This window comes from Nylanderia fulva, unplaced genomic scaffold, assembly GCF_048542155.1.
Source record: "Nylanderia fulva isolate GAGA-0341 unplaced genomic scaffold, ASM4854215v1 Scaffold52, whole genome shotgun sequence".
Lineage (NCBI taxonomy): Eukaryota > Metazoa > Arthropoda > Insecta > Hymenoptera > Formicidae > Nylanderia > Nylanderia fulva.
The window spans coordinates 1-144,179 of record NW_028190610.1 but is presented as its reverse complement, the minus strand read 5'-3'; the positions used below and the strand labels follow the sequence as shown (position 1 = coordinate 144,179).

Below are 144,179 nucleotides of genomic sequence, written 5' to 3'. Positions count from 1 at the left end.
CAGGAAAAACCATTAAGGTTTTTACATTATTCTAGGTGTATGAGACCTAAAGTAACTTAAATTAAATTTAAAATTAATTTAATTTTACTTTCCGCTCGAGATTAAAAAATCGCACTTTTTGGCCATCTTCCTTTGATTTTTTTATTTATATTTGGATTAGCTATACATATTGATAAAATCTTTTCCACAATTAAAGTATTAATATTAACAAACCACGTTAGCTTATCATTTCAGATAATAAACAATCCGTATAGCCAATAAAGAGATTTATAGTCGAATCTAACCTCACTTTTCGATCGATAAAACAGAACTAAACAGAACTAAAACGAATTCTTTTTAAATTTTAATATCTGATCTTACATAAATGAAGAGATATTCCTTCAGTATTTTATCGTTGTCTCTCGCGACACAATTTTGTCGGCGAGCTTCGCGAAAGCTTCAATCATCATATCGAGTCGCGACGTATGAAATTTATTACCGCGACGATTCGCCAAGTTCTTTGTGATGCGTGTCTGAAATTCCACCACCGCGTCAAAGGGAAGCTCTTAATGAGGATTTTCCAACTGTATTGTCCGCACCGGAGTTCCAATTACGTTTCCTACGCGGAAACGCGGCTTTCCACGTCGCGATATATATATATATATATATGTATATTCACGGAGCTCGACTTGTGACAGATGGAATTTTAATCCGAACCGAATGTATATATCTCCGCGGAGACAAAGAAAAATTGAATCCCAGAGGCAAGCGTTCGTTAGTATTTCGTCGGGCGGCGTGTTCGCTTTAAATGAGGAGAGAAACGCGTGTGCGTTCCATGAGAGAGAGAGAAAGAGAGATAGAAATTGCGCTTTTTATTATGCAACGCTACCCGAATGCATCGAGTATGTAATTGGCGTATCAGGTCTATTATTGTGTCATGAATTTAAATACAAGTATCTGGTTACATTTCCATTTCTCTCTTTTTTCATACAAGATATATATTTCCTAACATGTTATTCATACATGTTGGGCTATTTTTATGTCTTATCTTAAATATCTTTTTTTATGCCTTAAAAAATGTTTTCCCATAAAAATTGTTTGAGGGGGAGACAATGATATCAATTTTTTTTTTTTTTACAAATGGCATCACTATTGAGAAATTCACTAGTTATCCCCTTTTTTTACTTCAGGATTTTCTTGATTTTTCCATAAAAGTTTAGTTAATTTTGAAATTTTAGAATATTGTTCCGCGCAAACATGTCGAGAAATGTTTATAAAATAAATGTGAGGTCTTTCTAAAAGCACTTTCCTAGATGCACGAGCATATTCCCTTTCAGCAGTTCTAAAATTATTTTCATACAACTCCATTAATTTGACCATATCTACTATCTCTCGCGTGGGTAATCCATTTTGATCTCATTAAAGTGATTTAATACTATACAATTATTTTTAAATACCAAAAAATGCAAAATAAAATTCAGTTTGAGGAGAAAGTTTTCTCGACATGTTTTAGAAGCATTAATACTTCAAAATTAAAAAATTGTGTGATTGAAAAAATCAAGAAAAGTCTGAACTATAGATTTATTTCGACGAGATCTAAAACTTTTTTATTTTTAAAGATAGTTTTTATTTAAAAAAAAAGAAGGAATAATTAGTGAATTCTCGAAAGTGGTGCCATTTGTAAATAAATTGATATCGTTCTCTTGTCTCCCTTAAAAAGTTAAATAACTTTTGTGCAAATTATTTTCTGTAAAAGAAAAAAAAGATATATACACTTTGAAATTATATATATATACTTATTTGTTTTTTTCCAAATATTGTATATGTCAGATTCAATTAATTTTAAATCTGTTTTAAATTGTAACTACATTATTTTCTGCATTAATCTTTTCCGCTATCTTTTTTTACCATACTTAAGAATTATAATAATATGAATTAATAAATCTTTTTTCACAATTAAATTAATTATTAATATTAACAAACCGCGCTAGCTTATAATTTGAGGTAATAAACAGTCTGTATAGCCAATAAAAAGGTTTATAGTCAAATCTAACCTCACTTTTCGATCGATAAAACAGAGCTAATCCGGCATCCACTTAATTTATTATACTTAATTTTTTTGCGACGTAGAATACATTTTTCTTTTAATTTAAAGATATAAAAGAGGGAGGAAAATTCTCAAACTACATAGTATAAATTATTCTTAAAATAGGAAGCGCTCACTTTACTATAAGGACTATTTTAACGAAGTGCAGAGTGCATTGTGCCCCGTCTGGGCGGTCGTTACCAGAAAGGCGAAAGCTATATTTGTATCGCAAACGACGTAACAATAAAGTATGTACGTCCACATGGCAAATCATAAAGCATGGCACCATTATTGTCCTGCGGACAATAACGTCTCGTACAAATATAGTGATGCATATATGCGGACGGGGAAGTGCATCAATTGCATCAAGTACATCGTCGGGGAGTGCCCTGTCTCTTCGCTCACGTCTTAACTGCACGTCACGCACAATCGTTTGCGCTAACACGGTTGCTTTATTTTTTCGCGTGTAAAATGCGAAAAATAGTTGCAATTTACATATTATATTTTTTCTTACAAACAACTCTGTGGTTTTTTCACATTAATCGATTTCTTGCATTATTTTATGCATAAAGTGCATCACATAAAATTGTCGAAAAATGAGTATTTTACGAGATATTTCATAGTTTATGTCAAATTATGTTAAAAGCGAAGTATAAAATATCTCGTAGACTATTCATTTTTGGCAATTTTAGCCTGATAACCTTTTACGCTGAAAATTGCGTGAGAAAGCGATTTATATATTAAAAAAACAATTACTTTCAAATAACTTTGAAAAGCGTCCTTTAGAAAAAATCAACTTTTACCCCCTCGAAACTTTGATTTGAAACATTTTTCTCTGCAATGCAAAAATGCATTGTTCAAGAGATATTTTACTGTGTAAATTGAAGTGACACCCTATATATATATATAGATTTCATTAAAGTATAAAATATACACTCACACAGCAAAAATATAATTTTAATTGTTGATATTCAAATGGTATTATCGATGATATTTAAATGAATAATTAATGTTGATATTTAAATTGTATAATTGACGTTGATATTTAAATGTTATTTTATTAATACGATGTTGTTTTATATATGATGATATTTGAACGATGCAATTGATGTTGATATTTAAATGCTATTTTGCTACGCATGATTTTATTTCTAATAGAGAATTTGTGTAAACCTGTTCGCAAAATTTTTTGTCGCAATCCATCAGATATGTCGCGTGCAACAATGAGAAATTTCAATTGCGTGTAACGCAATTGCGTGCTAAATTGCGTCGAGAAATGGATTGTGCATAATATGCAACAATTTTGTTCTACCGTGAGAAAAAGGCGTACTTAAATCGTGGCAGTGCTTTCGATCAAGGTTTTGTGCATTGCTTGTTATGTCACATAGTTGCATGATCTCACTTTTTAACGGGTCGTGTAAAAAGGAAGCGAAAGTCACGAAAAAAATATCTCTTAAGAAATAATAATTAAAAAGAGAACAAATAAAATAAAATAATAATTAACAAAATATAAGAGGTATTAAGAAAATTATTGATAAAAATATCTTATAAAAGATAATAATTAAAGAAAAAAAAGGTATAATATATATAATAATTAATAATTTAAAACGAGTAAATATAGAAGAACAAATAGAAGTATAAATAAATATTATAATAAAATTAACTTTTGCGTGTGAAAAATAAATATTTCATTCTCAGAGCGCAAAATGCATTTAAGAGATTGCCACTCTTGCCCCATGCTTTTTTAATGGCAAGAGATTGTCCACATTAACGGAGTGCGCGAGGTCTCAAGCTCCGGGAGAGGACTGAACTCGCAAGATTCAAATGGAATTTTTTTGCAGGAAGAGAAGTCGCGCGAGAGACGCGGCATACATCATTTATTATCTTTCCGAGCGAATTACGGTCTCAGTTTTAATTCCGAGCGCGCAGCGTCGCGTCTCGTCGCGAGACAGGGACTCTTCTTCTTACAGCATCCCCTTGGATTTCCTCTTTTCTTTTCTTTCCGCCGCGGAGCTCACAGATTTGCATTCTTCCCCCATCTTATCGCACATTCTAGACCGCCATTTAATTTGCCCGCGGATTCTCCTTCTTCCAGGGAGATGTCACGAGAGTGCATTACCGCGCCGTGACGTATTCATCTCTCGACGACGACGACGACGAGATTCGAGAGTATCTCCCGGATTCGCGGGAAAAGTACACCTCGTTTCTCACGCTCCGTCGTCACCGAGATGCATCGCTCGGCGCGGCTCCCGATAATAGAATCGTTTGTTACACGACGCTGCCTCTCTCTCTCTTTCTGTTTCTCGCGCGAAAAAACACGCGAAACTTTTATCCGGGAATCATAACCGAAAGAACTGTATTTTGATTCAAATTTTTTAGAAAGAAAGGATATTCGTGATTTGATTTTCACGTAATCAAAATGGAAAATAATGACTTCTAATGTAAATTAGAGATAATATTATTTACAATAGAATATTATATATATATATAAAAAAGAGCGCCAAATCGGTGAAATATCTTGAAAATGATTTTATGTAACATAAATAATAAAAATATGTATTATCTATATCTGCATCTTAGATGAAAAAAGAATCTTTATTAAATTATCGAGAATAATTTTTAGATATTTTTGTTTTAGAACCATAGTGCATAAAAATACTTAAATAGTAGAATTTAAGCAATAAGCGATAAAAACTTATAAATAAAAGATGAATATATTTTTATATCCCTTTTATAATTTACATTTTTTTTAAACTGTTTACATAAGTAGTCTTAAAAATAATATTATCTGAAAATTATCTAGATGAATTGCCACATAATTTAATCTTTTATAGATATATTTAAAATAAAATCATCTTTATCTTATCTAAGATGAATTTATATATTTTTCTCATCTTTATCTAGCTAATTTTAAAATCACCTAAACACTGTCTTTAACATAATTTTACATAAAAATATGTTGAAATATCTTGAAAAATATAAGTTTTATAAAAAAAATGTTTCAGATGAAAACTGTAGGAATTAAAAAGTCTATTTATTAGTTTGATCTTAGATAACGTTGCCAAAGTCAGGACAAAGTCACTGAATTTTTTAAATAAAACTACCCTATTTTTTGCATAAATTGGTTCCTTAATATTCGGCATAAAAGGATATAAAGATAGAATGACCAAACAATAAATAGACGCAGATATTTTATATCCTTTAACATAATCTTACATAAAACTATATGAAATATCTCGTAAAATATTAATTTTTCTTAATTTTACGCACAAAATAATGAAAAAAAATCAGTTGATCTAAAGAAACCACAAAATTGTTTTTAAGAAAAAATATGCAGCTACTAGTTGTAAATTACCTACGTTTTTTTAACAACTGTGTTTTCTTTACCAATTAATTCCTTTCGTTATTTTAAGTATTGAAGTAAGATAATCGAAAAATGAATATTTTACGAAATATTATACAGTTTATGTAAGATTATGTCAAATTAAAGTACGAAATATTGCATAAACTATTCACTTTTTGATCATTCTACCCTTATTACTTCTTATGCTAAATATTGCGAGACATCGTATAAAAAATTGGGTGATTCCATTTAAAGTGACGTTGACGACGTCATCCAAAGTCGAACTAAGGTCAGTAGGTCTTGAAAAGGTAAAACTTTTTTAAAAACCCTACAACTTTTGTCTGAAACATTTTTTATGAAACTTACATTTTTCAAGATATTTTACAGCATTATTAATATTAATTAATATTAAAAAAAATAAAAATCGATTATTCTTTTGTACCTAAACATTTCGAATAAGGTATTTATATTATTTAAAGAAAAGGATTCAAGATGACGAATTTTTCTGAAAAACGGAATGGAACTCTTGTTATCTGCTTGCTGAATTGTCAAGAGTGGACTGTCATTTTTATCATCTTGCGCTATTTTCCGCTCGTTCGTCAGTAAGGAACAATATTTTCTCGAATCGCTCGTCCCAGCGTTTTCCCATCAATTTGAAGTACATCGCCTAAGTAAACCTTGATGTTGATAAGACTGCACGGACGCCAACAGAGTGAACAGGGTAAACCCATTACTGGGTATAGTGAATGAACTTACATTATCGTAAGAAACATGTCATCATCGAGTAAGGAAATACCTTGATAAGCACAGGAATTTCGATATCGATGTCGCAATAATCGCTGCGATTAAACGCAACGCGATTGCTTGAGAGATGTTGATCGTTAAATCTAATGAATAAATTAATTGTTAACATATATTTTAATATTAAGTACTACATTTGCATAATTTAAAATTATTCTGTAATATTTCTAATAAAATATCGTAGCATATATATTAAAATTTCTAAATATTTATATATCTTCTATAAACATATTAACAAATTTAACAATTATAACATTCATAATATATTTAAAATTATTCTGTAATATTTATGATAAAATCCCTGTAGCAATTATTTTATATTCTAACATATACATTATACAATTTCTAAATATTTATATATTTCCTCATAAACATTTTTAATTATAAATTACTTATACATAATTAAAAAATTCTAAATACTTATTTTCCATAAACATTTGATTTTAAATAATTTCTAAATTATAAAAAAATGACATGCCTACTTTATACGATGCGTACCTAATATATCTCGCATATGCTAATATATCTTGTATAGCCATTTTTCCAATTCTAAGTTCGATCAGTTTTCATTGAATGACATCTTTGCTATCCACTTCCGGCGTTATCGTGGCTCAAGCGAGGGGCGGGGCCTCGCTTGCGAGTTATCGTAACGGAACGCGGCATATTCAGAGATTTCCCCGAGGAGGGTGTGCTCGTAACACTATTACATCGTAAAATTTCAAGAGCCACCGATCCGAGGCGAGATGAAAGCGCGGTCGGTCGTGTGCGATTTCTTGAAGAACGATCTGATGCTGCTGCTATCCGTATAAAACGCTTAGCATTATTGCAACAGCGGCTTCGTTCACGAACGAGTGAAAAAAAAATAAACTACAAAAATTATTTCTTTTTATATACAGGGTGGTTCAAAAGTCCGGCAACGGCCAATTAAAACAGTGGTCTTATGAAAAAAATGGTAAATACAAAAGTTGTAGGGCTTAAAATAAGGCGTTCGATCTTGACTTTGATCTAGGGGTTAAATTTAGAAGTCATTTTAAGGTCAACTTAATTTTTTTAATAGAACAATGAGAGATTCCATTACAAAAAATTAAGTTGACCTTGAAATGACCTTTAAATTTGACCCTTAGATTCACAAAGTAAAAGTCAAATGCCTTATTTTAAGCCTTGCGACTTTTGTTTCCAAAAACGTTTTATTAGAGTAATAAAACATTTTTTCATTAAGTACTTTTTTAGTTATAAAGGTTTGAAGTTAAAAATTTTTTGACATAAAATGCTTTTAAAATAAGTATGTGGCAAATTACATACATCTTTTTTAAAGCAATTGTGTTTTCTTTACACCAATTGATTGGTCTCATTATTCTGTGCATAAAAGTATTAAGCTGTGATTATCAAAAACTGAATATTTTACATTTTATGTTAAAAAATTGTTAACTTTAAATCTTTATAATTCAAAAGGTACTTAATAAAAAAATGTTTTATTAGTGTTTTGGAAAGCTCTCGAGATAAGCTACAAGAATATGCAATGAAAATGGAGGATTTTATTTAAAGAAATTAAGTTGACTTTGAAGTAACCTCTAAATTTGACTTTTTGATCAAAGTCAAGATCACCATACAATATTTTTTGTATTACACGTACAGGCAAAGTGGCACTTTGTGTGCGTGTTTTCTGTGCGGAAAGCAGCCGATTTCCCACGCCGTCATCTAGCGGCGACGCGGTGAATGAATAAGCCGCGTTCAAAGCTATTGCCTACAGCTGAGCCGCGTTCAAAGTCATTGTCCACGGCTGAAGCCGTAGGCAATGTATTGAACATAATTATTCCCGCACCGTGCTGCCCCAAGATGGCGGCGTGCGATCGACCACCTCGCGCACAGAAAACGCGCACAAAGCCACTTTGCCTGCACTTGTAATACAAAATAGTATGTGTATCACGTGCGGATTGACAATTGTTGAATTGACCAATTGTCAACTTTCCGCACTTGATACACAATATACTATTTATAAGAGCACTATTTTTGGAGATATAATTTACCGTTGCCGGACTTTTGAACCACCCTGTACATTATTTTGAGGAGACTTCCGATGTCTTTCCGACATTAAAAAGAAAAAAAATGTTCTCCACCTCTGTAACATTTCTCTTTTATTTACCTCCTCGAAATATCCGTGTTTAAAAAGACACTCGGCGATTCCGAGATATCCTACGGTAAAGTGACGAATTTCCGCGACGGATGCGTAACGTGAGTAGTTTCCTCTCCTCGTCCGAGGAATCGAATCTCTTAAAGATTCGCTCAGAGCCGCCCTGCGCGTAAAAGCTTTTCGGTTTAGAGCAAGAACAAGAAGGAAGGGAAAGGGAGAGAGTGGCTTTGCCAGAGCTCTGTAAGAGATTAAAGAAGAGGTAAACTCGAAAGATTCACGGTCTCGACTTGCCATCCCTTTGGCGAAATAAATTTCTAAGCGGTTACAGGTTGCTCTCCGTGTATTTCCGCTCCTCCGGCGAATCGTTTCCCATCGTGTCATCCTTGCGCAGGACACTCAAAGTCTCCTTCTCTTGCTTTTATTCCATATTCTCCCCTCCCACTCTTTCTCTTTCTCTTTCTCTTTCTCTCTCTCTCTCTCTCTTCCGAGAGACCGAGAAGATTCCCAAGATTCCCGTGAAAGTTTATCGACCATCAGCTAGCCTCCGGGTGTTTCCATGAAGAAGAAGAAGAAGAAGAAGAAGGTGCATCTCGCCTCGCAAATCGAATCGATCGTATCGACTTGGAGCGAGTCCGAGTCTCAGCTCGGCGCTAGTAGTTAACAGCATGCCGATGTAATTCATTGATCGGCCATCGATACACATCGCGTTTCAGGCACACAAACATATAGTGTGTCCCGCCAGTACAGCGTCGCGATCTTCAATGATTTCTCGAGTTTACAAACCTTGTTCGAATAGGCAGACTCGATCAGAGCCAGAGCCAAACATTGCTTTATATATACATTATCGTTAATATAATGTCATTTAATATATATTATTTATATTAGATAATATTATCTATTATCTATTAGATAATATCTAATCTAATATTTGATAGATTATATCTAATATAAAATGAGAAATATTCGAGTTTTAGATTGAGTACATGCAGAATTCGAAATAATGTCTATAAATACTTTCTGTTGTAAAGAATTAGATTAGTTATTGTTAGGTTTGATTAGGTTAGATTTGATTCAGTAGATTAGGTTAAGTTAATTATTGTTATATTTGATTAGGTTAGGTTAGATTTGATCAAGTAGGTTAGATTATATTTACACATTCATCTCCCTCTTTACATATACATATATTAGGAAATAGCATAACATATCCGAAAGATATTTAGAGGGTATCCAGAGGACATTCGAACATTCTCAGGATGTTCTCTGAACGTTTAAAAATGTAGAAAATTGAAGAACCTAACCTAACCTATTTACAATATTGTCCAATCTATTATCTAATGCGAAATGTGAAATATAAAAGAATTTTAAAAATTAACTATTTCTAGAATAAATATATAGATAAAGAAAAAAATAGATGAAGGATACATATTTAAAGAATTTTTTTGTTTCAGGTATGTACCTATATTCACTTCAAATGATAACGGTTTATCAGCAAATGGGATGAAATTCACCGCGGCAATAATTCGCTGTTTATGCTTTCAACGACATTTTTTGTGGTAAGAATATCATAATCGCAATATTTTCTTCAGCGTTCACGTGATGTATCGAATGGAAACGGCGAAACACCCTGTATATATCGATGATTCTCAGCGGGTTGATGTAACATCCGATCAGAACTCTCGACTTATGAGCCGAGTATCGATCTCTCTCGCCGGTGTTTTCCCTTTTATTGACGCGTTAACCGGTTGTCGTGCACTCTCCAGGAAAGAGAAGGGAGACACACAACCTCGACATTCTGGATTCGTTCCCTTAATCGTTTCGGATAACTCTCTGTCTTTATCTCGTTATGTTAATCTCTCACCGGCAGATACATATCTCTCACTCCTTGTCCGCGAACGCCTTAAACTATCCACTTAAATTCTGTAAAGTTCAGCAATTTTATTGTCCCTGATTTCGGATTTACAATTCACTTCGAGAGTTTTTATCTAAATTGAGGAAATTTTCGATAAATATCCGGAAACTTGTTTTTCCAGTTGGTTCTACTTGCATCTCTTTTGTTTAAAAACAGATATCTCGTTACAGTTTTTCAATATTGGCAATCTGTTCTAAGTTTTAAACACAGTAAATGCCACGGAATCTTATGGATGATATAAAAAAAATTGTTATAAATAATGTAAAAAATATTTCGCACACATAAAGTGATATATGATTTTAATCATTCCGCTACAAATTCTCTATGATTTTAATAAATTTTTTTTCAAATACTATATTTATGCTGATATATTTATATTTTATAATATATTTAAATTTTATATACCTACATATATTTTTTATATAAATTTAATAAAATTAATAATTAAAAAATTATATTAAAATTTAAAATAAAATTTAATTTATCTTTTAATAAGAATATAAATACAAATTTTCAATCGATATTATTTAATTTACATATTTTCTATTATCATAATGAAATAAGTTTTTAATAAAATTGAAAAGTATCTGCTAAGAGAGTAGGGAATAAAATAATATAAAGACAATTGTAATTTGTAATTTATCTCGCCCAAACGTCTCATGCGTCTCACGTGAAGAGCCGGAATAAAAGTAGAATCCATCTATTCATCCACTCGTCGTAACTGCAGCGAATCGACAGGCTACTACATTTTTCAAAAGACTTCGGTCATTACGTAGCGTATCTTCGCGTGCTCGCTCGCTTCCGATATTCCTCGTTTATTGCTCGTGTCCACGGAAAATGTTCCACGAATGGTGAACGTTCTCTCTCTCTCTCTCTCTGTATGCATCGATCCCGCGGGGCATCGATATCCCTCCGGCAAAGCCCCGTTCATGGACACACGGCTGTACCAACACGTTACCAGCGCAACGATACCCTTACAATCAACACGGCCGGGTTGGTTCGCCCGAGACGAATGACAATCAAGCGCGCGCGTGCGATCGATTCCGGTATTCACGGGATCCGGATAATTCCTCTCTCTCTCTCTCTCTCTCTCTCGCCGCGACCCTCTTTTTCCCTCGCTCCCTCCTCCCGAGGATATCAAGTCACCGTGAATTGCGCCATGAATCTCCGCGGCAACGTTTATACGCGCGGCGGCGACTCGCGTAACTCTCGCAGATTTAGTGCGTTCGTTCTCGGACACACCTGACCGGAGCTGCCGCCGGACAGGGTATCGCGACCGGTTACCGACAACATGCCGTCCGGTTGGGCGATTCCGCTTTAGCCCTATCGGCGAGCGAGAAGAGCGAGACTAATTTGGATCTTATAGTAACTCTGGAGATGTATTCATAATTGCGGAAACTTGGTATTCGAGATAAAATGTTTGAGCGGGTCAGCAATTTTAAGTATTTGGGTTCGATTTTAAACCAAACTAATGAAATAAGAGAAGAGCTTAAGAAAAGAATTAATTTGGGGAATGCTTGCTTCTATTCGGTTAATAAATTACTCGGATCGCGAGTGTTGTCTAAGCGTTTAAAAATTAGAATTTACAGAACGATTATTTTACCGGTAGTCCTTTATGGCAGCGAAATCTGGTCACTTACGTTAAAAGACGAGAAAAGATTTTAGAGTATTCGAGAATAAAATACTTCGAAAAATCATGGGTGCGAAGCGCGATGAGGAGACGGGCGAATGGAGAAAACTGCATAACGTAGAATTACATCGATTATACAATAGTGCAGATATAATTAACGTCATAAAATCACGCCGATTAAGATGGGCAGGCCACGTGGCGCGTATGAGTGAGGATCGAACCGCATATAAAATACTAATTGGTAAACCTAATGGGAAAAGACCATTGGGTAGACCAAGACGTAGGTGGGAAGATAATATTAGAATGGATCTTAACGAAATGGGGTACGAGGGACGCGAATGGAAGGATCTTGCTCAGGGACGGGAACATTGGCGAGATTTGGTATTTGCGGCAATGAACTTTCGAGTTCCGAACGCCAGTTAATAATAATAATAGTAATTCTGGGGATGGCATTGAAATGTTCAATATGTACTTCGAAATCCGAATTGAATCTGACAATTAAGTTTCATTTTCTAGAATTCGAATAATACTCGTAATAAATAATATATTTTATGTATTGCGAAGTAATTGGATTTAGGATAGTTATATTGAAAGTTTAGATCTAGTAGATACCTGTGCAAGATTTTGAAATGGTGCTTATAAATATTTTATTTTATTATAAAGAATCAAATCTTTATACGTTAGGTTAGGTTAAATTAGGTTAGGTTAAGTTTGGTTAGCCGATAATACTCGTAATAAATAATATATATTTTATGTATTGCGAAGAAATTGGATTTAGGATAGTTATATTGGAAGTTTAGATTTAGTAGATGCCTGCAAGATTTTGAAATGGTGCTTATAAATATTTTATTTTATTATAAAGAATCAAATCTTTATACGTTAGGTTAGATTAAATTAGGTTAGGTTAAGTTTGGTTAGCCGATAATACTCGTAATAAATAATATATATTTTATGTATTGCGAAGAAATTGGATTTAGGATAGTTATATTGGAAGTTTAGATTTAGTAGATGCCTGCAAGATTTTGAAATGGTGCTTATAAATATTTTATTTTATTATAAAGAATCAAATCTTTATACGTTAGGTTATATTAAATTAGGTTAGGTTAGGTTTGGTTAGCCTTTTCGGCGAGCAAGAAGAGCGAGACTAATTCGAGTCTTACAGTAACTGGGGATGGGATCGAAACGTTCAATATGTACTTCAAAATTAGAATTGAATCTAATGATCGAGTTTTATTTTCTAGGATTCTCGAATAATACTCGTAAGAAAGAATATATTTTATACAGGGTGTCCTAAAATTAATAGCCTGTTAATAACAAATTTCTAGAATCATTTGGAGACGATTTTTTTTCAACGAAAATGTTGAAACATAAATAATTTTTGAGTTATAAACGATTGAAAATAAGGGATTTTTCGCAAACTGAGCCTTGTGGAAATAAAATATTAACAAAATCACATTTTTTTAATAATTTTATGTAAAGTTTACTTTAAGGGGTAAGGTCACCTTGACACCTCAAATTTATTAAAAATACACTGTGCAAGTAAAAAACTTTTTTGGGCGTTTATTAATACTACATCCAAGAATATAAAAAATATTTTTTAAAGTTTTTAATATAAATATTAACCGCGTGATGGCCATTTTTTGTACATGGTTTTTGCTCGTCATGCAAAACGACGTGCACAATTACTCCGCAGTGGTGAGGCCTGGAACAAAAAACCAAAAATATTTATGTTTTACATGATGAAAACTAGTAGCGTACGTAGCCGTTTTGAGAAATATATATTTTTATTAAAAAGGCTACAATTTGAAAAAAAAATTATTTTTTGCTTAAAAAACTGGAATAAAAAATTTGAAAAAAAGCGATAGCGGCGAAAATTTTTAAAATATCGCAAAAATCCTACGTACGCTACTAGTTTTCATCATGTAGAAAATAAATATTTTTAGTTTTTTGTTCTAGGCCTCATCACTGCGGAGTAATCGTGCACGCCGTTTTATGTACAAAAAATGGCCGTCACGCACTCAATATTTATATTAAAAACTTTAAAAAATATTTTTTTTATTCTTGAATGTAGTATTAATAAATGCCCAAAAAAATTTTTTACTTGCACAGTGTATTTTTAATAGAAAAAATTTTCAATAAAATTTGAGGTGTCAAGGTGACCTCACCCCTTAATACAATATAATTTTAATTTGAAGTTTATTTACGAAGATACATGATGAAAAACATTAGAACATGCAAAAAATGATGGTCTCTATTGACATTTTTGCTTAGAAAAAAGGGTCTCCAAATGATACCAAGAAACTGCCATTAACAGATTTGCTATTAATTTTGAAACACCCTGTATATTGCAAAATAATTAGATTTAGGATAATTACATTAGAAGTTTAGATCTAGTAGATATCTGCAAGATTCGAAATAGTACTTATAAATGTTTTTTATCATAAGAATCAAATATTTACTTACAAGTAAGTTTGGTTAAATAAAATTAGGTTAGGTTAGGTTAAATTAGATTAGGGTCAAAAATAATATTTCATATATCGTGCACTTGAGAAGTAATCGAATCTACAATTATATTGGAGGTTTAGATTTAGTATCTGCAGAATTTGAAATAGTAGGTACTTATAAATACTTTCTCTCATGATGAATTAAATCGTTATGTACAAGTTAAATTAGATTAAATTAGATTAGATTAGATTAGATTAAGTTAGGTTACTCGGTCTCCAAGATACAAGAAAATCTATAATACTTGTTCAACAAAATATCCATTTATTTATTCTCTTCCCTCTTTCTATGTGTGTAAACACATACATATTTATAGGTATACATATTAAATACAGTATTTAAAGAATTCTAAAATCTTGATTCAGGTTTGGGAGTCTATTTGAAAATAATATATTTTTCTTAGATATAAAATGCAAATAAGAGTCAGACACAGATATATTAGGCACAGCAAATATATGCTTTTAAATTGTGCAATTATTTTGATTAATTATATATTTATTTCTCTTTAGATATATTCCAAATAATTATAATAATTTATATTTAAATTTATATCTGTATCATATTTTTCCAATTTATTATTTTATTATTTTCTTGTGAAGTAATTATAGAAATCATGCAAAGCAAATTCGAACCTACTTGTAAAATACTTAATTTCATCGCCAAAAATAACGGTAAAATAGATGCAGGCAACTAATCGCACAGTGAAACATTTTTGTCCAATAAAATTACTTTACAGAACGAAAATATTCGTACAAATCCTTTTTAACATTTTTACTCGTCGAATTTCATTCATCCTTCTAAAATGACATTTATACAAATTATAAAAACACTCCTCTGTATAAAAAAAAGCAAAAATGACCAGGTGACTTTTTTTACGATAAACTTATCCCCTCAAAACTTTGCCAACTTTTCGGCAATAAAAAAAACTCGATTTCGAACCTTTCATTTAAACATAGCGTCGCCCACATTTCAGCTAAAATCGTGCAACTTTTAACATAATAATCCTTTTTTGATGTTCTCTCTCGCTATACGCAGCTCGCAGAGTCTCTCGCGACTATCGATCGCGTTCGACTAGCAACGTCGAAGTCTAATTAAAAGTACGTCACGGATGCCGGCCCGTTTTTGCTAATTACACGGGCGTAAGAGCATTATCGGTCGTACAATGAGCAACGCGAATAATACGTCGCGTCGCTCCGTAGAGCGCTCGTAACTCGATTCTTCGCCGAGGCGGGGCATTGTTAACGGTTTTAATCAGCATCTCGTCTCTCGCGAAGAGAACGGAAGTAGCGGCGCGTCGTATTAAGGGGGAAACGTGACGATAAAGCAGAAGGGGACCGTAAAGAGGCGGTCGGCGAAAGTGCTTAAAAGAGGATAACGAGCTTAACGCTTAATTTGTTGGCGGCACAATAACTCCTTGAGAGGAAGAAAAAAAAAGGGAAGAGATATATTGCTTCACTTGAACGCGAGGCGACGACAACAGGATGACGTAAAAGTAGCGATCGACGGCTCAAATTGTTATTGTTTATTTCGCTTTCGCGATTAGCTGCGCTCTTATGTCACCCGGAAACGTGATCTACAATTACGGTCCGCTCACCTTTCATTTAATTATTTCGAAAAATGGATATATTGAAAACTAGAACTTGTTCAATTTTAAAATTATATATTAAATTAATTAATTATATGTTAATTATTTAATTACATATTGAATTAATTTAAAATATAGATTTTTGGGTGCCGCAAACTAAATTTTACTAGTGCATCAGATTTTAAAAATAATTGAGGTTTGTGTAAAAATGTGTAAAAAATGTTTTTTGCGATATTTGAGATTTTTTGTTAAAAAAAAGTATGTATTAAACCTCAATTATTTCGGAAATCTAATAAAAATTGACTCGCATTGTTTTCAGCATTTAAAAAATCTATAAGAAACTCCTTCTTTTCAAATAATGAGAAAAAATATTTTTTGTAAATTAATGTAATGTATTAAAAATTTATAAAGTGATATATTTTATTTGTAATACATTTAGAGAATTACAGTCGTGTACTTTGCTTAATACGCGAATTTTTAATAGATTAAAATCACATGATGTATATACAGGTATGTACACATATAATTTGCTACCGCAATGAGGACGTGGTAATATCGGGAATTAAATATGGAAGATTAAAGCTCAAGAGGGAGAGAAAAAAGCGTTCATGCGATCTTTTTGGTTTGAAGTATTGTAAAGAGAAAGAAAAAAAAATCAAGAGAAAGAGAGAAGGAAAAGAAAAACGTAAAGAAAAAAAGAAAGACGAGAAAGCCGAGCTTGCCCGGCGGCTCGTTATTACTCTCCACCTTTCGTTTTCCTTTCCCGCAAACTTTGTAAAGGAAATATGTACATCACAGGATATACCACTGCTTTTTCTTTTTTTCCTATAATTTTTCATATCCATCGGCTTTTTAGATATAATTCGCGTATAGTGCTTCTCACGAAAGTCAGTAATATAGAAACTTTCTTATTATTATCTTTATCTCGGTCTAAAAGAAAGAGAGAGAGAAGGGGGGAAAAGAGAAAGGGAAGGGGAATAAGAGAAAGAAAGAGAGGGGAGAAAGGAAGTTTAGTTTACACTTTTTCTCTTCCTTCTAAATTTCTTGTCGACTTGGTCTGACCAAAGCAATGACTATCCACTTCGGCAATATTGTCGCGCTTTTTCGCACTTCTTTCCCTTCGAACGACTCGTTCGCGTTTCTTCCATCTTTCTCTCCCTTTCCTTTTTTTCCTCCTCTCTCGATATATATTCAATATTTTTTATTATAAAACATTTTTTAAAATAAAAATTATAATATATTAAATTAAAAAATGACACTAATTTACAGCCAAAATTATTTTCAATCAATGTTTCTTATAAATTTTTGGGTGTTGAAAACGATGCCGGAAATTAAATTTTACTACTAGCATGTCAGATATCTAAAATAATTGAGATTTAATGTGTAATTATTTTTAATAAGTTTTTTTATTAATATATGTAAATTTTTTTAATAAAAATGTTTTTATTAGCATTTTTTATATTATAAAAAAATTTTTTTAAATAAAAATTATAATATATTAAATTAAAATATAATGCCAGTTTGCAGCCAAAAATTATTTTCAAATAAACAGTGTTTCTTATAAATTGTTGGATATTGAAAATGATGTCGGAAATTTAATTTTATTACTAGCGTATCAGATTTTCAAAATAATTAGAGGTTCAATATATAATTTTTTCAAATAATTGTTTTTATTATTAATATATGTAAATTTTTTTTATAACAAAAATAAATATTTTTATTAAATTTTTATTTTTATAAAAGTTTGTTTTATATTAAAATTATCAATGTGAAATTAAATAAAAGAGGACCACTATATTGTAATTTTTACCGCGCATTTACTATATATATATATATATATATATATATATATATATATATAATATTTTGTATTACACGTGCAGGCAAAGTGGCACTTTGTATGCGTATTTTCTGTGCGGAAAGCGGCCGATTTCCCACGCCGCTATCTAGCAGCGACGCGGTGAGTGAATAAGCCGCATTCAAAGCCATTGCCTACAGCTGAGCCGCGTTCAAAGTCATTGCCCACGGCTAAAGCCGTGGACAATAACTTTGAACGCGGATATTCCCGCACCGTGCCGTTGCAAGATAGCGGCGTGCGATCAGCCACCTCGCGCACAGAAAACGCGCACAAAGCCATTTTGCCTGCAATTGTAATACAAAATAGTATGTGTATCACGTGCGGATTGACAATTTTTCACTCGTGTGGGGTGGTCGCACAAGCCGAAGGCGAGTAAAACAATTTATTAAAAATAATTACACATTAAATCTTAATTATTTTAGAAATCTGACATGCTAGTAGTAAAATTTAGTTTCCGGCATCGTTTTCAACACTCAAAAATTTATAAGAAACATTGATTGAAAATAATTTTGGCTGTAAATTAGTGTCATTTTTTAATTTAATCCATCCCCCGCACTCGTGACCAATTGTCAACTTTCCGCACTTAATACACAATATACTATACTATATACTTACAAATAATTCGTTAACAAACGAGTTTAGTCGCTTCTCTCGCGATCCATTAGCCGTGTGAAGAGAAAGCAAACTGCGAACACGTCTGTTTTCGCGAAACTACGGGCATTAATTTTCCGACTAATTTCTCAGAATAGTTCCGGCCATCGGCGGCGGAGATCCCCAAAGGAACGAAGGAGGAGTAAGTCAGCCTTCTATTCTACACACTGCCCCTTTTACGTGCGGGAACTTCGGGAAACAGTTTCCCTAAGTACGTATAAAGTCGTCTCGGTTATCGCCAGATATTTTCCCCTCGCAACTCTCCACTCGACAACGCGAAATTGTCACCCCACAGACAAACCGCCGGCATTTAATTAATCGACGTGTAACGTGGACTTGGTCTCGACTTTTGGTGTATTCGCGGTATTTAAGGAATTCAGCGCCGACACAATTATGCGACTTTAATTTATGGGATATATTTGTACAGTTTGAGTTAGCATCTCAATCGAATTGCATCGTTAAATTGGAATTTAAATTATATTATCTTTTATATAATTCAGATAATATACAAGGCATAATTATTTTTTTTTTATTTTTGTTCTTTCTCAACTTTTTTAAATTTATTTTTTTGCTATTTTGTTTTATTTTATTTTTTTATATTAAATGTACAAATAAAATTTAGTGTTCGTTTTAAAGGAGAGCAAATGCTTATAAAAATTGATAAAAATTCAGTAAAAATCGGTAAAAATTAAGTTTTCATTTTTTTTTTCAAATGTCAGATTAGTTAAAAAAATGTAACTTAGGGGATATTTTCCGTTTCATTTTTTAAAAATTTTTCTGAAATTTGAAAAAAAATAACTTAATTTTTAACTCTCTCTTTAGAAAAGTGTAACTCCTTAAAAAGGGATATAAGAGTATCTATACGTTTATATAAGAAACCCCTCTTAATTTTTGACAAAGAATTATCTCCTAAAATTTTTCGCACTTATTTACATCTTGTATAATAAAATAATTAATACTTTATTTCTGATTAATAAAAAAAATTTAATTAACAATAAAGTTTTTATTTTATATAATACTTCCGTATCAGATTTTATACACTGAATATATTATTATTACGTTGAAATTTTTATTTTCGAAATTTTGTAATATATAAAAAACGCGGTAACAAAAAAATTGCATGATATCTAAGGTACTTTTTGGCGAGGAAAAAGAAATTGATGATTTCGAGAAACCTAATTATTATTGTATCCCGAGAAAGAGAAATTGTATTAGTCTTTGTTGTTAATCCGTTTTCGATAAGTGAAACTTTAGTTTCTTCCTTTTTACAGCCGGGAAAATAATTGCCTCCGCGCAACGGGGGATTAATATTGATATCCACGCGAATCGATTCCCTTAAGGAGCGAGCGTCGGGCGAGCTCGTGGTCGTCTATAACGCACCATGGGAAAGCAAGGAGTTAGCAAGGGGCTGCGGGTAGGATGGAGGGTGTGTATACGTTGCGACTAATTCATTACGGTTTGCCGTCGTGACTTATTGCTCCGACCATCGTGTGTGTACATTCACGATGCACACAATCACACACCGTTCACATGACTGCCCTTTTACATTGTATACATATACAGGGTGGTTTAAAACCGGCAACGGTCAATTATCTCCAAAAGTAATGGAAAAAATGTTAAATACAAAAATTGTAGGGCAACAAAATAAGGTACTTGATGGTGACCCTGACTTTGACCTAAGGATCAAATTTAGAGGTTATTTCAAGGTCAACTTAATTTTTTTAAATCGAATCCTCCATTTTTTATTGCATGTTCTTGGAGCTTATCCCGAGAGCTTTCCAAAATACTATAATAAAACATTTTTTTATTAAGTACTTTTTGAATTATAAAAGTTTGAAGTTAACAATTTTTTGACAAAATGTCTTGTAAAATACTCAGTTTTTGGTAATCATACCTTAATATTTTTTATCGATCGAATTTTTAAAAATATCGGATTTAATGTTGTTCATAATATTCCTAAAAAACCGAATCATTTTTTTTTTAATTACACTCGGCAAGGATAGACTGCCTACAGATAAAAAGACTGAAGTAGTTTACGAAATTAATTGTAATGATTGCAACGTGTCATACATTGGACAAACAAAGAGACATCTATGTACACGTGTAAAGGAACATTTCAGCAACATCAAAATGCATTCGAGTAATTTATCAGTTATCAGCAAACATAAAATTGAATTCGATCACGATTTTGACTGAAAAATTCTGCAGTTTATTTGTGCACAAAATATGGCGCTCCCTATAGAGATGTCATGAAAGAATAATACAGAAGTAATAAAAATGAGATTCAAAGTCTGTATCAAAAGATTCGTAATTGAATTAATTATGTATGTATATTTGCATGCGGAATCGATGGCATAAAACAGCAAAAATTAGTTACAGGACAGCGCTCCCCATTTATTATTATCAGTACTTTCATTGTAATAGTATATTGTATATCAAGTGCGGAAAGTTGACAATTGGTCACGAGTGCGAGGGATAGACGCACGAGCCGAAGGCGAGAAATTCGGTGAATTAAAATTATGTATATATAAAAATTTAGTTAATTTAGATTATTTACATATGTCCATTATATAAGATATAATATCGAATTTAAAATCAATATTTACTAATATTACAGATGTATTATCTATGTTAAATATAACAACAAAGGAAATCGATAACTGTAATACTGATAACAAGATTTTGAAGATGATTGAAAATTTAAATAATAATATAAAAATAATGAATGGTACAAACACAAAATCGCTATGTACGATTAGCAATAATATTAATACTGAAGACAGTTATATTCCAAAAGAAGTTTATAAAACGCTTAATACTAATTTAACGAAACTTGTAGAAAAAGATGGAAAGTACAATTCTGGAATTCAGTCATCATGCTAAATCGATCTTTCTTTCGAGAATAATAAGGAAAATGATAGCTTCGTGAATTTAGAAAACAAGTTGGATATCACTAGATTTCATATTATATGCAAATTGCATATTTGTTATTTTTGCATATTCTACAAGAACATTAATAATGTGAATAAATTATAATTTTTTTAATTAATAAACATTAATTAGCTGAAACTATTATGATTTTTTTCACATTATTAATGCTGTTATAGAATGTGCAAAAAGTAACAAATATGCAATTTGCATATAATCCGAAGTCTAGATATCACTAATATAAAGTCTAGAACAAAAAATTTTTATTATGTTGAGACATAATAAAAATTCAATGAATTAAAATTATGTTGAGACATATCTAATAAAAATTCGACGAATTAATAATTAAAATAATTTAAAAAATTATTTTTTAAATAATAATATATAAATAATTTATATATCTTCGAAATAATAGCAAATTGATGTCATAGACGTCAAAATAACATCATTTTGATTAAAATGAAATCATTTTGATGTTATTTTGACGTCTAATGCCGTCATGACGTCAAAATGACGTGCGCTTGTTATTTGTGAAGTTTCTGTAAAATTTACAAAAAAAATAGAATTAATTTTGTGTAGAACGTGTTGTTATCGAGATGCTGAAAAAGAGCAAAATTTTTTAAAATTTTTGGCAAAAAAGATAGTCAAACTTCGCTTCCTCAGTCGTTCATTAAATGACAAACAAGCTATACCCGGCCCGATCTTTATTTTTGTTTATAGTGGTTTTCAACTCACAATCAATGTGAGCACGGGCCGCATATATGCGTTCGTAGTTTTCTCTGGGAAGCATCGGACTATCCGTAAGTAGTATCGGCGATTCTCCCTTATATACGAAATGCATCGGACAAGAGCGCTATCGGGAAACACCGTAGTAAGGCGTGCATATTATTAGACTACGGAGTCTGAGATTTTGATACGCAGTGTTCTAATAAATTTAATAAATATTCGGAAATTTTTTGCAACGATTATTTGGACTCGTCGAGGAACTTTTTATACAATTTTGCAATTATTTTGTTAAATGAATCGCAGCGAGGTATAAGCTTACATGCGCCTAGCGGTCGAACTGTTTAACTAAAGTGCAACGCGCAACATGCATGGCGTTGCAGTTCTCTTCTTCGTGGCGCGGTTATTCAAAGTGGCCGCTCGACGGAATCCCTCTTCGAGGATTAAAATTGTAATACAATTACAATAATGCTTTATTCATTCCGCAATAATTACAATATACCTTTTTCTTCGCGTAAAAAAAAGAATATTCTTTTAGTTTAATTTACAATATATTTCTTTTTTCCTTCATGTTTGTGTTGATCTCGTTTTAATTATTTTGCAAAATTTATAAAAAATGGTAAAAATGGTCTCTTAATTAAATTACAATACAATTATAATATATTTTTTCTCTGTATAAAAATATTCTTTTAATTTAGTTTACAATACATATTTTTTCTCATGTATCGGTGTTGATCTCTTATTTTTCTTGCAAATTGCAAAATTTATTTTAAAAATTGTAAGAAACTGAACAAAATTTCATTGTAAAACAGAGAAAGTTAAAGCGAAATTAATACATACATACGGAAAAAAGAATATATTGCAAACTAAAAGAATATTCTTATACATCTTTTTTTATTCTCGTAGCATTATGTAAATTGCATTATGTGATAGAAATTGAAATAGTTTTCTCCCCCTCTCTCTCTCCTTTGTGATAAAAATATGCATTTATCTGCAATGCATCCGCATGTGAAGATGTACCCTCATAGTTATAATGACTATTATAGTTATATAGTCATAGTTATAATATTAATTATAATAAATATAAACATATTACGTTGTTGCGTATTATTCGTCTTATTTATTATAGCAAAAATAGTATAACTATTGTAATTATAAGTGTGCATCTTGACATTAAATTTAAATATATGAGCATATATTAAATACATTACAAACATTTTTTATCCTGCAAAAAATTGATATTATTGCTTTTAATAATGTAAAAATATAAAATACAATTTGGAGATACGATAAAAACATGTTTTCTTTCTTTTTTTTATTTAATTTAATAAGGGGAGCATAAATCGAATATTCTATAAAATATATATTTTTGGAAGAATGGAAAAGAGAGCTATTTTTATGAAAATTTACAACACGTGGATTCACTGAATACCTTGTACCTGTTTCCTAAAGAAGATCCTCCTACTGTTGCTTCTTCATATCGCTGTGTGGCGAATTGAGATTTTCTTTTCTCGTATTTAAAATTCAGGCAAATAATTATAAAGCTTGCAAACACTGACAGAATCTTCGCGTTCTAAACGACACTTTTGGGTACGTGTGTATACGCTACTGTTTATTCCGCAAGAAGACAGTCATATAAAATATGCTCGTGTTTTCTTTGCCTATGTATACATACGAACCCTACGAATGAATTCAAACACAAGTATTGCAAACTAGGATATAGATAGAATAGTATCGTTAGACTTATTTTGGATTTTATCTTGAGCTCCAAAATATATATTCTCATAACGAAAGTACTATCAACAGGGTGAATTTTTATTTTTCTTACCAACTAAATTTCAATATGATAAATTTTAGATTACACAAAATTTCGCTAATATTTATTTTATTTACAATGTATTTTATTTTACAATGTCAAGATGTACACTTATAGTTACATCTTGACATTGTTACACACACACACACACACACACACACACGTAATATATACACGATATATTACACGTATCTCTCCTCCATTCAATGCAGTAACAGCTGCAGCTATGCATTCGCTGAATCCGCCAATTATTTCGCTCGATCTCTAATCGCGCGCGATGTCATCAGCTGATCCGATAGGTATTGATTCCATTTTGCTTCATCGCTTGTAAACAAGCAAGCAAACGGTAACCGAAAATGAGAGGCACGTGTTTCCTCGCAAAATCGTTTCATCGATATCCAAAGACCGTAGTACTTTTTTATCTTTTTTTATTTTTATTTATTTATTTTTTTATTTTATATACTATTTATTACTTATTATATATTATTATTTATTATATTATATTATATATATTATTTATTATTTATTATTTTTTTTAATACAAAATTAAGTATTGAAAAGATTAATAAGAAGGTGCAGATATTATAGGCGCAATAAACTTGTTTTTGAACTCTTCTTTAATTATTCTATTTCTAATTTCTCTCAAAATAATTTATATGTCATAGTTTTTCAATTTATTATTTTTATTTTAAATTAATTAAACTGTATTTAAATTATAAAATACGACTGTAAATTGAAGAAACAAAGCTACGCAGTAGTAGATGTTTTAAAACGTACGTAATATTTATATTTCTCGGAAGAGGAGTAATACATTTTCGAATTAATAATTACTCCGTTATTCACTTATTATTATCATCAGGTACTGAAAATTGATTCTGTTATCGTATGCTTGTTTTATAAAGCTCGCGTTATATATGTTGAATTATCACAGCGCTTTTGTATTTAATGAATGCTCGACATTCGCGCTATAATCGCGTTCGACATTGGCTGTTCGTTACATATATACGTATATCACAATGCAACAACGCGCCACCCGGCGCAATATACAATTTTCGCAAGTTTGCGAGTTGTTCGGGTGTACGGTTCCGCAAAATAATAGTTTAAATTGCTTTTGGCAGCGCGGCGCAAATAGTAACGAAAACATAATAGCGTTCCGTGTCGGACGGTCTGCGCGCCATCACCGCCGCATGGTTAATGAAATCGTGGTTAATGAAATATGTTGACGCGCCGGAGAAAAATGGGGCTCGGAAAAGTCGTTACGCGCCGGGCAAAAGGCAGCTGAATGCGGCCCGAAACGGCGAGATAATTAGTCAGCTATTGCCTCGTAGCGATAATTAAACTTATGGAAATTACGCTTGCTCGTGAAGAAAAAGAAAAGTTCGGAAAAAATAACGCGATCGTCTGCGAAACGCCTGCGTATGCATGCGTATAATAGAAAAATGTGGAGAAAGTTGTAAAATAATTATACTTGCGTGTGGGAAATTTTTTCCCATTTACGAAATTTTTATATTTGACTCGTGATTGTTGCTTAGAAAATGTTTATAAGGGCTTTTTATAAAACAGAGTGCCTATTCTCTGGTAAAACTGAAAATTCTTAAGGATTTGTTTTAAATGAAAAATTCAGGGTTTTTTGTAGAGAATTTTTTCAAAAATTGTGCCTTTAATAATTTTAGTTTTATTGAGCACTTAAGAAACATATATCTTTGCAATATGAGTTTTTTTTTTAATCTCGTAATTTTTTATTGGCAATCTCTTTTTAGTATGAAGATGTTATGTAAGTTTTATAGAAAATTGTTCAATTTTTTAATAATATATATAAGAAATATGTTCTTCTTAAATTGTTTATAATAAATTATTTTTTGCTCTTAATATTATTATTTTATATTTTACATATGTTTTAAGTGTTTATATATAGGATGTTTCTCTAAATAAATGAAAAACTTTAAAAAATGAGTCTTTGTCGAAAATTAAGTGGGTTTTCATATAAACTCTATATATACTTCTCCCTATATCCTGAAGACTTTTTCAAAAGGAGAAGTGAAAATTAGGTTTTCAATTTTTTTCTCAAATTTTGGACAAATTAAAAAAAAATGTTTAATAAATATTTTCCACTAGTACAAAGGATATTTATTAATATTTTTAAAAAATTTCCTATATTGTTATATAAATAAGGGAGTGAAACGAACAACCCCTATTCAATTTTTTATTAGAACTTAACTTAACCGGAATGTCATCATCTAAAAATATGCGTTAAAAAGCTTGATTACTAGAAACTTTTTCATTTCTTTTATATTTTTTGTAAAATTAATAATTTTTAAGAAAAAAATCAAATTTAATTTTTACCTTTTCCTTAAAGAAGTGTAACTTTTCAAAGAGAGATATATATAAGAGTATATGATATACGAAAAACTCTCCTTCATTTTTGACTAAGAATCATCCCTTAAAATTTTGTGTATTTATTTTGAAACATCCTGGATATTGCACTTTGTTTTAATATTGCTTAAATTAATTTTACGATTAAGAAATCAATATTAAATGCTAGAAAAACCGCAATTCTTGATAAAATTTATTTCGCAATTGTATGAATAGAAAAAGCATGTGATAAAGAAAACTTACTTAAAAAAATACCATATTTACAAATGTTTTTTTTGTACTGATACTTTAAACAAAAATACCTGGAAGATTCGAAAAAATTCTCAGGGAATTTTTTACAAAATTTGACTAGACATCATTCGGAATTCAACATCTCGTGTATTTCGATCGTTTTTACTTTATTTGCGCTTGCATATTGCATTACTGCGCCTGGCATATGCGTTGCCAAGAGCAACGTTCGAATTGTCCTAATTTTGTCTCGAAATAACAGATTGATTCTTCTCTCTCTCTCTCTCTCTCATCTTTCCCACATACCGTTCCGTTGCCTGGAGACGCAGAATTAACGCGGCTGCGGAAACCAAATCGTTGCGGGTCAGGCCGATGCCTACGTAACGCGCTGCATCATACTTACACACAAACCGGACACTAACGAGCATCCCTCGAAGGCCAGTCGCACACGCTTGGCTGGCCAGCTTGGTTTGTCGGCCGTCTGATCGGTCGGCCTTTGGTTAAGTCCATCGTTTCGGAATTCACTGTGCCTGCTAAGACGCACGCCCAAGAGAGAGGGAGAGAGAAAGAGCTAGCTGATGCCGCCAGCGGCTTGATTAAGCGTTCGCGATCCGCCTTTTCACTGCCCAGATGCCTCTATATAGAAGCGTTGCGAAAGGGCCGCGGATATTGCCATCAGGATAGAGGAGATTTTGCGGAGGCGTATATTTGCCGGCTGACCTGTCTTCAGCGAATCGTATACTTTCCGGATAATGATTGTGATTTTTTTTGCAGGAATTCGCGTAAATGCAAAGTCCAAGTGGTAATATTGTAGGTGGATAGTGTAAAAATAACGTTACAATTAGCATTATACTCGACGTTCTGATACTATAATTTTAGAAAAATATTTATCGGTGGATAAATATTGATTGAGATTACTTCGGAAAAAAATACTTTCAAAAATATTTAAATTTGAATCTAAACGAGATAGATTCAGGTCTCTTTAAGACAATCAAGGACTATCAGGGATTTTTTCTCCTTAAAACATTCATAGAAGTTCTCATAATTTTTATTGAGACTCAGGAACTTTTTTTTGTTATATTTATTGCCCAAATTAATTTTACGACTAATAAATTAATATTGAATGCCAGAAAAACTGCATTCTTGATCATTTTATTTGCAAGCATATCAATAGGAAACATTAAAAATAAGCTTATATAATGATACTTATTTTAAAAAGCACTTCAAAATTTTCTTATTTTACTTGGAATTTTAAATCACAAATACTTAAAATCAGGAAATTCTCAGGAAACTTTTTTTAGAAGGTTTAAGTCTTTGTATATTGTATACATTTGGGAAGAGATGGGATAAGTAATCTAACCTAATCTAAACTAACCTAACCTAATCTAACCAAATCTATAATTAAATATAATCTCATAAAAGATGAATCTTTTATTTTATTTTATACTTTACTCTTTACAGCAAAAAATACTTATAAGTATTATTTCGATTCTTGCTGGTAATTCGAATTAAACTAAAGTGTAAAAATTCGAATATAACTATAGTGTTTCAAATTCGATATATCATTTCTTAATACACGAGTACGTATTATTCGAATCCTAAAAAATAAAATTTGATTTTTAAATTCGATTCGGATTTTTAAGTATACAAGATGTTTCAGAACTGGAGGAAAAGCTTCAATGTCAGATTCCTGGTATCATTTGGATTTTTCCTTAGTGAAAATGTTGAGGAAGGCCATCATTTTTAGCATGTTCCCAATTTTTGCTATTACATCTTTATAACTAAGCCTTATATTAAAATTCTATTAAAGCAAACTCTACTTAAAATTAGCTAAAGAATGTAGTTCTGTTAATATTTTCTTTCCACAAGGCTTAGTTTCCAAAAAAGCCTTTATTTAAAAACTTCTCCGTCAGTTCTAAACCACCCTGTATTGAACTCAATCTCGCCTCAGGTTTTAAAATCATCTGAGGCAGTTTTTGGGATAGATACAGAGCATTCCATTAGATTCCACGCAGCTAGTCGACAATACTCACGATGTCGTAATTTACTGAACGTTCTTCGAAAGCTCGGTAAATTACGACGTCTTCCAAAGGAAAAAAACCCGATGACGCGAGTCATCGGGGATGATCATTAGCGACAAACCGCACCGATACCAGGAGTAATAAAAGAACAAGATCGCAACCGCGTGTGTCTTATACCAGGGGGATGGTGCACCAGCGCGGCGCGCGTCTTTTTTCCTTTTATTTCTCCGAGAGATAGGAGCTGTATCTCGATATTTCATCTCGGGCCGACTTTAATTAGCCCGCGTATGGCATATCGCCGCTCAGATAGCCTGCAACAGCACTCTTTCTCTCTCTTTCTCTTTCACTCGGGCACTTTTTCGATGAGATTAGATCGCGATTACTGGGGATATAGTCAGGGATGGAAAAAAGGAGCGAAGAGAGGAGAACCTTGTGCGAGCGCGCAACGCGGCGTGTTTTTTTTTTTCCAGAGCCACGGCTTTTGCGGGACACGCGTTTCTTGCGCGCCAGAGAACTCTCTATATACGTGTGCGAGGAATGCGTCGGTGAAAAAGGAACCAACCGGCACCGGAGGAAGGCACTCTCCGGCGAAACGAGATATCAAGTTTTGCTCGTGGATACAGTTTAGGATATATATATATATATATATATATATATATATATATATATATATATATACAGGGTTTGTCCGGAAAGTAATGCGTCGCATTTTTTTGTGACGCGACTATACATCGCAGAGCGATGGGACCGGTTGGGGAGGAAGGGGGGGTACCCTTAGCTTTCCAACGGTAGGTCGCTCAATTGTTTCCATGCGCTTGGAGGGTTAGGACGGCTTATTCTGTGAACCTCTGCTTAGTGGTCGCGTCGAACTTGTGATGGAGAGAACGATAGAGCAACGCTATGCGATAAAGTTTTGCGTGAAGCTGGACAAGACGCCGCTGGAAACTTTTGAAATGCTCAAGAAAGTTTTCGGGGACGATTGCCTTTCCAAATCGCAGTCAAACAGATGGCACAAGATGTTTAGAGAAGGTCGGAAGGAGGTCGCCGACGAGGCCCGCGCAGGACGCCCGTCAACATCGCGAACGGACGACAATGTGACTCGTGTGCGCCAATTATTGAATTCAGACCGTCGAATGAATGTTCGCTTAATGTCGGAATTATTGAACTTGCCGAAAACGATTGTTCACGAGATTGTATCGGAAGACTTGGCCATGCGGAAGATTTGCGCAAAACTTGTGCCCAGAGTGTTGACCGATGCGCAAAAGCAACACCGAGTGGAAGTTTGTGAAGAACTCAAGCAGCCGCCCTACAGTCCCGACTTGGCCCCGGCGGACTTTTTTTTATTTCCTCGGCTGAAAAGGGAGCTCAAAGGACAACAGCTCGAGTCGGTTGACAACGTACAAGCTACTTCGACGGCCTCCCTGAACAGCATCCCAGTCAAGGAGTTCCAGAAATCTTATGACGCATGGAAATCGCGTTGGCAAAAATGTATTGACGCAGAAGGGTCATACTTCGAACAATTTTAAGTTGTTTTACCTATGCGATCAATAAATTCTTTTTTAAAAAAATGCGACGCATTACTTTCCGGACAAACCCTGTATATATACAGGGATACAGGTGTAACGTTTATGTGAAACTGCAAGAGCGTGTCATCAATTTTTTCGAAAACTAGGAAAGATATATGTATACGTTTTTCGCGTGTAAAAAGCTTTCAGGAGTTATTGAATTTTAGAAAAAATTCCATCTTTCCTCTCTCTTTCAAGATTTTTACGCCCCTTTTAAATTATTATATTTTTAATGTCACGTATTATTTATACATGATTGACAGTTGATAAAAATAATTATGTTTAGAGAATAATTAAAATTCTTGTATATATCTAATTTAAAACAAGACTTTAAGTTATCAAAGAAGAAATTATTCAAAAATGATATGGAAAAATAATAAATAATAATAATAGTAAATATTCTTAATTAGTGTACGAGTTTAAAATTGTAGATAGAACAAAATTAAGAACAGATTTATTTCCAATTTTATTTAATTTTAAGTTTGTTTAAAATAAGTAAATTATTTATTTTTAATATTATTTAATATTATTTAATATTTATTTTTAATATTTTTTTTAATATTATTTAATATTATTCCATTGATTTGTTTTATTTTTACATATACTATTCTATCAGGAGGTTGACTTAAATTTAAATCAAATCAAAAATGTTTTCTCTCTATAGGTTATCAATTATATCATTTATTATTATTATTATTATTATTCAATAAATTATTATCTAAATATTTAATTTATTAAATTAATTGTTTATTATTATTTAATATTAATTATATCAGCTTATTTCCTTGTATATATGCCATTTTTATTAAAATTATGCATACATAACAAAGCCGGTACACTTGCTTTTATGAAACGAAATTTAATCACTCGTATAAAACAAGCAAACTTTGTAAATAATACATATCTAACATTTATGCACCGCGAGATTATTCCGCGTCGATTCATTATCTTCCGTCAAACTTATTCCTACTGGCAAGTGCGCGCGCGCGTTTCCGTCGTATGCAAACATATTAGCATGTATGTAAATACGCAGCGGTGTGTAAACAACGGAGGTGGCGTTCGCTTTGCGCGATGCATGCAACACGCTGGATTAATCGCGGATTTTGCGTGCCTCTCACTTGGCCCGGGCGAATCGTTACGCGAAATATGCGCGCACGAGCGTTTAGAAAAGTATGTTTTAGAGAAAGAAAAAAAAAGGGAAAGAGAAAGACGACTTTGCGAAATAATTGCGCGCGTTTCGCGTTAAAGTTTTATCTTGCGAGTATTTACGATCGCGCGCGTGTGCGCGCTGCGGAATGACTGCGGAGATTAGACATGCGCGTGTATTGCCCGAAAGTATGTTACCCCGTTTGTAGCATTGCTATCTCTCTTTGCAACGATAAAACTTACAACGACCGTCCAAATATGCTAATGCACTGTACAGCTAAAAATAAAAAATGGATAGCGCCACGTGGAAATTTTAGCTGTATATTACATGTCGTGGAATGCATTAATTAAAAATTCAGTAACTTTAATTATTGAGAGATCTGTCATATTAAACTCGAAAATTTTGATGGATGAATTAAAAAAAGCATTTTTTTTAATGCGTGACATATTAGCTTTTTTTCTTTATCAGCATTTTTTTATAAATACAAAATTCTTAATACATTTTTTTTTTGAACATTAAAATAAAAATGAATCTGTATATGTATATTGAGGCTGATTTATAAATAAGTTTTGTTTTATTGAGCAAACTGAATTTTTATATTTAAAATTATTTATAATAAATTTTAATTTGTTAATTCTTTTCTTAAAGAATTTTCATGTAAAAAAAGTTTTTTTATAGTAATATAATATGAGGCTCTGATATTAACTATAATGTACGAAAATGGGCTAATTAAGAGCCGAACGAGGGGATTGATAGGCAAAATAATGTGAAGTCCAGTAAAGAAATTTATTAGTACGTTTCGGTCCTCAAATTCGGACCGAAATTATTAATATTATTAATATAAAAGGCAAAATTAAATTAACGAAATCACAAAGAACTAATACATACGTGTTAATCAATTATCAAATCTAGGTCATCTAACAGATCTAAAAACGATATGAACAAATGTTCTGCTCCGATAATTGCCGTGATAGGAAATTAAAACATTCGTCGAACAAAGTACGTGTGACAATAATTAAGAGACAAAAATCAGATAGCATCCTTAGTTTGATAAGAAGTGTCGAAGTCAGTTAAAAAAGGAACAGTCATTGTAAAAATAAACATTGAGACGCAAAATGATTGTACCCTAGTCATAAATATTATTGCTATTGTCATGTTACTTTTGAAGAACATTATTATTATAATATGTAGTTAAACGCTATTAAAATTAAGTAAAAGAATTTATATATAGAATCTATATTTTGGATTTTTTAATCTATATTTAGGCTCTCCACCAAGTTATGATACGCCTGATGTAAATTCTCAGTGTCGCTTTGCATGTTCAGCCCATTGATCTACCTCTTTATATAGATCATCTCAGACAAAAGCCGCTTTCCATATACTCACTTCTCATCCAAAATTTCGACCATATCCCATGCGAATTCACGGTTTAAAAGTCTGTGGTCAGTGATCACGGAATGTTGATTGGTATTTTTATTACGATGATTGCGATGTTCTGATATTCTTGTTTTTAATAAACTGCGTGTTTGTCCCACGTGTGAAGCATCGCAGTCTTTACACGAGATTTTATAAACAATGTGGTTGCGCATTTCATTCTGTAATTGGTCCTTCAAAATATGTATAAATTTCTTCATTTTATTTAAGCCGGTGTAAGACATTCTAAAATTTAACTCATAAGCAATCAGTACAAATTGTTCAGAAAATGATGGAACATACGGAATATTAAAAAAGAAATTAGAGAGTATGCTATTTGTATTACTGACAGTATTTGTTTCTTTGCTGCTAGAATATATGAATTTTTTAATCCTTTTTAATAATGTAGAAAATATGAATTACATTGGATAACTGTTTTTTAATAAGATACTGACCACAAATTCCAAGTTTTTCTGGTGGAAACGCAGATGAAAGAGACGGAAAGCTCTGTCGATGAGACCGATGACTGTACCCTATTTATGACAGAGTGGATGCCGAGACTCAAAATTAAGAAATCTGCCTGAATACGTTGGTTTCTGATACCAGACATAATTGTATTGTTCTCTAATATGATGGTAGTATCGAGAAAGTTAATACTGTCGGCCAAACCCACCTCCATAGTGAACTGCAATCTCTTGTGAAAAGAGTTGAAAGTTCTTAATATATAATATCGAACAGTTTTTTATAAATTTATCTTAAATTATTATAAATTTATTCATGTAATGAATTTTAGACATTCCAAACAAAAGGAAATATAATGGACCAAGGTTCAAAAAATAAAAGAATGAGGTAGAACTGATCTCGAAAGTTCTAGAATTTTTTTCTGGATTATTTTATTTTTATATGATAGGATATGTTGTCATGTAGCAAAATCACATTTTACGATTGTAGAGGATTGGTCGCTTTTTTTGCAATTTTTCTTGTACTCGTCGTAGTTGCTGCACGTATAAATTTGCTGATTATTTTATTTTGACTGAAAAATTCATAGTTTTTCGGAAAAAGTGATTCAGTAATCTGTAGTGGAACTTATTTATGTATTAACCCAATATTACAGGTTTTTTCTTGTCTTGAAATTACATACTATATAAGAAATCCCGTTGTTCCAAAATGAACACACGATGTCTGAATCTTGCCAAATTGCTCGCTGTTTACGATGCCATCAGCTTTAATCTCGCTACACGGGCAACTAACAGTGGCGAAGGAAGGAGATGTTAAACTCTTATATACGTGGAGGCAGTAAACACAAATTTGCCCCTATTAACAGCGAGCGCGTGTGCTGCGAGAAGGAAGCGTTATCACGATCGTCCCTTCTCCCATACATTCTGCTTTTCCGGTTGACCAAAATCAGCCAGGAATTGCCGTATTATTTGCGTAACTTTCCATTTACGGTCAATTTACTAGAAACCACGATCTTTCGCGCCACTCGACTCGCTGAAAATTGCGCGAGCGAAAAAATACGTGAATCGATGTAGTGCGGCATGTTAATTAGAATGTATTTTAATCGGGAGTAATTGTGGGGAAAAATTTAGAAACCCTATATTTGTTTGTGTTAAAAGATCGCGTGGAAAAATTTATTTACCTTTTTGTGAGCATAAATTTACGTTAACTCTTCTGTCAGTGCATAATTTGCCATACTTTTATCAATATATGGGTATCAACTCGAGTAAAAAGGATACCAACTGTTTTCGACACTTGTGCAACTGCGATTAGGGGTTTGTTTTCTATTCTTGCACTGACTTAACTGTATACTATGATGCAATAAGTTAGAGTGAAATGAAATATACTTGTCTCATTCTAACTTATTGCACCAATGTGCACTAATTTATCAGTGCAGGAATAGAAAACAAGTCTAGTGTTTTTACAGCAGTTGCTTGACATCAAACATTCTTTCCCATTATAATTTAGGAGGTTTACCCTTTGCATTCTATTTCGGACGGAGACCAGTTCCGACACATTTTGAACATTTAAAGTTGTTTTCAGTATCCGCGTACCTGTTTGCTAACCGAAGGATTAGGACTTATCCGATCAAAATTAATTGACAAGCTCGATAGTTAAAAGTATAAAATTTAATAGGCCTTTTTCGAGCATGAAATTAGAATAAATTAAAAATACATAAATATCAGATGTAACATTTATTAGAAGCGGAACGTTTCGTACTTTTACTTAAGACTTCTTCAGCCGCAATATATAACGTTATAAATATAACATAAAAATTAACTTTAACAATTTATATCCGATCAATTTCGAGTAAAAAGGGTACCAATTGTTTTTGACACTTGTGCAACTGTGATTAGGGGCTTGTTTTCTATTCCTGTACTGACTAAACTGTGCACTATAGTGAAATAAGTTAAAATGAGACAAGTATATTTCAATATATATATATTAGACAAAATATATTTGTCTCATTCTAACTTATTGCACCAGTGTGCACTAATTCGTTAGTGCAGGAATAGAAAACAAACCTAATGTTTTTATAGCAGTTGCTTGGCATCGAACATTCTTATTATATTTTAGGAGGTTTATCCCCTGCATTCTATTTCGGACGGAGACTAGTTCCGACACATTTTGATCATTTAAAGTTGTTTTGAATGCCCGGGTACCTGTTTGTTGAGCGAAGGATTAGGACTCATCCGATCAAATGGATCGTATAAAATTATTATCACCTGAAATTGACGCAACACTTCGTCGAGAAGAAATGCTGGAGTGTCCCAGATGTTTCTTCGTATTATTATCCGACGGGTAAATCCTCGTTTCGAAGTCAGCTTCCATAAAAGCCACATATATGTCGCACAGAGAAATGTCAGTTTCCTCTCTTCTCTTTACCTTTTTACTCTCCCTTTTTCCCGAGCTTCGGGAAATGAATATTCCATTCCCCGTCTCTCGATCTTTCGTCATACTGTGGGTGTAGGGAGGAGGGCAACAACGATGACGTGCTGCCTCTAGGGGTTGTGCCGGTATCAAAGAGCCGGGAAAAATTCTGGCCCTTCGCCATGGCAGCAGCCCCTAGGGGTCTCGCGGCCAAAATCTTCGCCGATCAGCTGTTCGTGTCGTGAACCACCGCAAGAACAAAGAATTTTACGAGGGGATTCTATATATATATATATATACCTTCTCTCCTCTTCTCCTCGTGTAATCGCGTCTGTAAACATACGCGCGTGGACGTTCACCCTTTGTGTCCGGATTCCTCTCTTTTGCTATGGCGTTCTCTTTGCCGCTGGCTATTTTGCTCTCGTTCACTTAACAAAGGGGTCCCACCACCCGGGTCCGGTGGTTTATCTTATACGCCGCAATAATGAAATAATGGCCGATGCTTCGCGATTAACGAAACAATGCGGATTGTTCGACGGCTGTTTTCCTCCTCTCTTTCTCCCCTGTGAAGGAACGTTCCCCGGCCGTTATCGCTTCATTTTCCTCCATGGAAAATGAAGAGCCCACCCTCTTGCCTTCTCCTCATCCCGGAGTAGCTGCTAAGATCAATGAGGAAGGATAATGTCTCGGAGAGATACTGTCTTTGTTGGAAGTTTGTCATCGTTCATTATGCATAAATAACAGACGTTAATGGGAGAGAGCGGATCTACGGGGCTCTCCTGAACACATTGTAATCGGGAATGAGAGCCGAGAACTTGTAGTATCTCTAACAATAAGTTAGCGATGCGAGAGATCAGAGGAGATACACTCTGTAAAATGTTTTCATAGCGTTTACGAAAAGGGAATCTTTTATAAATATTACACTTTAAAGTATGTTTTGTTTTTTCTGAAAATCTATACTCTGTTCAAAGACATTATCTGTAAAAAAAGGCTTGTTATTGACATTATTGTTGCTCTTCCGCGATGCTGATTGGCTGTCTCGATTCGCGTGACAGTTGTCAAAATAAAATTAAATTACAATTATTAAAAAGTTAAATCACGCACACACATTACATAAAATCGGATAATGGCGCACGCTTGTGTTGTTCAATACAATATAATGAACATATCTAATATGAGAATTTTAGCGCCATTTTAATATTTAATTATTCGTTTAAAATTAATTAAAAATAAATTATAAAATAAAATCTATTTTTAAGCTTACTATCTTGAAAAGAATTGTTGATAACGAGATTTCCCGGATCTTATTCTACGAGAACCAGCCATCTCTCGAAGAGGGTCCAATTGTCATGGAGGGCTCATTAAAACTCGTGCTCGTTACGTAATCGGAATTATCCGGGCGTTTCCTGTCAGGAAACGCGCAGTGGACTGGTACATGTCCACGGTCCAATAGACCCTCCCCCATCTCCCTTTCCCCTTCACCCTTCCGCCCTGCGACCCTTCGTTCGCTTGTAGAGCTATCGCTGACCGCAGCATACAATGGCTGATTAAGGCGCTTCCAAGCGTTTACAATGTCCACGTGCTGATTCAACCTCCATCTCTCTCTCTCTCTCTCTCGCCACTTCAATCAGATCCAGACCTGGTTAACGCGTGCGTCGGCCCGGAACAGAGGTTCCCAAACTTTACCGCCAAAGGAGAAGATTATATGTTGCGTAATTTTCTCTCTATTGCATGTATAAATTTTGATTTTGGAAAATACAGATTTGTGAATATTTTTTTCTAATTTTAGAAAAAGATGGCTTTGTACGAAAAAAGAGGCACATCGAGAGAATAATCATATTTTATATATTGTAGTTATAAATAAATACAAACTCTCAGAGATTCTTGGAGAAAATAGATATTTTCGTTGCCGTTAAAAATATGAATTACCGTCATCTCGTGTCAGTTTGGGAAACTCTGCTCCAGTTTAAGGATACACACGACACCTACGTGCGCTTACAATGTCGTTATCGTGTAGGCGCATATCCGCCGCACCCTTGAATCTATTTCGCAGATACATTGACACCGTCACACAGGAAATAGCCTGCTCTTTGTTCGTAAATTCATATACATCATTCTCAATCCGGCCAAACTATTTTTTGTAACACAACTCATTACTCATCACACACGATCGTTTTGCTGAATGTATATGTGTGTGAGTACGAGTATATGATGAATATATGTGTGTAATTATGGGTCTTTATATTTTCTTTAAAGACTGTAACAAATGTTATATGGGAGAATTTTATATGAGTAATTTATATGAGTGTCATTTTAATATTTAATCATTTAGTTAAATTACAATTAATTAAAATTAAATTGTAAAATATATGTATATATATGATAAAATTTAGATTATTTTTTTCGAAAATCAAGAGGTTTTTTGTATAAACGTATACTTCTATATCCTTTCCTAAGGAATTATACTTTTTCAAAGGGGGAAGTTTTTAATTTTTTCAAAATTAAGTTTTTAATGTTTTCTTTTTTTTGATAAGTTAAAAAAATGAAATTTGATGAATATTTTTTACTAGTAAAAAAAAATTATTAATATTTTCTTAATCTTCCAGAATTATTATAAGGAGATGAAACCAACAATTTCTATTCAATTTTTTATTAGTATTTTTAACGGATCAGAATATGAGCTTCTAAAAATACGCATTTCGAAAGCTTGATTTCTTAAGAAACTTTTTTATTTCTTTTATTTTTTTGTAAAAACTAATAGTTTAAAAAAAATAAATATCTAATTTTTACTTCCCCCTTTGAAGAAGGTTTATATGAAAAGCCCCACTTAATTTTCAACAAAGAATCATCTCCTAACATTTTTTGCACTTATATAGAAAACCCCTTGTACATATATATAATGTATAATTGTGAATATTATAGTTATGCAATTACAGTTATAATTAGCTTTGTATATTCGCTTATTTCAAACATTTTTTCTATTAAAAAAAAATAACAAAAGATATAGAAAAATATTATTTAATTCATAAATACATTCAATGTTTCAAAAGAACCTCGAACAAAAGAATATTAAAATAAAAATGTGTAAAATAAAAAAAATGTGGATTTACCTCAACTGTTTCTACTACTTTTACAACTTTTATTATAATGGAACAGAACAGAAAATTTTAGAAAATTTGATTAAAGACGTCCTTTTATAGAATCATTCTTTTATATAATCTTTAGCAGTTTTAATGCATATATGCCTACATATATGCCTTTCGTCAAATAAAAACTAAATAAAAAAAAAGATCCACGTTTAAAAACAAGAAACGGAGGAGTAATCAGATTTAATTGTATCGTTTCTACCATTAGAGAGTAACAATAGAGAGGGCTAGCGAATCAGATTCCACGGATGGAAAATTCTCTCGCCAAATTCGTTTTAACTTATTTACCTAATCCCGCAATTTCGTTCATCCGGTCTCTTGTTGTAATGTCGAGAGTTAAATACCGCGCCGACTCCATGGAATTTCGCCGAGGCCTCTGTCTCCGGCGGGCGGAATTGCTCCTCTGACAGATGCAAAGCGGCTTTCGCGTTATCCACAGCTGCGCGTATTGTCGCGCCTCTGCGCGAAACTTCTCGTCTCCGAGAAATTTAAGCCGACCGCAATTATTTTCAACGTGCCCCTGGTAGATTCCGGGCTCGCCGAAATATTTATCACACCCGCCGAGGTTGTCGCAAATTATCGCATCAAGAAAACAGATATTTTTTTATTAAATAATTATTTATTGATGTACAAATTAATAATTTAAACGTTTCTTATATTTAATAATTTTTATTAAATAATTATTTATTAATGTATAAATTAATAAGTTAAAGATTTTTGATATTTAATCATTTTTATATCGGAATATAATATAATAACTAATTAATTATATGTATTTAGGTGTTTTTAAATAAGTGCAAAATTTTTAGGATATGATTCTTCGTCGAAAATTAAGGGAGATTTTCATATAAATATATATTTCTACATTTCTCTCTGAGAAATTCACTTCTTTAAAAGGGGAGGTAAACATTAAGTTTTTATTTTATTTCTTAAAAACTATTTTTAGACAAAAAAATATAAAACATTTCTAAAAAAATTAAGCTTTATAATGTATATTTTTAGCCTAATCACATTCTGTTAAAAAATTGGATAGGGGTTGTTATCAGTTTCATTCCCTTATGACGATACGGAAAGATTAAAAAAATATTAATATAAAATATCCTTCTATACTAGTAAAATATATCCGCCATGTTTTATTTCTTAAAATGTTTCTCACTTATTTAAAAACAGCCTGTATACATATATATATTTATTACGTACGTAGTAAAAAAATATTAAAAAAATAAAATTATTGATATAGCAATGTAAAATTATAAATAAATAATATTTAATGTATATAAACATATTTTTATCTAAGTATGAAAAAACATATATATTTCAATTCAACTTGACAGATTTTATGCTTGTGATTTCATTGCGAATATACTAGCATAATTTTTTATCGCTTATGCGAAATGAAATTTTTTGTACGAAAAAGTAAAAATAAAAATTTAATCTTTTTTATTCAAATTCGATGTAACGAAAACGAATGATAGAAACTGTCTGCGCAATTACATTAGTCAAAAGATATACTTTCATTCTAGATGCATATGTGTATGTCTAGGAAGAAAATATCGGTTAATTAAAGAATATAATAAACGATTGGGCTTTTTGTGTAAATTGAATAACGTTTCACAAAATTATTATTTTATTCCTATTTTTGTGAAATGGATTTAAATAATTCCAAATTTTCCGGCTTTTTGCATAATCAAACGTTGCATTATGATATTAAAAACGTTCTTTTTTTCTCTCCCTCTCTCTCTTTCTTTCTCTCAATATCTGTAAAATTTTAATCGGAATTATTGAAGAATCTGGTCCATTAAATCTGTCGATAACTCTACCGCGTGAATATCTTTAAAAATTGGCATGTAGTTTTAATATTTTATATTCTTCATGTAACACAGATATAATTCACATCGACTCGTGCAGCATTTAGAATCAGCGATGCTTTTACTATATTTAATCTAAAAAAATTTTGAAGATTAAAGCGAAAAAGTCATAGAGAGAAAGAAATGAGTGCTCGTGATAACCGCGAATATCATCAGTTAATGGAGGGATGATCGGCCCAGGAGGCGGATATTCAGCTTGTGACATTCGGATTATCACAGAGATGAAGCATCAGATTTATACATCGATGCTTTACAACAATGTACATACACGTATATATATGTTACATATAATTTCGGAAACTTTTCAAGCATATAAATATACCCTATATATGTACAATATATGGACATATATGTATATCTCGGACTTTTGCTCCGGCGTTTTGTTGACGACGGAACGTCACGCTGATAAAAATCCGTCTGTTCGTTCATCCATTCGTTCATCCATCCATCCATCCATCCGTCCATCTATCCATCAGCTTGACGTTCGCTCCTTTGACAAATACATTCGTTCCGATAATAACGCGGGCGTATATATACGTATCTATCTACAAACTGACAGGACTGTAATGGCGAAACCGCGAACTATTCTCGTGTCGCGAATGTAGACGAGTTCTATATCTTCCTATAAAGATGATCAAATATATTTTGACAGGAAAAGAGAATTTGTTTTAATTTGCTTAATTATATATATAATATATATTATTTTATATGTGTAATGATATTTTTATTATATTATATATAGAGTAATACTTATTTTAAATATATATATGCAATTAATAATATCATTAATAATAATATTACATAATAATAATTATTATTAATATTAATATTATTAGTAATATTTATTATACAATTTTTTAAATATATTAATATTAAACTAATCAAAATAAATGTATAACAAAATTACATATTGTATAGGTAAAATTAAATTAAAAATTGAATTATACGGAATATGCAAAGATAGCGATAACATTGCACTTAATTTTTTATTTATTCGATAAAAAACAATATATCATTAAGGCATAAAGATAAAAATGAGATACTGTATTATAGAGAGATACAAAATTATTTGAATCGAATTATTATAATCTCTCTCTGTTTTGCGAAATTCTAGAAAGTTCTTTTCAAATTTTAACATAATTTGCCTTTGAAAGGTCGTTTTAAATACACATCAGAAGCTTTTGCATTGAACATTTAACAGATTTATCAGTTTATTTTCATTCTCTTTTTCTCTAAAGCACATACACACACACGTACATTTTCTCTGCAATATTTTATGCAAGGTTTCATATATTAATATTGAAAAATTACTGCCCATTGTAAATGAATTTGTTCTGTAACATTATTCCAACAGTGTTTCTCTTTAACGAGACGCTTTTCCATTTTATAACAGATTTGCAGCCGATGGCCCGCGCGTATACATTTTCCTGGCATTGATATGACGCTTTAATCCATTTATCGTATTTATTGTACAAATATACGAACGCTTTTATCTTAATAAATTCGATAGGAAGCTCCATTTCCGTGAGTTCTGCGGATTAAAATTGTAAGCGATTATTGCGGCAATAAAAAGCTAAACGTGATATCGATGACAAATTGAAAATTGAAAAAGCCACCGCGATTTATACAAAACAATTGCGATAGTTTGTTATACGATAAGTTGTTGTATAGATTTTAATTGTTAACCGCGTTAAAAAATCTATATATCAAGTTTCGTTATATGTACGTATAAAACAAAACATTTAAAAACAAGAAAAAAATTTGCTGCTTTTTTTGTTTTTCTAAAAAAAATATATATAATTCTACCTTTCGAAGTGAATATTTTTCGCCATTAAAACATGGTTCATTAATGTAATAGCGATGCATGCGAGCAGCCATGTTTCGTAACAAACCAACTACACGAAGTTACTTATATCTCGACCTCGTTGCGAAATTAAAAGCAATTTAAACTTGTACCCCATTTAAGGAAGTTACTTCGATCCCGCCCGGACGAAAATCTCAGTTTCTTTCACGATCCCTATCTATCTCTGCTCTCGACCTTCATGTCTTTTATACCGTAATCTCGCGAAATTTCAAACCGCTAAGTTGAAATTGCTTCGATTTCGAAAGACAATCGTTTTAGAGAAAGTTTATTTTAAATTGTCGATTTCCGTTTACACAAGGATCCTTTCATTGACATTTTATTCGCGGTATTGCGTTTACAAAATCCACAATATTCTCCAGATATTTCAATCAATTTTATTTTATTTATTATATTATCTAACAATTTATTTTATTTATTATATCATTTAATTTATTAGCGTATTAATTAAATTAATTCACATATTATTTAAGCCAAGTATTAATATTTGATTTATCATATGTAATATATAATTATTTTGTAGTAACATGGTCTACATTCTATATATACAGTGTTTTATTTTAAAAGATACGCTTAAATGTATACAAAGCATGTCGCACTTTAGAAAAATTTCAAATAAAATTTGTTTGATTAAAGGGAAAAAGAAGTGTGATAATCTTGAATTTACACTAAAATTAAAATTTTTTTTGTAATTTATAATATACTTAATAAAATAACATGAAGAATCAATTAGTGTAAAGAAAACTAGTTGTTTAATATGAAAAAATAGTTGTTTATAAAAAAAATATGTACCTAATTTACAATTATTAGCTACATTTTTTTACAATTATACATATTTTTTTTATACCAATTAATACCTCTTCCTTTTTGTGCTTAAAAATATTGAGATAAGATCGATGAAAAATAAATATTTAATGAGATATTTCATAGGTTATGTAAAATTATAATATGTCAAACTTAAATACAAAATATTTAGTAAACTATTCACTTTTTGATCATATTACCCTTATAACTTTTTAGTAGATATTGCGAGGAATCGATTTATATAAAAAAATTAAGGTGATTTCATGTAAAAAAAAAATAAATAAATAAACTCTCAAATGACTTCGAAAATCGCCCTTTAGGAAAAAATCAATAGCGTCAATTTCTTTCCCCCTCAAAAGCAAACAACTTTTATTTGAAACATTTTTTTTAAACACGACATTTTCGATATATTTGAGCATATTCTTTAAAATGGAAATAATATTAATACACCTCTGTTATTTCAAAATTTAATTGATCATTATTAAGCATACATATTTGTGTACTATTTCTCACTCAAAATGTTCATCCCTAGTTTTTCTATATATTGTTAACGATTTAATTTTAAGTATGACATCTGTGACATACAACGCGGCGGTAAGATTAATAAATAATTATTAGGCAGCAATAAATAGCTCGCGCTAGTATCCCAAGAGACTGGGACAAACCCGCCACGTGCACGGATGTCTAATTATTAACGGCGGAGGCCGAGAAGCGCCGCATTGCAAACCGCACGTGGCAAGAGAGAGATCGTCGCGAGTTGCGGCCGACAATTTATGATTTCAACGCAACTGGGCTCGAGGCCGTGAATACATCTCTATGCACCGTAACATCTTTGACGTTTCTCTGTCGCAACTGGCGACGAGACTGGGCGTGATCGTGACACATCGTCGAAATTATGACCGTATTAAATTTATATTGCATAGCAATCTGTACTTTGCATAGTATCTGTGATTCTCTTAAGGGGATGCTGCCGTTGTTCTGTTTTACCGATTTTAAGTTAGGTTAGGTTCGCTTTTTATTGAATATACAGATTGAAAAATCCTCCACAATGAAAATACTGATAATAATGAATGGGGAGCGCTGTCCGGCAACTAATTTTTGCTGTTTTATGTCTCGATATCGATTTCGTACGCTAATATACATAATTAATTCAAGTACGAATCTTTTGAGGCTTTCAATCTCGTTTTTATTACTTCTGTATTATTCTTTTATGTCATCTCTATTGGGAGCATCATATTTTGTGTATAAATAAACTGCAGAACTTTTGTATTAAATAAGTATTGTTATGAACTGATGCAAGAGGCCGATAAAAAAACTGAATTTTTATTGTTTTAACTTTTATTGTTTTTTTTATACGAAATTACAGCGCTCCCCGTTCATTATTATCAGTATTTTAATTGTGGAGAAGGATTTTTCAATCTGTATAGCTAATAAAAAGAAAAGTTTTTGAACTCGAAGTCGGTAAAATAGTCATGGTCGGTAAAACAGTCATCTCCTTAAGGGGATCCTAAGCTAACCTAAGTTCTGTTCTATTGACAAAATGTGAGGTTAGATTCATCTATAAATCTATTTATACGGATTGTTTTTTTTTTACCTAAAATTAGAGCGCTTCTACATTTGTTAATATTAATATTTTAATTTCTACAGGAAAAAAGATTTATCAATCTGTATAGTCTCGTATATCTAGGTGCAGAATTATGAATTCTGAGAATATTTTAAATTATTATATTTTATTATTTATATTTTATATTTATTTAAATTGTATTTATAATTATATGTTTAAATTATTATTTTTTATTATTTACATTTTATATTTATTAATATTTATATTTATTACATTTATTTATTATAATTATTATAATATTTATTACATTTTATTATTTATAAATTATTATATTTTAAAATATTAGGAAGTTAATCCCATCTCTAGTAATATTATTCGAATGTAATACAATGGCAACTTTGTTTTCGAGCATGACAGATAATATCGATTCACACTTTGTTGCGAGAATATCTCCTCCCTCGCGTTGCTCCATGTCAAGTAATTCATACCAGTAATAATTATTCGGGATTCGAGGAACCGCGGAGAAATTGATGAACCGCTCGTGATGCGCGCGCGTTCGTCTCCTTTCTACATGGCGGTCGCCATTAGAGGAACTTCATTACAATTTGATCGAATTCCGCGCGAAATTACGCCACGCTACGTTCCGACGGCATAATTGATACAACGGCAACGGTTACATGACTATTAGTTAGTTTCCGCCTAATTTACGAAATATCTCGAATTTGACGTTAAACGCTAGAATCTCTGCTCGCCGTATGTGTTTATGTGTTACGGCACGTGTGTGCGGATATTACATGGATGCAAATAGCATTGTTACCATATAACGATGTAACGAATACATATTTCGGCTCTCCGTTATAGAACACTTTATCATTCCGCTATCGAACGTTCTCTCTTGCTAACGTTAACGATAACATAATCGCTCGTGAATTATTCTCCGATTACACAATAAAGCATAGAAGAGATGTACATGCAATAGACAGCGTTGAATTATTCTATTGCAGTTATCTTTGTAAAATAGGAGATGCGTATACGATACGCACAGCTAAATTAATCCCACTTTAATCTAGTCGGGACCACAAGATCGTGATTGTGTCACTGCAATTGTTAGAATCGACGGAATAAAGTTATCCAGTGAAAAAGAAATTTTTTTACAAATGTCGATTAATAATATTTTATTCTAGTATCTCTCTCTTCACTCTTCCAGTCTCTTCTTTCTTTGAAGATACTTTTGAATAACTATACGATTAAATGGGTTCGAATTAGCTTGTGTGGTATCAAACTCTATAATTACTTAGAATTGAGAGTTATTTCCTGGAAAAACCGTGAAAACCAGAAATTGTCAAGAATTTTTTTACTTTAGAAAAACAAGAAGTCTTATGGAATTTTATTGACAATTTCGAAGATTTTTTAAAAAAATTGTATCTGATAAATTTACACTTTTCTAATACTTAAGAACTAAATTTTAAATATCTGCAAAATATTTAAGTTTTTGTTAAAATCTCATGATTTTATGACGATCTTCTTTTAGTATCAATAAGGTCCTATCTAAGTTTTATGAATTACTCAATTCTTAGATAATATTTAAATAAATTAGTATTCCTTATAATATTTGAATAGATTTTTTAACATATGGATATGTGAAGAGAGATATGAATGTGTAAATATAACCTAACCTAACCTAATCAAATCTAACAATAACAAACTTAACCTAATCCACTTGATCAAATCTAACCTAATTAAACTTAACAATAACTAACCTAATCTAAACCTAACTTACGTGAAAATGGATTCTATTCTTTACGATAGAAAGTATTTATAGATATTATTTTGAATTTTGCTAGGTACTCAATCTAAGATTCGAATATCACTGTTTCAGATTTGATTATTTCATAGAAGTACAATATATGAAATATTATTTCTTACGAGCATTATTCGAATCCCAGAGAATGAAGCTTGACTGTAGGATTCCACTTGGATATTTAAGTACACGTTGACCTTCTTGATTCCATCCCTGACTTTGAAACATTTTTTTAGAAACGACGCCGGTGGGGAATTGGGGGATTTTTTCAACGCGCTCTCGGATTTTATTTATCCCCATTCTTCTCCTACGGTTGTACGAGAAAAACCGCGCACCGGATGGTAAAATGTACCACGCTCTCCCAACTCTCGAAGGATTAATTATGCGCGTGGTAGAGAAGAAAAGGGGACGAACAAAAATCGCGTTTCTCCTCTACAGTGCAGTACAGTAACGTGCGCGCAGAAACTTGGCTGAAAGCAAATCTGTTTACCCTATTTACGTATAAGCTTCTTGTTTGTCTGTTTACGTATTTCTCGCCGCGATGGAGCGGAATGCGCTCCATGAATGCGGTTACCGTCCCAGTTTCCGATTTCAAATATACTTTATCGAAAGCGTACACACTTTGCATCGCAAAACTTTCGTTCGTGTTCTAGTAGCTGGTTTTTTTCTTTATCCCGTATACACAAGAATCGATTTCGGCACGTTATAATGCTAAAAACTATACAATCTCGTATCATATACCACGTTTGAATTTCAAATTAAGCCGACTACTGCGTCAGCATTTTTTCAGGAAAAGAAGAGAGAAAGAAAAGTTTTTTTCATTCTTTTATTATTTGTTTTATTTTTTCGCGATTATATAAATAATTAATGTAAAGAAATAAAATAAAGATATAAAGAAATAAAGGCGATACGTGGCTTCGTGTAAACGTCGTTGACTGATAATCGACAGGTCCCAGGTTCGAATCCGCTTATGGTCAGGTTGAGGGAAATTTTGTAAAAGTTCCCTAAGGAGATGAAATAAAATTTTAAAAATAAATAAAATAATAATAATTATTAAAAATAAATAATATTCTGACATTCAGATGTAGATAAAACAATGAACTTTCTTTCCACTCTTATTTCTGAATTCTTGATAAATATATTCGAGAGAATTTGACACTTACAAGTGAATTTCTGGCTTTTTCACTTTCGTTAATTTCTAAACGCTCGCGTTGCTAATCGCAAACAACCGGAAGCAGACCGGATAGCTGTTGTGTGCGGACGATCGCAGGCTCTTTTTCCTCTCGGCTTGATTGCCGGGATCGTTAGAACGTGTCTCTGACAGTTAACAGCTGTGCTCCGGTATCATTCTCTCCCCTGGAACAGCAGTTGTCGGTTAAACACAAACTGCATGTACCAGCGATTGTTGTTCTCTCTGGACTATCTACGTAACAGCGACCGGGAATTTGGCTTTTGTACCAACGATGCTTCTACGTCGAGTATCTCTTAGCAGTAAATTTGTGAGATTTACGTGAAATTTGGTTTTCTTCAATTGGTTCTCTAAAGGTATAGTAAGAGGTATAAAGGAGAAGCTTATTCTGTATCTGTGCATATACATATATATATATATATATATATATATATATATATATATATATATAGAAGAATTTTAACTCCTAAAAAACTGAACAAACAAAATATAATTTACATATAATTTAATAAATTTAATCAAGTCCTATTTTGTAATACAAGCACTTCTCTTTCTTAAAAAGTTCAATGAATTTTAATTTTATATCTTTTCGTAGGAATTAGTATATCAATATTAAATTTCTTTTTTGAAGTGAAACTTCTTTGGGCGCGATTTGGCGTAATAATCTAATAAAAAAAAATAATAATGCTCGTTGCATTACGGAGGATAAAATATCTATTATGATGATCGTTATTTATATTTCATCTAATCAGAAAATTGAAGATATTATAAAATTCATTCATCAATCTTTACTGGCATACACGGTCCAGGGTGCTACGCTACTTGACTCCGATTTGGACAAAATACCTATGATCCTCAGCGGTGACTTCAACGCTAACTTCGCCTCAGAGGAATCACAGCCATTGATCGAATTTTTACGAGAAAAATTATAACTGAAGATGACAAACGATCCAAAAGAAGCAACGACAAGACAACTTTAGATGTAGTATTCACAAGATTTCTAAACAACTTTGAGTCTAAAATTTTCATTTCATATTTCAGTTATCACAAACCCATTGTTTCGTTCTTAGAGTCACAACAAATGGAAACAGATTAATATGTCACTCTCCAGTCGAGATATCTTACTTTTTTCTTATTTTATATTTTAGCACAAAATACAAGAAATAATTGTATATATTTTTGTATAAGTTTTACTTCTACCGTGTGGTCCTCAGCACACAAATTTTTTTTTTCAATTTTACTAGTTATTTCATTTTTCATTTTCTGGGAATAAGATTTAAAAAATGGAATTTTTTCCCATCTTTGTGTCCACAATAATGCATTGATTCTCTATGAATGAAAATTAAAAAATTACTTTGTGTCTGTGTATTAAAGAATGTAACTTCTAAAAATATAAATGAAAATGTTTACATTTCAGAATATACAATTTAATTAAATTTAAATAAATATTATTTTGCAATAAAAGCGCAGTTCTTCTTAAAAAATTTAAGAAATTTTACTTTTTTCTCGATTCTTTAAGACTGTATCAGTATTAAATTTCTTTCTGTCTTTTCACTAGTTAATCGTTTTTGTAATTTTCTGGGAATAAGATTAAAAAAAAACAACTTTTTTGTATCTTTGTACTCTGTACAACAATGAATTGATTTTCTAAAGGAATAGAAAGGGAAAAAGTGCTCTGTGCCTGTGCACAGAAGAATTTAAGCTAAACAAAAGCAAAAAGATCGTTTATACTTCAAAAGATACAGTTTAATTAAATTTTGTTAAATCTTGTTTTGTAATAAAAATGCTCTTTTTTCTCTTTAATTCGTAAAACAATTCAAAAACTTTAATTTTATATCTTTTTCTAGGACCGTATCAATTAAACAAAATTTTTTCCCTAGTCAATCTTTTCATCAACGGAATTTTTTCTCATATCTTTATGTATTCCGTACAATAACGAATTGGTTCTCAAAAAGAATAAAATATAAAGGAAAATTAGTTACGTAATATAATCTGTAAAATAAAAGCGTTATCTCTCTTTCTTAAAAAAATTCAATAAACTTCGACTTTATATTTTTTCTTAGAACCGTATCAATCTTAAATTTCTCTCCGTCCTTTTACATCAGTTAATTCTTTTTTCATTCCTCTATCGAGAGTGAGGTTCGAAAAACGAAATTTTTCGTATCCTTGTGCATTCCGTGCAGTACCTTCGATGCAATTAAAACGTTTTACCGTCACCGCGACGCGCGTGCAATGATGCATAAAGCGCTTTTTAGAGCGGACGAAGGATTTCTTTCGTGCATAACGCTCTCTCGTCATCGCCTCATTTCGCCTCGGCAAGAATTCGCTCGCTCGCTCGCGCGAACGTGAAAAATCAAGCAGCCTCGTAACTCTCTCAAAGAGCCCAGCACGGTACGTGATCCATTGAATCTCCGGTTGCCTTGGACCTACATTCAACTTCGCGCAGTTATCCTTGAGTCTTGCCCGTTCGACTCGCTGGAGTGGCGTATATACAAAATGTTCTATTATCGCCGAATATTTTATATGTTGTGCTTAGATGATTTTTAAATTATTTAGATAAAGCTGAGAAAATATATAAATTCGTCTTAGATAAAGTGAAGATGATTTTGAATTTAAATATATCTAGAGATAAAAGGTAAAATTATATAACAATTGATCTAGATAACTTCCAGATAATATTATTTTTAATACCGCTTATGTAAACTCAATTATAAAAAAATTATAAAAAAGATAAAAATTATGTGCTATGACTCTAAAGCAAATTATCTGAACATTATTCTAGATAACTTAGTAAAGATAACACTTTTCTCATCTAAGATATAGATATAGATAACACATATTTTTATTATCTATATAAAGATAAAATGATGTCAAAATTTATATAACATCAGTTTACTAGTCAAAAATTATTTTAAACCAGACAGTTTTTCCGATAGATTTTTGTACTGAAAACTAAACTACCGCAAACCAAATTTCACTAACACGTTAGATTTCCAAAACAATTGAGGTTTAATGTGTAAAACATGTGTGGCTTTTTTGTGATATTTGAGATTTTTTAATAAAAAAGGTTAACATTGTCTGAAAGGTCTGGTCAAATATCATGAATGTATTGTTCATCTCCTAAAAATATATTTTTTTTATTTCAGTATCTTACTTTTTAGTTATGTTATGAAAGATTAAAATTGTTTTTCCCAACATTGATTTTATCATTATTGGACTATTAAAATGAGATATTATATGTACATACATAAATATACATTTAGTGGAATCACACGATATCACGATAAGTTACGCTGTGCATATATATCGATAGTTCTAAACTACAAATTACAAGTATAATTATATGATTTCATCAGAGCGGAATATTTATTATCTGAGCAAAACTGTGTATTTAAATTCTTTCTCACATGAGTAAAATGACAAATATCAAAATGCAAAAAAAATGCATTTTATAGAAAATGAACAATACATTCATGACATCTGATTAGAAAACGTTAATTTTTTTTACAAAAATATCTCAAATATCACAAAAAGATTATTTTTACATATTAAACTTCAATTATTTCGGAAACCTGACGTGTTGGTGAAAATTATCTAGCGAAATTCTCAACGTCTAAAAATCTATAAAAGACACGTTTGGTTAAAATAATTAAAAAAATTATTTTTTTGTAAACTAATGTAATTTTAACAAAAGATTCCTCAGATTTCGTGTGCCGAATTGGCTGCTTTAAATTTATATTTATATTTTAAATGAATATATTCTGTTGAAAATTTTTGGCATTAATTATTTTGATACTTTAGTCGTAATAAAAGTTTTACGAGGTTAAAGCTCATTAAAAAAATGTTATAACTTTAAAATAAAATTTTATTACAAACTTACGGTCGCGGAGCACAGAGATTCGCGAAAACGCTTCAATTTTCAATATTATACGGTCGCTCCGAAAGTTTTCACAAAAAAAAAATGCAACATTTTTGTCGCAAATGCGGTCGTCAAAATTTTATGCATCGCCGGCGCTACTTTACGAAGACCTATACTTAACCGCGTGAAATATAAAATAAAATAAAAAAAAAATCTCGGTCGTGCGCAAGTGGCGCAGAAATAAAATGCAAAAGCGTTTTGCAGGATTTAATTAATCAAACAAATTGCGTTATTGCGTGCGCGCGCGAGGTATCATCAGTCGATTGTCACCGACCAATGGAATTCGGTTCACCGTGATTTAGCCGTGTTTAACGCGGCGATCTCCAACTCTATCAATCTATCCTGTTTCGCATGACTCGGCCTTCGTAACCGGACGAGTTATGTAGTAATATATCGGTACACACGTATCGGTATTCGTCAATGCTACGATATTCGCGATAACTCGACCGTCGCCGATTGTCCACCATTGATGGGACCTAATGAAATTTAGCATAGATCGACAATGTATATCGACGGTCAGCCATGCGTTAATTTACGACAATTGTGGATCATTTCATGAAGCTAAAGAATGTTAACAATCGGATAAATCCGAATTAAACACGGATGAAAATATTGGATAATAAAATAGAATAAATTAGAAAATATCATATACAGAGTATTAAAATAAAAATAGATTTACATATAATACCCTCCACAAGTTTGAAACACCTTACATTTTACAGTTAAAGAATTGCATGACAGCGATCTGTCATAAATAAAAATGTCATTTAAGTATTTTACGTTTATTTTACGATTTATTTATACAAAAATCTGCACAGATCTGTGAAAAGAATCCTCTTAATTTAAGAAATAATTCTCTAAAGACATATTCTTTAATTAGATATTCGTAATATGCAAGAATATAAACTTAATGCTTTTATCAGTATATTATTTGAAATATAATCGTGATAACAAAAAACAGTCTTTTAAATGGACATTTGTTATTTATTAATTACAGTACCCTTCACAAGTTTGGGAACACTTTACATTTTACAGTTAAACAATCGCGTGGCAGCGATCTGTCATAAATAAAAATGTCATTTAAATATTTTACGATTTATTCATACAAAAAATCTGCACAGATAGCTGTCATGCGATTGTTTAACTGTAAAATGTAAGGTGTTTCCAAACTTGTGGAGGATACTGTATTTTCAGAGCAAATAGTATTGATCAAAACAAGAAAAACGTGTAATTAGTCATGCATTAATTCGCGACTATCGTGGATCATTTCATGAAACTAAAGAATGTTAACAATCGGATAAATCCGAATTAAACACGGATGAAAATATTGAATAATAGAGAATAAAATAAATTAAAAATATAATATACTGAGTGTTAAAAAAAATAGAGCCACATATTTCGAGAGCAAATAGTATTGATCAAAATGTCTAATTAACATGAGTCCTACAATTAATATTTTTTTTTTACTTATGTTACATTTTTAACACTCTGTATAGAGTAATATAATATTTTTTCATAATTATATATGACATATATATTTATGGAAATATATATTTTATTATTACACACTGTTAAATCTTTTATAGTTGTTTGATTTTAAGACAGCGATATCAATTTTTTTCCAGATAATCACTTTCGGGAAATTTATTAATCATTCCGTTTTTTTAAATAGAAATTGCATTTTTTAAACAAAAATTGTTAGTTTCTTGAGTTTTCTTGTGTTTTCCAGAATAAGTTAAATAGATTTTTAATTTTTAAATATTAGTGTCCCGCAACCATGTTGAGAGATATTTTTTGTCCAAATTAAATTTTACTTCGTGTTTTTTGATAGTAATATTCAATGATTATTGCATAATACTATTAAATCAATTTAATGAGATCAAAATTTTCTGATCGCGAAAAATATGATCAAAGTGATGAGAGTGTGTGAAAATAATTTAAAAGCTGCTGAAAGAGAATATGCTCTTGCATCTAGGAAAGGGCTTCTAAGGAGATCTTACATATGCTTTATAAGCACTTCTCAACATGTTTGCAAAACACTAATATTCCAATATTACAAAATTTTGTAACTCATGGAAAATCAAGAAACCCTTAATACATATGGCTTTGTGTTTTGATGAGTTTTACAACTTTCATTAATAAAAATCGGTTTCCATGAAAAAAAAAAAAAATAAATTTCTCGAAAGTGATATCATCTATAAAATTGATGTCTCTTTAAAATTCAACAACTTTTGTACAAAATATTTTTTTGGAAAAAACGAAAGAAAAGAGCAGGATAGAATATTAAAAAGACCCATCCTGTGAACAAAATATACAAGGAATTCTAACAAAACTATTATCACCGAAAACGAGATCTCTAAAATAACGTTAAGATTATTCATTCCTCTTTGTATCTTTTTTAAAATTATCAAAATATATTGCCACTGTGATGTTGACACCTTATTTTTAAAAATCAGGAGTTTTATCAAGAATTCTTATTGCACCCCAAATAATTCTACAGTTCGTGATAAATTTTAGAAATAGTTCTTGAAAGAGAGATAGGTTTTAGAAATATATTATCAGAGAAAACTCTCTATATTTAATCAAACAAGGTTTTCTCTATATTAAAGAAAGTTTCTCTATATTTATATAAGATTATATAAAATAACGTCAAGATTATTCATTCCTCTTTGTGTCTTTCTTAAAATTACCAAAATATATTGCCACTGTGATGTTGACATCTTATTTTTAAAAATCAGGAGTTCTGATTGCACCCCAAATAGTTTTACAGTTCCTGATAGATTTTAGAAATAGGTCCTGATAGATTAAAAATATACTATCAGAGAGAACTCTCCAATTGCTAATCGATGCAGAACTGCATGAGGCGGAAAGAATTCACGGGAAGGATTTTAGTGGCGCAAGTAACTAATCCAATACTAATCCCACGTTTATCTTCGCTCCGAAGATTTCGATTCCCCCTGATGCGCCCAGAATACGCATTCAATTTATTATCCGGCGTGAAATGATCGAGGCGAGAGAGAGAGAGAGAGAGAGAGAGAGAGAGAGAGAGAGAGAGAAAATCGCGCGCTCTCGTCGCTTTTACAGCTGTTTCGAGTTGTAATTCAGAATCAAGCAGCAACGACGGCCGCCGCCGTTGGATTTAATCGGGAAACCCCCATTGGAAACGTTTCTGTAATTGATCTCCGGTCTCGCTCTCGAAGTAAATAGCCGCGCGCGCAACGTAACGTGGTTACTTTGATCTGTTTTCAAAGCTTCCCTTTACTCTCGAACGAAACGAGCTATCACGGAGCTGCTGCCGCTTCTGCTGGAAATTATATCAAACTAACGACCACTACTCGTTACCGCCAAGTATATCCGTGCCATCCTTTTGAAGGATGAATTTTATTCGTCAGAACTTCGCTTACAGACGCGATGACGACGACGACAGCGACTACGACGATAGTCAGAAGTATTAATTAAAAGTTGGAAAGAGCTTCTCTCGCGTTCGTTTCGCTCGTTATTCCGTATTGTCGCTGAGAAATATTAATGCGATGCCACGTGCATTCGCTATATGGAACTCCTTTTTCAAGATATTCACGTTGAAGTCGTACTTGACAGTTTCGAATCACTTTCGCAGTTTGCAACTTAAATAATATTTATCTGGAACTACACGGATTTTATTGCCGATTTTTTAAAATAAAAGTTGAAGTGCTTGTAAAGCACATGTTAAGGTCTTTCCTTTAGATCGATTTTAGAGTTTGTGTCGCTGATTTCGAATATAGTATTGGTTTTGCTAAATGGGCTCTAATTTTTTAGACAATGCTAAAAAAACCTACAAACTGTTCCAAATCATGCAAAAGTATATATATGAAATACTAATAACCATGTTGAGGAAAAAGGTTAAAGAATAAAAATACAGACTAAATCTTGCTGCATGTTTGGGTAAAATCATAATTCGAGAATCCATTATCTTCAAAAACTGAGCCAATTTGGTCAAACTTATCATTTTTCCCCAAAATATTCACTGTCAGTATAATGCAAACTGATATTCAGATAATCACAATAATACATAGAAAAATGGTGTTTGTGCGATTTTCTTTTATGTGGGTCACACATCAGAATAACCATGTTGAGGAAAAAGGTTAAAGAATAAAAATACAGACTAAATCTTGCTGCATGTTTGGGTAAAATCATAATTCGAGAATCCATTATCTTCAAAAACTGAGCCAATTTGGTCAAACTTATCATTTTTCCCCAAAATATCCCAAATTCGTTCAAACATCCTTGGCAACTAAACAAAAGTCTTTTTATTGACCAGAGTGTTCTTTACCTTTCTATCTTATCCTTCTCTCTTTTTCTCGCTTTCTTTTTCTTCTACCTCACTCTTCTATCTTCTTCTATCACTCCTTCCCTTTCCTTTCTCCCTTAACATATTTGTACTGATTAATTTTACAAAGTAACGCGAACTACATAAATTAGGATTAAAGGCATAGGGAAAGAAAAACGAAAAATTAAGTGTCTCTGCTTAACGCGATAAGTAGAAACAAATTATCTTCGCAGTGAATATCTATCATTTCGTAGAGAGCACCATTTACACTATAGTGCTGATCCTAAGTACACACACACGCGCGCGCGTGCAAGGCAGGAGGAATTATTCTCAGGGATTGAAGCTCTTCATCCGCGGTAATAAGATATTAAAGCAAGGCCGTAGATCGTCGTCGAAACGACGTCCTTAACGTAATGCCCAGGCGTATAAACCAAGGAACGGGAGACCGAGAGACGTAGATATGCGATCAGATGTCCGAGATTGAAACAATGAGATATACTAGCTCTCACTAAAGTTAACTAGAAGAACTTTGTTATCTGATAGCGACTGCTAGCATTTTTTCTCACATTAAGTAAGCTCTGCCGGGATCATTGTCTAATTTTATGCCGATCCTTTTTTGCATATCTGACAACGCGATTCGGCACGTACATGTTTTTGCGTGGAGAGATAACAGAATATTGTAATATGGTTTCAACTGGCTTACGAAATAATTTTTTTAGCATACAAACGAGTTTTTTCGGAATAAATAAAATACTTCCTCCTTCTTTCCTCTCTTTTTTTATCTTCATAAGAAATTATAACACAGGCTGCATGGTTTTGATGTTTAACATGTTTAAGCATACTGCTAATCTTCCTCTTTTATATTTTTTGTATTTTAGGCTGTTGTGGTTTTAGGTTAAGAGTTTTGGGATATTAGGATTTTTAGGTTTTTAAGTTCTAAGTTTTAAGTTATTCGGTATTGGATGCTATTATGTACACATATTATGTATCCATTTGTAATTTTAATATCGTCAAAGTGATATATCTTAGAACGAAATATTGTACAAGAATTATTAAAAATGGATTTTTTAAAGCAAAAGACTAGTACACTATGCAATGACATGATCAGAAATATTTAAAAAATTTGATATTTTGAAATTAAATGTACGAAGTTAGCCAAAATCTTCATTTTTTACATCTATTTATCTTGGAAATCTGACATAATGAGCAAATTCTAAAGTCAGATTCGGATTCAGCACACAAATTACGTACTTTATTTGCTCAAACATATCTTAAGAGGATGCTGACTAGGTCTTTTATTGACAAATATTTAATTTAATTTTTTATTGACTATATAGAATGAAAAATTTTTTACTAGAATTACAGTATTCATAATAACAAATCTAGCTACTACATATATGTATATACATATAAAAAACCAAGAAAGCTAAATAATTACAGTTTTTCTATCAGTCTTTTTTGCATTGGGTCAACTAACCTAACCTAACCTAAACCATAAGAAAATTGTAATTGTTTAACTTTCTTAGTTTTTTTTTATATACGTACGCACATAATAGTCCAGATTTGTTAAATAAAAATAAAGAATTAAAAAATAGTAATAAAGAGTTAATAAAAATAATATTTGTCGATAAAAGACACCTAATCAGCATCCCCTTAAGGCCCTCTATTTTGCGTCAGGTAATCTTTCTTTATAATGAAGAGACAAGAGAATTAGGAAAATCACCGACCATAACATGTGTCGTCGTGCATTACGGGCGTCCATCATATATATGTGCCTACGTGTTTGCCAAACGCAACGCATTTTCAGGGGCGACTCCCTTTCGTGCGAAAAGGGCGACTTTTACCTTACAAAACCCGGACCCGACGACCATAAATCGCGCGCGCGAGACGACAAAACGGTGGCGGGTCCTGCTGCCACGTGAATTATTGGATACGCTACTTGCGAACGGCAGCAGGAGACTCGCATCGGGTCTCTCCTATTGCTGTGTTGTTGGAAAAATCGACGTGGTCCGCGAATCCTCTGCTCTCTTCCCTTTTGCCTGTGTATCTCTATTTTTCCCCGGGATAGCTAGCTCTACCTTTCCGAACCGTTGGGGGATTGTATTTTTTCTCTCCCTCTCTCTTTTATTTTATTTTTTTTTATTCTTTTCATGATGTCAAGAGCACGACATGATAGGCAATATCGATTATCTATAGGCTGCGACCTGGCGTCGTGCCATTAATGTCTGGAAAAATCGCTCGTCGATTCGCCAGGAGAAGAAAGAAAGCCTCGACGTCGGCCACTTTGAAACTCTCGTTCCTTACGCAAATGTTGCCGCGATCGATACGTCAATCCCCCTCGAATGATGGAGCAGTTCTTTCTATTGTCCACATTGGAATAAATGGCGATCCTCTTAACTCTCTTTATTTCAAACTTCCTTATATGATAGACCCGGAGAAACATTGGGAATCTTTTTCCTATTATTTTATTTTAGATTTTTTCTTTTATTCAGGGAATATTTAGGGTTTTATTTAAATATATGCATGTATACGTATATCCCTTCTGAGAAAACTTTTGGTTATGGTAAAGTATTTTATATTGAAGAAATTTTGTTTCCTATTATTTTATGTTTGATATTTAAATTGTTTATTTATGTTTAACCTCTTCAGGAAAATTCTCACTGAAAAATTATCTTCTTTCTTAATTAAATTTATTCAAAATATTTTTATAAATGTTTAAATGAGCGAAGAAATAAAAAATAGTTTGAAATCTCTGAGAAAAATAATATATGCTAAAAATTAACATTATCACTTAAAGGATTTTTCTTACATTAAAACTAAACGTATAGCACATATGTCAATATCCTTGAAGAAATTAAGTGTATCTTTATCTCCTATTCGTGCGATAAAGAAACACGATAATATCCTCCATAAATGCACTCTTTTCTTTGTTATCTCTTTTTTTTTATCGTTTGAAATCTCTGAGACAAATAATATATGCTAAAAATTAACATTATTACTTAAAGGATTTTTCTTACACTAAAACTAAACGTATCGCACATATGTCAATATCCTTGAAGCAATTAAGTGTATCTTTATCTCCTATTCGTGCGATAAAGAAACACGATAATATCCTCCATAAATGCACTCTTTTCTTTGTTATCTCTTTTTTTTTATCGTTTGAAATCTCTGAGAAAAATAATATATGCTAAAAATTAACATTATCACTTAAAGGATTTTTCTTACACTAAAACTAAACGTATCGCACATATGTCAATATCCTTGAAGAAATTAAGTGTATCTTTATCTCCTATTCGTGCGATAAAGAAACACGATAATATCCTCCATAAATGCACTCTTTTCTTTGTTATCTCTTTTTTTTTATCGTTTTCTCAGTCTTTTCATACCAAACTACATTTCCGTGATTTTCCTCGCGAACGTTTTTGCTCGCCGGCATGCGCATTTTGCGCGGTTAAAGAGAAACGTACTGTGTCGTACCCTTATCTCGCAGCCCGAGGGCTCGAGGACTCGACCTCTCCCCATCGTACTTTGTTCCTACCTGAGACTTTATCTAGGGCGGCTTAAATTCCGCAGAAAATCGCCGCCACCAGTCGATTTTGAATCGACAGTTTTGGCCGGAACTTTATAACCTAATAATTGCGTGTTCGCGTCCCCGAACGATAAGGGAGGATTGCCTTTAATCTAATAGTATCCTGAAGTGACCGTGAAAGTTTCCGAGAAATTTTACTGCGAACTTTGAAAGATTGTTTCCCATCGTAAAATTTCGCGATCATAATTTTAATAGCGCATTCAAGACACCTTAATTGGTTAAAAATTAAATAAGATATCGCTAAGTTTTCAGATTTTCTCTTTGTTTAACGAAGTATTTTATTTTTGTTGCGGGTAAGGAGCTCCGAAATTTTACAACTCAGAAATTAAGATTTCTGTGACAGCGGGATGCGCAATAAACTTGTGAGACAATCGCTATTTTTTTACTATTTATTCGTAAGTTTGTTATACATTACACAAAAAAATAACTTTTTTTATATTATTAATATAGTTCATACATATTAATACCTCTACTATATTAATTTATTATTATTTTACTATATTATAATTATTAATTGAATAGAATATATACTATTAATTATACTATTAATTAATCAAATTATTAATTATTCATCAATTTATTATTATTGTATATTATATATATGTATTCTATTATGCATTACATGAAAAGCATATATTCTATGTTATGAATATATTATTAATTTATATATATATATATATATATTGTTAATTGTACAGATTAATTAATTAATGTGCAAAGAAAAAAAACGTCGTATGCTGGGAATCGTAAAATATTGATATTTTTTTTGTATTATATTCGTCAAGAGGAAAGGAGGTGGAGAGAAATTGACAGTTCTATTAAAATGTATAAACATTTTACAGATATGGGAACATTTTTGTCTTTATCTTGAAACTAATAATATAATAATAATAATTAAATACTATAATAATCAAAAAAAGTAATATTTAGCAGTTTTATTCTAGATTACGAACGCGTTCTATCTCATTTTACTATTTCGACAGTTTTTTTTGCTTAATGCAAGAAATGTTCATAGCTCGTCAATGTGAATGCAAGGTTTCTTGAAGTCGTTTGATTAGAATCGCTCTTTCGCTCGAACAAGGAAATCGCCCGCAATTTCCGCGTTCCGTACCTCTCGTGGATACAGAAACTTCCCTATTGACTTTACCCGTTAGACGTCAAGTTTCACATCTGACGTGCCTCCATGTTGTCTTATTCCGTAACATAATTATAGTTATTATTAATATCACTATAAAAATTTTATTTCCTTTCTAAAAAATTTAGATTGATTAAATAATAATTTGCAATATAACTTTCATAATTTTTTCATCTTGTTTGTCATAATATATTGTCAGATATACATGCATTTACGCAAATTATCTTAGATTTATTTCTAAGGAAAAGAAAGAGAATAAATTTTTTAATCTATAAAATTATGATAAAGAAATTAAACCATTTAAAATTATGTATTCTATTCTAAAAATGTGTCGATCATTTTTTTTTTATTTTTGCACGCACGAAGATTTATCATTAAATTATTTTTATATTTTTAAAAATTATTATTATATTCTTTATAATATAATAAAATTATCGATTAGATTTCTTATGAATTATATTGTTGTAAATTATTTATTATTATTGTGGTGTACATAATATATGTAATGATTCTAAATTGTAGAACAGTGGCAACATGCTCTTCATCGATAATTTGCACGATGGAGACGGAGGATTATGTTAATTCATGTATTAAATTCAAATATTTAATGAAATACGCATTGATATGCAGAAAATTATCCAATAATGTGTACGTTACAGGCGGAATAGAATTAACAGATGACGCTATTCAGACTTTATCTATTTTTCTCTTCTCTTTTTTTTCCTCAGCAAAGAAAATTTTAATATATATTCCTCTTTGTGCAAGAGAGAGCTGAATCGAGCATATCCTGCGGTTTCATCCCTAATTGACTCAATAATTGTACACTTTGAATGCGAGTCGCGGTCGTTCTTTAATTTCAAACGAGATGATGTCTTTGATGAGATGCTTTTATACCCGCGATATCCCGATATACTATTCATCGTCGAGAAACGCTAATGGTCATCGATGTTGGGCTTAACGAGATAATGTGTTATCATCGGGCTATCAATTGGACTGACGTTAATTCGAGGTTTGCTTCTTCACACTGACACCTTTCCCGAAGCCTGATCGCGAGTTAAAGCGCTTAATTATGTTACCAGGCCTATTGATAGGGCTCCTGTCGAGCGCATATAAGATCGATAAAACAGGGGATTGCGAGAGTATATACGTTGACAGATGGACGAGTTACTTGTACCGCGATCCTGCCGAAGACAACCCGTAATTGCATTTTTACACCAGCAATTACACTACAATGATGCTATGTCAGTAGCAAAATCGCTAACGCGATTCGTAAATTCATGCGAATAAATAATCGATTTAAAATTGGTGAAAAATTATTTTAAAAATATGTACCTACATATATATATATATATATACAGGGTGTGTCAAAAGTCTGGAAACGGCCAATTATTTTCGAAAAATGTTAAATACAAAAGTTGTAGGGTTCAAAATAAGATATTTGATAATGACTTTGACATAGGGGTCAAATTTAGAGGTCATTTCAAGGTCAACTTTATTTTTTGGAACTCCCTATTTTTCATGTCTGCATATTCTTGTAGCTTATTTCAAGAGCTTTCTAAAACACTATAATAATAAAACATTTTTTAGTAAGTATTTTTTGAGTTATGAACGTTTGAAGTTAAGAATTTTTTTACAAAAATGTAAAATATTTTTTAAAATATTCAGTTTTCGATAATTGTATTTTAATATTTTTATGCACGAAATAATGAGACAAATCAATAGATGTAAAGAAAACACATGGTTGTTTTTAAAAAAATATGTTGCAAATATACATCTTTTTTCAAAAGTATTTCTAAAGAAGTACGAAAAATTTTAGATGATTTTTTGTTCAAAAATTAAAGGGAGTTTTTCGTATAAACATATATTACTCCCTGAGGAGTTACATTTCTCCAAAGGAGGAGGTAAAAATTAAGTTTCTTTTAAATTATTGATTTTACGAAAAAATAAAAGAAATAAAAAGTTTTTAAACGAATCAAACTTTCTAATGCATATTTTTAGATGATCATATTCCGGTTGGTTAAAAAGTTCTAATAAAAAATTAAATAGAAGTTGTTAGTTTCATCCCGTTATAACGATACGGGAAGATTGAAAAAATATTATAATAATAAATATCCTTTTTAAGTAGTGAAAAATATTTATTAAATTTTATTTTTCGAACTTGTCTAAAATTTGAGAAAAAAAATAAAAAATCTCTCTTAATTTTCTACAAAAAATTTTTCTCAAATTTTTTGCTTTTATTTAGAAACACCCTGTATAAAACAAATATTATTAAAATAACTCTAAAATAACTAAAATAATAAATAGACCATATATGTAAGCCGACGCGGATGTTTGTGCGTTAAGACAGCGAAAATTAATTAAAATATTATTAAAATCGTTTAAATATGTATATATATATATATGTACATATATAACAAACATTCTGATTCATTTTGTATTCGTTAATTATAAAACTTAGAAAATATTATTAACAATTTAAGATTTTTTCTCTCTCACTTAGTCGTTAAGATAATTAATATCGAGCCATAGGTAATTCTTTTTTTTAAATCATGAATGATAAGCAGTTTAATCAAATCTTCTGTTAATTATTATGCAGAAATTGCATGATCAACAGCAAGTTGATCGATCATCATCGTAATGGTCTTATAAAAGCGACGAAGTATATGTATATAACTTCTTTGCGAAATTCTACAGACTTATCGCAGCCGTAATCCGCCTCTGCAACAAGTTGCTGCACCGAAGAGCTGTCGACTTACTTCTATCGAGCGTAATTACTCGATCTGGCTCGCGCGAGATGTATCGCATTGCATCTCAAAAGGACACGCCTGTCCGACGAGCTAAGGACGACATCACAGATCAAGAAACTCTGTGCTTCGTGATAAGCTTATATAGCGTTTATCGAGCGTATAAAATTGCCCGAAAAAAATCAAGGCGATGATTACACTGGTTAAATTCTTATTTCCTTTGCCGGAAGAGAGAGAGAGAGAGAGAGAGAGAGAGAGAGAGATCGCTTTTTATTTAATAATATAATATTTAAATAATGAGGCTTCTTACTTTGTTTTTTATTCGTAAGAATTTTATTTTGAAAGATGTATTTGTTAAAGGAAGTTTTACCCAGAAGACAGAGACTTTATTTTATTCAATAATATTTAATGATGAGACTTTTACTGTTTATGTTTTATTTATAAGAACTTTATTTTAAAAACTATTTTTTAAAGAAATTTTACATAATAAGAAATGGGTTTTATTTTATTTAATAATATAACAGTAAGATTTAATGAGGTTTATTTTATTTTATTTTTTATTTACAAGAACTTTATGTAAAAAACTGATTTTTTAAAAGAAGTTTTACATAATAAAATAAAGGCTTTATTTCATTTGATAATATTTAATAATGAAATTTTTACTTTATTTTTTATTTATCAGAATTTTATGTTGGAACCTGTATTTTTAAGGGAATTTTACATGGTAGAATAGGCCTTGTTGACAGTTAGATAGGAATGTAAGTGAAAAAAAGGAAAGTCCCTTTGGAAAGCAATCTGGCAGAGAAAATAGAAGCTTTGAGCTTACAGAGAAAAGCCGAAAGGCACGTAAAAGCGAAGGCAGAAAGGCTTGAAGAGAAAGGAAAAATATGTCCGCCCTCGGGAATGACACAAGTCATCATCATCATCATCATCAGTGTTCGCTTATACTTGTCTTCTCGTTTTTTCAAACGGTGTGAAAATTTGATAGACATGATCTTTCTTGCACAGGAGGCGAGAGACTCAATCTTAAGTAGTTGAAAGTTAGATATAAATGTGCCTCCGACTGTCGAATAATATTTTGGATAATTCTAGAGAGCCGAGTACAATTTTTTCAGCTTTCGAAAAAATATTCACACTCGGAAAAACTCTCGCGAAACGCGATTTTTCGAGAGATGAGCCAAGTAGTAGCGGGAGATTATTATTTTTGCGCGAATATTTTTTCAAGCACACGCGCACGCGAATATTTATGTCGTCGACGATATTTTTCACCGCAAACGACGAAAATATTTTTAGAATCCGACGGATAAATATTCGCTACTTTTTTCCGGAGACGTGTGGATATCCTTTTTTTCTTCCTTTTCGGTTTTTGTCGCGTCTGGTATATCTACAGGGTGTTTCTAAATAAGTGTGAAAAATTTCAGATGATTCTTTATCGAAAATTTTTAAGGGAGCTTTCTGTATCAATATATATACTCTTATATCCTTTCTTGAGAAGGGTTACATTTTTCCGAAGGAAAAGGTAAAAAGGTTTTTTATCTCTAAAGATAACTAACCCTAAAGTTTTTAATTTTTTCTCAAATTTTGAATAAGTTAGAAAAATAAAATTTGATGAATATTTTCCACTAGTAAAAAGGATATTTATTAATATTTTTTCAATGTTCCCGTATTGTTATATATAAGGGGATGAAATTATATAGCAACCCCTAATTCAATTTTTTATTAAAACTTTTAAACGGACCGGAATGTGATGATTTAAAAATATGCGTTATAAAGCTTGATTCCTTCAGAAACTTTTTTATTTCTTTTATTTTTTTCGTAAAATCAAGTTTTTGAAAAAAAAAATGAAAATTTAATTTTTATCTTCCCCTTTGAAGAAATGTGACTTCTTAGGAAGGGATATAGGAGCATATATGTTTATATGAAAAACTCCTCTTAATTTTCAACAAAGAATCATCTTCTAAATTTTTTTGCTTATTTAGAAACACCCTGTATGAGACAAAAATATTATCAAAGCAAAACCCGTGGATTTTACACATTGGGTCGAATCCTCGAGTGCTTTCGTGTACATGGAAATAATGACAATATCCTTAGTCTCAGGAATAACGGGAAGGAAGAACGAAGGGAAGGAGATGCTTTAAGCGGAGCATTGGAACCCGAAAGAAAATTGTATAACAATTGCGGAAGTACACGAAACTTTGGAGCTCTCTCCCGCCACTAACTACAAGCGATTCTGCCTCTCTCGTTAAAACTTTCAAAACTACTACGGATGATGCAAATTACGCGTCCGCTTCCGGCGAGCGAAGAGAGGGAAGAAAAGCGAAACGCAACCGGTCGGTCGATGAGAGCGAGGAGGATTGTTGTAACAAGTTTGCGAATTGTTCGAAAGAAAATACGAATTACGCTCGCTCTAAGTGTAATGTCGCTCGGTTGTTAGAACGCGGGAACGAGGAAGTGGTTAGACAAATATAGGATTATCCTTACGAAGGAGAGAGTACACTCGCGCGCACATTGTATATATATCGTTCCTTTGATGTTGCACGTATATTATGTGCGCCGAAAAAACTTTTATATTGTCAGATTTTAAGTCTTTCCGTAAAAAAAATTTAATTTAACGTTTTCAACTGTTTTACTATTACTTATAGTATTAAAAATCTTTATTATTATAAATTATTTTTTAATCAATTTTTTATTATATTTTTATTACATATATTTTATTTCTTGATTTTATATATACGATATAAATGTAATTAAAAAATTACAAGAAAATAATAATTTAATATTAAGTATTTAATAATACGAATAAGTGCGATAATAGAAAATAATTAAACTTTTTTAAATTCAAATAATAACTATAATAAGTATAAATATAAAAAATTGCTAGGAAATAATTTAATAACAATTACTTAAATATTTTTTTATTACATTTATATGTGAATTATATAATTTAGATATAAATGTAATTATATATATATATATATATATATAAAATATTAGAAAATATATGTATATGTTATATACATACATATTTATATATCTTTAAATTAAATAAAAAAATTTTATCGCATTTTCTCAGTTTTACACGCATCCATACTGTATACGAAATATCGTATATATTAATAATAAAAACAAACTGTCGCAGTTACGATTGTTGGGCTATTGTCATCGTCCACGCGTGTCACAACGAGTGACGTCACGCGAAGATAGAGGCTTTTAAATTCCGCGTTCCGGCCCTTTCGGCCTTGAGGCTGCTGCGCCCATGTAGCATTAGTATGCAGCTGCCGTGTATAACACGAACTCGACGTATACGACCAGGGTTCCTTCCCTCCAACGTCGTAGAGCCCGAGCATTATTCTGAAATATGACGCCAAATGCCATTCGCCTCCAGTTACATTTGTAGCTCGCTCGCTCCGTCAGGCAAGTTACGATTTCGCATAAGCGAGGCGCGAGATGTACGCAATCTCTCTCCTTTTACGAAAAAGAGAGAGAGAGAGAGAGAGGATTTAATTAAACTTGAGTAGAACAAGGCAATTGCTTGTTTTTTTAATGCTACGAAATTTAAGTGATCAAAAATCCCTATTTTTATTTATTTATTATATTGTTTATTATTACAATTATTATTAATTATTATTTAATATATTAAATAATAATTATTATTAAACAATTATTATTTAATATATTAAACAGTTAAATTTCTTATCATAAATAGCTATTGGAGTTGTTACAGCTACATACTCGTATAATATTGGTTAATGTTCAGATACTTATCTATCACAGTGGAAATTGTTTCTTCCTTATCTGAATAGAAGATAACTTCATTAAATATAATTTTTTTTTATCATATAATAATTTTATTTTATTTAAAAAATTTTTTTACAACTAAAAGATGTCCATATACTCTATTGGGTCCAGGGTCTAGGGTGACTTCATTTCTCTTCCCGGATTACAGTCGAGGACCAAGAGGTCGTCCGGAAGACTTATCTTCACTGCGTGCTCGTAATAGTCCGAGATATAACCGCGAATAAATTCGTAATATCGGGAGGCTTAGTGGGCGTCTCGTCAGATCCTTCTAAAGTACGGCGTGGTTTAAGCCAATACCGAAAAAAATCCGAGCTGCAGTTTTGACGACAATGATAATTTTGCTCTTTTGTTTACGTGAGTACGTGAGAGATTAGTATCTCGCAGATCCGCTTACATCAACGGCAGATACATTTTGCTGCGATCGCGAAATTATATTGTTGCGCGCGTATTTTTGTTCTTAATCCTCCTGTCAATGATACCCAGCAGGTATTCAACAGGTACCCAAAGCAACTTTGAATAGGTATCCAAATGTTCAAAATTTGTCGAAACTTTTCTCCGCCCAAGAAATAAAATGCAAAGAGCTTTTCTGTTCGGAAACCTAAAATATTAGGAAAGAATTTTCGATGCCCACTAACTATTTTTAAAGAATTATGACAGTCTATTGTGTCGAAAACACGCAGTTGGTACCCGGGTACCCATTGATGGGAAGGTGAAAAATTAAGATAGAAAGATTAAAATAGTTATGACTAAAGTAAATCTTTCGTCTCACTTAATTAACAATATACAATATAAAAATTCATAATTTTTGCAACAAAATTTAATAGCTTCACCGTGAGAAGATTTACTACAAAAGGAAAAGAGTCCTTTCGCGCGACTCTGCAAATTCAAAGCATCTGAAGCGAACATCACTTGTCTGAAACGTCGACGATATAAAATCATGACAGATTTAAGATTCATCTCGTGAATGAACGTTCTCAGATCACGAGAGAATTAACGGCGCCGCGTTGTATAGCATACTTGGAATAGTTGAGTTTACACCTGTGTGCTGTTATACTCCCACGGAGTTTCGATACGCCGGCTTAGTCCAACTTACCGGGAATTACTGCCGAGGCTTATTACCAGTTCTCAGCTAATAGCAATAGATATAGAGAATATTTCTCTTCTAAGATAAGACTTATTTTATAATGAAGGCTTGATATCGAGATAGGTTCGAGTGCCGTATGGAAATACGTTGTTAACGTTCAGCTATGGGTTTCTCATGAATTGAGATATTAATGAGGGTATTTATTTTTATAGCTATACGTGATACGAAAAATCGTATTTACAGTCCAAATTTATAATTTAAAAAAGTTAGCAATTAGTTCTTTTGTCAATGCATAATTTTTTTCATCAATATAGATTCCATCTAGGATCCAGGATTCAGGATACCAACTGCAAGTTTTCAACATATTGCACCGTAACAATTTTTTTATAGAAGCTGCTAAGCATCGGACATTATATTAGAAAATTTCCGAGTACAAAAGTTTCTCTGTATTTTTTTTTCTTAGGCACAGAAAAGTTTTGATGCAGTTTTGAACATTTAAAATTGCTTTGGATATCCGGATTCTTCTATTCATTGACAGAAGGGTTAATTATATCTTAACAAAGCACAGTAGAAAATAGTTTTTAGCATTAAAATTTTATTTATATCGTAAATTATATTATGCACTACATCTAGATAAACCCGAGAATAAAAATGATAATAAAAAAAGAATAGAACATAACGCAACGCTAGATGTTGCTGTTTGCGTCTTCAGTTCGGACGTTCTTTCTTTTCCCTCGCCAAATTTACAGCTTTAGATTTTCAAATCTACCGACTGATAAGATTACATACGAAGGAGTTGCAAATTGCGCATTATTGCGATCTCGCGCTGCGTCGAATTTAAATGTTCGCATATAACCTAACCTAATCTAACCTTTTCAGCATGCGCTACCAGAATGCAGCACGTATTCGATCGGATCAAATAGGGGGGGGGGGGGGGAGGGAGGGAAAGGGGAGGGGAGATCGATGAAAAAGCACGTCTATATAACTGGAAAGAGTATTCTATCCCGGATTTTCAGATAATAAGGTGCTCCGGTATGCCGCGCGGCACGTTCTGAAAATGGATCGACCCTTTCGAGAGTAATCTCATAAATACGGAGAGCTTCACACTCCAGCCTTCCGTACACCGGGTGGTTGATACAAAAAGTAAAGGAATACTAGGGAAGCGTAGGTGGGAAAGGACGGAGGTGGGACAGGAGTACGGAAACGAAGAATAGTGACGTTCCGAACTATTTGTCTGTTACTTCTAGAGATCCTGGTAAACGTGACTTACGTTGAAAGCCGAACCCGCGAGCGTGAGATTCAATATTGACGTACCCTATCTATCCGTACGGTGTATCTTTAAACTGTCGCTTGATAAAGAATAATGTATATGTAAAGTATGAGGGCGACAGCGTTTTCACTCGATGAGAGCCTCTTTGCCGAGAGCTAGAAAGAGAAAAAAAAGTGAAGCGAACGATACAGCGTGCATTTTTCATGCTTTTCAATTCGTTCCACTCCCAAAGTCTTCCATTATTGGTATTAATTATGAGCGCTTCAACAAAGAGGACAAATTAGAAGACTTATGATTATAATTATTATGATGGATGGCTCTTTGAAGAGAAGTCAAAATTTGCTTCGTAGATTATAGTTTTGTAACCTTTTACCGATGTAAGAATTATTATCAATATTATTATTATAAGTATATGTTCTATTTTTAGTATATTTGAGTTCTCGATTTTTAAATCTAATATGTACTTTGATTACAAATACTTTATCAGCCTCGGTAGCAAAAATTAAAATTTTTGTTTTTTAATATCACAATTGCGAAATAATATAAATAAACGTTACTTCTCATATAATTTTGGCGATCGTTAGTATATAAAAGGACTCATAGACATATTTTTCGATCATTTTGAAAATCCGAGCCATTTACGAAAAATGCAAAGATCTCTATTGCTGATACGGATATCGCAATTACACATAAAATCTTTGATTTATCACAACTCATATTTCTGATGATCTATGAAGAAGCAAATTCTAATTTTTTTAAGAGAAAAAAAAGGAGAAAAGTATACTCTTACTAAAAGTAATCTCAGTTTATTCCGGCGAGAGGATGAGCCGTTTTATCCTTAACCGGAAACTTTTCCTGCTTAGCTGCTAACCAGCAATAAATTGGTTGATTATTGTTCAGCGATTATCATCACCTTAATTGAGAAAGAAGAAGTCTTGTTATGAGATCGCGGTAATAGATGAAAGACTTTTAAACCATTATCGATATTATACTTATGTCGATTATACAACAATGGTTCTTTGAACAAAGGCAGATTATACTTTAAAGTACCGTCAGACATTTCTAAAAAGTATTAAATGTTACAGTGTACAGTCAAATTTTTTTCAAATTTCTGAGAGACTTCACAGATAAATAAAACTCGGATAAAGTTAGCGAGAAAACGAGGTTTAGAAATACTGAATTAAATTTTCGTCACTTTTGTAACATATTTTGATCGTGAACAAATTTTTACTTGCAAAACAACAGGAAATAAAAAGTCGAAAAATAAAAAATTGTTAAAAAATTCATAAAAAGAGAATGAGTCATTGCACACACAACAATATAACGAAATAAACATGAACACTCGGCTCTCGCATTCGGTATTTCATCCGCTATTCGGTAACAATTCAGTTTTATCGACGTCGCAACAATCTTATCGCAATTTGTCAGTGGACGTTTATAATTAACGACAGCATTAAGTATCTTCCAAGTAGATTCGAATTTATTTGCATGGTTTCGAACTTTTTCTGATTTAAATCTCAGAGTTCGCGAGCAGTTAGGTAATTCGTCAAATTAGGTTAGTTGAATAATCTAACCTACTTTGTTTGATTAAATCCAACCTAACCTAAGGTTAATTGAATAATCTTACCTATTTGATAAAATCCACTCTAACCTAACTTTACCTATTTAAAAAAATGTTATGATAGAAAATATAATACTATTTCGAACCTTGCAGGTATTCAATTCTAAAAAGTTCGAATTAGTACATGTACAACATATATGAAATATTTCTTACGAGTATTATTCGAATCCCGAAGAAAATGAAAGACTCGATTAATGAATTCGACTCGGATTTTTAAGTATACATATTGAACGCTTGATCTCATCCCTATTTATAACTGGGTGAGAAACACATCCGTACCGGAGAACGCTTCCGTCTGTCCATTTATCGCACACGGGAATATATTCCATTTCTGCTACGACGTCCGCCGCGAGTGCGTGTCACAAATTACCGTCGGGCCAGTAATTACCGGTCGGCAAAAAGCAAACCCGTATTTTAATCGACGCGCAATTAAAGTTTATTGGACTACACGCGATACAATTTATCGGGGCCTTCCGCGCTCGCGTTTATATTAATTCCCATATGACTGCAGAGCCGTAACTAGGATCGTAACCAACCTCGCGCATTCTCGCTCGGGATTCAAAATCCCTTCCTTTTGGGATTATACAAATAACACATTTAAAGACACCATATAAAAGTACAATACAAATATTACATGTACAATTAGCAGTATAAATATTACATAAAATGTTAATGTAGTTTCATCATAAGATATTTTTTTTATAAAGAAAATTACAAATTTTAATTTTGCAAAAAGGGTTCTTTGATAATTTAACAATTTTGTAAATAAAAAAATCTTTGAAAGTTATAAAGTGAAAAAAGTCAAAAAAAAAGTAATTGAGAGATTATTATAAAAAGAAGAAACAAAAAATGCATAAGTAATTGGAAAATTATTATTCGTATGAAAACTGGTAAATTGTCTCTTTCGATTTCTTCACTTTCACTACGATTATAATCGCGCTATTGACTGCAACAACAATTTTCGCCGATACAGCCGAGCCATTCGTTTCCTTCGCAGCGACGCGAAGCCTTTAATAAGGTAGACAGCGCGTAATTACGCGCGATCAGCATACCACGGAATTGTCAGTGCAGTCAGATGGGAATTAAGAACGGACACATGTGTCGCAGGATGCACACGTCGATAGCTTCCTCACATTAATTCGCAATCGCGAGTCCTCACTTATAGTATAGACCCCCGAGAGGGATGTGTTCCGATAATTTTCTCCGCCTGACTCGGCGAAAGATATTTATGCGCGGTAATTATATGTAGAAATAACATCCCGGTCTCTCGAGTCACTCGCCGCGATTAAAATATCTAATTGAATTTATGATTAACGAACGCTGTCAATTTGTTATAATCGATTACGTGGTCGGAGAGACCACCGCGAGACTACTGAAATAAGAATACTTTGCATGCAGGATATTGCAAGTGTATAATGTTCAATATTTTTTCCTTTTTTATTATTGGATAATAAAATTGTTAACATAAATATTTTTTTTTAAATTAATGATAATACTAATTTACAAAAAAAAAATTTTATTATATTTGAAACCAGACGAGGTGTTTCTAGATAGATTTTTATATGCTAACATTGAAGTTTAATGTGATTTTTTTTCCTATATTTAAATTTTTTTGTAAAAATGATCAACGTTATTGTAAAAAATTCTGATCAGAAGTCATGAATATATTGCTCATCCTTTATAAAATGCATTTTTTATTTCGATATCTTTTTATTTATGGTATTACGAAGGATTTACAGTTTTTACTCTGAGATAGAAATTATTCCGCCTATGATGATAAAATCATATAATTATACTCATAATTTTTAGTTTAGAGCTATCGATACACAGTGCAATTTATCATGATAGATTCCACTAAATGTATGCCTATTTACATATAGGGTGTCTCATTTAAATTGTCCACCTTAAATTTTTCGAAACAAATGCATTTTCGAAAAAATAATCCAGACTAAAGTTATATAATCTATTGTAAAAGGAGATAAATAATGATTAAATCGATTTTTTTTCCACGAAATCTTTTCTCCTCAGAAACATCTTCACATGAGTAGTTTTTAGCTTTAATCTTTCATAACATGGCTAAATAGTAAGATATTGAAATAAAAAAATGCATTTTATAAAGGATAAACAATACATTCACGATATCTGATTATATTTTTCAGATAACATAATCTTTTTTACAAAAAAATTTCAAATATCGCAAAAGAGTAATTCTTTACATTTAAATCTTAATTATTTTTTTATTACACAAAAAATAAGATATTGAAATTTTAAAAAATGCATTTTATAGGGGGTGAACAATACATTCACAATATTTGATCAGATTTTTCAGATAATGTTAACCTTTTTTACAAAAAATCTCAAATACTTTAAAAGAGCAATTTTTTACATTTAAACCTCAATTATTTTGAAAATTTGACGTGCTAGTTTAGTTTGCGGCATCTAAAATATATAAAAAACACTTTGCCTGGTTTAAAATAATTTTTGGCTGTAAACTATTATAATTTTTTTCAATTACAATCGAAAGTCAAGAGGATCTCAAAATTAGATTTCAGTAGCGTAAATAGACCATAGTGCAGTCAACTCTCATTTAATTCAAGATTTGTTGTATTCAATTTAAAAGAGAACGACGAAGCGGATTAAAGAAAAAATCGATTTTCTCTGCGTCGAATTATTGTGTCTTCGATTCTTTTGCTCCGTAATTACATTAAATTTTTTTCCCGCATCTCGGTCGAGCCACGTCAAAAGAAAGTAATATCGTGAAACGACCTTCGAGAGGAAACTTAAACTTCAGTGGCAGCGATTATTCCGTAACGAAAAAACGTTAAGAAAATTATAATTCCGATAACACAAAGGAAGAAAGAATGAGGTATAATAGCGTGCAAATTTACTCTCCCTCTTTTTCCCTCTTTCCTTTTTTTATTTTCGCTCTGATTATACAATTCTGCAGACTTGATAAAAAGTTTCATGATGAAGCAATTTCTAGATTAAAGAGACACCAGGCCACAACCTGTTTTGCGGCGTGTGCTATTAAGGAAATTCTAATATATGCGCGTACATATTATGAGAGAGAGATTCTTCTCCTTGGGGAGAAAAGAGAAATTAAAAAAGGGCTTCTAAATAAAATTAAAATGTGCATAAACTAAAAACGCTGACCATAATAGTTTTAACAATCTTCCTCTCGCAAGAGAATAATAAGTGTGAAAACGTCAGAGTAGTGAGAATCTTTGCTTAATTCCTATCCGCAGACTACATTGTTATATTTCTTGAAAAGAATAAAACCTAAATTCTTTTAGACAAATAGAATTTATCATCATGAAATTATTAGTTATATTCGAGAAATAAACAGAACTTTATCAAGTATTTCAAAAAATTAATAAAGAGAATAAAAATAAAAAATAATAAATAAGTAAAAAGGAGAATAAAAATAAAAAATAAAAATAATAATAAATAGAAATAGATAAAATTAAATAAACTTGTGCATTAATTGATTTAAATACTCTGAAATTTACTTTTCAAATCTCAAGCCTAAATTAGAAATGTAAAAAATGTGTCATTTATTTTTGACAAATATGCGTGTTTGCTTTAATCATTTTGGAAACGTCACTTAATCGACACGTCAATTGGCGAAACCGAGACGTCTCAATTCGCGGGACGTTAATGATTAAAGCGAACTAGTTGAAGAACATAGACCGTTTCCCATGACGGCAGAATGAAGGTTCCAAGAAAACGAACGCCTAAGCTCATAAGAGAGAAAGAGAGGGAGACAGTGACGAGTCCGCGACGCGCGGATAAACGAACACGAAGTGAAGAAGCTCGAACATGTTGTACTAGAAAATTACGAGGGTTGTCTCGCGTGTATGTATCGGATACGTCTCGACGGGAGATCTTAATTGGGTTTGCAAGGAATGCGGACGGCTTTCGCGTAATTGTTTCCGTACGTATACAGGGTGTTTCTAAATGAGTGCGCACAATTTTAGGAAATGATTCTTTGTCGATAATTAAGAGGTTTTTTTCATATAAACATATACTCTTCCTTGAAGAGTTACACTCCTTCAAAGAGGGAGGTAAAAATTAGGTTTTTAATTTCTTTCTCAAATTTTGGACAAATTTTATAAATTAAATTTAATGTATATTTTTAGTAAAAAGAATATTTCGAAAAGAAGACTAACAACCCCTATTCAAATTTTGTTAGAATTTTTTAATGAGTTGGAATGTAATCATCTAAAAATAAAGCTTGATTTTTTTAGAAACTTTTTTATTTCTTTTACTTTTTCGTAAAATTAATCATTTTTAAGGAAAAAATCTAATTTATACTTCACCCTTTGAAGTAGTATACTTTACAGGAAGAGATATGTTTACATAAAAAATTCCCCTTAATTTTCGAGAAAGAATTATTTTCTAAAATTGTTCGTACAATAATTTTAGTTAAGAAAAAATTGATTTCTATTGAAAAAAAATTAATTTCGCAAATGTGGCACCTTTCATAAATAAATTTATACCACTATTTTGTGTCTACGTAAAGTCAAACAACTTTTAAATAAAACATTTTTTTTTTTTTGTAAAAAGCGTAATTTTTTTCTAAAAGGAAAAAAGATGTTTAGATATATAGCAAATTAAAATGGAACCTATCATGTATACATAATATTATAATCGCGTGTATGGTTCACTCTCTCTTTCTTTTCTCTTCTGGTTGTTTGCGTGAGATTTCTCTATCCCGCGAAAAGATTTGATACGATCAAGAAAGTTGACGCGTCAATCAAGAGAAATAGTAATTACTAATGTACTCTCATCTCTCTCCAGATGCATTACACTCATATGTAACAGATATATGTGTGTATATATATAATGTACTCGTCTTTTATCTTAACTTATACTTATATCTTCTCAGACTGATGACGATCCGACTTAAAATAGAATAAAACAGGCGCTCATCTCATAATTTACATTGTAAGCAGCTTATACGATCGCAGCAGCCGTCAAGAATTTATCGCGCAAAATTAAGACACGTAATTGTACTATCTCACGATCTTCGGAGGTTGACAGCTCAACTTTAAGCAAATACTCGTCTCGTAATTTATATTTTAAGAGGCTTATGCTTAAACTATATATACATTTGCAAGAGCAGTCGAGAATCTACCGTGAATATTAAATCGCGGATTTTCTATATATACACATATATATATATATATATATATATATATGCACTTATAATTAATTATAAAATATCACGATCTCTCTTCAGATCTAATGGATTTTTATAAAATATTTTTACCTCATATTACAAGATACACACTTAGGCTCATCCTATTTTAGGAACGTTTATCGTGAGATACCGCGACTTTATTCTCTTGTAGGTAAAATCACTAAATATACCAAGTACCGCAATCCGTAAGACTCGATGTATAAGGATTTGGAACCAAAATGGCGTCGCGAAGCGTAGTACACACTTTTGTACGTATACATTAAATGCACTTTTTTGACCTGAAATATTGTGAGGTGGCTGCAAAAATCGAAGCAAAAAATTAACTTAATTTCAAATAAGCCAAAAATTATACAGTTTGCGCAAATATTTACAAAATTGTTCTACAAGTTGTCCCAAGTTTTGTTCCATTGTGCCACAACATTATTTTATAAACTTATAAATGACACGCATTTACTTTTATTTAAAAAAAGAAACTATTAATACTATAAAAAATACTAATACTATAGTAGAAATGTTGCTACAAAAGCATATATGAGTAATATAAATATAAAGCATAAATAAAAATACTAATTTTAGATAATTTTATATTTTCCTTTTTTCAATACAATACATTTTTCATACAAATATATAATTTGAATGAGCTGAGTGTGGAAGCTAAAATGGCGTGGAAAAGTGTACATAGTACACACATTTGTAACAAACGTACACATTAAATGCACTTTTCTAACCTGAAATATTGTGAGGTGACTGCAAAAATCGAAGCAAAAAATTAATTTAATTTCAAATAAGCTAAAAATTATACTGTTTGCGCAAATATTTACAAGTTTTGTTCCGTTGTGCCACAACATTATATATAAAGTTCTAAAATTATTTGTTGCAGCACACACATTCACTTTTATTTAAAAAAAGAAACTATTAACACTATAAATACTAAAAATATTAATAGTAATAGAAATGTTGCTATAAAAGCATATGTGAGTAATATAAATATAAAGCATAAATAAAAATACTGATTTTACGTAATTTACGGTTTTCCTTTTTATCAACACAATACAAATATATAATTTGAATGAGCCGCGTGTTGGAGCCAAAATGGCGGATGATTACGGTACTTTGTATATCTAGTGACTTCAACAGTAAGCTTACGCATTTAAATTCATTGAAGTCAGAAGTACAACGTCGAATAAATCGTTGCGATGTCAACCACGACGTGAAATACAGCCCTTCACCTACCATGACACACACACACACACATACACTGGCCCTTTCTCTTTCTCTATCTCCCTTGCTTGTCGCCTATATTATCCCTTGCCGATGCTCCCGGGGGCGCTATCTCTATCTTCTCGCCTGCGGCTCCCGAGGGAGCAAAATAGAATTCTCAGTTTCAATTCTACGACCTCTCTTCCTCCCTTCCGACATTCGTTTCTCTCCCTCCCTTCTTCGCCCCCGGTTTTCCTTCGAGATACTAGACCGAGACTACTCGCCGAGGATCTTCGACGTATCTAGCGACGTATCGCCATCACCTCTTTCGGTTCCCGCGGGGCAGATATTTTATCTGGGATCGATCGATATACGCCGCGCCTCGATACACGATGATCTCTCTCGAACGCCCTTATCGCCGGGCGCGAAATATTGCACGGATAATGACAAGCTTGCCCGAAACGAGGCAACTGCGAACGAAAGATCCCGCAGGGAAATGGGAAGACGCTCCTTTCTCCCGAGGTGTTAAATACAGTAAAAAAAATATCGATTCAAAAAATTTTAATTGTGAAAATATTGAAGAGCAGTGTTGTGTTTAGATAATTTTCAAATTATTTAGATAAAGATGAGATAAAAATATATAAATTTATCACTTAAATGGAGATGATTTTGAATTTAAATATATCTAGATAAAAGATAAAATTGTATTGTGATTCATATGGATAACTTTCAGTTAATATTATTTTTAAGATTGCTTATATAAACTCAATTATAAAAAATTATTAAAAAAATAAATTATAAAATGATATAAAAATAAATATTCATACTTTCATTTGTAAGTTTTTACCGCTTACTACTTAAGTTCTACTACTTAAGTATTTTTATATGCTATGATTCTAAAGCAAATTATCTTAACATTATTTTAAATAATTTAGTAAAGATAACACTCTTTTTCATCTAAAATGCTGATATAGATAATATATATTTTTATTATCTATATAAAGATAAGATGCTGTCAAAATTTCATCTAGATGATCAATGATCATCCATATAATTTTTTTTATTTAGATGACAGCAAACACTGTTGAAGAAATAAACTTAAAACTAAATCCTTCCTTGTTTTCTTCTTTTCTTTTTAAAAATACACTTCAAAAATTCTCAAGCATTCAAAATTTCATAAAAAATAAATTCTCGCCAAATTCAATACCAATCCTATTTTAATGATATTCGATTTATGTATGAAAATTTATCCCGCGATATCTTAAAATTTACGAAAATACGGAACAGATATTTTTTGCAAAATTAAAATTGTATTAAAAAATTTAAAACACTATAAATTTTTATAAAAATAACAGTAAATAAAAGTATTGTACTTCTTGCATGCCAAATTTGAGTGTTGTAGCTTAAACAGTTCTTGAGACGATTAAAGTTTTAGAAAAGTGAGTGGACTACATACATATGGATATTCTTTAAAAATGATTTTTTGGAATATTCTGAACACATTGACATTGAAATTTGAAAAAAACCGTTTTCACGAAAACAAAGATTCTTTTATGAGAAAATAAAAAAAATTGAAGAAATAAACATAAAAATCCTTTCTTTCTTCTTTCCTCCCGAAGTATTAAACATCGATTTAAAAAAATGCACTTTGCCATATAACAAATAAAAAAGAAATAATCACAGACAAATTGAAATTGCGGAAGAAACAAACATAAGCAAAGGTAATCGAAGAAAATTCTTTCCGAATTTCTTAACAAATAATATCTTCGAGATCTGACTTGATTCACGCCGTGGTAATTGAGAGGCTTAAAGGCAAACGGTTCTATTCATTTGACATTTGACAGCGCTCGAAAATTGCCGGCTTCGATTATGATAGCTTTATGGGGGAAGCTTTGGCGAGAATGACGGGGAATGAACGTTCGATTTGTTGTTTTTGCGCGCATTCAACGCCGCGTCCAACGCGCGCGAGTTATTCCCGTCCCGATTAATCCCTTCGTACCTGCGGCGGCGGCGCAGCGCTGTGATTGGCACGCATGATTGTAACGCGACGTGTTACGAGCTTCGAAAAGCGTCGGATTAATCTCGATGGACGGCGCGGCGCGGCGCGATTGAACTGATCATCCACGCGCGCACGCGAGATAATACGGCAACTTAATGATGATAATCAGCGGAAAGTGACTGCAAATTGCGCGCGCCTCGCTGCATTCGGAAAACATGTTATTACATTATTATATATGCAACATCATGGCATGTATATTACTTCATGTATATACATGTATATTCTACATGTACATACACCTTTTACACGCAGCAGACTTCTTTTTTCCGTCCGTATTTATATTCTCACGTTGTTCCTGTGTGTTTATTTTTATTACTTTTTTTTATTATCACTTATTGTGCTATCTTGTTTCTCTCTATTTGTCTTATATTTTCTGAAATATTATTGACTCGTTTTTATCAGGAAAATATATATATATCATGTTTATCGTTGAACATTATTGACATATGGGATGACGCGAAGGCGCTCTGTATCGAGATAATTCTATTTTAATGAAAGAGAAAAGGATCGAAATAACTGAGAAAGAGTTATTTGCGAACGGATCTTTGGTAAAATATCGGCGGGAGAGATCTCTCGCTTTTCTCGAGAAGATTCGCCCGCGACCACCGAATAGATTGCGAAACTTCCCCCACACCGTAAATAACTCTCCCGTAGTCTTGAAACACAACGAGATTATTCTTGAAACTTGGAGGATATTTCAGAGGGCATCTTGTGAACGCCGAACATAAACGTCCGACAGATCGACCTATTTCTCTTATTATTAAATAAGTTCCTTTGCCTTTCCCTGTTCCTTTTTCCTCCCTCGACATACACTCTTTACTATTTTCTACGCGGGATTAAGTACATATCTTACAAATAGGTTTCAATTTGGTTGTATGGTTTCAAACTTTTTATGATTACTTCGAAAAAAATAATCTTCAAGTAAACACAAACCTAGACAAGATAAATTTAACACTTTCATGAGTACTTAAAATATATGTATGTATAGTGTTTATGTATGAATAAGTGTGAAAAATTTCAAAGGAAAAAGTGAAAATTAGGTTTTTATTTTTTTTCTCAGATTTTTGATAAGTTAAACAAAAATGAAATTTGGTGGATGCTTTTTACTAGTAAAAAAGATTTATTAATATTTTTTAATCCTCTCACATATTATAAGGAGATGCAACTAACAATCCCTATTCAATTTTTTATTAGGACTTTTTAACAGAACCGGAATGTGATTATCTAACAATATGCGTTAAAAAGCTTGATTCCTTTAGAAACTTTTTTATTTTTTTCATTCTTTTCGTAAAATCAATAGTTTTTGAGAAAAAAAGGAAAACTTTATTTTTATCTTCTGCTTTGAAAAAGTGTGACTTCTCAAAAATTCCTCTTAATTTTCGACAAAGAATCATCTAAAATTTTTTGCATTTATTTAGAAACACCCTGTATATTATTAAGATACTTTTTCTCTTTCCCAGAAAAATCGAAAAAATCCGGGATTGTCAGGGATTTTTTTTACCTTAAAAAATTCGCGATTTTTCGTGGAATTTGATTAAAACTCGGAAATTTTTTCAAAGGTTGTATCTTGAATAATTTTACTCTTATTTAACACTTAAGATAAAGAAGTACTTATATGTCTAAATGTCTGATATAATAAGTACCAAGTTTTCGAACCTTGAAATCTATCTAAATCAAAATTCAATTCAAAATTGGAATATATCTATTCTAGATTCGATTACTTCGCAATATGAAATATCATTTCTTATGAGTATTTATTCGAATCCTATAGAAAATATAACTTAATTGTTAGATTCGATTCGGATACTCAAGTACATATTGAACTTGATCCCATCTCTAAGAGGAGAGCACAATAAGTTTTGTTATTGCAGAAGTACGTTCGATTCAGAAGCATATCAATTACTGATAAGTAACATGAAGTTTTAACCACGGAAACTTTGTAGAGTATTTTTTGCACAACTTCGGTACTTATGTTAACCGCTAAAGACTGAGACAGGATTCTTAACCACACGACCGTCGGCCTAAAGACCGCAATATTCCTTCCTCATTTGCGGGGTGTCTCACCTGCAAAAGTGTAGTTTGTGATTAAAAACTGAACTTGCTGACTAAGGGGGACGGGACAAGATTATCGATGCTAGAACGAACTCGTTCCGCTCCGAAAAACCCTCGCGGCGTCCTTTGATATTAAAATATCATATACATCCCACACGTCTTGCGTTATTTTTGTAGCGACGTTTTTCCACCGGGGGCGTAATAACATTTGATGAATTTCGGTCCTTCGTCCGGGGTTATCTTCCATTAGTCTCAAAGATAAGTGGCCAAATGGGGCCACGAGGACACCCATCTCGTATAATCTCGCTGTCACGTGCAGACGACGCGGACGCGGTTTTCTTTCCTCGCGTTTCACGCGCTCTCGTATTTCTTGGCCCTATACCTCGTTAATAGCCCGGAGGGCCCCCGTGCAAGTGACATTTGGTTGAACGATTTAATTATCGGACCGCGCGCATGGCTTCCCGTAAGAGCGCCATTAGACGACGCAGGTGTAATGAACTAGTTTAATGAACGCGCGATCTCCCTCCCTCTTCGTTCCTTCGTCGCTTTGGCAATTATAATAACCGCGGTCATCGCGATCTTGGCTGTCTCGCTTCAGCAACGTCGCCTGATTACGGACTATCGTCGTCCAATTAGGCTATTCTTGAATTTAATGTTACTGTATTTGAGAAGTGGAAGAACAAGTTTAAAGGTCAGATTTTTGAAAGAATTTTATAAAAGCTTGAAAGATGTAAATATTCTAGGTAAATTAGATAGCAAAAACATCAGATTGAATTAAAAGTTCGGAAAAATCTATATGTCGTATCCAAGCTTCTTTAAAGATTTCATGACTGAGATTTGTGAACATTTCAGTCTCAGCAATAACAATTTTTCTTGTAATGTTATGTTGATTACTTTGAATTAACGTGATGATTTAATTATTATCAATCTAGAGAGCCTTCCTGATCATGGGGCATCTTTTAAAGAAAAGTCTCCGACTATAGGAACTTCGCAAATCACTTCTAGACACATTTGGACACAGTAGTGTCTCCGTACTTATACAAAATTTTTTGCGGGGGTTTGGATTGCTTGGAGACCTTCAACATTTACATTAAACGAGTATTATTTAATTAATTTGCAAGATTCTTTTTCTAAAAAGTGGTATTTGCCAATATTATATACATCCATATATTAAGAAGATTAGGTTGCACTGATTACTTTCAGCGCTACCTATCGACAAAACAAATCTTTGTCTTAATATAATGAATATGAGAATCTATAAATTTATATAAAGCTGAGCTTTACATAGTTTATAATGAAGAAAATTTGAGGTAAAAGAATTTAATAATGTCATTTGTTTTTTACAGTTACGGCAAACCATCCGCCTCAAAGACCGTGGATTCCATTGACAAGGCCCAATAGGACGAGACCAACATGTAAGTAGCATATATCTTCATTTTTACATTGCAAAGAAAATAAATGAAATATTCTTTACTCGCTGATCTATTAGGTAGGTACATTTATTTATAGGTACATCTGTTTTCCCACGCAAAATTTTTTCACACGACAAATTAATTCCTTTCTAATTACATTACGCGTTGTGGAACAGCCCCTTCCCTTTTACAGAAATCTCGATAATAGATCTAGACACACTTAATTTCTTCTTTGCAATCGCAATAGAACGCGTGATGTAAACTTTTCATTAACGTTTCACGTCATCGACTCTTATTAGAATGCGCAAATCGTGCGCGTTAAATCAATAGCGTTGGTGTTTATTATTACAACGTGTACACACACACACACACACGTGTTACATCACTGGGAGATAACGGACGAATGCGGGATGATCTATGGAGAAACGTACGGTTGATAGTAACTAATGTACCGCTGTGACAATCGCGCACGTTGAGTCAAAATATGGCGAGTGCATGCATATAAAACAAATTGCACTTCATAACCAGTCAGCATAATAAATACTAAAGGCCACCTTCGCGCGATATCAAACTTGCCGTTACTTGCATCGTTACTTAAGTTTGACGTCAACTCTCGCACTTACATACATTTTGCTCATTCATGCTTATATTAAAGTATACTTAACTATATTATGGGGGGAATTGAGCAACTTACAAGTAGATTCAAATTTGTGCATGATTTGAACTCTATGATTACTTTGAAAAAAATAGTATTTTCAAGTAGAACCTGGACGAGATTCGAACTCTCTATAAGTACCTTGGAAAAGAAAGATTATAGTATCAAATACTTGGACCAAGTGTTTTTTTATGACTACTTATGAGTAATTTTGAATGTGTATAGTAAGTATTATAAATAGGTTTTTAGTTATCTTAGAGTTCGGGTAACTAACCTAATCTTACAAAACTTAATTAAGACAGCACCATGTCCAAAATTGGTGCATAAGACATCTTTAAGAAGTTTCTAAGATGTCTTTGGGATATCATATCATAAGATTTCTTGAAGATGTCTTAAAGATTTCTTAATAATGTCTTATGCACCAATTTTGGACACGGTGCTATCTGGGACTAAACCTATTTGACTTAAAATGTTTGATTCATTATGATAGAAAGTATTGTACTTATAAGTACTATTTTGAATCGTGCTTGTATATGTGTACTCTATTTAAAAATTTTGTACACATATGCGCTAAATACTATCTTCCATCCAGTCTAATCTAATCTAACCTAACCTAATCAAACCTAACAACACCCTAGTATTATGTCCAAAACTGACGCATAAGATATCTTTAAGATATTTTTGAGATATCATATATCATAAGATTTCTTAAAAATTTCTTAATGATGACTTATGCACTTTTAGATATGGTACTATCTGGGACTTAACCTACTTGACTTAAAATGTTCGATTCATTAAAAAGTATTGTACTTATAAGTACAATTTCGAATCGTGCATATATATATATATATATATATATATATATATATATGTGTGTGTGTGTACTCTAAAATCCTGTACATATGCGCTAAATACTATTTTTATCCCAATTTCCTGAAGCACGGCGCGATTATTTGCGAGGAATAATACCGCGTAAATTCGCCTTAACACACTTCCGTTCAAGCGATGAAGAAAGGGGAGGGAAAGAGGGAAAAGGTATCTTGACCATCGGTCAACGCCGACGACGAGTTTCGCAGCCCCGGAGCGTCGTGTTGCGTCGCGCAGCATCCCGCCGCCGCTGACGGCTATATACCGCACCATCTGGACAGATTTATTGCGCGACACCGGCACGACGGCAGCGGTCGAGGTAGCCAGAGGCAGGGTGAAAGAGGGAGAGAAAGCGTGCGCGCACATAGAGAGAGGTACAAACGGCTGTTCGGTCGGAGCTGCCGTCCAAAAGGAAGCCATTGTCGGCTCGCGCTGGACGCGATAAATCATTTCACTACGGTTTACGCTATTCATTATTTACGAGGAGTCCCCCCCCCCTTCATTATACTTACGACGGTTGCTGATTAGTTATACCATTTGTACGCGCGTATGCAGATGCATACATATTTGTCCGGTTTAGGAAATTTAAATGGATTATATCGCTGTTAGGTTTTATCGATTTTTCTTTCTTGTAGAGGAAAGCTTTGTTTCCGCCCATGGAATTTTTTTTTTTTTTAATTGTTATACCATACACACATATACAAAAAATGTTATTTTATGAAAAAAATGAAAACTTGCATATTCTATTTTATTTATTTCTCTATGAGGAAGCCAAAATTGAAAAACCAGCTTGCTCATAGAGCTTAATGAGCGAAATAAAATGGTGAGAAAGCAATGTGCAAAGAGTGACCCCAAAACAGCCTTTTTTAGCCTGTTTTGTGGGCCTCAAAATTCAAATCGAATTGTATGCCAAATGATGCTATATGATGGGACATTAATCTCTTTAAAAAAATCCCTAAAAGAAATTTAAAGTTGAGCATAGGGGTAGTTTTGGAAATACGGCGGGTCAAAATGGTTCTAAAAACTCTTTAGATGCGGATTCCGGCTAAATGGTTAGCCTTATAAAAAAGATAGAATAAACTTTTTTTGTGCAGAATTTCAAGCCAAACAACTTTTATTTGAAACATTTTTTCGTATCTGTATCCGTTTTCGAGAAATTCAGGAAAAACTTTTTGGAGAATTGATTTTACTCCTTTAAAATAAAGTAACACAGAGAGAGAGGTAGAAGGATTGGATCTTTAGTACGGTGGTCAGAGAACCATTCTGAAAATCATTTTCACTATTTCTAGTTAAAAAACACGATTATCAAAGAAGTTTTTGTAACAATTGTACTTAGACAGTGTTAGAATTTGACCATTTTGACCCCCCGTATTTCCAAAAGTACCCTATGCTCAACTTTAAATTTTTCAGGGATTAATGTCCCATCATATAGCATCATTTGGCATACAATTCGATTCAAACTTCGAAGTCCACAAAACAGGCTAAATTTGGGATTACTCTTTCCAATTTGCACTTCTTTCTTTTTTTATTTTGGAAAATTATAGAAAGAAGAGATGTGCTTTTTAGTTTGATTAGTATTTTATAGAGAGCTTGCTTTCATGATCACTGAATGATATGAATATGTCAAATAATTTGATTTACATTCTTATACTGTTTTACAATAATAATAATGATATTAATAATAATACAGGATTTGTTCATTTTTGGTTTTGAAATAACCGCACAGATGATAATCGTAATTAATACGAGTGCGTTTATAATGCAACTATCATGCATAATATTTGCTTCTGGCTATCAGATTATTTCCACCACATGTGCATGTGCAATAACTAGTGATTTGTCAATATTTAGAGACTCGCATTACGCTAGAAATGGCGAATAATTTAGAGAATTGCTGGCTTTTATCTGAAAATATTACACTTTATTTCAAAGAGCGGGCCATTAAATTCAGAGTAAATTACAGTGTTCTAAAATGCTCTCTCGCACTAGCAAACCTCATGTATAAAGTGTATCATATAATGCGGCAATCAAGAGTAGGAATGTATTTTCCGAGTGAACATACAGACGATTTTTTTCATAAAATTAAAAATGCAACTTAATAGGTACACCCTATGTAATTTCGAAAATGCAGTATTATTATTTCAATTAAAATAAAATTAATTCAATTAAATAAAGTTAAAAGTTTAGGAAGTCAAAAATTAAAAAGTATTTTTTTTTTCTAATCATAGCTTAAAGAATAATTTGTTATGAAGATGTGACGTCATACATGTAATTAATATAAACAGCAGACAATTATTGTATCATATCAATATAAACAGCCGACAATTATTGTACAATTGTAATGAATACTTTAAACAATAATAATTGTAATTATTTATTATTATGAATGATCCTTTACTATGCTAATTAACTTTATAATTTTTTAATAATTTTTTATAATTAGGCCATTACTTAAATTTTCTTGTCAAAGAGAATGTAACATAAAATTTATTAAAAAATATACCCCGCCGTGCCTTTACACCGTCGTATTCGGAAAACATCGTTTTACAAATGCGGCAATTTGGGAATTACGCTAACGCCCTTAAAACCAATTTCTCCAAGATGGCTGTAATTATCGCAGCGACTGCGGCGAGCTTTACGCATAGATTCGGGATAGATCTCGCTATCATCTCATCGCACCGTTATATATATAACCGAGAATTATTCCCTCGTTTTGCATGTACGCTCCGGAACGCACGGAATTACATTTGGTATTACCTCCGTAATAAGTTAGGTCGTTACATGTACGTGCGCTTTCGTAAAATGTCATTGGACATTGCTCCATCGTCTCCAGGATCGGTCAGAAACGTGTAAACATTAATTTTAATTCTCCCAAATAGGATGCATCCCACAAGTGTGTTTTGCTTTAAGCGGAAAAAAGTTCATAATAAGTTTGAATTTTAACTAACAATAAGGTCATTTGAAGGTCAATTAAACTAATTTTTTAAATGGAACCACCCATAAAAAAGTGTATAATTTGCACAACTAGCAGCTACATATTTTTTATGTTACAATAATTTATTTTTGCATAAAAGTATTGCGATCAACTTATTGAAAAATGAATATTTTACAAGGTATATTTCACAGTTTATGTAATATTATGTCACAATAAAGTTCAAAATATCTCGTAAATTATTCACTTTTTAATTATCCTGATAACTTTTTGTACCAATTATTGCAAGCAATTGATTTATACAAAAAAAAATTAACATAGTACTATTTCAAAAATTAAATTAACCTTAAATGCTCTTAATTAAAATTTAAAATATCAACTTTATTGATAAAAACAACTTTTGTTCGAAACATTGTTTTCGGAATACATAGTTGCTTTTAAGAAAAAGTATGCAGCTGCATATTGCAAATTATATTTTTTTTAAATAATTATGTTTTCTTTATACCAATTGATTGGTCTCATTATTCCAAGAAAAAGTATTAAGATAAGATTATTAAAAACTGAATACTTTACAAAGTATTTTACATTTTATGTCAAAAAATTATTAACTTCAAATCTTATAACTCAAAAAGTGCTCACAATATATATAAGGACAACTCAAGAAGGCTCAATATCGGAGCTCTCAGCTCTGAAGATGCAAACTGCAACGTTTGCGAAACATCGATATTACGCTGTTCAACCACGCGGCATCCATCCGGAAGCCCTTTGCATTGATAACTCAAAAAGTACTTAATAAAAAATACTTTATTATAGTGTTTTGTAAAGCTCTTGACATAAGCTATAAGAATATGTAATGAAAGATAGGTAGTTCCAGTTAAGAAATTTAAAATAACCTTTAAATAACCTTTAAATGACTGTTCAAGGTCAAATCAATGGCACCATATTTTATGTCCCCCTTTGAATCTTACAACTTTTGTATAAAACATTTTTTCCATAACCCCGTGTTTTCCAAATATTTGCCTGTTAAGATTAAGAAGACTCACCCTGTATAAGAACTACTATTTTTTTCTAGACTTGTTAAAAACTCATGATAACAACTGAAATATGCGATTATTATTGTATATAATTACTAATTATTCCGATTTGTTAGTTTTTCTTCTTTCCGGTATCTAATCAAAAGGGACTTTTATTAGACTGACGCGTTCCAATATTCTCTCCCACGTAACGTAATTCCGGTCCTGATAGTAGCGGCCCGACAGGTTCGTGCAAATTGCTTCTTGCACCTCGCGACGATTCTCACAATCATACTCATTACGGTGGCCCGTACATGGGCTGGGGTCGGTTTCTGCGGGACACGGAGCAATTACGCGCCATTATCATTCCGATGCTTGTAACTGCTCTTGCACGCGCGCGATTATGTTCTTATTAGAAATTATTGCCGTGCGCGCATGCGCGCGCGGTAATCATCGCCGTTGCCGCTATTGTCGCGATTATTATTACCGTCGTCGATGCGGCGGTTATACGAACGATTGTGCCGTGTTTGTTACTGTTAGTTAATAAGCGGCCAGGCCGGCTATTACTTTCGTCTCGTGTGGAATCATCGCCGTTGCCTGTTACCTTGATTACCGCGATTATCTCGATCCACAACAATAAGCACAATAACGATCAATCAGACGGAAGATTCTTCTTATTTAGATTCTAGGTCACAAAGTTCCATACACTCATATATAATTAACATCATTTATTAAAGTTTACGTAGATGGTTCTGATAAATATTATTAATTGATAAAATGTTATTATAATTTAATTTTATTTTTGTTGCATTGTAACATATGTTACGAAATTTCTGCTAAATTCTAAAAATTATTCCAAAAGTAGAGAGAGAGAGAGAAGTCGTAACATATCGTTATATTGCAACATAGAGCGCAAGAGTGTTGTAAAAAAAATACGTTTATATCTCACAGAATTGCGCAGAAATACGCGCTACTTTTCTCAAATGTACGTTCAGAAGCGAACTTCTTTCCCGTTTCGATTTATATCGTTACATTTCTATGAGGCATACTACCGTTTATACATTTGCAAGATCGCCGGGATCGACGATGACATTTCGATCTATGAATACCTCCCAGGTTCCTACGAAACCCCTGGAAACTGGGTCGGTCTCTTGAATTTCGACGGGTCGGCCAATTATTCGCGGTAGATTTTTACGTTGTAAATATCATCCCACTGTGCTGCTAGAGATTCACCGTAATACCGATTTACGAGCCAAACTATTTCGGCGTACAGCTGCGCGAGTTTGTTGCACCGCAAAGTCGCTTATTTATCGCCGCCGGGTATCTTTGTGCGAAGTCGACCCGATTAGGAAATTTCATTCAGCTCTATGCGTCAACTTTTAGAAGAGGAGAGTTATTTCGTAAACTGCGTACAACGAATGTTGGAACTATAATTTTCGGCAAATTTGGTTTCTTAAAAAAACTTGATTTCTTATTATAAAAAATCATTTAAATGACTAAAAAATATGAAGTAACATATGAACAGTTATTAATTCTTTTATCTATGAACAGATGACTGACAATGAGTACCAAAAATTATATTCCTTCCGTCAGTGCATAATTTTTCACATTTCCATCAATGTATGGGTATTCAGATTAATTGTACCGGCATAATAAAATGACCGCTTTATATGTATACATAGAAATTTCTGAAAACTAATATTTTTAATACAAAAACATTCTATTATCGGGTATTCTTTAAAGGTTTACTATCATATTAAAGATTTGTGAAAAGAATTGAGAGAGTATTTGTTGTAACAAAAACTTATTTTAACAAAACGTGCATTTTCAGGTATAACAAAAAAGTGACTACTTTATAAATTTTAAAGAAAAACTAAATCTATACTTATAAAAACCAAAGTTAGCATTTAATATGGTTTTCTTTGGTCTTAATAACTGTCGCCAATCATTTGGGCATGCTTTTGATCAAATTATGTATATGTTTTTAACACATTACATGGCTACAATTCTTTTATAGCAGTTGCTAAACATTGAACATTTTGCGAAAGAAGGTTTCTGAATACAGACCTTTTGTATTTCGCGGACGAAAAAAGTTACAACATATTTTTAACATTTGGATACCAAAAATCACTTTGGGTAGTTAGATACCAGTTCCTTGACAGAAGGGTTAATCTTCGAGCAATCTCAGCTCTTATTTGTCGTACACCCGGTGCAGCAAACGGCGGCTTCTCCGTCTCGTGTGTAAATTAGGTAACCTGTTCGGATCTTCTCTCTCGCGGACTGGTTTGGCGACTCTTGGGGCAGGTCGCGACTCGGCGTGGCATCGTTGACCTCGGAGAGGATGCCTAGTCGTGAATGGACCACTGCTTATACGCTGCCATTGACTGCCGCAGCCGCCTATATCTGTATATACCTGTTTCTGTACACTCGTTTCTCTTTCCTTACTTTATTACACAGTGTAGCATCACACGTATGAAATTAACGCAAAATCTTGCCAAATCTTTAACAAACTAATCTATCTCAACTTAATCTACCTTATCAACACTTAATAACACTCTTCCGCTAAAATTAAAATCTTTTTTATACAGTGTAGATATTTTATTATATAGTGTAGCATTACACGTATAAAATTAACACAAAATGTTACCAAATGTTCAACAAACTAACCTATCTCAACTTAACCTGTCAACACTTAATAACACTCTTCCGTAAATATTATATTCAGATTAAAGTTTACGAGTGATTTTTTCAAACTCGTCTCAAAAACTTTTTCTTCGTGTGCATCTGTCCTATCGAGTTGAAGATGAATCTATATTGCATTTACAAGACGAGAGTCTGCTGTCTGTACTTGTCACTTGCCTGACGGTCGAAGTTTGGGAAGTGTTCCCCTTCGAGCATATTCCTCCGAGCGACTAAAACACTTCGCAGATTAAAGCAATTAACAGATTGGCTGCTGACTATGCTTCGAGCAAACCGAGCTCGTCGAACTTTACGATCTTGCGGAACATCCTACTACGGCGGCTCCAAGTTTGCTCGAGCTCATTCGCCACTCTTCGCGAATACTTCTATAACGTCGTGGCGTCGTTTCGTTGAACGCTCGCCTCATTACCGTCCGGAGTTGGTAATGAAAATTGAAACTCTTAAAAGTGAATATATAAGTGAAATTTTATTAGAACAACCTTACCGAATCGATAAAACTAATGATAAAATATTTATTTGGGCAATAGAATTCTCTCAAAATTAAATTTATTTTTACAATATTACATTTAAATTAAATAATTAAATGGAAAAGTTATATTTCTATCGAAGTATGTAATATAAGTGATTTTTGTTGAATAGAAATAATATAGGAATTTCCTGTATTATACATGTACAAATTTCTCTTTTGATACAATATATAGTCAATTTATTTCGACTGTACCGTAAATACTATCGTACCGGATGCAGAAGCATGGATATATGTATATGTATAATTAATATCGGTTCGCGAAACTTGGGTTTGTTTGACTTAGTTCGTTACCAATATATGCGCCGTACTTGGAGAAGTGATCGTGTTTCGGTACCTCGGGGATATGGTCATAGATATCGTAGCGATGTATAGGTACTATAACTATTTGATAACTTTAGTCATTATCAGTTTGGACCGGTAAACCGGTCGGATTAAGTTAATCCTCTCTAAAGTGGTTTTGCCGGAGGTATAAAGTACATAAAAAAACATCCGCCCGTTAACATCATAAAACGTATAACAATGTTAAGACCTTCGAGAGATTTAGAAAATATTTTTCAAGATGAAAAATAAAACAAAAAAGAGGAAAACAGGAGACAAGAGAAAGGAGAAAAATAGAAAAAGAAATGTACAGTTTAGAGAAATCTTATTATATCGTTACATTTTTATTTAATTTTACATTATATACATGTTCGAAAAAATAAGAATAATATCTTATGATAAAGTACGTTTAACAATATTAGTATGAATATAACATTTGCACAAGAGCTTTGATACAATATCAAAGAAAGAGGATCCACAATAAGAGCGTACTGTCACCTTTTTTATCACGATCGTCTCGTTAGCGATAAGACCACCTTTCCAATAAATGCGGCATTGTCTCCATCTTTGTCGGACACAGAGGGGCGCCCATTAATGACGCATATCTCACGCAAGATCGAGTCCGAATAATCCTCTGTTAAGACGATTGCCGACTTAGTCGGCGAACACCGAGGACTTATCGAGATGGTCGTGTTAACAATTCCTTGAGAGTGAACGAGGCTCGGAATGAAGGAAGAGGAAAAACAAATCGACGGATCGTTAACGATCGTATTTATCGCGGGAATTTAAAAAATCGGCCTATCGACTGAGTTTATCGCCGCGTCCACCTCTCGGGAACGGATAATTAAAGATTAAAAGCCCTCGCACCGCTCCAAGAACGCCTATATATAATTAATGTTGTCTTACATTTTGCTTACATTGTCTTACGTTTTATATCTCGTTTTTCGCGCAATAGTAAAAATATGAAAAAAAACAGTTTTGATTTCTACCTTATTAGACATTAGTAATAATAGTAGTAGTATGATTATAGTGAATGATACTATTACAATTCCCGACCACACCTAGATTAGAGTGATTCACTGTCTCCTCACTCTTGTAGTTAACTAAGTGTTTGGCTCCCAGCCTAAAGCCTAGCATTAGGCTTATTAGACCCATCACCCTTGCTCTTTTTGGATCCTGGGGACTCCATCAGACATTAAATGGACGGTAAATTATGTATAATAGTAGTAGTATGATTATAGTGAGTGATAACTATTACAATTCCCAATGATACTTAAATCAGGGTGATTCATTGTGTATCCTCACTCTTGTAGTTAACTGTTGTAGCAAGTGTCTGGCTCTTAGAACCTAGAGCCGAGCCTATACCATCAGACTTATTAGATCCATTACCCTTGCTCTTTCTAGATCCTGGGGACTTTATCAGACATTAAATGGACGTTAAATTATTAGGTATACGTTGTATATTCGCATTATTCATGCGCCAGGTAATGTGTCAGTGTCTCCAAGCTTTATCCTTATTCTTGAATCGGGCTACGAAGGCAGCTTGGGACCGATTTAACGTTCGGCTGAATGATTAACTGCGTTTTGGGAGCGAATCTGTGATACCACCTAACCGTTTATCTCTCTCTCTCCCGATATCTTCGAGTTACTCTCATGGAGTATACGTTATTGGATTGCGGGGTATACCGCGATTCAATTATTTACACACATTCTATCTCTCTCGCTCTCTCTTTCGCGATCGCGTAATAGAACCGCTGATTTATACTGGTTTAACTCGACCGTCTATCGTCCGAGCCGCTTTCAAATTAGTTTGGAGCGTATCGGAGCAAAATGTGTTTTTCAAGAGCATCGAAATTCTCTGAAATCTCACCTGCGCGAGCACACAAGGGAATTGGTTATCAGTGTTGCGAGCGGAAAGATTGACATTGATAACAGACCGGATCAATCCTAGTTTTTAAAAAAAATCCCTGTTTTCCGATGCGCATGAGGAAGACGAGAAATGTAAGTGAAAGCAGACAGCCGTTATTCCTTAAAAACGTAAATGTTTCAGATGATAAGAAGAGACGTTTCGCGAAACAATCGGTGTATGCACTTGATTCGCCGGGCTCTAATCACGGTATTATGCTACACGCGACGGATAAACTCGCGAGGTCGCGTGAGACTAAACAAAAGGAGGGAGAGAGAAAGAGAGAAAAGACGTCGGGAATTTATGCAGCCAACCAGGCGACGTCGACAAGACAGCTAGCTCGCTTTATGCTGATCCTCTTATTCCGGAACCGCGAGAATCCATCCGCGCGCACGCCTAAGCAACACGTATCCGTCTGCTCGCGTTTACAGCTCGTAGAACAGGAAGAGAATTGGAGAATGAGAGAGAGAAAGCTTGAAGGAAAATGGAACAGCTTATACGAACCGAATCGTGAATACGTGGAATTAGGATCGCGAAAGAATCGAGCGCGTCGATTCAGAATACTCAAAATCCTCTATTATTTGAGACGGAAAAGAAATCATTTATATAGCTGTCGAATCATTCCATTTTTCGTGGCTGGAGAGTAAATGGAATATTCTGCGAGCGAAATAAAATTTGAAACATAAAAAATGCGACGAAATAATAGACCATTGTGAAGTTGGTATTCTTACTTCCAATAATCGGAAGTTTTATTAACTGTTCTATTTGCATTCGCAACAATTCTGATATATTTAAAAAATATAGACGTTATTTACTAACATCAAGGCGTTATTTACTAACATCTACTAAAAAGCAAATGAAAAATATAGGATCGAAAGGGTCTGAATAGCTTAGTTGGTAAGAGCAGTCGTCCGGAAAGTGAAAGACGCGGGTTTGATTCCCGCTTCAGCGACTTTTCGGACCTATATTTTTCTCGCCTATTTCTCCATATGTAAGTTCGAGATTCATTTATAAATGGAACTTACAATTAGTAATCTCAAACCAAGAGATGTAAAAAAGAATTTTGATTTAAATTTAAAAAAAAATCATAACCAAACTTTCTATTTGTTCGGTAGTATATGCTATACTTCCCATAGCATCCTCATTTAAATATTTTTAAACAATTTTTTTTATCTCAGAGCTAACACATATTCCAGCGGTTTTTTGACAAATCTCGACAGTTCTCGCATAGTTCTGACAGTTTTAATAGGTTTTAGCAAGTTTCGGCCTTTAAATATTTTAAAATAATTTTTGAATTTCAGAGATAGCGTCGTACTTTCTGGAGAATTATGAGGTGTTGGCTATTCTCACGATTTTTTGTCAATTCTCACATAATTCTAACAATTTTGAATAGGTTTTAACAATTTAACAATATAGTTTCGGCTTTTTAATATTTTTAAATAACACTAGTTTACAAAAAAAATTTTTATTATTTGAAACCAGACAAGATGTTTCTTATACATTTTCAGATGCTAAAAACAATGCCACAAACCAATTTTCACCAGTTTCCAAAATCATTGAGTTATCTTGGAATTCTGATTGAATGTCGTAAATGTATTGTTCATCCCCTATAAAATGAATTTTTTTTATTTCGATAGCTTACTTTTTAATCACGTCAGGAAAAATTTAAATATAGAATTTTGCTGATTGTGACATAGTAAATATGCCGCCTCTAATAATAATTATATGTATAATCACAATTAAAAAATAAGATATTGAAATAAAAAAAATGTATTTTATAAGTAATAAACAATACATTTATGATAATTGATCAAACTTTCCAGATAACATTAACCTTTTTTATAAAAAAAAATTCAAATATTGCAAATATTAAACTTTATTTACACATATTTTTTACACATTAAATCTCAATTATTTCGGAAATCTGACATGCTAGTAAAATTTGATTCGCAGCATCGATTTCTAACTGTAGAGCTGATTATTCCTACTTTTTTTTACAGTTTCTCAACAATTCTTGCATATTTCAGTTTTGATAGGTTTTAGCAATACAATATAGTTTCGGCCAGAATATTTAAAAGCTAAAATATGTCTGAATAATGGTCAGTATTTGCTGTTATCTAAATAAAATTATATGGATGATTATCTAGACGAAGCTTTGGCGTCATCTTATCTTTATATATGTATATCTTTATAGATAATAAATTTTATTATCTTTATAGATAATAAAAATCTGTATTATCTATATCTGTATTATCTGCATCTTAGATGAAAAAAGTATCTATTATCTTTACAAAATTATCCAGAATAATTTTTAGATAATTTTGGTTTAGAATCATAGCACATAAAAATACTTAATTTTTTATTTTTATAAATAAAAATATGAATACATATATTTTATATATCCCTTTTATAATATACATTTTTTTATAACTGTGTTTACATAAGCAGTCTTAAAAATTATTATCTAGAAAATTATCTAGGTGTGTGAATCGCCATTTTTATCTAGATATATTTAAAACAAAATCATCTTCATCTTATCCAATAAAATGAATTTCCATATTTTTATCTCATCTTTATCTAGATAATGTTAAAATCATCCACGGTCGTATACACAGGTCTGGCAACTCTCATGGTGGAGGTAAGGCTCTTAATGAATGTCAAAAGTTTCTTGAGTTAATCGCTAGCCGTATGGCACTGTGATCGCATAGTAAGAGTTCTTTTTTTTTAAATGACTATATCCATAACTCATATGTCATATATATCATATGTCATATCTGTTTAATTAAAATTTCATTAAAATGCCGTCGGAATGTGTTGTGCCGAATTGTACAACAAATAAATATAAGTGCATAGAAAAATGGTCAACTTTTCAAGTGCCAAAAGATGAAAATCTTCGTGCAAAATGGACAGCATCAATTCCTGGAGTAGAGTGTTTGCGATTAAATCAACGCGTGTGTGAGAAACATTTTGAAAAACATTTTGTCATTAAAGAATTTGTAAAATACGATAATAGTGGAAAACTGATAGCTCAGGTAAAATTTTAAAAGATATTTGAACTAATTTATATCTTATAGATATAAGCTCTTTACTCAGCGATCACAGCGCTCTGCGGTTAGCGACCGATTTATGAACCACGAATCATGACATTAAGAGCCTTACCCCCACCATGAGAGTTGCCAGATCTGTGTATACGACCGTGAAATCATCTAATCACAACACTGATAATGCTAAAAAGTTAGAAGTAAATGAACTTATTTTCGTTTCGTCGATCGTGTGTTCCAGGCATATTTACGGTGATGTGTTACAACGTGCTGTGCGACAAGTACGCGACGCGGCAGATGTACGGCTACTGTCCGAGCTGGGCGCTGGACTGGGAGTACCGGAAGAAGGGCATCCTCGACGAGATACGGCATTACGCGGCGGACATCATCAGCCTGCAGGAGGTCGAGACGGACCAATTCTACAACTTCTTCCTGCCGGAGCTGAAGCACGACGGCTACGACGGCATATTCTCGCCTAAGTCCCGCGCGAAAACGATGGCGGAGAACGACCGCAAGTACGTCGACGGCTGCGCCATTTTTTATAGGACCGCCAAGTAAGTGCATTCCTCTGTCTCGTAGCCCCAAAATGGACGAAAATGGCGAATATATTGTGGCGTCCGCCGTAAAAACGAACTCGAGGATAAAAATATCTACTTTATTATCTACCCTCTCTTCGCAAAACGTCGTACATTCATTTTAATACTTTGTTTTAGTCTTCTCAGTCATGTTTCTCCAAAAATAGTTTCATAAACTTTAATGTAACCTTTAATATCTCTTGTACAATTATTTTTTATTGTACACCGAGAAGGAAAAAAGTATATAGAGTAATGATTGAAAAATTAAATAAATAACCGGTGATGATCGATGATAGATAATCGATTTTAAAGCAATTTAGTTTAAATATTCAAAATCCATTATGCATGTGAGGATTTTTATATTGTTTATATAGCTTATATATGTGTGTGAAGGGACGTTCCATTAATTCGTCATTTTCATCTGCATATTTTCTCATTACGACAAGCGTGTTCTAATTGCCTCGCATAGAAAAAAAAGACGATTATCGACAGTCTCGATTCTCCGGCGATTCCTCGATTTATTAAGAGGCGTGGCAATTTAATTAATAAACACGACGGCGCAACAGAAAACTCTGTCCGATTTAATACAGTTATCGATCACGCGCGATCGAATACTTCGCGAGCGAATGTGCCCTGAAATTTTTCAAAAGTTATTCGTTTTGTTCAGATTTTATATATATGTATATATATATTACAAAATTGAAGCAATTAAAAAATTTTGATAACCGATTGATTTTTTAAACAATAATCTATTACTTCAATGTATAAAAATTATCTTTTCTCTCGTAATATATTTTTTTAAACCGGGTGTGTATGATTTTATTCGTATTTGTATTTTTTTTAATTAAAAAAATAATAGTTACATATAAATATTATGAGTGACGATGTAAATGTGATGAAATATTTTTGATATAAAAACGCTTTTCGTCGTTTTGTTTAAAAAAAGCCAGCCGGTGATGAAATAATTTGTTACATTGTCATTTTCACAAGGGAGATTTCACATTACGATATTCAATTATTATATCGAAGATTATTATCGTCGCCGTCTTTGCAAAATTATAAAGCCGACTCCGCTTATCATCGTTGCTTCGATACCGGAAAAGAGCTTGAGCTCTTCCAAAGTGCGATATTTAATTTCAAGCGGGATGAAAGACGCGTTCGCTCGTAATTTAACAAAGCGTCGCGCGCGTGTCTGCCGTGTAATAACGTCATGGTAATCCAATATCGCGTCAGATAGTAACGCGCGTCGTAAATCGCCCGTTCGTGTTTAATAGAAAAGCGAACGCGTCGCCTTCGCGAGCGTATTTTTTTTTATATTTGATAAATTAACCGGAAATCGATAGATTTCCTTTATGAAATAGTGTCTGCGCTTGGAAATAGAAGGGAAGTAGTAGAAGCTATAAAATCAGATATATACATATACATATATGGGAGATGTTTCGAAATAAGAACGAGAAATTTTTGGAAATCATTTTTTGTCGAAAATTAAAACGATACAGGGAAATTAAAAAATATTAATACATTTTTTTACTAGTGGAAAAAAATCTTTTTAAATTTGTCCAACATTTGAGAAAAAAATTATAAACCTAATTTTCATCTCCCCTTTTAGGGGAGTGTAAATCTTCAGAGAGAGATATAAGAATATATGTTTATATGAAAAATTCCCCTAAAGGGAAACTAAGAACTCCTATTCAATTTTTTATTAAAACTTTTTATGCATTGAAAAGCTTGATTCCTTCAGAAACTTTTTTATTTTTTTTTATTTTTTCGTAAAATCAATAATACATTTTCAAGAAAAAAAAAAATAAAAACCTAATTTTCATCTCTCCCTTTGGAGAAGTGTAACTTTTTAGAGAGGAATATAGGAGTATATGTTTATATATATATAGATATATATGTGTGAAACCCCCTGCAATTTTTGACAAAGAATCTTCTAAAATATTTTATAATTCTTTAGAAAAACCCTCTATATAAAATAAATAAATAATCTGAAATATTCTTAAATATTATAATGAATAAAGTAAATAAAATAAAATTTAATCAAATTGAAATTTATATAAAGTAAAAATGTAGGGGGAAGGGGGATAAATTGTCTAAATATATAAAATAAGATAAATATATTAAACAAAAATTGTAGGATTTCTTGAACATAATGACAAAGTTGGCCTTAAATGGCGTTTTTCAAGGTCGTTTGAAGGTCAACTTATTATTATTTTTTTTTTAAGAAACCACCCTAAAAATATTTTTATGTAAAAACATATCAATTCTTCACAATATTCAAAATTAACACAAATTCGATATTAAAAAGGGCAAAGATCCCCGAGATAATTTTACGTCATATGCGCGCACGTAGAGACATGACGTTCAGATTTCAATGACCCCGATATATACACGGCATCGAAATTATTGCAGGACATGTTGCGGCAACGTCGATACACACAAATTGCCTTTCGCGACGGCATCGAATGGAACGTCGCAGCTGCACACCGTCTATGACGCATTAATCATCGACGGCCGCCGCCGCGCCGGGTCGCAGCTACATACCGAGATATCTATTTCGACTAATGCTTATTTTCAGAGTATCTCGTGACATAATGGCAGGTCTCGCGCGATATCGCGTCGCAATGCCAACCCCGGGGGCTATCGAACCGCGAGCGCGACGATTAATGCGCCCCTATACATACGTGTATGTGTGTGTTTGTAACGGTACCCTTTATAACCCGCAACGTGGTCGTAAATAGCTCGAGCGAAGTAAATGTGTCTCTCTGCGCGACAATATTAAGACCGATGGCGGCGAATGAATCCCCTCCCCTTTTACCCTCTTCCTTTTCCCTGTCGCCCCTTTTAAACGCTTTACCAGCGCCGTTTTAAACCCTCTCTCATACTAGCATATTTGTAACATTGAACATTCTGTATTTAATTGATATCTGGAATATTCGTAACTCGAGTTTTTATATCGGGATTTCGAATTTTTTTATAATATTAATAAAAATTTTTTATAGATACTTTATATTTTATCAGGGTACATATAAATATTACACTAATTTACAGCTAAAAATTATTTTAAATCAGGCAAGTATTTTTTTATAGATTTTTGCATGCTGAAAACGATACCGTAAACTAGCATGTCAGATTTTCAAAATAATTGAAGTTTAATGTGTGAAAAATGATTTTTTTACATTAAAAATTTTTTTGTAAAAAAGATTAATGTTATCTAGAAAATTTGATTAAATATCATGAATGTATTGTTTATCGCTTACAAAATGCATTTTTTATTTCAATATCTTACATTTTAGCCATATTATGAAAAATTAAAGCTAGAAACTACTTCTCATATGGAAATGTTTCTGACAAAAGTCTTTTGGAAAAATATTTTTTTTTTTTTTTGAAAATTGATTTTGTCTTTTTTTATTTGTCCTTCTTTAGATTATACAATTTTTTTCGAAAATTCATTTGTTTCGAAAAATTCAAGATGGACAATTCAAATGAGACCCTTTTATAAATATAATTATTTGACTTCTTCATAGAGATTGAATATTTGCTATCTCAACAAAATTGTATTTAAATCCTTTCTAACATGACTAAAAAATAAGATATTGAAATTTAAAAAAATGCATTGTATAGGGGATAAAACATTCATGACATTTTCTGATCAGAAAATTTTTATATAACGTTAATCTTTACCATTTAAAAAAAATCTGAAATATCGCATAAAGCTATTTTTCATATTAAACCTGAATTATTTTGAAAATCTGACATGCTGGCAAAAATTAACTTGCGGCATCGTTTTTAGCACCCAAAAATCTATAAGAAACATCTTGTCTGGTTAACAATAATAAAATAAAAATATTTTTGTAAACTAATGTTATTAATAAAATATAAATATATATTATTATGATGCATAAATACGTTTTTAATATAAAAATTGCTAAAGAAATTGTTACCCCGCACATAGAAATTGGAGATCGGCTTGTTTGACGTTTGTCTGACATCTGTCTGACCAAAACGCGCTTGCACTACTCACAGAGACTTAGTTCGTGTTTCTTTCCCTTCTCGTCACCTCTCGCCATGAATTTCCTCAGCCGAAGGTGATGAGAAGAGAGGAAAGAAAAAGAAGAAGACGGGGAGCTTACGGGGTCTTGCTTTTACGGCTTGCAAAGACGGCGGCCATCGATTTCAATCCGGCTGAACAACGCGACCAAATCGAGCGAACCAAATCAACGCTCGCGCGATGAGCGTAAAGTTCAACTCGCGTTCAATTTCCGCCTTCGGCGCTCGCCCCTCGATCATTCCTCGGCTTTATTGCCTCTTCGCGGATTATACGGCGCAATGTCGAAGAGTGCCGTTTATAAAAAAGGAGAGAGAGAGAGGGAAAAAACGATCGGAAGAAGAGAGAGTTTAATGTTCGCGCGATACGCAACAACACCGATAAAATTCTACAATCCATTAGACGGTGAATGTTTTTTTTTTTTTCAGCGCGCCAAGTTTATATTCTTTCGCGAAATGAGAAGAAACACTTTGTATATAAAACATTATGTTTCCTTATATTTTTAGATTTTAAGAGGATGCCGGATTAAGTCTGTTTTATCGATCGAAAAGTGAGGTTGGAATCTAAATTTTGATATTTTTTATTTATATTGTTATTGGTTATGCAGATTGATAAATACTTTTGCACAATTAAAGTATTAATATTAATAAACCATGTTAATTTATAATTTCAGATAATAAACAATTAGTATAGCCAATAAATAGTTTTATAGTCGAATCTAACCTCATTTTTCGATCGATAACACGAAACTGACATCCTCTCAAATATATAAAATCGAATTTTTTTAATTATTGTGTTTTTAAGGCACTTTCGATAATCTGACAAAGAAGGTCGTGGACAGAAATTTATCAGTTTCTAATCCACAAGAAATCGTAATAATAAAAATTTAAACACTTTGTTTGATAAAAAAACAAGGTCACCGTAACTTTTTTAATATGAACCACCTGAATTTTTTTTAATATAGAGTAATATCATTTTAAATTACATTACAACTCAATAAACAATTTTAAAATTGCTACAGCATAATTTTTCGCTATAGAATTACAAGTCTAAATTTACGTAAATAATAAAAAAACTCGACTTAATTAGTAAACTTAATTAGTAAACTTATCAGTTTATCGTGTGTTTTGAATGTCTGATACATAATGAATCGCTATTATAACATGGAAAAATTAGATATGTTACTCTTGGGTTAAATGATCAAAACCATCAAAATAATCAAAATCATGAAATGGTCAAATTGTTCAAACTAATACAATCAAAACGATCTATAATAATAATATAATCTACATATAATCAAAATGATCAAATCGAAAAAATAATGAAAATGGTCTAATCAAAATAATTATTTTTTTATTGTTTCGGTCGATTTGATCGAAATAATTGCAACGATTAAAGCGATCGAAATGATAAAAATGATCAGTACAATCAAAATAATAAAATAGGTTAAAATTTGTAAAATAATACAAATGATCATAATGATTGATTATTGAATTCGACTCACAAATTTTTTCATTGAACTTGATCCCACCCTCAAGAAACCCATAAGAAATTTTTTTAAATTAAAAAAGTGTGTCAGTGATGCTTCAGATACTAGGGAAATCAATTAGACTTTCAGAATTTCCATCCCTTTTCTTACACTTTTGACGAATCTTAACTCAACCTTCTCTCTTTTCTGCCTGGAACGACTGTAGATGACGTTGATTTAATCTTGTTTACGACTGCGGGGGAGGCTTCCTCGGGAACGGGGAAGTGGAAAAGAGGTAGAGGTTGGGGGATGATGGCTCGTAATGGGTATTTGGCGAAGAATATATTTCTCAAGCATACGTGCCGCACATATCGGAAGTAAAGAGAAGGGGAGAGAAAAAGTCCTGGGCATTCTACATCGCGTACGTGATACGCTTTTCTCACGAGTTTCTCTTTCTCTCTCTCTCTCTCTCTCTCTCTCTCTCTCTCTCTCTCTCTCTCTCTCTCTCTCTCTCTCTCTCTCTCTCTCTCTCTCTCTCTCTCCGGCTGCGACGAAAATCGTCCGATACCGACGACGACGTCGCGTCTCTCTTATAGTTGTACTTGCGAGAGCGCGCGCTCCCTCGCCAAGTCTCTTTTCTTCTACGTCTCCACGGGACGAAATTGAGTCTTGCCAGCCCTTTGCCAGGACTTAAACGACCGATTGAGAGAAAGGACCCGGAAATTCTTTTCCCGACACATAGTTTCGCGCGACACGTGACTCGTGTCGTCGTAGCTGCGCGATGACAATTGACTGCGGGCCTTGATGCGACAGAAAGCAGATACTACGTTTAAGAAAATAATTTCTCTTATTTAATCACTCAAGATACTACATATAATTATTTATAAAAATATATGTACATAAATTAAAATTGGATATATATATATATATATATATATATATATATATATTATTTTAATTAAATTTATACAATTTATATATTTATAGATACCATTTATAAATTATTATACTATTTATATATTTTTTTTCTTTACATGCTTTCTCGAATTTACTTGCGCCCGAAGGAATTGATTTTTATATTTAACAACAAACTCCGCACCCTCTCTCCTGATGGAAACTGGAATTAGCTGGTTTCTTCATATTATATAGTTGTGACCTGCTGAACAAAAGATATAATAGCTTCAAAGCTAAATAATGGACAGTAAGTGAGTACAGCCAGTCAAACAAAATTCGCAAAGCCCAAATTTTTCATGTTTGACTAGTTGTAATCAGTAGGTAACTATTTATTATTTAGCTTTTGTTTAGCAGATCATAAATTATAACATAAGAGAAAAACCAGTTGATCTTACCAAGATTCAATTTTATATAGGATTAGTGTGGGGTTTTTAAACTTATATATGAAATCATAGATGAAACTGAATCCCGGTAAAATCAAAAAATTGTTTGACTGGCTCAGTAACTGTCCATTGTTTAGATTTGAGATTATTATATCTTTTATTGAGTAGATCATAAGCTATAATATATGAAAAAACCTTAATTCTACTGAAATCCAATTTCCATAAAGATTGTGCAGGATCCTTTAAGAACCTGTTGAAAGATAAGAACTTAATAAATATATTTAGTCTATCCAAATTTATTTCTTTTTCTTTACAGATTTTCCCTGATAAAGGAGCATTTAGTTGAATTCAATCAATTGGCGATGGCGAACGCGGAGGGTTCGGACAACATGTTAAATCGAGTCATGCCCAAAGACAACATCGGACTGGCAGCATTACTTAGGACTAAGGAAGCCGCTTGGGATAATGGTAAGTTCATGATACGAGATCTATATTTCTCTCGATATAAAATATTATTTGCAGAAGTATATGCGAAACTAAGATTATTATGAAATTATCTGAAAATTATCTTATCGATCAAGCAAATTTCCAATTCAAAACCGATAAAAGGATTCGTTGACTCAATTTTGCGAGAACTTACTCTTAAGTGAATCATATTAACACTTAAGGGGATGCTGACCATGTCTGTTTTATTGATAAGTATTATTTTTATTTAACTATTTATTGGTTATACAGAATGAAAAATCTTTTACTAGAATTTATTACTAAATCTTCTTCCTTCCTTTATGGCAATGAAACGCACAGTTTTATGTTCGTGGTTTCAGGCTGCCAGATTATCTTCTAAGTTAGTATTGAGTTTTATTTGTTTGTTTTGAGCTTATGTAAGTGTAATGTGTGTAAGAGTGTCGGTGTAAATGTAAGTGTATCGGCCAAAATAGTCGTACAAAAAAAATTTTTTTCAGACGAAACACATCCGAACACGTCAACGAACGCCAACGAACTTTATTACTAAATAATTACAGTTTTTTATCGGTCTTTTGCATTGAGTCAACCTAACGATAAGAAAACTCTAATTATTTAACTTTTTTGGTTTCTTTTTATATACACATATAATAGCCCAGATTTATTATTATGAATACTTTAAAATTTTAGTAAAGGATTTTTCATTCTATAAAGACAATCAAGAGTTAAATGAAAATAATATTTATCAATAAAACATACCTAGTTAGAATCCCCTTAACGATATGAAGGAAAATATAGTTATCACTTTTAATAGTATATCTGAAAATAAATAATTTCGAAGTGAAAGAGAGTTAAAGATGGCGCGTGTATGAGAATCCGAGAAAATAAAATAGGGGGAAAAAACCGAGAGAGGCGCGGCAGACGCTAACTGAGCATCTGCTCGTTTTACACACACTCATGGTGATTCGCGCGTATATCCAGCGTGTTTGCACACCCTGAAAACACGAAAGTAATTAACGCGCCGGTAACCGATGAAGCTGCCTGGACTACTACTACCGGACACGCGCAATATACAGAAGTCCACGTTTTTCCCGCGGTCGTGGAAGCTCGCACGCTCGATGATTGAAGCGAGTAAATCGAGCACGATATACTCCGATCCGGTATACACAGGGTGATTCAACATTACCACACTTGCACACTGTGTGTTTCTACGATTGACACGGAATCGTCCATTTTTTTAAATATTATAATATAAAAAAATAACTTAATATTATAATTACTTAATTATCAAAATTATTTAATTAACAAAAATATTATATAAACTGTTAATAAAAATAATATTCCAATTGTATATAAAAAGAATCGAAAATTTTTAGGTATTACTGTATTACATTCTTTTGCAGAATTTTAATTTTAAAATTGTGTTAATTATATCGAAATTATACTTCTTATTCTGTCACAAAGAAATATTGTGTAAATATATTTTTAATAAAAAAAATATATAATAAAGACTGTTTCTAAATAAATGTGACAACTTTAGGAAATTATTCTTTGTCAAAAATTAAAGAGATTTTAGGAGAATCATTTCCTAAAATTTTTCGCATTTATTTAGAAACACTGTATATATATTTTTTATAGAATTTTAATTCATAAAAAAATTAAAACAAGTTGCCCAGTTATCCAGTTATAAGCGTTCATATAAATAATTAATCAAATATTTTTTAAAAATAGTATTGGTTCCTAATTCTAAAATTTATCGAAAAGAGAACACCCTGTATAGCAAGTGTATCGCGAAATGCACGAGTGTAAACCAGGCTCGAGATTTATATGGTGCCCCAAAGGTCGAGAGCTGGGCTCTTACGGCTCACTTCGACGCGTCGGAACGTGCTCTCGTTAATGAGCCATTACCCGCGTTACATTAATCCATACCGGGCGCAACGACCGGTCGGGAAAGAGCCGCGGACTCTTTTCGTTTCCTAGCGAGAGAGAAGAGGTGTAATCGATCGCGTCTGCGAAACCGACGACTCCACGCAGCCTCTTGCGTTGCGGTTAACACCTGATTAACTTCTCGTATATACATTGGAAGTTATTGCCGCGACGTAAATCACTACAACAGTCGTTAGATTATCAAGCGTTCTTCCTACTTGCAGGTACTATAGAGATATAAATATTTAAATCCAGAATTATATATATTGTAACATTTTTCTAATTTTTAAGGAGATACTGACTAGGTCTGTTTTATCGACAAATATTATTTTTATTTAATTCTTTATTGGCTATACAAAATAAAAAATCCTAGAATTAAAATACTAGAAAAATACTAAAATTAAAATATTCAAAATAACAAATCTGGACTACTACATATGTATATAAAAAAATAAGAAAGTTAAATAATTACAAATTAATATTGAGAGCCGATAAAAATATATTTCTTATCTGATTAAATAATTACATAAAGTATTACACATATAAAAGGCTAATAAGAGCAGAAGTAATATTACGGTTATAAAAACTAATTTATTACATTTAATCAATATGTACTGATAGAAACAATAAAGTTTAAATTAATATAAAAAATTATAAAAATAAACTCGAAAGTTTACATTTACGTTACTGTGGGAAGCGATCCTCTTTAGTTTTCTGACTACGAGGTTGGCAGGTGTTAAAATATAAAACATTAATCGTATCCTATAAATTAAAATAATTTTCTCATTACACCTCACTAATTATAAGATCCACAATCAAGTGCGTTATAAAACAATAATCTAACAAATGGTAAAAAAAAAATATGCTAATAAAAACTTACATATATTTATGATGTGACAGTATTTTAATTGTAACAGTAACAAAAGTGACGCTAGTGTAATCCTCATGTCAGTAGAACGGCTCAGAGGAAACTAAAGCTCAGTTGGAAACGAAAAGTGACAAACAACTATAATCATTTTGTGTTTGTTATTACTGTGGTTGTTTGTACTGATAGAAACTTTATTGTTTCTATCAGTAATTGATTAAATGTAATAAATTAGTTTTTATAACCGTAATATTACTTCTACTCTTATTAGTCTTTTATATGTGTAATACTTTATTTGAATTAAAGAGCATTTAATTAGTATATATTAAATAATTACAGTTTTTCTATCGATCTTTTACATTGGGTCAACCTAATCTAAACAATAAAAAACTGTAATTATTTAATTTTCTTGGTTTCTTTTTAAATACACATACAGTAGCTCAGATTTGTCATTATAAATACTTTAATTCTAGTAAAGGATTTTTCATTCTGTAAAGCCAATAAAGAATTAAATGAAAATATTTGTCGATAAAACAGACCTAGTCAGCATCCCTTTAAGGAAATCCCTCAGCGAACGACAAACTCCGACAAAATAGTAGCGCCCTCATTTTGGAATTAAAAATATCGGTAATTATATCGACTGATGTTCGAAGAATAATTACTGATATTAATGCGACAAAAGACTAAAAGTACAAAAATAATAATAATTAATCGATAAAACAATCGTGAAGGATCCTCTTAATGACGAGTAAAATTTTGGTCATAATTGGAAGTAAATATTTTTACAGGCGTCTGTATAGAAATGTGTATATGTTTACACTCTTTACGCAACAATAGTAAGCATTTTTTTCAAGTTCTCTGAAAAAAATAAGGGATCTCTGATATCTTCTCTTTGCCTAAGAGAATTTCCGCGCGAATGAAATTAATTCGACCACCCGCGTCGAGAACTTCGTATGACTCGCGGCAGTTTCTAAACTTCTATACGAATTTTGCGAAGTATATGTATGTATATGTACTCGCGTCGCATTACATTTCTCGCTTTGAAGCCGTCGCTCAACTTCCTTATATATACTTAAGACTTGGCCAATTGAATAATCATGAATAATCAGAGAACATGGCGTAAACTAACGCTAAGCTGTAGCATTTGAGCGTATAAACAGCCTAGTCAAATATAATGGTGCACACATTCATTGATGTAGTCTCCCGATGTACCTATAAATATATTATTTAACACGTTTCTCTCAAATTTGAGTACTGAAAAAATTGTATTCTTATTTTAAGGATTTTCTATTTACTTTTTAGAACATTCTGTTTAGATAGAATGTTCTAAAATGATGCCAAAGGAATCTTCTTAAAAAGGGAATCCTTTAAAGATTAGTATCACTTGTGAACACTTCTCTTAAGTCGTTCGAGTCTTCTTTTTCGAGCCACTTAACTTCATCTATACTTCTAATAAACTACAAAATCATTCAGTGACATAAACATTACACTGGATTGTAAATAGCAACATTATACATTATATATATATATATATATATATATATATATATATATATATATACATATACATATACATTGCAACAATGTGACAACATATAACACCAAATGAACAGTCTGCATAAAAAAAGCACGACGTATCTATTATTAACAAAAAATATATTTTTAGTTTTAAAGAATGTTTTAGTAACATAAGAGGGATTTTTAGTTTGTACATTTCTCTTAATTTGAGACTATAATTGTTTTGGTGAACTAAAATCGATAGCCGCTTTCAATAGAACAAACCGCGAGTAACACTCGAACGTAATTGGTTCTTCCTTTAAAACCAACAAATCAACGTAGAGTGTTGATAAGACAAGTGTTGACAACTTAGCAGTTGTTTACAACTGTTGTAAAATTTGTGAATCTAATTGGTATATGCTCTTAGGTTAGGTTAGGATCTTAGATTCAGCTAAGATGAAAAGCATATAAATAAGATTCACGAATTTTACAACAGTTGCAAAGCTGCTTTTTCTACTGCACGCAGCCAAAATGTTTGGCCCAAATAATACTGCCAGTTTATTAAATCATAGTGAAGGAAAGATCGGACCTAAAGGAATGTTAGAAACGTAGAATTTTCAGCTGACTTTTGAGGATAAAAAATATACGTACGTAATTGGAAAGACTCATTTTAGTGCTTAAGTGTGCGATAAGAATACTCGCGTAGGTCGATGTTCTCTTCGCGGAGATAGATGCACTCGCGCCGAGGGCGAGAGTATCGAGATTAAATCTCGATCGAGGAGCTAAAATCCATGTAACCATGCCAGTGGGCCGCGATTAATGATCCCTCTTGCTTGAATACGAGCAAGCCCCGAGATGCATCCTATCGGCCTTATGTGGGGCCGAGCTCTGATAGCCTCTCTCTCTTCGTAGCTCGGTCCGTGAAAAAGATCATCCGTTCCGAAGGAACATCCCTGTTCCGCGAATCCCCATTGGTCGGACTAATAGTGTACCATCAGCGGTACTAATAATCCGATATCAGCTGCCGGCGGACGATGAACGATGCGCCATTCGGAGAGAGAGAAAAGAGAGAGGGAGAGGATTGTTTATCCTGCATGCACCCACGATTCGTCGGATTCTATTTCGCAATGTAGAAATTTAAAAGCGCGACACAGTCAATTATTCCTCAGAGACAGCTTCTTAGGTCTATTATGCCTAATACAAAAATAAAAGTAATAGGAACAAGGAATAAAAAGTATCCACCAATAGGAACAAGGAACAGAAAATATCCTCTACTAAGAACAAGGAGTAGAAAATATCCACCAATAAGAATAGAAAATAGGAAATAGTCACCAATAGCAACAGGAATCTATTTTCTGTTCCTATTGATGAGTATTTTTCATTCTCTATTTCTATTGTCTTTATTTTTGTATTGTGCAATAGGTCCTAGATCTCTGATATTTCTTTTGATTTCTAAGTGACAGTGCAACAACTATGAAGATGTGACCTAAATTTTTTAGAATTATCCTTTTTGTTCCTATTTTAGAACAGAGTACTCTAAAAATAAGTGGGAAATTCTAAAATACGAATAAAGACACTTTTTCAGTGTGTATAACATTTCAAACGCAAGTGATATTGATGATACAGGAGAATCCATGTTGAATAAATCTTTTAATTACACGATAATTATAACTATCTTATACGGAGGATATTCTGGGAATTATATATAGAATGACTGTATTCTCTTTCAAAGTTTACGCCCATCTTTTTTTTCCTTAGTGCGGAGAAAGCCAGTGTGGCTTTACACGCGGTTTAACCGGCTGAAAGTTTTCTCCGACTAAAATGCCGGTGAATTCATTCAGATCCCACGGGATTATTCCGTGCCGCCGAGGATATAGTTCTGCTGCCGTCCGGCGAGCGGGATGCATTTAGATACGACGCGGCGATAGCAAATATCGAATTTCTCGGCGGTAAGAAAACACAAGAGAGAAAGAGAAAGAGAGAGAGAGCACAATTATTCGTGGAGTAATCAACCGTTGTGTGATTACACCTGGAAAATTGGAATGGAGTCTCTAAAAGCGACATATCCAGACGGTGTTAAAATAAAATGACGTTAATAATTCAAAGTTTGCATAAATAATTCAGGTTAATAATTCAAACTTTTGTTATATGAAAGATTTTTTCCGTAATAAGAGAATTTTCGAGGGACTTTCTAGATATCACAAAAAATTAAGAATATCATATTAAAATGCTATATTTTGTTAGTTGAAAGTTTGAAGTTGATTCTTAACTCTTCTTATGCAGGGTGTATCATTTTAATATCCTACTTTAAACATCTTTCTTTCTACGCCTTAAGAAAAATGTTTTGCACAAAAGTTGTTTCACTTTTTAAGAGAGACAGCGATATCAATTTGTTTAAAAATGGCTCTACTGTCGAGAAATTCACTAATTATTTATTTATTTTTTTTAAACCGATTTTTTATTTAACAATAATTGTAAGTATCGTCGAAACTAAAACCTATACAGGCTGTCGACTACTCCCAAAAACTTTTTTATTTCTTATTGCACAATGAAATGCTTTAGACAAAAACTTAATTTGAAGGAGAAGACACTATTGGCGCAACTGATTTTTTGAAGGGCGTTTTTCAAGGTCATTTAAAGGTCGTTTATGTTTTTTAAATGAAACTATTATAGTTTTTTATAATATATAAATCGATTTCTCGCAATTTTCGGCATGAAAAATTATAAGGCTAAGGTAAGATGAAAAATAAAATTTGACATTTTACATAAATTATGAAATGTCTCATAAAATATTCATTTTTCGACAATCTTACTTCAATAACTTCCATAAAATAATAAAAGGAATTAATTGGTATAAGAAAACACAAGGTTAACTATAAGAAAAAGTATATAGCTGTTGGTTGTAAATTAACATTCCAAAGAAAAAAGAGACATGCGTAAACATATTTAAATCATTTAAGACGCGAATATATATTATATATACATATACATAGATATATATATATATATATATATATGTATATGTATATATATATTCGCGTCTCAAATAATTTAAATGATATGTATTGTATATATGTATATGTATATGTATATATATATATATATTCGCGTCTTAAATGATTTAAATGATATGTGTATATATATATATATATATATATATATATATATATATATATATATATTTGCGTCTTAAATGATTTAAATGATATGTATACGTATGTCTTTTTTTTCTTTGGAATGTTAATATGTTAATTGGAATGTTAATTTACAACCAACAGCTATATACTTTTTCTTATAGTTAACCTTGTGTTTTCTTATACTAATTAATTTCTTTTATTATTTTATGGATATATATATATATATATATATATATATATATATATGTATATATCCGTGTCTCTTGACGTTACGAGACGATGATTCGTATTTCCATGACCTCGTTGTTGCAATCGGCAGATAAATCGTTGGGTAATTGAATCTGCGAGCTGCCGCTGGAGCAACCGCGCGAACCACGTCGCACGACATTCGTTACACGCGAGACACCTTGTCGCTTAATTAATCGCACTCGCGGCGCGCGATGCATCCCGCGAGAAGAGTGCATTCTCGCCCGAGGCGGGATAGAGCGAGATAGACATGCTGCGGAGCCAATCTTTCTCTCTCTCTCTATCTATCTATCTATCTCTGCGCTCGAGCTTTATAAATTCGCGCAGGCTGCAGAGATGCCGGGGACACCAATCCTATCTCGAATGAGCATCTCTCGAACGAGTGTTCACCTCCGCGTGTCACTCTATCCGATTTTTCATTGATATATTGAGCTCACTGAAAACTGCGTAACTATGCGCGTCTGCATAAATAAGCGCGCTTCGAGCGTGGATTTTACATTTTTCCATGGGATAGGAAGTGCCCTACAGGCTGTTTCATTGATACATACCATATATTCACCGATCAGCGCTACTATTGTCATTAATATACGTATTTATTATCATTGATTTTATTAGCATCATCAATTATATATTATTATTAACATAATAATAAAGTAAAATTTGAAGCGATGAAGCATGAAAATTATTACTTGTATAAAATATTCTTATCGTATTTGTAAAATTATGACGAAGCTGTTTAAGATTCATTCTTTGAAACAAAATTTTTGGATATTTTATTCACATTCTTATGAAAAACCTTAAAGTCTCCTATTTCAATGATACATATATATTCAAAGATCAGTTATCATTGTCATTAATATGTATTTATTATCATTATTTATATTATTATTCGTTATTATTAACACGATAATAATGAAGTGAAATTTAAAGCGATAAAGCATGAAAATTGTATAAAATATTTTTACTTTATTGTTTGCAAGTAAAATTTTAAAAAGTCGAAGCTATTTAAGATCCAATTTTAAATAAAATTTTTGTGTGCTATTTAATTCACAGTCTTGCGAGAAATCTTCTAAAATCTTCACGAAGGCCACCTGTCACGTTGTGAAACGTCCTGTGGATTTAGTTAGAGAGTTTGACATATCGGTATCGAATGTCTCATTAAACGCATCAGAACCGTCTAATTGGATAGGCGACTTTTAAATGATATCCGCAACGACGAAATGAACTCTCGGAGTGACGTTTGTAATCATTCACCAGCGCGCTTTTAATACCAGATACATTATTTTCAAGTATGCATATTTTAACGCGGAGCGAGGGATGAGAGACTTACGTAAAGTAACATGGCGCGACACAAGAGGAGATAAATCTGTCCATTAATGACAGCGTATATTGGAATTTAATCATTTTTAAATGTTGCAGTTTTTTAGCGATGCCAAAACATAGCTTTGTATTTAATAAATTTGTTCCAATTTTTTGTCGCAATTTTTTATCCTTAAGCCCAGGATATTTAAATTGCCGTTCTACATTTCTGCTGACTGTATAATTAATATTTATTGATTTTAATATATATACGCGTACATTTATCTTATATATACAAGGTGTGTCCGGGCAGTAAAATATTTAATAACATATTTTATTATAAGTATAAAAGTGTTTAAAAAAAAGTTAGAGTTTATTTACTGCCCTTATCATACGTGACGTCAAGGTCATCTTAAATTTTGAATGACTATTTTTTATATAAATCGATTCTTTACAATATTTGACATAAAAAATTGTAAGGGTCAAATAGATATATTTTATACTTTAATTTGACATAAGCTTACCTAAAGTATGAAATACAATAGCTCGTAAAATATTCATTTTTCGACAAAATGCCTCAATACTTTTATGTATAAAATAATGAAAGGAGAATCAATTAATGTAAAGAAAACAGATAATTGTTTTTAAGAAAAAATATATAACTGCTTTTTTTAGTTGCAAATTATACATAAATATTCCTTCAATTTCTTCTCGTACTTTCTTATTTTTTTGAAGAGAAAAATCTCTATTATTATCAATATAATAAAAATTAATTGGACATCAATATCAACATTATGTGTATGCATATTGTATCTATATTTCCCAGTCCAGTCACTTTTTAGTGTTTCGGGAAATTAGCCTCCGATTTCGATCCTTCATAAAAGCCAATTCGTAAATTGTAAATGTAGGGTCCTGCTGTAAAAGCTTCTCTTGCCCACGAGACATTCCTGAAGGGGAAAGGGAATAGAACCGATATTGATTCCCTCAGTAATTTACGAGACTGCTCTCGGTTCGACCCGGCGAATGCCGGTTCGCGGGTTCGATTGTCGTACAACCGCCATTCGGAGAGGTACCTTAACCCTCCATTCTAATCTGGTCTGATTTACACCCTGAAATATCCGTATTGCCGATGCCGAACAGCCGTGTTACGGACTTCTCTTAATCCCGCCTTACGCAGTATGAAAGCGACGAATAGTGCTGCGACAATGAATTTTCGAATTAACAAACAGGAATATTTTATTTCCCGTAAGTTTTTACGGACATTTAAATCACTTTATCCTCTTTTTCTGCGCTCTTATGGTATATATTACTTTGCACGTGATTTAAACAAATAAGCAAATAATTTTATTCTTATACAATTAAGGAGATGTCGATTAGGTCTGTTTTATCGACAAACATTATTTTTATTTAATTCTTTATTGGCTATACAGAATGAAAAATCCTTTACTAGAATTTTAAAGTATTCATAATAATAAATCTGGGCTATTATATGTGTATTTATATACAATACACATACAATATATATACCCACTTTTTATAAAGAAACCAAGAAAGTTAAATAATTACAGTTTTCTTATCGTTTAGATTAGGTTGACCTAATGCAAAAGACCTATAGAAAAACTGTAATTATTTAACTTTCTTGTTTTTTTTTTAATATACATATATAACAGCCCAGATTTGTTATTATAAATACTTTAATTCTAGTAAAGGATTTTTCATTCTGCATAGCCAATAAAGAGTTAAATGAAAATAATATTTGCCGATAAAACAGACCTAATCAGCATTACCTTAATACGCAAAAAATGAAATATATATATATATATAATTTATTTAACTTTTTTGTTTTTTTTTAATATACATATATAACAGCCCAGATTTGTTATTATAAATACTTTAATTCTAGTAAAGGATTTTTCATTCTGTATAACCAATAAAGAGTTAAATGAAAATAATATTTGCCGATAAAACAGACCTAATCAGCATTTCCTTAATACGCAAAAAATGAAATATATATATATATATATATATATATATATATTTAAATTTGTTTTATTTGTTTTATTTACTTTAAAAGTGATGATTATGTTTTCCTCGTGCGAGGGAATCGACTGGATCGAAGTTTCTCTGGTAGAACGATTCTTGCGGAATGTTTCTGCGAAGGAACGTGGTGTAGGAGATTGAAGACGCAAGGCGAAACAGCTGCTTGAGTAGGGTTAATCTGTAAGGTTCGATAGTAAAAGCGGATTCTCGCGAGCGCAATTAAACGGGGCGGATTTACGATATTGTGTTCGAGAGGACAAGAGATCCCCCCCGGATCTCACATGAGGGTATTAAATAACGATTTTTGCGCCCGATAATCCTCAAGAGAGAGAGAGAGAGAGAGAGAGAGTCGGAGGAGATCGCCACGGATTCGAAAGAAAAAGAAAAGACTGAAGAAGAACTTAAGGACGTTTAATCCTCAGGGATGGACGCGATTTTTGCAATAAAGCCAATTTTTTGCTCGAAGAACTTGAAAGTTATATTAAAAACTTTCTATAAAGTATTGCAATTAAATTAAAAGTTATTATATTAAATAGCTGAAGTACTGTAACTTTAAAAATAAAGTATTGAATTTATGAATTCAATTTGACATCTTATATATATACATATATATATATATATATATATTTTTTTTTTTTTGAAAATTTTTTATTAATTTTTATTCTCACGCATTCTTTTTTAAATTCAAAGAAAAAGCATTTATTTATAATTCTGTCGTAGGGTTAATAATTATACTGATTTTATTGCCTATTCCTCATTATACATTAGTATTACATCGATTTTAGGGTAACTTTGTATCGCTGATTCCGAACTGGCATTGATTTTCCTAGATTGGCATTAATTTTGAAGATAATAGGTACCCCATAAAAAACGTAAAAAATTTAACAAATACAATGGTTAGGTGTAACCTATCTCCAAGTTATATGGAAATTGTCTCAAATCATACAAAAGTATATTTATGAAATAATAGCGTTTTATATTCAGTAAAATAATAGAAACAAAATAAGCTGATTCAGATAATCACAATTAATGCATAGAAAAATGCTGTTTGTATGCAGCGTTGTGCTTAAATGATTCTAAAATTACCTAGTTAAAGATGAGATGAAAATAAGTAAATTCATTTTACATAAGATGAAGATGATTTTCTTTTAAATATGTCTAGATAAAAGATAAAATTATATAGCGATTCCAAATAATTTCCAGATAATATTATTTTTAAGATCGCTTATGTATGTTAAACACAGTTAGCCAAAAATGTAAATTATAAAAGAGATATAAAAATATATTTATACTTTAATTTCTTTTTTCATGCTATAACTCTAAATCAAATTATTTGAACATTATTCTGGATAATTTAGTAAATATAACATTATATTCTAGATAATTTAGTAAAGATAACTTTTTTTCATCTAAGATATGCAGATATAGATAATACATATTATATTTTTATTATTTATATAAAGATAAGATGACCCCAAAATTTCATCTAGATAATCATCTATATATAATTTTATTTAGATAACAGCAAACACTTTTTGTACGATTTTCTTTTATATATGTCATCAGAATCATTTTTGCATCCCCAAAACACCCTAAACTCGTTCAAACATTCTTGACAACTAAACAAAAGTTTATTTTTATCGATCAGTGTTATAAATAATTATTTTCTTAACGATATAGAAGTACGTTGTTATATTTGAAACTCGACAAAACATATACATCTTCCTGTTTCAATCATACTGTCAAACGATAGCACTGATTGGAGGATAAATCACTCTTCGGGGTAATTTTTCCGAACATATGAATGATCCTCCCATGGGATGGGATTAATCGATCGCAAAATTAATAGGACATGTCGATTTCCGATAATGGAAGGCGCTCAAGCAATTTAATTTCGAATGACCATCTCCTTCATTCATTAGCATCTCCTTCATCTTTACTTCCTGCCACGTGTCGGGAATTACTTAAGTTATAGGTGAGAGTTAATATACCGTAAATGCTAAATTAATATACTGAATTACTAGTGTCGCGAGATCATCAACATGCAGACACGGTGAGGGATCGTGTTATATAGTGTCCAATAAAATTACGACGCTCTCGACGCTTCGTGTTGCAACACTCTGCCACGTTTAAAAAGTTTATATCCAAAGTGATTTGAATCGATAAAATCCGAAAAAAATTGGAATTATACGTTGCAAAGTTAAGTGAAGAGCTCTTCATCATCTCCATTTATTTTTATATTGTCAAGACGGTTTGCAAGAAAAAAAGAAACTTTTTGTTGGGGAAACATTTTGCGTGTAGCATGCTTGTTGCAGTAAATAATATTTCCAAGTCGAATCTTTGCCAGCCGACGACGAAGGGATTTCTCGACAACAGAAAATAAGTACAACATTAATCTGCCGTAATTGCTCAACAAAAGTATTAGCAGCGGCAGCACTAATTTAAGGATCTTAAAGGCCGAAGCCGAGCTGAGGTTTCGGGATTTACACTCTCTTAATGCTGATGAATGTTCTAATTGTGTACCGATAACTTGGTACTGAATATCGCGTAGCTGCCCCTTTTCATCTTAATCACCCTTGCAATTAATAACGAACCGTAAGAGCGAGATTGTGAGTCAGAGTCATAAGATACGACCAACTTGCGCAGCAAGAGGCATATATTTATGTATATATATCTTTTGATAAATGTATAGCTTATATTATTACTTTAAATGATTTTATTGTGTATATATATATATATATATATATATATATATATATATATATATTATTGTGTATACAATGTATATATATTTAAAATTAAACTTTTTTAAAAATAGTCCTTATAGAAAATTTATCACTAGTAACGCTAATTTATTACTTATTTCGAGAACTTAAATTACTATATCAGTATTTTAAGTACTCAAAATAAGTAATTAATTGGCGTTACTAATGATAAATTTCTACAAGGAAGAAGAAACAAGAACACAAAGATCACAGAAGAATAAATTTTATTGAAAACCGATTTTATGATAACAATCTCACTTAAATAATCAGTATTATTCGAGAAGAATAATATATAAAAATTTATTTTTGATGGAAAAATATTTCTCGAATTACAATTGATTATCGAATTTGATTTAAAATGATTGTACGTATATAATATATATATATATATATATATATATATATATATATATATATATACAGGGTGTCCCATTTTAAATAATACGCACTATCCAAGATTAAATCAATAACACCACCTTATGTCCCCCTCGACGTCAAACAACTTTTGTTGAATACATTTTTTCAGATCTCTAATATTTTTCGAGATATTGCGTGGATCATTTAAAATGGGATACCTTGTGTGTATACATATAAAAAATGTTTCTTTATATTGAATATTGTTATTAATATATATATATATATATATATATATATATATATATATATATATATATATTAGTAACAATATTCAATATAAAGAATAAAGAAAAATTTTTTAAAAATAAATACAAGAATACACGTTGCAAAGATTGATTCTACAAGTAAAAGAATTGAAAAGAATAAATGAAGAAACACATCAACAATCACTTAAATAAATAATTAGGATTACTCATGCTCTATCTACACCTAAGAATATTCTTACTTGTGGCTTATTTCAGTGAGCAATACAGACGATCAAAAACCATATACTGAAGTTGGTTTTCAATCGTAATTTTTTTCGATTGTGGTACGATTGAAAACCAACTTCAGTATGGTTTTTGATCGTCTGTACTACTCACTGAAATAAGCCACAAGTAAGAATATTCTTAGGTGTAGATAAGGCATGAGTAAAGTAATCCTAATTATTTATTTAAGTGATTGTTGATGTGCTTCTTCATTCTTTTCAATTCTTCGTAATTTTTTTCGATTGTGGTACGATTGAAAACCAACTTCAGTATGGTTTTTGATCGTCTATACTACTCACTGACAAGAAATAAGCCACAAGTAGGTTTATCCTTAGATGTAGATAGGGTATCAAAAAGAACATCATATTATCCTCGAAGGAAACATAATTTTCTGCAACTGATTACACCGAGTGTCGATAAAGCAACGCGCTGCAACGCCTGCAACGCTGTTATCTCGCGAAAAGTGATCTAACCTAATCTAACCTCTGTCACTGACGAGGTACAGTGCATCTGCCAACGGCCACGACTAATGTGTTAACATTCCGACTCTTGAGAATCAAAAAGCGAAGAATCTGTAAAGAACAGAAATCGTGATCGTGAAACGCCGGCGGGATGTCAGGCTACACCGGCCAGGAAAACGCTTATTGGACCCAGCCGCCTCAGGGCCAGTACAACTTCGAAACGTCCGGTTTTGGTCAGCCTAACCAACAATTCGAATTCCAGACGTTCAGCGAACAAGTGCCCGGCGATTATTCGTACGGACACAAGAGCTTCCTCGATCCTACGCAGAGCCCCTATAGCGGCGACCTGTACACCCAGGATGATTATGCGAAAGGTAAGAAAAGGATGGATTCCAATTCTTGTTTATCCGATCCTCAAGCTGATAACCTCGAGTCAACAAGCGCTCGAAAATATTTCGGATGCGCAATAAAAATTGCATCCCAGGTAGCATCCAAGTGTACGTCATTTCGACGTCGAATGACGTTAATTTGACGTTTAATGACGTCACTTTGCTACTTGGGCTATGGTCTACTTGACGCAACGTCTGTGAGCATTATTTGTCTTTGTTTTACTTTAGGTAAACAAGGATGAAATGATGATTCCGTGGGCGTTGAGGTCGTTCAGTAGAACTGATAGTCTATCTCTGCTAGCTAGAAAAACAAATTCTCTAGAATTGTGTATATATATATATATATATATGTACATAAATTTTGTTATTCAAGGTTTTTTTCGAATTTTTCAGATGTTTTTGAATTTTGAAGTATTAAAAAACATCTTAAAGATTCGAAAAAATCACTAATAAGACCTTGAATAACAAGAATAATAAAAATTTGAGATGTTTTTAATACTTCAAAATTCAAAAACATCTAAAATTTTTGTTATTCTTGTTATTCAAAGTGAATATTTAAGTTTTTCAAATTTTTGAGATGTTTTTGAGGACTTCAAAATTCAAAAACATTCAAATATTCGGAAAAACTGTGAATATTTACCTTGAATAACAAAAATTCTAGAAAATTTATATATATATATATATATATAGTAAAAAAGTTATGAAAATTTATTATTGCTTAAACGAATTCTTTAACATGTATGTGATTATATTGGAATATCTGCTCAAGGATTACCCATTATTGAGTAAAAGAGATCTTGAAGGTATCTTGCTTTCAGGCACTACCTTTGGGGAGGAAGAGGACGAGCCACCTCTGTTGGAGGAGCTTGGTATTGATCCTGACAGAATAATGCAGAAGACCCTGGCTGTGTTAAATCCCTTCCACAGGAAGGGGCAGATCGACGATGCGAATTATCTGCTACAGGACTCGGACTTGGCGGGACCAGTGGCGTTTTGCCTGGTCCTCGCGGCGTTTCTCCTCCTGGCCGGTTCGAAGGCGCACTTCGGCTACGTATACGGCTTAGCCATGACCTCCTGCATACTCATGTACATCCTGCAATCCCTGATGAGCAGCAGCGCCAACATCACGCTGTCGTCTGTTGCGTCCGTTTTAGGATACTGCCTGTTACCCGTAGTCGTTCTGGCGGGTATCAGCGTCTTTACCACGTTGCGAGGCCCCGTAGGCCTGATTCTCGCGATCCTGGCCGTCGCTTGGGCGTCCTTGTCCGCTTCTAGGCTTTTCTCCACTATGTCGGGAGAAGAGGACCAGAAGCTTCTCATAGCATACCCATGTTTGCTTCTCTACGGCGTATTTACGTTAATAATCATATTTTAAAGTCAAAAGTCGATTGGATGTATGTATATTTATAGGATTTAGATCCACATTTAATATGTGAATAGAAAATACGTTCTTTTTTATGTACAGGTTGTCATTGATTTTGTAATAAAGTACAACTGTAATGAAAAATGTATAATTGTAAACAAGTTTAAGATTATATATTCTCCATGAAAATAGAAGTATATTTTTAAAAATATATTTAATAAGATAAGTTCAAATTATTCAAGATGCCCGATAACTTAAATAACAAAAATAAAAAATTTAATAGTATCGTCTACGAGACGATTTATTATTATAATAGTGTAATTGTAATGGAAATATAATAATCTTGAACTTGTTTATGTATATTTTCCATTACAGTTATACTTTATTATAAAATTAATAGCAGTTAATACATAAAAAAGAACGTTAAAAAAATTCTTAAACTTATCTCGAACTTGTTTGTATATTTCAGTGTGTATTTTATTGTATATTTTTCATTACAGTTGCACTATATTATAATAATGATGAACCATCTCGTAGATGATAGCTAAAATTAGGAACAGTTATACTATTCAATTATTTTTTTAAATTTTTGTTATTTAAGTTTTCGCGGCATCTTGAATAATTTGAACTTATTTTAGTAAGTATATTTTTGAAAATATACTATTTTAAAAGAGAAAAAGAATAATGCATACGAGCGCGTACTGTGTTAACAAACGTTAGATTAACATTTGTTATACAATTTCTAAATAAAGTTTATGATCTTAATCTGTGTGTGTTATCTCTTTATCTAAATATCACCATCATAATCATTAAATATTAAAGAATAACCTCTATCTTTTTTTATAAAATTATAATGAGTTTTATGTTCAGAATGTATTTTTATCATTCATATATATATATATATTTTTTTATAATTTTATATATGATCTTTTAATTGATTCAATAACAATGTTTCTTTTTTTCCATGCATTAATTTGACAATATAAATATGCAGTACAACTAATCAGATTATTATTTGTTTGCAGGTGTTCCATCAGATCCGGCACAAGTGCAACAACCAATTTTAGTTTGCACGGCGCACATCCATTGGGATCCCGAATTTTGCGATGTAAAATTGATACAGACAATGATGCTGAGCAATGAATTACGTTCCATTTTGGACCAAGCTGGCCAGTCATTCAGACCCGGCCATAAGCCTGACTCTTCCAACGTTCAGCTGCTACTTTGTGGCGACTTCAATTCCTTACCCGATTCTGGTATGTTTATTTTTTTTAAATTATTTAAATTAATTTTTAAAAAAATTTTCTGCATTTATATTAATAATTGCAATATATATATGTATACACTATTTTATCCCACTAGTATGAAAATAATATTAATAGCAGCACAAATCGCTCCGCAGGTGTGATTGAGTTTCTTACATCCGGACGTGTGGCGGCCGATCACCGTGATTTTAAGGATCTAGCATATAAATCATGTTTACAAAAGATCTCTGGCTGCGATAAACCTAACGAATTCACGCATTCTTTCAAACTTGCATCCGCCTATAGCGAGGACATTATGCCCTATACCAATTATACGTAAGAACACTATTTTTTATTTCTTTGTGCGCGCACGATTTAAAACTCGTAGATACCCACCGCGGCCATCTTGGATTGATGACATCAGAAGTGAGAAAATATACCATGAAAATTCTTGCGACTTACGTTAAAATAAAAGTTTTTTAATAAAATAGCAGTTGAAATCGATAGAACAGACTTGTAAAATATACCGAAAAATTTAATTTTGTTTGGATATTCAATAATAATACATATATGTCGAATTGAATTGAACCTAACTAACGACGAAAATCAGCTGTTTGACCGGTATCGAGATTAAATAAATATTTGCTTTCACATTAAATTATATTAAAATAAGAGTCTTCGATATATTTTAACACCACGGTAATTATTTTAAACATAAAAACACTGCAATAAAACGAAAAATAATGCTGTAAGTCGCAAGAAAAATTTAGCTTGCTGTTTATGCTTATTTATTAATAAACAAAATCATATTTATTAATTATATTATTTTCGTCCTTTATTGTACATCTTTTATCGATAAAACAATGTAGAGAGTCTTATTTTCTCCGTTTTGAATTAAGTTGTCACTGTCAATGAGGACTTGGCAATCAAGTGTGCAGGAGCTTCAAGATTGTTCAAATATTTCTTTATAACACGCCTTTTCTCGTGTTTCCAGATTCGAATTTAAAGGCATAATAGACTACATTTTCTATTCGAAGCAAAGTATGGTGCCGCTGGGCCTCTTAGGTCCATTGAGCCCAGAGTGGTTTAAAGAGCATAAAGTGGTAGGATGTCCTCATCCTCATGTCCCATCTGGTAAGTTTTACGTACTTCCCCATTAGTAAAACTGAAAGGAATAACATTTTCACATTTTTCCAGATCACTTTCCTCTGTTAGTGGAGTTGGAAATGACACCGACAGTAGGAACAAGCAATGGTTTGATCTCACGCAGGTAGCAGCCGCTGCGATCTAGGCCCAAGTAACCATAAGAAGACGAAAAATCAATAAGGAAAGTTGAAATAAGAAGGAAACGAAAAAAAAAAGGAATTTGCATCACTTCTTCTCTACTTACTTCTGGCTCTAGCAATATCATTCGCAGTCGACTTATTACTCTTACTACAATAGAGCGCGTTAATATACATATATACATATATAAAATACTCCATACATTGCCGCACATTCTCAACCAACAGCAGAGCTTGCTGGTGCGTTGAGACGCCGACGAACACACAATTCTAATGATGACCAGGTGAAGGGAGCCGTGTTGTAATGCGTTTAGCTGGCCCATGTATAGTGTATTGCATTTTTAAGAGCTAACTCACTCTCCCACGCCTAAAGATTATTAATAATCTCTCTATTTACCATCATAATATGTATGTGTAGATACCTATTTTCCTACAAAAAGAAAAAAAAGGTAAATGAAAGAGAAAACGACGAACTATTCCGATCAAGAAGCCTCTGTGATATCAACATTTTAACACAATTGGAACAAATTCACATATTTACTAGTAAAACACAAAACTAGTAGAGCGTCTTACTAGATAGAGAGAGAAAGAGAGAGAGAGAAAGTGAGACACACACACACATCTCCCTCCCCTTCCTAAATGTCATTACAACATTCTCCAAGCCAACCTTTTGATAAGAATGCTGCCATCCAATGAGAGAGAAACAAAAAAGAAAAAAATTGTATTTTTAAACAAAAAAAAGCATATGAAAACATACATGCTATACTGGGCTGTGCGAAGTGATTGGAGTGATTGACTTAAAAACAATTTCAATGCAAGTACAAATCTGTTCTTATTGGCCACGTATATATTGATATAATATGATAATGTTATATAAGAGAAAAACAAGAAAACATATAGATGATATTGTAGTAGCGGGTGTATTTGTAAGTACGATATAACGTAAATGATATTCATCACTCACAAACACACACACACACACACACGCACACATACATCTGTCATAGCGTCATAAAAAAAGTGAGAGATCAATTCAACATTCGCCCACATTTTTAGGTATCCGTTTGATTCCGATTATATTAATATACATGTGCTCCGTATATTATATACATAATCCGCTACTTATTAATTCAGTTGTCATCGAAAAACGAGGGAATTTTTTCGAAGGAGAATTTCCATAACATATTGCATTTCTATTCCGTCTGATTGTTTTTTTTTTTTTTTAATTATCTTGCAATGTGCAACACAATATAATATGCATATGCGCAGCTACCAAAACATAGATTCTAATTCTAATTCTATTTTAGTTATCGTAGGAAAAATATATTAGACAGCTTCTTAACAATATTGTAAAATATACAATATATGTATATAAATAAGCGCACGATTATATAATGCAAGAATTATTATTTGCATTTAAATATTTTTCTCCGAAATTCTCCGAGAAAGATCTGCAATTCTTTATCATCCGTTGATTATTTCGACACTTAAGATTCTTCAAATGCGAATAATCAGAATGTGCAATCTATATTTACAATTTTTCACGCTAATTTGCTAAAATTTTTTTTCATATCGCTATACATAATTTAATCCTCAGTTACATCCTTTTACAACACAGTTGTCAATATATTCAAATAAAGTATAAATATAATTTTTTTTTATATACATATGCATTGTAAATATCATGACAGTAGGATTTTGCAATTAGTATGTAATTTGATTTTTTTTACATTAGAGAAAAGACATAACGTTGAAAATTTATTTTAATTTTCTCAATACCATGCATATATATATATATATATATATATATATATATATATATATATATATATATATTACAGTAATCTCGGATATTGTACTTTGTGTAATTTTATCATTTTTTTTCTTTAAAATTGTTTATAATATAAAAAAAGACATTGTGCATCAATTGTATGTACAAATTCTATTTTTTTCTGAAACTACAATCGAGCCAATAGCATTTAAATTTTTCTGTGTAATGATCACTGTAATTACATATATATGTATTTCGATAACACATTTACAAAGCAAGATGTAATTCATAAATGTGTTATGAATATTATAGCGTAATAATGGATCTCATTATAAGATTATGTATAAGAACGTAAATTTTCTATTCGGAAAAAAAACATTGAGGACAACAAAAATTGAGGATATTGTTTCGGTTTAATATTGAATGGAGCATCAACAACTGAATTATCCAAGTAAAGGATTAATTTATTATCAAAGACATGTGTGTAATAAATGTTGTATAAAGTAGGTAATTATAGTTTTAATTATCTCGGTGGAAGAGAGTGGCATCCTCTCTTCGATATTTGTATATTCCTTATTATTCATATTAAGCATGTTTTTTTTTCACACGGCAAACGAATAATGTAATGTAATAGAATATCGATATAATTGCCGGCTGCTTTGGGCCTAATTTTAAAAACTGTCGGAATAAAATGATAAATATGACGAGAGAAAGCGAGATGGCAAATTCTGTTTTCAATATAATATATTAATGATAATAATCATAATAATAAAATTTGAAAAACTTTTAATTTGTGCTATATCGTACAGAGAGAAGAAAGGAAGACGCGAAAAGAGCACGATAATAATCATTTTTAACACTCGTTCCTCTTTTTAATATTACGATGTATCACGTAGCAAAAAAAAATTAGTACAATTCGTAATGTCTCTTAACTAATAGTATATCAAGTGTGAAAATGTATTTTTAGCATGAAAGTACCTATGTTTTTCTTTCGCGGTAAACGTAAGAATCTTTTGACGAAAAAAAAAGAAATCCTTTCTCGGCGCGATTTCTCTTCGCAAAAATTGAATCTCTAAATAATTAAAAAAAAACACGACGCGAGACAAATAGCGCACAAATCAAATAATTTTTACCAGCAATATTCATCAAGATGTCGCATGGGTATTTTCATCGCTTTCGTCCGTAAAGATCGCTCTGTAATTGTCTTTTATCTCTAATATCTAGCGAAGAAAAAAAGGGAAAACGAAAAAAACATGAATGTATACGTTGTATCGATCGATTCTTTTTATAAATACGTGGATACATGGATTGCGTTTTAGAGATATAAATGTAATAACGATTCGTGTGTGTGATGTGTGCGATGCCCCGCGTTTAATAAAATCAAAGCATCTTATTTAAAGCTACCTGGGTCCTCGCCGTGGACATGTTTCAGATTGTGACGTCAGAGGCGCGCACTGAAAATTCTTAGGTGTCATTTCTAAATAAAAAGTGCTGTTTCATCGAAATATCTTTTTATTTTCTTCCAAGTGGCATTTAAGAATATTCAACGTGTGTTTTCTCGTCTGCGGCATCACAATTCCAACATGATCCTCGCCGCGGACATATTTCAGATTGTGACGTCAAAGAGGCGAGAGAGAGCGCGCTAAAAATTCTTAGGTGTCATTTTTAAATGAAAAGTGCTGTTTCGTCGAAATATCTTTTTATTTTCTTCCAAGTGACATTTAAGAATTTTCTCGTCTGTGACATCACAATTCTAACATGGTCGGCGAAGAGGCAGGAGCCTTAAAATAAGAAAAAAAACAAAAAACCGTATACACACATACACACACACATACCCATACAGTGGCACCGATGAACTTTGCTTTATCAACGAGAAGCGAGTCAATAAGTGACAAAAGCACACGTGCTCTCATGCATTTTTGGCTCAAGCGCGAGAAGTCGCCAACGCCATAGTATTTCAGATATATATTAGCTTTGGAGTGATGATGGAAGAAGCGAGAAGAGAGATTAATGATTCAGATAATATACTTTAACTTTAAGATTATAGGAGCATTCACATCGCATTCGTGAACGCGGTGATTTTACAAAACAACGGTTTTTTAGCTAACTTCAAATTTAAAGTACTACATAATAACATAGAAAACAACTGACAAACTAAATTAATTCTTTATAAAAAAAAATATAACTGACAAGTGCAATTGAATTGCACATTTTAATAACGTTTATAAATTCTGAATTTGTGGATAAAATTGAATATTTAATTCCGGATGTTGATTAAGGACACACACACACACATATATATATATATATATATATATATATATATATACATACACCATATATATATATATATATATATATATATATATATATATATATATATATATATATATATACAGGGTGATTTAGGAGGAAAGGTAAAGATTTTAGTGGGTGATAGTATAGGCAAATGCGAACAAAAAATGTCCTATTAACATGTGTCTTATTTTTATTAATTATGAATACTGCTGCTCTCATAAAAGAACGTCAAGATGACCTCAGAAGAGCTACACGTAGTACAGTCAAAAGAATTAGAAAGTGTATTGAAGTCGGAGGTGGCATTTTTGAAAATCAACTTTGAACTTAGTCATTTGCGTCTACTTTTGTTTGTGCCTTTGACTTTTTTCTGCTGTGAGTGGTTTATTGTAACCAATAAAAATAAGACACATGTTAATAGGACATTTTTTGTTCGCATTTGCCTATACTATCACCCACTAAAATCTTTACCTTTCCTCCTGAATCACCCTGTATATATATTATTGCGCTACTCTGGTGTTTCTAAAATCACCGTTTTCTCAGAGCTAATTGTTTAATAAGAATCATTTTATCATGCACGATTGACATTGCAAAAGTCATTGCAAAAATGTGCAACGGTTATTAGTAATTGATTATGGGGAGAAAAATTTTATGCTATAGCATTATCTCATAATAAGATTAAACGTGTTCTCTCGTTTGTTCTGCAATGCATATATAGCGACATTTTAAGGAAATTATGCACATGTACTGTAACGAAAGTTTGATGAATCCTGAATTTCATTTTCTGTCCCTATATCCGTATCGAGGGTAGCAAATTATGTTTCTCTTTTTTTAATATTCGATAATTTTTTTAGAACTTAAGACTCCTCGCCGAGACCATGTTAGAATTGTGACGTTAGAGGCGAGAAACATGCTAAAAGTTCCCAAGTATAGCAAACTGATGTCATTAAATGTCAAAATGACATCATTCGATGTCAAAATGATGTCATTTTTTTAGTGACGTCAGTCTGCTACCTGGGTTCTTATATAAAAAGATATTTCGGTGAAAGAGCATTTTTATGACTTAAAATAACACTCTTAAAACACCCTGAAATCTTTTTTCTTTTATAATAAATCAATAACTGTAAAATAATTGTAATATGAGGCTAATAATAGTTTTATTTTAAAAGTATGCTAAAACTATTGAGTATTTTAGTGTTTCATTGAAATATCTTTTCATTAAAAAATTTTATTTAAAAAATTTCAGTCTGTGATGTCACAATCTAACATGAAACACTGCTAAACAAAGCCCTAGATGCCATACCGAAATAATGCACGCGCGTATTAAGATAGGAAATAGATCTATACATATATCTCAGAGTAAGATGATTGTAATTGCATTGCAAAAGATTTTGGCACACATTCGGTTTAACTTTAGTTTTAAAAAAATAATGAAATATAATTAACGCCCCTCATCGTAAAAAATACAGGGTTTATTCAAAATTATTTGTCCACTTTTATAAAAATATGTTTATACTTTTGGAGTTTACAAATATATAATACCCAGATAATATGACATCATTAGACGTTATTTCGATGTTTAATGACATCAGTTTCTTACTTGGGTACATTAATCATAAAAAAATTGTCCGAGTTTTGTTCACCTTATAAATATACATATATAGCTTCATTATGTATTCATAAACTTCAAAAATATAGTTATTCGTAATCAGCTGAATTATTTTGAATCACTCTGTATATTTCCATAATTTTAATATATATGCATATCATTAAATGCAATTTATTACATTATTTCAAATCCTAATAATCTGTATCCAATTTTTGCAATTTTTTTAAATTATTATTAAAAAAAAATACTCTGTTTTAGCAACTTTAAAATAATTCTTTTTATAATACATTTGATTTCTTTGGTATATATAGATATAATAATATATATATATATATATATAGAAGAGATGTCACGCGAGAAGTAAGATATTTATCTAAGCTTGACAATAACTGGGACAGTTCTACAGACTATCCTTGTATCATTTTTAACTTTAACAGATATCTTTCGATAAAAGAATGTTTTTACAGCGATGCTCCTATTACGGAATCGATGATGGGCTGCTGGCCTACATTTTATTAAAAAATTATTTTTTAAATATTCACTATATTTATATAATAAATATTCAACATCTTTATTCTTTTTAATTGGTATATAAATATCTTTAAAAAATTTTAATTTTATATAACAAAAACTATATAAAATTTTAATTCGTAAAAAAATATCTCCTAATAATTTATGTATTATTTTTTATCCTAAAAAATATTTGTATTCCATTTTTCTACAGAACGAAAAGTTTACAAAGTGCCAATTTCTCTCGAGAATGATGCATTTTGAGCGGAGAATTGCAATGAATTTTTTTTGTAATTTCATATAGTATTATATACTACATGGCTCTAAATAATGAACTCTGCAATTTCGAATTTGATATAACGCGTTGATTTAAATTGTAGTATATTATTGCCGGTATTTGAGATATTAAAAAAACAAATAAGCAATTAATTAGTTAAGATCAAGGATTCATCAAACTCTGTAGCGTAATTAAAATAAGTAACGTAATCTTTATCCATACGTTATCGCTAAATTGCTTTAAAATCAAGTTAGCGAAGAGAAACACCACATTTAAACTTTTTAGAAATCTCGAATAATAATGCATTATGCACTTCTCTCTAAAAAAATATATATATACATTAACTTCCAATCTTTTCCTTTAGTAGCTCGTTCAGTCTCTTTATAATTTTTCTTTTTTTAATCTTATTATTAAGTAGTGTATTTACTTTAATCTTATTATTAAGTAGTATATTTACTTGAATTAATGTGGAATAATATAGCAACTTTTTAAAGTCTCTTGTACAATGCGAACGCTGTATTCTGTTGCTTGGAGAGTGTTTAGCATACTTTTGATATAATTTTGATTAATACATATGAAGATTGATGCTCGCAATTCTTGCAATTGCGTAGGCATATTACACATAACGACTTATACATATAAGAATATATATATATATAAATATATACGAAAAGACGCTGTACACGCAATCTGACATAGAATAATAATATGCAATGATCGATCTATCTCATAAAATTGATATAATTTGCGTAATAAATGTATCGATCACAAATTAAATTAATTATACATATATTAGAAATTCTTTTGCTAATATGACACCTTATAATTATTAATATTACAATTTATATCCCAGCTAACCATTTTGCTTGTGGATTGTCACAATCTGGAAACATTTTTCTGCCAAATACGGCTGCAAATTCAAAGCCTACTGTGTCATCAAGTGCACCTCAATTGCAATCAAGTTGAAAACATATCCTAACATCAAGTTGGGTGTAACGCCAAAGCAAATCTGTCACTAACAGTGCGACGGCAGATTGACGCAACAAACTGAGAGCAGATTTGTCAGCCGTAAACTGAAAACAGATTTGCGCCAAATACTCAGCAAATCGAAGAAAAATAATTAAATAAAAAAAGAAAAAAGCAAATACAAAAACATTTAATAATTTATAATAATTGAAAGAGTAAAAATAATCTATTATAATGTATATACTTGTAAATGTGTATACTTTTGTTAGTCAAATATTTTGAAAAAAACGTATATAATCTTTTAAACTTTTTTGGCACATATCTATATACTTTTTGTTGTCAATTTAACGTTTCGATAGATCTGCTTGTTACTCATTGCCACTTTGTATATATAGTTTGCGAACTGATGTTGGAAAATATTTTTTGAATTTATGCTCACAGTGTTTACAATGACAAAATGTTTCTCATCTGCAGCCATTTAACAAACAAAATTTGTTGCTTAAATTTGCCTCTACAGAAATAGTTAGCTGGGATAATTGTAATATATACAATTTTGTTAAATTAATTTTACTTTCTTTAATTATATCTTTTAATATATTTAGAGTTCTGTATAAAACAAGCCCCATTGTAAGACATTACTTTTTTTTTAAGTAATCATATATTTGTTTTATATATCGATATTATTTGTGACCAAAAATATTTTTTACTTTTTTGATGGAATACTAAAATCTCTAATAATATCTGAAAAATTAATTGGAATATAGATGAGGCACTTCTCATTATTAAACAAAAATGTAGGGAATAAATTAATCGAATGCACTTTAAACAAAATTAAATACGATTACGGAATTTTACATTTGCGACTTGAAAAATTTTGAAGTCATTATTCTATATAACATTGCGATATAACGTCAAACTTTGACTTCCATATAGTTAAAAATATTAAGTTATACTAGGATATTGAAAAAAAAAAGATAAGATAAAGCACAGCACATTTCAGCCTGTACTTTTATAAAAAGATCAATCAAAAAAAATTGTAAACATTGGAACCTAATTGTTGCGTCCATCATAAGATCAATTACATTTCTGCGCTTATAAAAATCCGTAATTTCAATCAGGTTTTGTGTAAGCTCTCTTTCTTTTGAGAAGGAAACTCTGTTTTAAATGTTATAAAAATCTTTCATCTCAGAAGATTTATTACTTGATCCTCGCAAAAATACATTTTTCATTGGCAATGTTTTTTTATATATGTATATAAAAATAATTTTGATTGAAATTAATATAAAAAAAAAATATATATATATATATATTATAGATATAGATATATATAATATACATATATGTATTAATATATATAATATATATTATAATATATTATATATAACATACACACACATTTATATATACATATGTATTTTATATATATATATATATATATATATATATATATATATATATATATAATATACATACATATAAAATATGCATAATTATAAAATAATTTTTTAATTTGTTTCGTCGATATAAGTTCTAAGCATAATATATACATATATATATTGAAAGAGTAATTTCGTCTTAAATATATATTTAGTATGAACTGCAGATTATATGATTTTTATACAAGGACATTTGATTAATTAAGTCTTATCCTAGTAATAACTCAGGATGAATATAGCGTAGACATCAAGTAATAGCATTCTTCCTTATCAGACATCCATATAGAATAATGATATTAACTGAGACGTGAAAAAAAGTACAAATGTAGCAGGAGAGAGCTACACACAATCTTGATTGAACGCTGAACGAATAATATGTAGGAGTTGTAAAAGCATATAAAATGAAGGAGAGAGTGTGGTCTAGTAGCAATTATGTAAAACTATTATACTATATTATCTTTACACATACACACACATACACACACACACATATATATACATATATATATATATATATATATATATATATATATATATATATATGCATATAGTTTGTGAATGCTCTCAGTCTGCTCTTGAAGCCTTTAATTTTACTTATAGATAACTTTTTGTGGTACAATGTATGATTTCTCTTTTTATTATAAAGATGCAATGATTGTATATGGGCTGCGTTTGAGTCATGATCGAATGTAACAATTTATTATAAGTAATGCAAAATAAATGGATGATATGCAAAGAATAAAAAAAATCTTCCTTCTTTTTTTCAAAAATGATAAGCTCATGTCGTCACCAAAATTACCTAAATTTTTTTTGATTTGTATAAATAGATCCCTCGCAATATTCTACATAAAAAGTTATAAAAGTATGACGACTAAAGAGTGAAAAGTTTAGGAAATATTTTATACTTTGCACACTTATTTGACATAATCCTACATTAACTATTAAATATCTCGTAAAATTCATTTTTCTTATTACCTCAATATTGTATGTAAATAATGAGAGAAATCAATTAGTGTAAAGAAAACATAGTTATTGATAAAAAAAAAAGATGTAGCTGTTAATTGCACAAATTATGTACTTTAAAAAAATCCATACCATGTTAAAGTTTATTTCATGTTGCTCTAACTTTTTAATTATGATATTAAATATATAGCAAATATAATAAAAATCTAGTTTATTTTATTTACAAATGTGTATACTATGTACTTATATATACTTGAATATCACATCTTTTTTACTATCAGTTGTAACTAATTCGATTTTAATAGGACACTGCAGCCAATAGCTCAAGAGTTCTTCAGTGTAGCCAGTTAAGAAATATATTTTATAGGGTGCTATAGTACGAGTGATAATACCAGCTATCCTAATAATATTATGTTGTCGCTTAATAATAACTTCGCTTGCAAACAAATTATGCCACGTTCCTCTCATAAATTGTCGAATAAACATATCTTCTACAGCTGTCTCAGATGGTCTATTGCCATCCTTTATATTTGCTAAAAAGATATTGTATATTATATAGAAGTGTATAATAAAATTGATATAATATATAGAGTATTAAAAAGTTAGATCGAGAGAGAATTAGATATGAATTTGTGATTTTTTAAGTTTGTCACATTTGTATTGAAGTTAAGGGAGTAATTTTTTAGCATTTACTGTCAAAAGAATGAAACACTTTTATGTATTTCTTCCATGTTTTGTTCAAGATTAAGATACAATTTAATTTTTTCACTTCTGTGATATTGTTTAAGTCATTAATTTCTATTTTATATCATGTAGTATTAAAACTAATCATCATAGAGAAAAATAGTATTAAAAAATATATATTTTGAAATCTACTTTCTTTCAAAAGTTGTCGATCTAATTTTGTAATATGATACAATATTTGAATAAACAAAGTTTAGCAAGTTTGATCAACTATTTTAAAAAATTGATCTTGTTATTAATTTACTAGCGATACTAAGATATTTTAATCCTGTATATTTCTTGCAAATCACGTACATGTATTCCAAGCATTCCAGCTTTTCCTATGAGCGAGATAGTGAGGTGGATTTGCCATTTCATACGTCAGTGGTCTGTCTCGTTTAAGCGTGATTTTGTAGCGTCCAGATTGTGATTTATTGAAAACTGCACTTGCATGGAAATGTCTTTGCATAAGGGTTCGTTGAACGATTGGTAATGCCTGCAAAATAATAATAATAAAATGCCTGCCAACAATAATAACATTGTTATATTCTCATATATCTATTTTATAATTTAATCCTTAATAAAAACGAAAAGAAAATTTGACATTTAGTTATATATAATATTGAAAACAATAATAAAAAGATAAGTTATGAGAGAAATCTTTCATCAACACAAATTATCTAGATAGAACTTGCAAAGTTAAATTTTAATTACATTTTTCGCATATTCCAATAGAACCATATTGTAATAATGATTTCGTTTTTTCAATTAATTAGCTATAAAAAACTATCTTCCAAAGAGAAATCTCTCTGAAGACGACACCAGAGTTGACCAGAAACCTGAGAGCGGCCACCGGGATTCAGCGGCCGCGTGTACTAGTGCGCCTCCTGACAAAGTGGACATAAACTACGTCGTGACGCTCAGTAAAAAGCACGATAAATGGTTCGATTCCGTGATATGGTTCATGTTTGAACTATTCAGCTAACAAGTAACACTAGGGAAGTGTCATACGGCGATTTTCCTGAAACTTAGCGTACAAGTAGTGCATGGAAAATTATTGGTCACGTATTTTGTTATATCGGCCCAATCGCCGTTTGAAGGGTATATCACCCTTATCGAAACTGCAAAAATTGCGATCGCCATATTGGATCCACTATTTTGAATTCTTAAAAACGGACTTCAAATTCGTTATCAGCGACCCCAAAAATTCTTAGTTACCTGATTTCGCAACAATATCGTAAAAATAATTCATAAAATAATCGAACCTATCCCCAATATTGATACCCAGCAAACACCGATATACATATAACTGTTACATTGCTATAATAAAACGGAATATAACAGGTAATATAACGTGTACGTTACATGTAACATCCACGTTAGTTGTAATTTCCCACTCATAGATATAACATTTTTAATATAACATACATTACATTGTAGTTATATATTGTAATTATATACCAAATAGCACATTGATGTATTGATAATTAATTCAGTGCTATCTTGGGATATAATGACAATATAACTACAATGTAATATGTGTTATATAAAAATGTTACATCTATGATTGGGAAATTACAACTAACATATACGTTACATGTAACATGCTTGAATACTTACATGTATATAACATTTATATACCGTGTTTGCTGGGTATCGATATTGGGGGTAGGTTCGACTATATATTTTATGAATTATTTTTACAAAATAATTGTTGCAAAATTAGGTAACTAAGGGTTTTTGGGGTCGCTGATAACGAATCTGAAGTCCCTTTTTAAGAATTCAAAGTGGCGGATCTAATATGGCGGTCGCATCTTTTTGCAGTTTCGACTCGATAAGGATGATTATTCTACCCTTCAAACGGCGATTGGGCCAATATAACAAAATACGTGTGCAATAATTTTCCATGTACTACTTGTATGCCAAATTTCAGGAAAATCGCCGTATGACACTTCCTTAAATTAGTGTTACTTGTAAGAACTAAGTTGAGAACCGAATAGCTGAATCAGACCATGGTCCGTAGATGAACGACGGAAGGGGAAGGAAGGTTGTCGCATGAGCCGCCATTTTGGGATTACAAAGTTATGTGTGTTGTATGTCGGTGTGTATCGTACGAAGTGGTTAGTGAAAAAAAACTATATTTGAACAGCTGCCCGGTGGCTGGATTGGCGGCGCCATATTGGGGTCAAATGCTGAAATATGAATGCGACGACCTTACTTCCCTTCCCGTCGTTCATCTACGGACCTTGAGTCAGACAAGGACCTCATCAATGTACCTCGTGGACTCGTGCGGCCGCAGGTACGAGGTTTTGCCTTTTACGTGTAGCGTCGCGTAATTCGAGGGTTTTTATGACGTTGACTGTGGGCAATATATCCAAAAAATTGTGTACATATTTTTTTATAATTTGCTTTTTATTAAAATATTTTATTATTTATTTTCCAGCCCAAAAGTCATTATATATAGAGATGACTTACTAAATATTTGAGATAGAATAGAAATGTTTTGCCAGTAAAGGGATAGAGCGTAAAGCTTACAATTAATTATTTTTAAGAAAAATTAATTTAAATAATATAGCAATTTTTATATTCGACTCGGTTAGATTGATTTTCGAGAAGTACGTAGTACATACATATTAAAGTCTGCGGTTATTACGTTGTTGATTCGGGTGCAATTTCTGACACAGTTTTTTATTTATGCAAATTAGAATATTTAGTTATGTAAAACAAAATTAATTTTATAAATTTTTAACTTTTTTAACTTTTGCAATAGCGTTTTATTTGCTTTATTTTATATTAGGTATAAAATAATGTATAAAATAAGATTATGTAAAATAAAAAATGTCCAGTTGTGTATCAATATAAAAAAAATTGCCTTTACAAGTGCAAAAAAAAAAAAACAAAATTGTTAAATTAATTTTGTTTTATATAAATAAATATTCTAATTCGCATAAATAAAAAAAAAACAGTGTGAGTGACAAGAATTGAACCCGATTTGACTTTTAATTACCTGTCTAATTAAAAATTATCCGATTTATACCGTGTTTGGTGTTGTTTTAATCGCAAACGTCTAATTAATTCATTAAAATTATTTTCAACTTGATAAATTGCAAAATACAAAAATTTTATTTTCTATTGTAACGTGACATATATAATACAAAAGGTTATATTTAAATGGAACCTCGCGAGAGAGACTTCGGAACTCTTTGATGATACATGTCTTCTTGTTCGCTCTTTACTCGTTCTCGCTCTCGCTTCGACGTCTCGGGAATCTTTCTTTGTTTCTACAATAATTCACGAATATAAATATCTTTTATGTAAAAAGTAAAACTTTTAATTTACATTTAATCGAGTTGAAAATAATTTTAGTGGATTAATGAGACTTTTGCAATTAAAACGACACCAAACATGGCATAAATCGGATAATTCTTAATTAGATTATACATATATAATCTATAAGAATTATCCGATTAATGCCGTGTTTGGTGTCGTTTTAATCGCAAAAGTCTTATTAATTCATAAAAATTATTTCTAACTCGATAAAATGTAAATTAAAAATTTTAGTTATTATATACAAGATGTATATGTGATTCTTAGATGCCATTTCTAAATAAAAAGATATTTCGATGAAATAGCACTACAAATCTCTTTGGCACACTTGTAAAATATTCCGAAAACTTTTTTCTTCTTTATAATCAGTCTAATAGGAAGCAGTTGATTGACGGGAGATAAATATATTGTAAATTTCAATAGTAATAATATTGTTCAAACAGAGAAGAAAGAATTTAATTTTTTTAAAGCCAAATAGTGATTAAAGACTTATAATAAGAGATGCACCAACCTCTCCCCACTCCTTCCTGGCAGCCGCCATCTTGTAACCATGAAGCAGAAGACAACAAACGGAGTAGCAGAGCCAGAGTAGTGGAGCAATGGAGCATATTGTAAGAAAAAAATCATTGCTATTATTGCAAAATGTTTGCGATGCAAAAAACATACTAAATTAGTACATTATGTAGTCAATTAATCTAACTCTCCACAGAATTCATTATGGTAATATTGTTTAAAAGAAGAATATTTATCCTCATATAAATGAATATGAAAAAATCTATCATTAAAATATTAATACTGTGCTCGAAAATTAATTTCCTCAAGGTTAAACTTATCTTTCCACAACGTCAACTTGCAGCTTGCACCACGATCGTACTTTGCACCAAGTGATATTTGTGTCCACCTTAGAACATATATACCTGGAAGGGGAATTGCTATTGTTCTCCATGGTAAAAATCTGTGTCCAAGTTGGGTGCGAGAGAGAAAGATAGCTTTTAACCTATGTTCGCAATGTGCAAACGTAGATGACGTCACGGTGACGTCACGCTCACCGCGCCGTTTGAAACTGGAAATGTAATTGGTGCTTTCACTAATTCGCGTTTGCGCATTGCGAACGGAGGTAACAATCTACCCTTCTCTTTTCTTAAAAACGTGGTTCTCTCTCGCACCCAACTTGGACACAGTTTTGCGCTCCTATTCCCCTTCCATATCTATATGTTCTAAGGTGTCCACGCACGCTTGCAATGGTTAGAAGATGGCGGAAAAACCACGTGATTTTGGGAGCTAATCAAAAACGATTCAGAGTGGGCGCATCTCTTATAGGTCTGTAGTAGTGATATAAGGCGGATTCTAATGCAGGAATTCCGGGGGGGAGGGGGAGGAGACGTGTGGCGCGGGAAAATGATGTCACGTGGGGAGAAGAAATGACGTCACGTGGGGAGAGGGACCTGGGGCGCAGGAAATGACGTGGGGCGAGGAGCTGCCAGCGAGGGGTCTGCTGGAAGGGAGGTCCGCGCTAGGGCCCGCGAAAAGTCCACGGGCGAAGAGTCCGTCAGCGAGTGGTTCGCTGGGAAGAGGTCCGCGCTAGGGTCTGCACTAGGGATCACGAGAAGTCCGCGTGCGAGGGGTCTACGCTAGGGTCCACTAGGAGAGGGATCCACGGGGACACAGATTAATAGACAGATCGTCAAAGGCCTGTCTAAAGAGAAGACCGTCATTTTTGTTATTTACCGACACACTTTGCCCCTGGTTTGAGTCCAGGCTAATAAAATCCTTTGATTTTACCAAAAAAACTTTGCCTTTGATGCGAGTTCAGGCTAAAATCTTTTTATTTTACACGTATAATCAAAGGATTTTAGCCTGAACTCGCACTAGAGGCAAAGTTTTTTTGTAAAATTAAAGAATTTTATTAGCCTGGACTCAAACCAGGGGCAAAGTGTGTCGGTAAGGGGCAAAAATGACGGTCTCCTCTTTAGACAGACCTTTGGCGATCTGTCTATTAATCTGTGACGGGGAAGCGTCCGCGAAGAGAGCGCAGCGAAAGAACGCACGCAAGAAAGATAAAGAATGTGAAGAACGAGAAAGAGATATGAGGCACACGCGAGAAAGTGTGAAGGAGAGCGTAAAGAGAGAGAAAGAGCTATCTCTTAGCGACAAGATGACGCGAGGCGTACGAGAAATCTTTTCTAATAATTTTTAAAATTTCTAATTATATTTTAATTTTAATAATTTTTTAAATTTTCTAATAAAACTTATAGTTTTAACCAGAAAGAAATATTTTTATCGGCTCTCAATATTATGAATATAAATGTTTTTTTTTTTTTTTAATCGACCAACAGAGCCAAAGCACGAAAAATTAATTGGAACTGCGTCTTAAAAGCATCGTAAGAGCAGTCGCCCGGAAAGTGAAAGACGCGGGTTCGATTCCTGCTTCAGCGACTTTTCGGACCTATATTTTCGCGCTTACTTCTCCATATGTAAGTTTCGAGATCTTTTTTCCATTACTTTCTTTATTTTCATTTTATTTCTTTAGTAGAACAATTGCGTTTATTATATAATTATTATTTTTTGCTTTGTCTTTATTCTTATTTTATTTGTTTTGTTATTTCTTTTATCAATCATTTTATAACTCTCCCAATATTTTGATCAAATATAATCTGTATTTTTATTAATGCCTAACATTAAATAAAATTATTAAATTTTATTTAATATTATGTTATTATTATAATATAAATATAAGATATATAAATATATAAAATAGAAGTGTAATTATATTTTGCTTCTTAATGATTATTAAAATTTTTTATAATATCAAAATTATACATACAATTTTAACATATTTATAATGTTTTTTTACATGATTTACATACTTTGTGAATTTAGCCAATTTCATCGTCAAAGTTTTATGACTTTTTTGGAAGAAGTTGTTGCTGATGCAGAAAAGCTACATATTGATATATCATTATTATTACAAACAATTGAATATTGGACTTTGGAGGAGCATTGTCCTGTCATCAAAGTAGTACGAAATTATAATAATTCTTGGAGCGAATTACATTTTTTTATATCGGTACAAAATTCCGACATATTAAAAATTGATTGCTTTCCTGTAACTTTTACTATTCAGACGCATCTCAATTTTAACAATTTTACTCACTACTCGCTATGCAAATTAGGGAATTTTAATTCAGCATACTCATTTAATGAGAATGATGAGATTATATTCAATTTAGAACAAATTGTTAAAAATGAGGTTGATTGGATTATATTCAATATACAACAAATTGGTAAATATCGATCAATTAATTTATTATGACTTATTATGACTCGTCTTTATTTTATACACATACATAATTGATAATATTGTAATTTTTTTTTATACATTAATATATAAAAATTTGAAAAATTTATTATATAACTACAATAGTTTTAAAATGTTTTGTGTAATGGTTTATGCTATTATATATATAATTAAGATATATATCGGCGTTTTGTACATAATATCAATACATATTAAAGTTATATTTTTACAAATATTTTATTCTAATAATAGTAAAAATTATTAAATAGTTAACTATAGTTATAAAATTAAGATAATAATGATTAAGTGCAGGTAAAGTAAAATTTTCGTAGAATTTTATGTTACAGAATTTTACTGATTAGTATAAAATAATTATTATTTATACACAGCTAAAATCACTTTTATTTTATGTTATACAACAATATCTAGCACAATTTCACATTTTCAATTTATAATTAATTTTTAATATGTATTTGCATTTTACTAAATTTTTGATACATTCTAAAAACATTAAATAAAATGATTGAGAATAAGTATATTAATTATAAAATTATTCAGAATAATAAAAATTGTTAAAATTTATTTACTATTCAACAGGATATTATCGTGTTAACTATGATGATGAGAATTGGCAAAGAATTTCAAATTATCTAAACTCTGATAATTTTACGAAAATTCATGTTCTTAATCGCGCCCAAATTATCGATGATGCATTTCATTTAATGATAGCAGGCTACCTCGAGGCTTGTATATTCTGGAATATCACATCATATTTGGGTCAAGAAAAAGATTATATAGCATGGTATCCTATGTTTAAAGCTCTGGAACATATGTTTAATACTATTCCTGTAGCAATGCTGGAAACAAAAAATTGGATATTTAAGGTAATTACTAATAGATTTCAATGTAAGTGTTACATTTCAGATATTTGCATATACTCTCATTCATCACAAATAATTTAAATACTTACAATCAGAAAAATATATCCAGCAACGATAAAATTTTACATATTATTACGTTGCATATAAATGTGTAAACATTTCAGTTTGAATAATCAGTCACGCGATGAACAGTCCCCAAAGTGTATGATTTTTACTACTGTCAATAATATTGATATATAACATTGTTATATAGCTGGGTGCTTAAAATCTTTATCAATGAACTATAATTACAAACTTATTAACAAAGAAATATATATGTAACTATTTTAGAAAAGAATAAGAGCCATGTTAGACAAGGTACTTAAAAAAATTGGATATGAAGAAATTCATGATATAAACGAACTTAGAATATGTTTGCGACAAGAAGCTGCAAAATGGGCATGTTTTCTCGGTGAAATCAATTGTATGGAAGAAGCCAACAATAAATTAAAACAACATCTCCAAGATCCTACTAAACACAGGTAAATTATGTTACATATTTTTAGTTTTTCTCAATCAAATTTCGTTGTAGATATCTTCTATAATGTTCAAATGAGTTAATACCAATCTTTAATAAGAAATTTGAATTCTTTGTGTATTGTAGACTTTTGCCATGGTGGACGGAATGGACATATTGTAAAGGTTTGATGATAACTACGATTAATGAGACCACTTGGGTATCAGTATATAACTTAGGATTGGATAAAACTAATACAAAATTTTTAGAATATTTGGCTTGCATTCAAAATACTGATTTTATCAAAAAATATTTAAGCGATAAACCGTACATTTTTACAAAACAGGAATATCTCGTTAACAGTTTCTTATAAATCTCTAAAAACTCACCTTTAAAAAAAGGTAAAAAAATGGCGACCAGTTAAGGGCACGCCATTAACAAAAATTATCCATTGCAAACCCATGTAGAATCCTATTCTATTGCAAACCCATGTAGAATCCTATGAAAAATTAATCATTGCAAACCCATGTACGTAGAATCCTAGGCAAAATTAACCATTGCAAACCCATGTAGAATTGTACCTATTGCAAACCTATGTAGAATCCTATGAAAAATTAACCATTGCAAACTCATGTAGAATCCTATGAAAAATTAACCATTGCAAACCCATGTTGAATTGTATTAAAAATTATCCATTGCAAACTTATGTAGAATCCTACATTGCAAATCCATGTACAATAGAATTGTATGAAAAATTATCGATTATAAACCCATGTACAATCGTAACAAAAGTAATGAAATATAATAAAAAAAAAATTGCGCCAAGTGAAAGTAGAAACTTGTACCAGTGGAAAATTAAAGTTGCAGACATATATAGAGTCGTATAATGAATCAGTAAAAATTTAAATTTGCAAATGTAGAATCGTACCATAAAAAAACTTATCTTTTAAAAAAAAAGATAAACAAGATGCCAAGTCCATGCGCCATGTGAAAAAGAAATAAAAAAATTTTAGTTAAAAAAACTGGGAGCGCTGCTAAATAATATTCTAACAATATTAAAATTAAATTGTTACTTTTAAACTCATTACAGTTAAAATATGTTTTGTGTTTAAATTAATTAATGTTACTTTAAGGTGCATTGTAATTTTGAAACTTAGCAGCGCGCCCAGTTTTTTTAACTAAAATTTTTTTATTT

At 31.8% G+C, this 144,179-nt stretch overlaps 4 protein-coding genes across 4 annotated transcripts; 3 read left to right on the top strand and 1 right to left on the bottom strand.

The window, feature by feature from the left end:
- Window positions 1-83,126: 83,126 nt before the first annotated feature.
- Window positions 83,127-133,065, top strand: twin (CCR4-NOT transcription complex subunit 6-like twin). Its single transcript, XM_029311102.2, has 7 exons — window positions 83,127-83,185; window positions 97,385-97,697; window positions 104,888-105,039; window positions 122,931-123,161; window positions 123,308-123,485; window positions 124,144-124,283; window positions 124,347-133,065. The coding sequence occupies exons 2-7, from the start codon at window positions 97,399-97,401 to the stop codon at window positions 124,421-124,423; spliced, it is 1,077 nt and encodes a 358-aa protein (XP_029166935.1). The 5' UTR covers window positions 83,127-83,185; window positions 97,385-97,398; the 3' UTR covers window positions 124,424-133,065.
- Window positions 120,165-122,670, top strand: Yip1d1 (Yip1 domain-containing 1). The gene is made up of 2 exons (XM_029311101.2): window positions 120,165-120,527; window positions 121,361-122,670. Exons 1-2 carry the CDS (start codon window positions 120,305-120,307, stop codon window positions 121,915-121,917), a joined length of 780 nt encoding a protein of 259 aa, XP_029166934.1. The 5' UTR covers window positions 120,165-120,304; the 3' UTR covers window positions 121,918-122,670.
- A 1,388-nt stretch (window positions 133,066-134,453) lies between the features above and the next one.
- mRpS24 (mitochondrial ribosomal protein S24) lies at window positions 134,454-135,858 on the bottom strand. Its single transcript, XM_029311099.2, has 3 exons — window positions 135,697-135,858; window positions 135,298-135,478; window positions 134,454-134,792 (listed from the first exon to the last, which is right to left on the bottom strand). The coding sequence occupies exons 1-3, from the start codon at window positions 135,721-135,723 to the stop codon at window positions 134,503-134,505; spliced, it is 498 nt and encodes a 165-aa protein (XP_029166932.1). The 5' UTR covers window positions 135,724-135,858; the 3' UTR covers window positions 134,454-134,502.
- Window positions 135,859-142,209: 6,351 nt separating this feature from the next.
- On the top strand, window positions 142,210-143,357 carry LOC146721224 (glutamyl aminopeptidase-like). The gene is made up of 3 exons (XM_085487279.1): window positions 142,210-142,491; window positions 142,819-143,009; window positions 143,132-143,357. Exons 1-3 carry the CDS (start codon window positions 142,330-142,332, stop codon window positions 143,355-143,357), a joined length of 579 nt encoding a protein of 192 aa, XP_085343405.1. The 5' UTR covers window positions 142,210-142,329.
- The last annotated feature ends 822 nt before the right edge of the window (window positions 143,358-144,179 follow it).

Coding starts and splice junctions, on each gene's coding strand:
- twin (XM_029311102.2), top strand. CDS start 97,399: ATGTGTTACAACGTGCTGTGCGACAAGTACGCGACGCGGCAGATGTAC. Junction 123,162..123,307: donor CAATTCCTTACCCGATTCTG/GTATGTTTATTT, acceptor ATCGCTCCGCAG/GTGTGATTGAGTTTCTTACA. Junction 123,486..124,143: donor ATGCCCTATACCAATTATAC/GTAAGAACACTA, acceptor TCGTGTTTCCAG/ATTCGAATTTAAAGGCATAA.
- Yip1d1 (XM_029311101.2), top strand. CDS start 120,305: ATGTCAGGCTACACCGGCCAGGAAAACGCTTATTGGACCCAGCCGCCT. Junction 120,528..121,360: donor CCAGGATGATTATGCGAAAG/GTAAGAAAAGGA, acceptor TCTTGCTTTCAG/GCACTACCTTTGGGGAGGAA.
- mRpS24 (XM_029311099.2), bottom strand. CDS start 135,723: ATGGTTCTATTGGAATATGCGAAAAAT. Junction 135,479..135,696: donor TATTGGAATATGCGAAAAAT/GTAATTAAAATT, acceptor ATTATTTTGCAG/GCATTACCAATCGTTCAACG. Junction 134,793..135,297: donor CTGGAATGCTTGGAATACAT/GTACGTGATTTG, acceptor ATATCTTTTTAG/CAAATATAAAGGATGGCAAT.
- LOC146721224 (XM_085487279.1), top strand. CDS start 142,330: ATGATAGCAGGCTACCTCGAGGCTTGTATATTCTGGAATATCACATCA. Junction 142,492..142,818: donor CAAAAAATTGGATATTTAAG/GTAATTACTAAT, acceptor TAACTATTTTAG/AAAAGAATAAGAGCCATGTT. Junction 143,010..143,131: donor CAAGATCCTACTAAACACAG/GTAAATTATGTT, acceptor TGTGTATTGTAG/ACTTTTGCCATGGTGGACGG.